Source organism: Erpetoichthys calabaricus, chromosome 1 (genome assembly GCF_900747795.2).
Source record: "Erpetoichthys calabaricus chromosome 1, fErpCal1.3, whole genome shotgun sequence".
Classification (NCBI taxonomy): Eukaryota; Metazoa; Chordata; class Cladistia; order Polypteriformes; family Polypteridae; genus Erpetoichthys; species Erpetoichthys calabaricus.
This window is the reverse complement of record NC_041394.2, coordinates 290,823,561-290,967,739: the sequence shown is the minus strand read 5'-3', so window position 1 is coordinate 290,967,739 and position 144,179 is coordinate 290,823,561. Positions and strand designations below refer to the sequence as shown.

At 38.7% G+C, this 144,179-nt stretch overlaps 3 protein-coding genes across 5 annotated transcripts in view; 2 read left to right on the top strand and 1 right to left on the bottom strand.

The window, feature by feature from the left end:
* The window catches only part of nup37 (nucleoporin 37), a 143,091-nt gene extending 118,397 nt beyond the window's left edge, over window positions 1–24,694 (top strand). The window contains 6 exon segments of the mRNA XM_028816513.2: window positions 16,014–16,104; window positions 17,063–17,077; window positions 17,079–17,245; window positions 18,361–18,411; window positions 18,983–19,076; window positions 24,510–24,694. Of these exon segments, the coding sequence (XP_028672346.1) occupies window positions 16,014–16,104; window positions 17,063–17,077; window positions 17,079–17,245; window positions 18,361–18,411; window positions 18,983–19,076; window positions 24,510–24,623 (532 nt within the window). The 3' untranslated portion in view covers window positions 24,624–24,694.
* A 10,229-nt stretch (window positions 24,695–34,923) lies between these two features.
* Window positions 34,924–74,070, top strand: washc3 (WASH complex subunit 3). Its single transcript, XM_028816489.2, has 7 exons — window positions 34,924–35,130; window positions 54,153–54,251; window positions 60,384–60,449; window positions 63,499–63,621; window positions 66,767–66,883; window positions 68,774–68,838; window positions 73,302–74,070. The coding sequence occupies exons 1-7, from the start codon at window positions 35,080–35,082 to the stop codon at window positions 73,390–73,392; spliced, it is 612 nt and encodes a 203-aa protein (XP_028672322.1). The 5' UTR covers window positions 34,924–35,079; the 3' UTR covers window positions 73,393–74,070.
* Window positions 74,071–75,338: 1,268 nt separating this feature from the next.
* dram1 (DNA-damage regulated autophagy modulator 1) lies at window positions 75,339–123,265 on the bottom strand. 3 transcript variants are annotated; one of them, XR_007935180.1, is made up of 8 exons: window positions 123,061–123,265; window positions 95,862–95,929; window positions 92,878–93,020; window positions 85,794–85,971; window positions 82,936–82,994; window positions 80,830–80,922; window positions 76,382–80,007; window positions 75,339–76,350 (listed from the first exon to the last, which is right to left on the bottom strand). XR_007935180.1 is itself a non-coding variant. In XM_028816477.2 (8 exons), the coding sequence occupies exons 1-7, from the start codon at window positions 123,189–123,191 to the stop codon at window positions 79,963–79,965; spliced, it is 717 nt and encodes a 238-aa protein (XP_028672310.1). In that variant the 5' UTR covers window positions 123,192–123,265; the 3' UTR covers window positions 75,339–79,677; window positions 79,946–79,962. The 3 variants fall into 3 exon arrangements, 2 of the variants coding, with proteins under 2 accessions (XP_028672310.1, XP_051784587.1); XM_028816477.2 differs by having other exon boundaries at window positions 75,339–79,677; window positions 79,946–80,007; XM_051928627.1 differs by having other exon boundaries at window positions 75,339–80,007.
* Between the last annotated feature and the right edge of the window lie 20,914 nt (window positions 123,266–144,179).

Sequence of the window (144,179 nt, the reverse complement as noted above, 5' to 3'; positions counted from 1 at the left end):
GTTAATATTTGGATGATTAAAGGCCCCTATTATTATCCCCACTTGTAAACTTAATTATTTGATACTGTTTTAAAGTTGCATACTAAAAACAACTTTCATTTTCACACGAGCATTTTTACAGTTTGAAGACAAATGATTCTTGCTTTCATGTTACTTGTACTTTAAATATATAAAAAGTACAATCACTGCAGCCTTTCTTTTAGATGAACAAGAATTTGAGCAACAGGTCAGTAATAGCGCAATGTGTTTAAAAAAAAAAAAAAATTCTGAACACTTCTATATGTTTACTTCGGTGAAGGCGAAATGTAGTACATTTAAACCTTCGACACATTATTTAACTTTTTCAATGTTTCATACTTGAAGGCTGTAAAAGTGACTATATTCAGAACATTTGTCCATAGTAATTTAATAACCAATGTTTTATGAATGTTGTCAGATTACTAGTTCTTACCCCTTTTAAGTCTGTTATTGCTCTTCATCTTGTCCCACTTCAGTTTGCATACTGGGCAAATAGTTATTATATGGACATTGGCCTACACTTTGTTTTAGACCATCTGGACTGTAAAGAAACACACCAGAAAACTGTTTGTAAACTTCAGTTTAGCATTTAACACCATTGTCGTTTAACTGTTGTTAACTAAATGTCTAAATACTGAGCTTAATGCTTCCATCTCTAAATGAATTTACATTTTTTGAGAAACATGAAACCGTATAATTCGGTGGGTTCACCTCCTCTCAGTCTGCCTCTATATTAGCACAGGTTTCCCTTAAGGCTTTGAAATTTATCCCAAATTCCCTGTACACCAATAACTGTATGTCCACTGACACTTTAGTATAAATCATTGTTTTTGATTTCACCACCATTATTGGACTAATTACTTTTTGAAATGACAGCATATAGAAACGAGGTGACTTGTCCTTTGTCTTGGTGTGGTAGAAAATAACCTGGTACTCAATACCAATGAAACAGTGGAAATGCTGATCAACTTTCGCAAAAAGCAGTTAGTGTCTCCTTCTAGAAATTAATTATTCTATAGTCAGTATGATGGAATCCTTCAGATGTTTGGGCATAACTGTCATAAACACTATCAGCTGGGACATTAACACTACTTTCATGACAAAGATGGCTAAGCAGCCAAGACATTAAATACTTCACAGCCCATCCTAGTACAAATCTACAAAGCCATTTTTTAAAGTGTGATCACATTCTCCATTGTTTTCTTGTTTGGTTCAGCAATGGTGTGCTCCAAAAATAAATTACAGGGTGTTATGAGGTCTGCTAAGAAAATAATTAGTTGTGCTGTTACATCTGCTACAGACCTGTATCAATCTAGAGTCACAAATCATGTCAAAAGGATCACCACTGACTCATCTACATCCAAAAATCTACACTTGTAAATGCTTTATCCTAACTACAGAGTCATGGGGGTCTGCTGGAGCCAATCCCAGCCAACACCGGGCGCAAGGCAGGAAACAAACCTCAGGCAGGGCACCAGCCCACTGCAGGGCGTGCACACACACAAACACCAAGCACACACTAGGGACAATTTAGAATCGCCAGTGCACCTAACCTGCATGTCTTTGGACTGTGGGAGGAAACCAGAGGAAACCCACGCAGACACGGGGAGAACATGCAAACTCCACGCAGTAAGGACCCGGGAAGCGAATCCAGGTCTCCTAACTGCAAGGCAGCAGCGCTACCCACTGTGCCGCCCTTGTAAATTCTTTAAATCAATTAAAACTTAAACTAATAAACATCTAAACAGTTTCTTTCCCAGAGCCATAGCCCTCACAAACAAGTAGTTTAGCCTGTCTTACTCACATATTTGTGCATTCTTTCATATATGAAGGTATTAGTGTGTATGTGTGTGCATGCAGTCTATACACGCACACACTTTCATTTGAACATCTCTTTTATAGTTGCATTTTTCTGCAACTGTTTATAATGTACGTTATTTAACTTATGTTATTGGTATGTGATGTTTTCTGCTATAGGCAGCTACAAAACTAGCAAACTAAATTCCTGTACATTAAGTTCTGACGAAAAAATGCGATTCTGATTCTAATTAGGGTTCAAGTATGTCTCTTTAGTGAGGGCTTCAGGATATAGTACATTAGCCAAAGCAATCATTTACTCTACCTACAATTTCCAGTTCATTTGTTCAATTAAATCTGATACCATGTTACTGTGGCCAGACAATAAATCTGTAAACATAGTTGTGCCCAGTATTGGATAAGTAGTGAAAAATAATAGAGGGGCATTTTTTGTACTCATTCTGCCAGACTTTTTTTTTAGGGAGCACTAAGTAATTTTCAGTATTATAAAGAACAGATTGTGGCTTTTTATATATACAGTTTAGTAAAAAAAAAGTCCTTGCTTCCTTTCTGATTTCCCACATTATTGTAAATTTTTGACACCTAAAATGTTAACTAAAATCTAAAAAATATTTAAGATACCTAAGTAAACATATACCAGATTTTTCTTTACTTATCTCAAGTGTATCAAATGAAAGTGTTACCCACTTCACCACTGTCACTTTGTGAAAAAGTAACTGCCCCTTTAAACTTTATAATGGGTTATGCCATCATTACTGTAGCTGTAATGACTGTAACCACTTCCTATAATCATCTTACACTGTGGAAGAATGTTAGCCCACCTTCCTTGCAGAGCTGATTTAGTTCAGAAGCATTTTCAGAATGAGCTGTTGTTTTCAGGCCTTGTCACTGAATCTCAATTGAGTTTAGGTGTGGACTTTGGGGCAGTCCAATTTTTAATTTTCTTTTTGGGCATTTGATTTGGGCTTGTTTTAACATTTTGAATCATTGTCTGACAGCATTACAAAACTATACTTCAGTTTTAGCTCAGGTATGGAAGACTGTTCATTAAACTTGAAGAATTCTGTAATAAAGAGAGCAACACCTGTTTTATTATAGCAAGTCTTCCAGTGCCAGATGTGGCAAAGAATGCCTACAATGTTATATTAATAATAATACATTTTATTTATATAGTGACTTTCCCATGCTCAAGGCACTTCACAGAGTTTAAGAAAGAACAGCAGGGGGGTATACAGTATATAGCATTGTACAAGCCAGATAAATAAATAAAGAAGATTAAGACAGTAAATTCAGAGAAAAAGCCTAACAGACAACATAATTGATGGTCTCACACACACACACACAGGTTACATGAGCATCTTGACATAAAGTTAAACTGAAAGAGGGGTAATAAAGTCATGTAGAGATAAAAGCCTTCCTGAACAGATGAGTTTTGAGTTGTTTTTTAAAAGAATTCATGGAGTCAGCTGACCTGATTAATTTTGGTAGGTCATTCTAGAGTCTGGGCGTTATACAGCTGAAGGCCCTGTCACCCATGGAGTGTAGATTAGTGTGGGGCACAACAAGATTGCCAGAATCAGAGGACCTTAGTGGGCGGACAGGCACATAGTGATGGAGAAGGTCACTAATGTAGTTTGGTGCAAGGTCGTTTAAGGCTTTGTAGGTTATTAGTAGGATTTTATATTTGATTCTGTAAGACACAGGGAGCCAGTGAAGGCGGAGCAGGATGGGTGTGATGTGCTCGCTGCTGCTGGTCCGTGTAAGGACTCTTGCAGCTGTTTTGAATAAGCTGGAGCTGTGATATAAGATTAGAATGGGCACCTGCCAGTAGGGAATTACAATAATCGATGCAGGATGTGATAAAAGCATGGACAAGTTTCTCAGCATTAGAAAAGGAGAGGAAGGAGCGAACACAGGATATGTTACGGAGGTGAAAGTAAGAAAGTTTCTTAATGTGGTTTATGTGGGCGGAATAAGAAAGAGAGGAATCAAAAATGACACCAAGATTCTTTGCAGTAGAGGCAGGTCTGATGAGATTACTGCCAAGATGGACTGGGAAGGAGCTCATTTTAGTAAGTTGAACTTCAGTCCCAATTTGCAGGAGGTCAGTTTTGTTGCAATTTAATTTTAAAGAAGTCTGCTCTGTCCAGGTATTAATTTCACTGAGGCGGGTTGTGAACTGAGAGAGCTCTGATGAAGTTCCACTTTTAACATTGAATTAAAGTTGAGTATCATCTGCATAAAAATGATAACCCAGTCCAAAGCTACGAATAATATGGCCAAGGGAAAGCATATAAATACAGAAGAGAAGAGGGCCGAGGACAGCCCTGAGGAACTCCTTGTGTGACTGGCGCTGAGCTGGATCTGCTGTTTCCAAGACTAACAAACTCCTGCCTATCAGTCAGATAGGACTTGAACCACTGGAGGGCAGTGCCAGAGATAGCCAGCATGTTCTCCATCCATATTACCACATCTTTGTTTCATTGTTGGCATGATGGTCACTCCATGACATGCTGTGTTTGCTGTACATCAATATAATGAAACCTATGTGTCCATGAAGTTCTGCTTTTTTTCTCCTCTCTGTACAGAGTATACTCCCAAAATACCTGGGGTTCATCATCCAGATGCTTTGTGGCAAATAAGAAATGTGCATTTTTTTGGTGAGCAGTGGTTTTTGCTGCTCTCCAGTGAAATCCATTTTTGCCCAGTGTTTTCTTTTTGAATGAGGAGCCATCTACACTGTTCCTTTTGAAACAAGATAAGCCTACGTTCTTTGAATGACTTTAAGATCTTTATTGTTGTACACATAGTGCAAAGCATAATGAAATTCTTTTGTGCATGACAAGATAACCACTAATCGAGAAAGAGTGAGTGTGACAGCTGGGAGGTGCTGCAGCACCCACAACTTCCAGCATAATTGCACAGACATAAGTCTCAATGGAATCAAGAAGTTTATTTTTGTGAATTCCTTGCACACAGGTTCCAAAAAGCCACAAGTAAGCACAAAACTCTCTTTAAACTCAACTTTTTTTTCCTCTCTTCTGCTCCTCCATGTAAGCTTCATCTGTTTTCTCCTGACTCTGGTTAGCTGGATTGGAGTGGGGCAGCTTCTTTTATACCAAATTCAGAGTACTGTACTTCCAGTGTTGTGAAAGTGTCGCTAGGAAGAACTTCTATGTAACGTTGAAGCCCCACAAAGTAGGGATCCCCACAGCTTCCCAGTTGCACTATATCCCCAGCATATCCTGTGAGTTTCTCTGTGGGCTACCACCCAGTGTGTTGAGGGAAAAAACAGCAAAAATATTTTTTTTCCCCTCTCCTTCCATTCTAATGGCCTCCCAGCCAGGTAAGAATCTATGTTTGGTCCTGGCCAGGATGCCAGTCCCTGCAGTCCGTCACAATAGATAGAACTCTGTTTATCCTCAGGAGGAAATTTGACTTTTTACAGGAGCTCTTTAAATAAATAAATACATAAATAGGTAAATAAACACACACTATGATCTTAACACATACAAGAAGGACAAAAAAGCAAGAAAATTAAAAAGAGGAAGAACTTCTGACTTGGCTGTCATAGTTGTAGTGAAGCATTATGCATGTGTACTGTTGTTGGTATAAAGGAGCCCCAGTAGCATTTCTTGACACACCTCTGCCGAATAATCTGTTGACTGAAAGTACTCAGTATTAGGGTGTCAGAGAGAGGGTGTGCAGCATTGTTCATAATGGCACTCTGTTTTATTTTAATTTTCTCCTTCACTATTACCTCCAGGGGTCCAGAGTGTGTCTTATGAGTGAGCGTGCCCTAATAATTAGCTCGTTGATTCTGTCCACCTCTCTTGAAATAATGTTAGCAGCCCAGCTCACCACAGTATAGAAAACTGCACTGGCCATCACAGAGTTATAGAAGATGTGAAGGATGTCGCTACCCACATTAAAGGAAAGCGTTCTCCTTTTCTTTCTTACTAAGTTCCTCTGTGTCCCAAGACCAGTCCAACCTATCATTAATGTAGACCCCCCAAGTACTTGTAGGAGTGGACCACTTCTATATCAACTCCCTTAATAATTACCAGACATAGAGGCTCTTTGGTGGAGCAAAAGTCATTAACCAGTTCCTTGGATTTGCTGATGTTAAAATTCGAACAGTTCTGTTTCTTACAAGAAGGAAAGTACTCCATTTGACTCTGTCACATCCATCCATTTTCCACCCGCTGAATCTGAACACAGGGTCACGGGGGTCTGCTGGAGCCAATCCCAGCCAACACAGGGCACAAGCGCAGGAACCAATCCCGGGCAGGGTGCCAACCCACCGCAGGACACACACAAACACACCCAGCACACACTATGGCCAATTTAGAATCGCCAATCCACCTAACCTGGCATGTCTTTGGACTGTGGGAGGAAACCGGAGCGCCCGGAGGGAAACCCACGCAGACACGGGGGAGAACATGCAAACTCCACGCAGGGAGGACCTGGGAAGCGAACCCAGGTCTCCTAACTGCGAGGCAGCAGCGCTACCCACTGCGCCACCATGCTGCCCTCTGTTACATCCCCTTTTTTCAATACACCACATAAGTGCAGAATCATCAGAGAATTCTGCAAGTGACAAGACCTGGTGTTATATTTATAGTCTGAGGTAGGCCTGGGTAAAAATATAGATTTTTCTGATTAATCATTATTTTTCGTTTAAATGATTCAATATCGATTCTTAAAGTCTCAAGATCAATCTTGTGAATCTCTATCTTGCTCAGTTACTATATGTAGATTTTTTGCTTATCTTCGTTTTTGGGTGTCCAATCCAGTAGATGTCGCTAATGTGCCCGTTAAGGCTTTCAACAGAAAAGGCACTTTACTATCTTGCATTAAATGGTGTGTCCTCTTTACTTGAAATCAGTGTCTTTGACACTTAAATCAGATGTGTGGACAGCTGAACATCCAGGGCAGCAGATTTCTATTTGACAATTGCACGTTGAAAAACGACTGGGCAAACTGCAAGGTAGTCACCCCAGAGAGCAACCTCACTTCCTACATACAGAGCTGCTGAGATGACTCATTGTAATTCCAAAAACCTTTCTAGCATTTACAATACATTGTTCGATTTCGTGACTGCATCAGTCGCAAGTTTGTGTTTTGCCAAGTCCAATAAACGTTGCTTCAAATTTTGCAACACACCTCACCCAGCAAAGCAAGTGGGCAGTTGTTGAAACTTTTAGAGCAGTCTATGATACAAAAGTGAGCGTGTGTGCAAAGTAGCTGACTTGAAGTACCTCCATAATAGTGGCATTATCAGTGTTTTTCTTTTATGCCCCATTCATTCAGTGCCACTGTCAATAAGCATCAGCTCTAGATCGTCGTTTTAAAATGCTTGCTTTTTGTCTGAGGACCGTGAGGACACATTTTCAAGACCAATTAACATGACTGCTACAAGTGAGCAACTGAAGATATGTGTAACCCGCTGTATCTATATTTTGAGTAATTCAAGATTATTTTAACTGTCTAATAAGGGAATAAATTTTGGTAACAGTTTAGTTGAAGGGTGTCTACTTGGAGATTCATAACACATTAATAGCTTATTGAATAACATTTAAGAAGCAATATTTGATTGTTTTATAATAATATTCTCAAGATGAAATAGATATTTTATAAAGTACCCTAGATACTCGCTTATAAGTCGAAAAATTTATGCCTTAAAATTCATTCAAAAAAACAGAATCGACTTATCCGCGGGGCAACACAATTGTCCATAGAATTTGGGTAATGACATTGTACACTCAACGCTTCACGGTGTTAAGTCACCGGTCATCTGCCGTGTCCCATGGTCTTTGAAATAATTATAAGCCAGCAATACTATTGCTAATTAGCTAGTTTTTTTCTAATTTCATTAAATAATTCTTTAAAACTGTGAAATACTTGAATTTGAGCATTAGCTTTTGCAGGTTTTGGATAACAAACATACCATTAGCTGCCACGTGCAACCAGATTTGGAATCAAAAGAACCAAGTCGACGCACGCTATCAATGCGATGCAAGCGCAGCCCGTGATTCAAAAAATTTCTCTGCCTACCTGTTTGTCTCGTCTGACAGTAGCTGAAAAGCAGCATCAGGAGAGAGCAGCCTGAAGTAGTCCAGCAGTGGGTGATCTGTCGTGTCCAACAGCAAGCCATGCTGTCTTGTGAAGTCTGGTAGCCAGTTCGGCTCCCACGGATCTATGTCTGGGTATTCCTCCCCACGCGAACCTTGCCATAGCTGCATCGACTGCGCGAATGCGTTCAGCTGGCGCGGCATCGGCTGGTTTCCGATCAGCTGATGCCGGCTTCTCACTCTCTTGCTCGATTCCTGATCACGGTCAATAAAATCCGATTCTGAAAAATCACAGTCCCACTCAGCGATAATGTGCAAAACATCGTCTGCCAAGTGTTTTCTTTTCTGCACTCGCTTCGCTCCCTTGTGACATATCGACACCATCTTGCCTTTGTTTACATTTCGCAACTCATGCACACGCAAGGATTAGTTGCTGAGTCAACGAGTCAGGCATTCCCTCTGTGCTTGGAGAAATGCTAGTGACGTGACAGTGAGTTTTGTCGCCATTAACAGCTGATTGTCGCCTTCTATCTCTGATAGCTGTCAAGTTTTACCCTCGACTTATACGCGGGTCATAACAAATTTCGTAATTTTCGGCTTAAACAATACACTCGACTTATCTGCAAGATCGACTAATACGCGAGTATCTACGGTAGATGCCATTGCATTGTATTAAACCAAGAAGCCCTGATAATGTGTTGTGATACTTATTGTCAAGCTTGGGTCACAAAGTTGCATAGATAGATAGATACTTTATTAATCCCAAGGGGAAATTCACATTTCATACTTAGAGTACAGTAGGATTTCTAAGGAGTAGAAACTTTATATTGCTGTTCTAGAAGATACAAACACAAGGAACAGCTGTCAAACATGACGCCTTGGCCCCTTCTCCTGGTCAAAAGAACACAAAGTCTTCCTTGTGTGACTTGTGTTTGTATCTGCCAGAACAGCAATAAAGTTTCTACTCCTTGGAAATCCCACTGTACTCTCTTTGTGACCAAAACTTGACAAGTGCTACCAGAAGTGGGGTACAGCAGCTTGGAAGCAGCAACCAGGGCACAGGGAGTCTCGGGGAATAGAGGACAGGAAAGTGAGACCACAGGACAGCCATAGCACAGTCTTTTAAATGTTTGAAGCCCTACGTGAAGAGGACGTCACGCAGCAAGCCAGCAGCTGATCCCGCAAATAGGAGGTGTGTTTGTTTCCCATTGAAATACTGTTTGAGAGGAAGTTTCCGAAGAGCGGCCACGTCCGCTTGTAACAGCACTCACAATATGTTAGTTAAATTATGGTGAATTTTGAATGAGTGCAATACTGTAATTTTTTTTTTAAATATATTTTATTCCACATATTCTAAATACTTATGTTAACTGTTCATTACTAATCAAGTATTTCTTCTTAAATATCATTCCATGCTTACACATATGAATTCACTATGTAGACACCATTCAAATAAAGTGCTGCTGAAATTTGTCACGTTATATTAGTGCTCTGTATACATGGTTAGAGACAGAGAGGGATGTTAGGAGCACTTATGCAGCATGTTGCCAAACCCACCACATAATGAAACACCTCAGGATCCCAAAGTAGGACCAAGTGCAGCTGTATAACAGTAGACACCTCAACACCACACTAGTTCTAATGGAATGGAACAGTGTGAGGTTTTTCACAGTGGCTGGAGTGCCAATCCTGCCACCAACCCCCAAATTTTCCCTTGTAAGTTGGAGGACCTGCTTGCAGGTTAACATCAATCATACCCAGGACGGAGCAATTGCAGTTTAAGGGCCTTGCTCAAGGGCCCAACAGAGTGGAGTCACTTCTGGTATTTATGGGATTCAGACCTGCACCTTGCATGGTTAAGTAATTTCTAAAAAAAGCCACCACTTCAGATATATCAGTGCATGCTAATTCAGTTAAGATAAAATCAATCTTAAATTGGGGCACTGTGAATTGGAATCGAATCAGGTCATTAGTGCTGATACCCAGCCCTAGTCTGAGGTAGATAGAGTGAAGAGAAAAGGAGACAAGACAATTCCTTGTTGTGCTCCAGTGTTGTTCACATCCATATCGGAAACAGTAAAGTAGTACTGGTGTGTAACAGTGAACATTGCAATAATAAATAAATAAAAACATACTTTTGTTGTTGCTAGTGTTACAGCAACACACAAATAATTTAATGGATTGTATTAATTTTAATGTTTTCCACTTGGAGATTCTGGTTGTCAGTTTGGTTCATTGGGGTCCCAGTGCCTTAAAGTGGCATTATTGGTTTCTTCAAGGCTCTTTTTCCCTGATATCTTTAGGATATTCATTCATCCCCTGCCTACAGAAAAGATGTAAAACGTGTGCTTACATTTATAATACAGACCGTATAGTTATACCACACTGCCGACTTGAACATCACATAAAGGGATCGTTTTCCTGCAGATCGTCTAATGTGGTCTACCTAATTCTCTGCATGAAATGTCCTGACACTGCACTCTATGTGGGAGAAACTGGACAAACACTCCGCCAGAGAATGAATTTACACAGGTTCCACATTAAACGTGGCAACACGGATGTTCCTGTAGCGGCCCGCTTCAACAGCCATGGACACTGTGAGAGGGACTTTAAAGTCACAGTGCTTATGGGCAACTTCAAAACACAGCAAGAGAGAAAAGAATGGGAAGTTAAACTCAAGTTAAAATGTAATTCATTACAACAAGGCTTGAATAAAGACAAGAGTTTTATAGCCAGATATGAGGATTGTTTACATCTCTCTGTTTTGAAAAACTCATTACAAACTTCAAAAGACTTTGTTAGACAGTTATCTTATCCAAAGATCTTGACCATACATTGTTCTTCTCTCTCTGGTTAAATTAACCCTAGCCTGAATGAATCTATTAATTTTTTACATTTAAGATTTCTCATTTAAAGATTTACCAATGTTGTTTCTTGTCCTAGAGTGTATATAAACAGAGGGAACTCCAGTTTCTGTATTACATCTTGCCTGAAGAAGGGGCCTGAGTTGCCTCGAAAGCTTGCATATTGTAATCTTTTTAGTTAGCCAATAAAAGGTGTCATTTTGCTTGGATTTTCTCTACATTCATAATGGCTAACATGGCACAACACCCTAGTACTACAGATTCCCCAGATAAATTAAATACAGCAAGTTAAAAGAATGTGTGTTGTTTGTTCACTCTGGTGCTTTTCATCTAACATTCAGTTTTGGTTGAAGACCTAAAACATTCACTGTTCAAAACTGGCAATAGAGGAAATGAGGAGAGGGCTGGACTTTTTAATAATAATAATACATTTTATTTATATAGCGCCTTTCCCATGCTCAAGGCACTTACAGAATATAATAAAGAACGGCAGAATATACAGTATATAGCATTGTACAAACCAGATAAATAAATAAAGAAGATTAAGACAGTAAATTCTGAAAAAAACAGACAACATAATTGATGGTCTAGCACACACATACAGGTTACATTGGCATCTTGACAGAGATGTAAACTGAGAGAAAGGTAATAAAGTCAAATAGAGCTAAAAGCCTTCCTGAACAGATGAGTTTTGAGTTGTTTTTTAAAGGAATTCATGGAGTCAGCTGACCTGATTAATTTTGGTAGGTCATTCCAGAGTCTGGGCGCTATACAGCTGAAGGCCCTGTCACCCCATGGAGTGTAGATTAGTGAGGGGCACAACAAGATTACCAGAATCAGAGGACCTTAGTGGGCGGGCAGGCACATAGTGATGGAGGAGGTCATTGATGTAGTTTGGTGCAAGGTTATTTAAAGCTTTGTAGGTTATTAGTAGGATTTTATATTCGATTCTGTAGGACACAGGGAGCCAGTGAAGACGGAGCAGGATGGGTGTGATGTGCTCGCTGCTGCTGGTTCGAGTAAGGACTCTTGCAGCTGAGTTTGAATAAGCTGGAGCTGTGATATAAGATTAGAAGGGGTACCTGCCAGTAGGGAATTACAATAATCGATGCGGGATGTGATAAAAGCATGGACAAGTTTCTCAGCATTAGAGAAGGAGAGGAAGGAGCGAACACGGGATATGTTACGGAGGTGAAAGTAAGAAAGTTTCTTAATGTGATTTATGTGGGTGGAATAAGTGAGGGAGGAATCAAAAATGACACCAAGATTTTTTACAGTAGAGGCAGGTCTGATGAGATCACTGCCAAGATGGACTGGGAAGGAGCTCATTTTATTAAGTTGCATTTTAGTCCCAATTTGCAGGAGTTCAGTTTTATTGCAATTTAATTTTAAAGAGTTCTGCTCCATCCAGGTTTAATTTCACTAAGGCAGGTTGTGAGCTGAGAAAGCTCTGATGAAGTTCCACTTTTAACATTGAAGTAGAGCTGGGTATCATCTGCATAAAAATGATAACCCAATCCATAACTACGGATAATATGGCCAAGGGGAAGCATATAAATACAGAAAAGCAGAGGACCAAGGACAGAGCCCTGAGGGACTCCTTGTGTGACTGGCACGGAGTTGGATCTGCTGTTTGCCAAGACTAACAAACTCTTGCCTATCACTCAGATAGGACTTGAACCACTGGAGGGCAGTGCCAGAGATACCCAGCATGTTCTCCATTCTGGACAGTAGGATGTCATGTCTGACTGTGTCAAATGCTGCACTGAGGTCTAACAGAATTAATATGCTAGTTTGTCCAGAGTCTGCTGCCATAAGCAAATCATTGGTTACCCGTAGCAGAGCAGTTTCACAGCTGTGCCGCGCCCTGAATCCAGACTGAAAGGGTTCCATCAAAATATTAGAGGTTAGGTAATTGGTGAGTTGGGAAGCTACAACACGCTCAAGAACTTTTGACAGGAAAGGTAAGTGGGAAATAGGCCGGAAATTGTTAAGATTGTCAGCATCAAGGCCAGACTTTTTTAACATTGGGGTTACAGAAGCAATTTTAAAAGTGAGTGGCACGGAGCCAGTGTCAAGGGATGAGTTTATTATTGTTGTAACAGTCGGGATTATGGCATGAAGGCAGGATTTAAGTAGTGTGGTGGGGATGGGGTCCAGTACACAAGTAGTCGGCCTCATCTTACAAAGCAGGTTATTAACAAACGCAGAGGTGACTGGTGAGAACTTAGAGAAGGAGCTGGATGGAGTGGGGAAAACAGGGAGAGATATAAACAGATGATATATTTATGTTAGTTGAATTATTTAGATCTTTAATTTTGTTACGGAAAAAGTGGAGGAATTCCTCACAGACTTCAGTAGAAGAGGTAGTTGGACCAGATGCGGGTTCGAGTAGTTTATTAACTACAGAGAACAAAACCCTTGGGTTATCATGGCCACTTTCTATTATTCTGCCATAATGGGTGTTCTTGGCAGAAGTTAGTGCTTCTCTGTAAGCTCTTTGGTGGTCAGAGAAAGCCTGGATGTGCACGGTGAGGCCAGTCTTACGTGACATTCTCTCAAGGCGTCGGCCAGCTGCTTTCATAGATCGCAATTCTGAGTTATACCAAGGAGCTGAGCGCTTAAAGGAAACCTCCTTATGTTTTTAAAGGAGCTGTTTTATCTAATGCTGAGTGAAGGGCTGAGTTATAGTGGTCAACAAAACTATCTAGTGTTGATGGAATAGGTGCAGACAGTAAAAGATCAGAAATGGATCCAGAAAGGATAGAGGGACAGATATTTTAAGGTTTCTGTAAGAAATTTGTCGTTTACAGGTAAGAGGTGGGATAGGTAATGAGACAGTGAAAAAATACTGCTTTATGGTCAGAGAGTCCCAAATCAGTGCTGTAAATGTTGGCAACAGATAGTCCAGAAGTGCAGATCAGGTCCAATATATGACCGCCAGAATGGGTTGGAAAATCAACATGTTGTGTCAAGTCAAAACAGTCCAGTACGGACAGGAATTCATTTCTCAGTTTAGATGTAGTAATGTCAATATGGATGTTGAAATCACCAAGAAGCATAATTCTCTGAGAGTAAGAGCTTAGGTGGGTCAAAAGTTCTGCCTATTAAAGGAAATAATTGCACATGAAGTACCTAATAAAGGTAAATGCATGGATGGTACAATATTTGAGTTCTAACATGTATGTATGTTACTGCTGAAATTTACATGCCAGGCTGTCTAAACATTGATTTCTTTTCATTTGTATAATAACAAAATCAGCAATGGACAGTCCATGTTTTATAGGACTAACAGGAATATATCACTCACAATATTTAGTTAGGGCACCTTTTTAAAAATACTGAAAATCAGTATGTACATGTTGGAAGAGTGGGTTTTAGTCTGAGATACTCAAACTTTAAATGCACAATTAAATTGTCAGTATGGTCTCACGTTTTACACATGCAACTTATGTATCTATGTTAAACATTGTATTATGTCTTTGGTTACATTCTTAAGCAACATTATGAATTTTTCTGCATTGTAAGTTGTAAACTCAAAAGTATTAAAATCACTACTGGTTTGTCTGCAGTAATCATTAGTTAACAGATAATGAAAGTTAGTCCACATTACACAAATGAAACCTTTTATCCTTTTTGAAAAAGATGCTTTTTCATATGAATAATGTAGGATAATGGGAAACTAGAGTTCCAGCCCTTGTGTTTAAATAATATTATTAGCACTGGAATAGAGGGTTCATTTAAGGTTTCAAAACTACAGTATTTTGAATGTTTAGTGCTTAATTAATTACATTATTTCAACTTAAGAATATAGCTCCTGTTCATTTAAATTTTACACTATTATTATATAATAATTATGATTTAAGTACAAGTTTAACTAAACAAGATGTTTCAGCAAAGAATATAAAGCCAACTCAGAATATTTTTCCATGCATAAATACTTAAAAAAAATGCTTTTAAAAGTATTCATCCATTAGGAGGTCATTGTTGATTTTGAATTGTTTTGGTGTGTTTTATTATTTGAATTTTGTGCAAAACCATAACCTCCGGCATTTAAAATTTTCCTCCAATATTTTGTTTGTTTCAAGATAATTAAGTAAAAACAATTGATCTGCCTAATAAGGCAGTGCAATTTCACTAAATAGAGTAATGTTTACTTATTATTGTACATTACTGCTAATACCAATTTGCAATGTTGTTTTTCAGTAACAACAATTTTTTGGATGTTATCTTACATTTATTGATCCAGTGGCGCACTCTAGTGTTCATCTGTGTGCATAAAATTTTTGAACTGTGCTCTTTAACTTGTATCATTTATATTTATGCTATTACATTATTGCTTGGCAGAGGCTTTTATCCAAAGAGAATTATAAAAGAGGTAAACATAATCAGTTAACATTAGGCTAGGGCCTGTTTGTTCAGCAAGTGTAGTAGGACAGGTAACAAAAAGTTGATTGCCACAAATGAAAAGATGTAATAACTAATAAATTTACAATCATAGATTACATTTGATAAAGCAATTAAACTTAACAACAAATTAACCAACAATATAAAATATTGCAAAGTTTTTTTTCCAGTCAATTAGACAGATATTCACAGAACAGATGGGTTTCTAATTGCTTCTTGAATACAAGTGCCTTGAGCATGGGAAAGGCGCTATATAAATAAAATGTATTATTATTATTATTATTATTACAATGAGGGAATCAGCATGACATCTACTGTTCAAAGATAAGAACATGATTTTTGTTTTTTAAAACTTCAGGTTCTTAAAAATCCTTTTAGGAAACACTGTCCAGAGCATGACTGTAATATCTGTTGATCACTGCCTACTTTTTCTTTTCACAACTATAGAAAAAAGGGTTTCCAGGTTATTGCATATAATATTACACCATTCTGTAACAAAAGAGGAACAAAAAGTCAAAATGTAGGGAAAAAAGTGTAAGAGACTATGATGTTTCTAAAGACACTGGATTTTTGACATAAGCATTATGTGAAAGGCAAAATGTAAGATGTGGACAATATTTCAGAAAACAACACAGCATGATACATAACCATTTTAGGACCGCAATGTAACTTGTTATATCTAGTTTCATAGAAAGTATTGATAGTTTAAATCTCATTATTTAAGAACCACCTCTGTGTTACTAGAGTATGTTGAGGGTTATTCTGCCTCTTCTGTGTTGTGAAAAAAGCCAGACTGTTTTTATAAAATGTAATGTTTTCATATTCTTTTTAGAATCTGGGATTTAGATGGAAAGCAGGAAACCTCATTTTTACTGCACTCTCCTGGGATGAGTGTCTGTTGGCATCTAGAAGATGCATTCAAGGTCAGATTAAGTTTTTTCCCCTCTGTCAAAAGTATATGATTAGATTTTTTTTTAACCAGAAACATTTACATTTTAGTCTATATTCTGAAGAGCTATAAGATTAACCATTCAGCTAAGTACTTCTACTTTGCAAGATTTTATTTCTTTATTTTATTTACTTTTGCATTTCATCATGAGTAGCACTCAAATCAAACATACTTGTATGATGGAGGAAGAGCTTAGAGAAGCAAATTAAAGAATTTAGTGCAAACCTTTTCATTTTATACTAAAATTTTATGCTAAAATAAAAAGTAAAATAAAAATTAACAAACTGGCCATAATGTGTGGCCATAACCTTTATTTTATTATGCTACAAGAGGACTCCATTTTAAGAAAAAGGCAGTGTCTGTATGATGTACAGTACATTACTTGCACAATGGCCAAAGTAATTCAAGACTGCTTTCACTACCTATTAGTCTATTACTCAAACAAACAAATGAGTCTGATTATTCTTTTTAAGGCTGTCATGTTATACCATATATTGTCCATACATTTATTAGATGATGTTGGATATTATAGTTACTGAAAGGACCTGTATTCTTCCTTCAGAGACTTTCATTGTCCTAGTGACCTACATCATATAAATCAAGTATGTCAATAGATGTCAAATCAATGGATGTCATAACAAATTGTACATCTAATGGAATTTCAGGGTTTATAATATGGTAAAGGAATTTGCTTTTAAGAGAAACACATCAGCGGAGGTGATTGACTTCATATGTTTGTTTGTTTGTTTGTTTGTTTGTTTGCTTTCTAACAGCCTGTAGGATAATTCTAAGTATATTTCAATTACTGTTTAAATTAATCTGTCATCTGTTTAATGTTTATGAGAGTATCATTGGAATGGATAGTTAAAACTAATTAACATACAGTACATCAGATTTTGTCTTAAGGTTTTTTTTTTCTCTATTGTCCATAGCTGATGGTGGCAGAGAAAAAATGGATTGGTGCGATTTTATGACCTACTTACTCAACAAGCAATTCTTTCTTTGGACTGTGGGCAGACTCCACTAATGTCAGCTGACTGGTGTTTTGGCAACACAATTAAAGTTGGAGCAGTTGCTGGGAATGATTGGGTAATCTGGGACATCACAAGATCAAGGTTTCTTAAATTGTATTATATATATATATATATATATATAATAAGTAGAAAAATATAAACATAGTTATCTAAAAACAAATATATTAAACTGTCAGGCAAAGTGGCATAATACAAAAAAAAACATACAGGTTACTTATTAAGGAGCTTTTGAAATAGTCATGTAGTGAGACTTACATAAATGTTTTATGAATTTGTTACAAGTAATAGAGCTGTTTCTTATTTTCGTTTGTACTTATTTATTTATTCCGTAGCAGCTGTGCTACCCATCTAAGATAGGTTGAAATCTCAGCAATCAATATATATCACAGTGTAAAATTTGCAGTACACTATGCAGTGATTTATGTTTCTGTTATGTGCAATTTGGTTTTGGATTCATAAAGCAGTGTTTTGTGATACCTCATCTATTGGAATGACAAATGCTTTTGTATTTTATTACAAAAAATGTCTGTGATGCACTGTCATTCAGAATGACAGAGACCTAGCATCTGGACAGACGCACACAGACATTTATCTTTTTATTAAGGTGGATGTGTTTTTAAATTTGATGTCCAGTCTAGATAGGTGGCTTCTTGTGACTGAATTTTGATGCTTTACCCACAAAAATAAATGACCAGTAGCTGAAACGCTTTTACATTGTATTAATTTCATAGCTATTTCAGTTATTCCATAGCTGTTTAAAAAATGGATTGGTTTAATGCAGCTGAAAAGCAAAAGTTTTAAAAATGTTTGCACCCTGTCTATAAGACACGATTAAAGATGGCAGTTATGAAATGTCCTTGAACACGGAATGCCAGAACAAACTAAAGTAAACATTCATTTTATTAATTTTCCAAAATCACATATGTCAAAAGAATTAGAGGTAAACTAGCATAATATTTCAAGGTTACTGGAAAGATTTTTCCTATTCATGGCATTCTTGGTTTCTTCTGTCAAGTTTGGTTATTTAAATGCAATTCTTTAAAGTGAATCTGAAGGAACTGTAACACTTCTTTGCAGTTTTAGATGTTTGTAGTTCTGGAGTGCTTCCTATTTTCATACTGTTTGTGTGTTTTAACAGTCACACAGGATGCAGGCTAACAAATGAGTATGAATATTTTTTTAAATTTTTATTACAGTTACCCACAAGAAAAAAGACCGGCTCATGTGGATTGTGCTAGATCTTTCAGGTAATCTAATCTATTAAAAAAGTTAATTTATATAGGAACATATTAGTTGTAGTAGATATTTTATGGGTGCTGTCATGCTTAGAAGGCATCCCACCTCATTTTATTGCATGTTAAGTGAGACTACACACTAGGATACTATATGTCATTCACTTTGTGGGAAGATTGGTATATGGTGATAGCCACACATGTTGGGTTAATCATACATTTTTGCAAAGGTGAAGCACATCATCAACATGGGACTTTGTATTTCTAGCTTTCTTTGTGATTTTTTTTTTGTATGTATGTATGTAAATAATTTTTTTCCTGGTATCATATTTAAGATGATTTTAACCCTAGTTGTATAATTTAAAGAAGGAAGAATATAAACGTCTAGCTCCCAAAAAGGGAGCGTTGAACTTAAAATTAAGATGTAATAGATTTAATGTTACTAATGGGTGAAAGATTGACCTATAAGAAGAAATCTGAAATTTTAGTTGAGAAAGAAGAATGAGTCAGTGAGAGCCTATAGCAGCTATGGAGAAGGTTTATTTGATACAAACATTTGCAGCATGTATATTCTTTTACTTTTAAGGTGGTCTAAAGCCAATGAAAATTTGTTTGCTACCACTGGATATCCAGGAAAACTAAAGAGCCAGCTTTTGGTGCATCATTTGGGCCATCCTCAGGTAAGCCTAACCTAACTGTTATAGTAATTCAATATTGTATTGTAATGCAATGGAAACAGTGAGTGCACTATTATTGTAAACCATATAACCATACCAAAATCTGACTTATTCCACACTAAGCAAACAATTACAGTAATCCCTCGCTATATCGCGCTTCGCCCTTCGCGGCTTCACTCCATCGCGGATTTTATATGTAAGCATATTTAATTATATATCGCGGATTTTTCGCTGCTTCGCGGGTTCTGAGGACAATGGGTCTTTTAATTTCTGGTACATGCTTCCTCAGTTGGTTGCCCAGTTGATTTCATACAAGGGACGCTATTGGCAGATGGCTGAGTAGCTACCCAGCTTACTTTTCTTTCTCTCTCTCTTGCGCTGACTATCTGTGATCCTGACGTAGGGGGTGTGAGCAGGGGGGCTGTTCGCACACCTAGACGATACGGACGCTCGTCTAAAAATGCTGAAAGATTATCTTCACGTTGCTACCTTCTGTGTGCAGCTTTTAAGTATGCTGCACGGTGCTTCGCATACTTAAAAGCTCAAAGGGCACGTATTGATTTTTTTTATCTGTCTCTCTCTGCTCCTGACGGAGGGGGTGTGAGCTGCCGCCTTCAACAGCTTTGTGCCGCGGTGCTTCGCATACTTAAAAGCAAACAGCCCTATTGATTTATTTGCTCCTTTGAAGAGGAAGATATGTTTGCATTCTTTTAATTGTGAGACTGAACTGTCATCTCTGTCTTGTCATGGAGCACAGTTTAAACTTTTGAAAAAGAGACAAATGTTTGTTTGCAATGTTTGAATAACGTTCCTATCTCTCTACAACCTCCTGTGTTTCTGCGCAAATCTGTGACCCAAGCATGACAATATAAAAATAACCATATAAATATATGGTTTCTACTTCGCGGATTTTCTTATTTCGCGGGTGGCTCTGGAACGCAACCCCCGCGATGGAGGAGGGATTACTGTAATGTCAGGCAAAATGATTGTTCACCAGTCTCAATACCATCACAGGGCAAAACAGTGTTGAAGATAATGTTTCTGTGCCTTAGAATGTACAGTATGTTACACTGACACTGCTGGTCCCCTCAGTGTTGCTACCCTGCTGTTGAGCCACCTATATTTATGGAAATGACCTGAAATAAAGTGTAAGATAAATATTTTAATGATATTAGTGTAACACAAAGTGGCTTATTTCATCTTTGCTTTTGTAGCATGAGGGAGTGAACATATTTGGAGAGCTCATATTTAGTCTGAAACACCACTTTACCAACTTTATTATGCTGTACTACCAAAGAAGTCGCAACAATGAACCACACTAACCTGATTTTTTTTTTCTTTGGTTATAGTCTTGAATAAAAGCGCACTTGTTCTGTTATATTTGTACCTTTTGTGAAAGTGCTTATTTGAAATTTGGACTTAAGTCTTCACACATTATACACTTCATGTCAAAATTAGTTAGTACTAAAACATGAAAAAAGTTTGTGTTTTAGGTATGTGTTCAACATTTCTTGCATTTCCAGTCATCCTACACTTACAAAGATCTTTGTAGACATGGAATACATGTGAAGTGCATGTCTTCCAAATAATTATATATTTTTTTAGCCTATACAGCTCTAGGTACTACCTCACTCCCTAATAAACAAGGCTTGAGCTGGGAGAGCGATTTTTGCCATTTCTGTGGCGTTGGGAGGTGGGATAGCAGTCTGCTTGCTGCTTTTGCTTATCGACATATTTACAAGACAAAAGACGCTGACGGAGAGGTGTGAACAGATTTAAGGTGGGTCGGGTTTATGAGTTTTATCATAGGCTTTGGTAATTCTAGTGTTAACACTAGAATCCCTGAAGCCTACAAGTTTTTTAGTTGTCCTGGACCACCTTAATCTTCCTCCCATCTCCTTATCACCGTGCCAATTGCTCGTTGATAAACACTTTTGTTTTGCAAATGTGTCAGAAGCACACAGAATGCACTCACCCATCCTCCATTCAACCAACTGAAGTCACCACACAGCAAAATTCTCACCGCTCAAGTCTGTGTGGATGTTTATTTATCTGGCAATGAGTTGTAGGGAATTGTATAGGTTGAAGTTTGACTGCATGTGTGTTTGCGCATTTCATAGTGAAAATGCGCCCATCTCACAGATCCGCTCAGATGCTGCAGAGGAAGAGCTGCTGCTTTGCAGTGAAGAGGTTTCTTGGTTGAAATCACTGGTCCACCGCTCATTTAGCACTTTCAGTAGTGAGCTGCTATTGTTGTTGTTGTTATTATTAATATAGTAAAAACATACATTTGATTGGAGTCTGTATCAGCCTATGTAAATTTATGGTACTTGTAAAAGTTAGCGCTTAACACTAGAATTACCAGAGTCTACGAAAAAACTCGTAGATCCGGCCCACCTTAAATCGCTTCTTAAATCCGTTCACACCTCTCCGCCAGCGTCTTTTGTCCTCTAAATGTGCTGATAAAAGACAAGCTGCCGGCTATTCCACCCCCCCTCCGACTTAGAATGTGAACACACTTTTCCCAGCTCATGCCTTGATTGATTGTCTGGGAGTGAACTGGAGTTTTAGAGTTGAAATAATAGATCGTTATTTGGAACACACGCATTCCATGTGTGTACCGTTTCTATAGTAATCTGTGTAAACACATTGTTAAAACAGAAACTTTTTCATATTTTAGTAATAAATGTTACAAAATGTAAGCATAAACTATAGAATGTGTAAAGCCCGAGTTCCTAAGATCAAATAAACATTTCCACAAAAGGTTTGCGTTACTACTGGTAATTCTAGTGTTAAGGGATAAAAAGCAAACACACAAACGCAGGTGAATTATTTCTGCTTGGTATCTTGTTGTCACTTGAGCAATGTTGTTTTTGTTTTTTATGATATAGCAGGTTGTTGTTTACAACACAAAAGATGCTGACGGAGAGGTGCGAAGAGATTTAAGTTGGGCCGGGATTATGAGTTTTTTCGTAGGCTTCAATAATTCTAGTGTTAATACTGAGGTTGTGGTAGTGCCTCAACTATTTTCACCCAAATTCCACAATCAGCTCCTTTGTTCTGCTGACATTCAGGAATAGGCTGTTTTCATGACAAGAGTGCGACAGACTCTCTACTTCATCCAGGTAAACCTGCTCATTGTTGTTAGAAGTCAGACCTACCACAGCTGCATTATCAGCAAACCTGACAATGATGTTAGAGTCATGTGCAGATGTGAAGTCATATGTGTAGAGTGAGTACAGCAGTGGACTCAGAATGCAGTCCTGTGGAGACCCTGTGTTGAGAATGAGGGATGATGAGGTGTGGGCACCCACTCAAACCACCTGTGGATCTGCTTGTCAAGAAATTAAAAAATCCAGCTGCACAATGAAGTGCTCAGATGCAGCTCTTTGATGTTAATGGTGAGTCTGGAGGAGATTGTTATGTTAAATGCTGAGCTATAGTCTATAAATAATATTCACACATAAATCCCTTTCTTGTTGTCCAGTTGGGGCAGTACTGTATAAAGGATCATGTTGTTGGCATCTTCTATGGATCTACTGGAAGTGATATGCAAACTGTAATGGATCCAGTTCTTTTACCACATGTGCACATGTGATTTTTAACTACCCTCTTGAAGCCTTTATTGCTATTCATGTTAGTGCTATAAGACAATAGTCATTTAGACAGGTGGGACTTGATTTCTTAGTTACAGGGACTACCTTTAACCACTAATGCACAGGGTGTCTTGCCAGCAGTTTGTTGCAATAAACCCACATCTCAATCAAAAGCAATAATGGTATTTTTATATAACCAGGGGTGTCTTCTTCCAAATAAATCATACTGTAAGTTTCCATGTTACGTGCTCTGTTTCATTCAGTAAAATATGTGGTTTTTAGACATATATGCCAAGGTCAGCAGTGCATCACAGCTGGGTGGATCTGTTTTTATCAAAGATCTCACTTATGTCATGCCACATACAATGAAAAAATCATTACGTTTGGATAGCTGTGTTTTAGACCATTTCAATTATGTATAGTTATCTATGATTGGTCACTCGTACTACATCTCACAGCTGTGCATAAAAGACAGTAAATATATTGCATATATGACAGCTAATGTTTATGAATCTTATGCATTGTTTCACAGAAGCCTCTGTGACAGTGTGTGCAGATAGTTTGGCTGACATGCAATAAGACTTGAAGTACTAGGGAAAAGTCCTAGAAAAGTTACAGAATGCTAGAGATACAGAATATGAAGACCTTGAGTCACAGTTTTGACTCTGTTGAAAAGCATGCATTTGCATAAGAAATCGATACTATGCTTGAGTTGTAAATCCTGCTTAGTATAACTTTGAAGTGTTGCGGTGTGCACCTTTACAGTTCAAGTATCATAAGTTCAAATACCATATCATGACGCTGTCTGCTACAGCTACACGTTCTCTCTTTGGTTTCTGAGTGGTGCTGTTCCAGTTGTAATTTTTTTTTTGTTTTAACTATTTGTTTTATGTTATGAACCCTTTGATTGCATGTCACTGGCCATGCAATTTTTTATAATTGAATCTATTTGTATCATGGTGCACCATGTTGGGACACCTGCCCCAACCCAACTGGATGTCACTGAAAATAGAGCCCTTTCAGCTGCTATCTTGTTAATAGTATAATGTGTTTTTGTGTATATATATATATATTTTTTTTTTTTCCCTAAAAAAATTCTGACACAGTAGGCTTCTCCAGGTACTGAAACTGAACAAACAGCAAAAATATCAAAACATTTCAAAAATTTTCAAGTTGCATAATCAATCCGTAGATCAGATGTCCAGTCATATGCTTACAATGATATAATTTGAAGTATTATTGATAGCCAATGAATGAGCTCTTGCTTGGTAAGACTCCTGACCAGTAAGCGAGGGAGAGGTGGGTTTACATTTCAAAAGATCATCCTCATCTGAGTTTGCTTCTCAGCCATTTGAGAGGAAGTTATTTTATTTAACAACATTTTACCTTAAATACATGTATTCAGGACATTGTGAACGTATATACCACTGGATAGCTGACGTTGATTTTTTTGACATGAGTAAATTGAGATTTTGGTGTCTATTGTGTCAAGAACTTTATCTCTGTTCTTGATAAAAACAAGACTAGATTTTTCCTTGGCCATTACTACAAATAACATCGGATAAGTAACAAAAAAATATCAGTTTTGGGTGGAATATTCCTTTGGGAAATACAACGATGTAAATTTGCACTTTTTTATGCTATCAATGGTCATTGTAAATGGAGACTGGAGAATTCTTTCAAGCAAGAAATGAGGTTGTGATATTTGTTATCTTAGTTTCTGTATCGCCTGTTTACCATTTTACAGTAATGATAATTTTATATAATATATGAAGATATGAATGCTTTTAAACATAAAAAACTAATGTTCACAGCTATTCATCCTTTTGTTTTTTTATAGCCAGTTATGATTGGGTATGCTTCGGTAGGAGCAGGACTGAGCTGGCATAGGACTCTTCCTCTTTGTGTAATTGGTGGAGATCGCAAGCTTTTTTTTTGGATAACAGAAATGTAAAAAAGGCCTATATTTTGCTACCACTTTTGTAACGATATGTATTTGATTCAAATAAAATGTTTTCTACTATTCCTGGTGTTTTCACTTTTATCATCCTTATTGAAAAAAGAGGCAGAGTAAAAATTCAGATGCAATTTTATTATTTATGACTGTCATTATATTAACAAAAAGACCTGTGTGCGTGTGTGTGTGTGTGTGTGTGTGTGTGTGTGTGTGTGTATACCTTGGACGTCAGCGCCAGAGGCGAAGCCCCTAACGTTGCGCCACGGCGTGTGGTTCGTTTATTTGACAGTATACGCCCGAGGTTCGATTCCCGAGAGGGAGTGCAGTAGAGTGTGTACGCCTGATGAGCCCAGAATTAGGGCGAAACACGTATCGCGTACTCTTTGCATTATTTGACAGTAAACTATTTCAACCATTCTATGATTTGCTTCTCACAACTGAGGGCACCGTGGTGGATGTTAGCAGACTTGCTGGCCAACCACAAGCGTTACCTGGTAGGTAACCACACACACAATCAGATTGTGATTCAGACTACGAATGCCGTGAATATATATACAGTATATATATATATATATATATATATATATGTGTGTGTGTGTGTGTATATATATGTGTGTGTGTGTGTGTGAATATGTATATAAAAGGAATACTTTGAAAACACATCAGATCTCAATGGGGGAAAGAAAATCATGCTGGATATCTATATTGATATGGACTGGGTAATGTGTTAGCAATGAAAGAATGCCACATCGTTTGATGGAAATTAAAATTATCAATCTACAGAGGGCTGAATTCAAAGACACCCTGAAAATCAAAGTGAAAAAATGATGCAGCAGGCTAGTCCATTTTGCTGAAATTTCATTGCAGCAACTCAGAATTGTGCTCAGTAGTTTGTATGGCCCCCACGTGTTTGTATGCATATCTGACGATGTCGGGGCATGCTCCTAATGAGACGACAGATGGTGTCCTGGGGGATCTCTTCCCAGATCTGGACCGGGGCATCACTGAGCTCCTGGACAGTCTGAGGTGCAACCTGGTGGCATCGGATGGACCGAAAAATAATGTCCCAGAGGTGTTCTATTGGATTTAGATCAGGTGAGCATGGGGGCGGGGCCAGTCAATGGTATCAATTCCTTCATCCTCCAGGAACTGCCTGCATACTCTCTCCACATGAGGCCGGGCATTGTCGTACACCAGGTGGAACCCAGGACCCACAGCACTACCATAGGATCTGACAATGAGTCCAAGGATTTCATCTAGATACCTAATGGCAGTCAAGGTGCCGTTGTCTTAGCCTGTTAGAGGTCTGTGTGTCCCTCCATGGATATGCCTCCCCAGACCATCACTTACCCACCACCAAACCAGTCATGCTGAACAATGTTACAGGTGGCATAACATTCTCCACGGCTTTTGTAGACCCTTTCACATCTGTCACATGTACTCAGGGTGAACCTGCTCTCATCTGTGAAAAGAACAGGGCGCTAGTGGTGAACCTGCCAATTCTGGTATTCAATGGCAAATGCCAATCAAGCTCCACATTGCCGGGCAGTGAGCACAGGGCCCACTAGAGGATGTCAGGCCACCCTCATGAAGTCTGTTTCTGATTGTTTGGTAAAAGACATTTACACCAGTGGCGTGCTTGAGGTTATTTTGTAGGGCTCTGGCAGTGCTCATCCTGTTCCTCCTTGCCCAAAGCAGCAGATAGTGGGCCTGCTGATGGGTTAAGGACCTTCTACTGCCCTGTCCAGCTCTCCTAGAGTAACTGCCTATCTCCTGGAATCTTCTTCATGCCCTTGAGACTGTGCTGGGAGACGCAGCATCCTTTCTCCAGGTTAGCACATCAATATGTGCCATTGACAGAAGTTGGACTACCTGTGCAACCTCTGTAGGGTCCAGGTATCGCCTCATGCTAACAGTAGCGACACTGGCTGTAGCCAAATGCAAAACTAGTGAAAAAACAGTCAGAAAAGATGAGGAGGAAAAAATGTCAGTGGCCTCCACCTGTTAAACCATTCCTGTTTTGGGGGTCGTCTCATTGTTGCCCCTCTAGTGCACCTGTTGTTAATTTCATTAACACCAAAGCAGCTGAAACTGATTAACAACCCCCTCTGCTACTTAACTGACCAGATCAATATCCCAGAAGTTTCACTGACTTTATACTATACTCTGATTAAAAAGTGTTTCTTTAAGTTTTCTGAGCAGGGCAATGTAAAATTTAATCGTGATTAATCATAATCACATTGTTATGCACAAAATTGAATAATGAACTCAAAAGTAGTGTATTGCATGTATTTGGTTTGCAAACACTTTAAACAAACAAGGTGCTTTTTAACAGCAGGTTTCCCTTTCCTGCGGTGGGTTGGCACCCTGCCCAGGATTGGTTCCCTGCCTTGTGCCCTGTGTTGGCTGGGATTGGCTCCAGCAGACCCCCGTGACCCTGTGTTCGGATTCAGCGGGTTGGGAAATGGATGGATGGATGGATGGTTTCCCTTTACATAGTAGCAGTTAAAATATTTCTTGTAAACCTCAAACATTAATGTAATCAAATATAAAACTAAAGCTATTTGCCACTGCCAGGGCATTAACATTTTATTTAGTTTGTTATAGAAAAACCAAGTTACCCTCAGACTCTAGAGCCACGATCATAACATTATAACAGACACCTTCCAAGCAACAGCAAGTTAACATTTCTAAATCTGTTTTCATTTTTATCTGAACAGATACCAGCAATAACATTTTCTTTTATCAGGGAGCAGCATAAGCAGTCTGTGTTCAGTAGCAACTCTGAGGGCTAATATTTTTTTCCAAAAAACTCAAGTTTTCTGAAAAGCACACAAAGCAATGGTTTCACAAATAAATCGACATCACATGTCTGTTGCTGCTTGTTGTGCCTGCTGTCACACGTGTTTGCAGTTTGCGGCTATGCAGTGGGTGGCTCGACGGCCAGCAGGAATGCATGATGGGCTGGCTGTCCTTGTGAGACAGGTCCGCAGGGATGGCAGATGCAGTGAGACGCAATATGGTTTGTACCTCCTGTCATCGTGTCTGTCCTCCCAGGCGAACGTTGCCATAGGTGCGTCAGCTACACGAACATGTTCAATACCACGATCAGCTGGGGACTGATCAGCTGATACCGGTACCTCACTTTCATTTTCGATCTTCATCTCCAGATTACTTGAATCAAAATTGGAGTCCGACAAATCAGAGTCTGATTCAGCGATAATATGAAAAAAGTCATCCACAGATTATTTTGCTTTGAGTATTCACTTTGGTATCTCTCCACATGCCATTTTAGAAGCTGTTTGCTCTTCCTCACTCACGCGTCAGCCTCAGGATGTGTACCTTACCTCCGGTTGATTTTGCAACTTCTCTCATCGTGCTAAGAATGATAGTTCACTTGCAGGAGCAATGTATTCGAGCTAATCAGAGACAGAGTCTGCGGTCCAAGGGGAAAAGGAAATGTGACATCAGGAGTAGGGACCCATTTATATAAATGAGCACACAAATCTGCAATAAAATAGCAATTTCAGTTTGATTACCATAAACCAATCATGACAATGTAAATTATAGTTCCGATATGGCCAACTGACAACATCAGGACAAAGCACTGTGGGGCAGCTCATGTTAATAGTAATAATAATTCATTACATTTATATAGCACTTTTCTCAGTACTCAAAGCGCTATCCACACGGAGGAACCGGGAAGCGAACCCACAATCTTCCACAGTCTCCTTACTGCAAAGCAGCAGCACTACCAGTGTGCCACCTGTGAGGACAAAAAAAAACAAAGACACAGTTCTGGTGAGCTGAGACACCTTGCTGCTCACCACCTCCTAGGCATTTTACAATATTTGTTTATTATATTATAGATAAAACTTTATTTGGCCCCCGGGAGGGGTTTTGACTTTTTACAGAACTTCAATAAACATGACGAACAACAAACCTACTACCCCCAGGAAACCCAGAGTGTGTCCCATAGCACCAGAGAAATCCAAAAACATAATCCTCACAGTGCTGCTAGCTTTGTCCAGGCGAGAGTAAGCCTTGTGGAGCAGATAAATATATGCATCCTCCACACCATTCTTTTTCTGGCAGGCAGAATGCAGTAGGTCCGGGTGGTCTACCACATGGTGACTCGCATAGTCCAGGACCATCCTCTCAAAGATAATCAAGATGTGAGAGACAAGTGTCACAGATCTGTAGTCATTAGATTAAGAGGTGCCAGTAGCACTTCTTGGAGCCTTAGGGACAGACTGAAGAGGTGACAGAGGACATCACGAAGTTGGTTAGCACAGGCCTTAAGAACTCAAGGACTGCCTTTATCGGTTCCAGTGACTTTTCCTGTGTGTAGCTTCCTGTGTCCTGTCTCCTTTCTTGGTTTTCAGTTATGGACAGCATATACCAATAGCCAGATTTAGAATCATCACTGGCCATTACAGTTGAAGAAGTAGTAGTAGTTGATGCAGTTGGGATAGTGTTGGGAGGACCGGTCATTGGAAGAAATTATGCCCCATCCATTCCAGACATCTTTCATGTTACTGTGAGAAAGTTTTTTTATTTTATCCTTGTAAGCTTCTGTTTTATCATGTCAGGTCCTATGGTGACCCTATTTTCCCCTTGTATGCTCTTTATTGTGTAGACCTTGTATAAATGTATAAAATCCCACACCCTTACCACTCTATGATCAGTTACTTTAGCACTTCTGCCCCCTTCCCTTCTACATCTAAAACCTCAGGCAAGTATACAGAGTAAAGAACCAGCCAGGAGTTAAGTTACACATTTAATTATGTATTACTGATAAAAATGGCCAGAAATATTAAGGAAGCAGAATACTATGTGAATAGTGGCAAACCATACCCTCGCAGCCTAAGTAGCAGTGCATCTTGCGTCTGTAGGCAGCTCTCGGCTTATCTTCAGTTTAGCTTGCTTTGCCAGCACATGGGCTTTGAATGGAGTATGAAAGAGCCCACATGCCTGACTAAATATGGCCGTCGAGACAGAGTTGTCATCATCATGACCTTGTCTACATGGTCAGATGGTGAGAGAGAGGTGAAGGCGGGGTGACCAACTTTATAACATTCTCACAACAAAACACAAACCAGTGCGGCGTCATAGCACAGAATGGCCTTTAATTCAAAACCAATCACAAACATTTGTTCATTAGACCAATAGAATTCAGGTACAACTCATCCCCCATTTGCTTTGTTTAGTCAGTTTATGGCCTTCCTGCAGGCAATGGCTTCTAGGCTCAAAGTTCAAACACAGTGCCCCTTGCCAAATTGGTTGGATACATTCTTCATCCATCCCACCATAAATTCATTATCCTGAGTCAGTCCTAAAGACTGGGAGTGTTGATTCGGTAAACATCAAAGCACACCACTGCTCTCATCAATGAAGTAAAACATGCCTCCTGAAACACTATCTAATGTTACATATGCTTTGTCTAGTTTACAAATAAAGACATAGCATATACATTGATAAATATATGCTTAGAAATCATTCCACCACATCATACTTTCTTTCACTCAGGTTTTTCTTCAGCACTCAGTGAATGTTCTTCAGAGCCTCTTTGTCACCATATTTGAATGTTCCCTTTTTTTGTTCAGGGGACTTTCTATCTCCTTCGTAATCTAGGGTTTTTTGCTTGAAAGGCAACATACTATCTTTGATGGTACCACAATGTCAACCCAGAATAGTTTGTGGACTATTTATGTGCTGGGAAATCTAATAAGATTAAGTAAATTTGTCCTTGGATTCCAAGGATCTATATCTCTGGTGTCTCTCCCCATTGGCAAGAGTAGCACCCTGGCAGTGTAACTCAGTGGCACACCCAACAGATACACAATGGGCACAGTGGTGTCAGCTGTTGTAAGGTGTGTGTGTTAAGTGTTTCATTTTACAGTTTACCTGTCCAGAGTAAATGGTGGCTTCAGTGAAATAGCAAAATTCAAGAAGAAATGGTGACATATGTGCCACAACTGTAAATCAGTCAAACTTTCTGACATAGCTTCTCTTTTTAAGGCTATAGTACTAGGGTGTTATACCGTGTTAGCCATTATGAATGTAGAGAAGAGTCAAGCAAAATGACACCTTTTATTGGCTAACTAAAAAGATTACAATATGCAAGCTTTCGAGGCAACTCAGGCCCCTTCTTCAGGCAAGATGTAATGCTTTTTAAGGCTGAAATACAGATTATGCATTTTAAACACACAACAGTAAAATAAATGAACTAAATCATTATGTCGGTAGCTGATAAATGAAGGACTATGGAGTTTAATTGATTAAAAACATGCAGAGCAACGTCATCATTAAAATGATTTTTTTCTTAACTTATTCTTAATCTTCAGTTTTTGCTTACGCCCCAGCAGTGATGAATTAAAATGAACTGCAAAGTTAACACCAGCATATCTCTTTCATAGTCGTGGTCTTCTAAAGAACTGTTCTCATTAACATTTCATCTTAAAACAGATTAATTCTATAATATTACGATAGAGCAATAGCGATGATTTAAATGGGAGCTACAGTCAGCTTGGATTTACTGTACAATGCTCTTTCACCAGCAGGAACTTCCCATTGACTCTATAGCTAGCTGCGGAACTCTAGAGTTCCACTGCATTGAGGAGGCTGTCGCTTATACATCAATGAAAACATTTGGTTGCATACACACTATGGTTACGGTTGTCACTACCATAGACATACAGTACTGTGCAAAAGTTTTAGGCAGGTGTGAAAAAAATGCTGTAAACAAAGAATGCTTTCAGAAATGGAAGTGCTAATCATTTATTTTCATCAATCAACAAAATGCAGTGAATGAACAAAAGAGAAATCTAAATCAAATCAATATTTGGTGTGACCAACCTTTGCCTTCAAAACAGCATCAATTCTTCTAGGTACGCTTGCACACTGTTTTTGAAGGTTGTTCCAAACATCTTGGAGAACTAACCACAGATCTTCTGTGGATGTAGGCTTCCTCACATCCTTCTGTGTCTCCATGTAATCACAGACACACTCGATGATGTTGAGATCAGGGCTCTGTGGGGGCCATACCATCACTTCCAGGACTTCTTGTTCTTCTTTACGCTGAAGATAGTTCTTAATGACTTTGGCTGTATGTTTGGGGTCGTTGTCCTGCTGCAGAATAAATTTGGAGCCAATCATACGCCTCCCTGATGGTATTTCATGATGGATAAGTATCTGCCTGTATTTCTCAGCATTGAGAACACCATTAATCCTGACCAAATCTCCAAATCCATTTGCAGAAATGCAGCCCCAAACGTTCAAGGAACCTCCACCATGCTTCACTGTTGCCTGCAGACACTCATTATTGTACCGCTTTCCAGCCCTTTGACGAACAAACTGCCTTCTGCTACAGCCAAATATTTCAAATTTTGACTTATCAGTCCAGAGCACCTGCTGCCATTTTTCTGCACCCCAGTTCCTATGTTTTCGTGCATACTTGAATCACTTGGCCTTGTTTCCACGTCGGAGGAATGGCTTTTTGGCTGCAACTCTTCCATGAAGACCACTTCTGGCCAGACTTCTTCGGACAGTAGATGGGTGTACCTGGGTCCCACTGATTTCTGCCAGTTCTGAGCTGATGGCACTGCTGGACATCTTCCGATTTCGAAGGGTAATAAGCTTGATGCATCTTTCATCTGCTGCACTAAGTTTCCTTGGCCGACCACTGCGTCTACGATCCTCAACGTTGCCCGTTTCTTTGTGCTTCTTCAAAAGAGCTTGAACAGCACAACTTGAAACCCCAGTCTGCATTGAAATCTTTGTCTGGGAGAGACCTTGCTGATGCAGTATAACTACCTTGTGTCTTGTTGCTGTGCTCAATCTTGCCATGACATGAAACTGTCTTCCACAACCTCACCTTGGTAGCAGAGTTTGGCTGTTCCTTACCCAGTTTTAAGCCTCCTACACAGCTGTTTCTGTTTTAGTTAATGACTGTGTTTCAACCTACGTGTGACATTGATGATCATTAGCACCTGTTTGGTAGAATTGGTTGATCATACACCTGACTATAATCCTACAAAATCCCTGAGTTTGTGCAAGTGTACCTATAAGAATTGATGCTGGTTTGAAGGCAAAAGGTAGTAACACCAAATATTGATTTGATTTAGATTTTTCTTTTGTTCACTCACTTTGCATTTTGTAAATTGATAACAATAAATAATCATTATTTATATTTCTGAACGCATTCTTTGTTTACAGCATTTTTTCACACCTGCCTAAAACTTTTGCACAGTACTGTATATAGACACCGCATTCACTGTGTTGCCCAGTCGACACGATATGTCAGCGCGTTGCCATATTGCAAGTGGCAAAAGTGCCATTTAAACTAATACAGGTAGACGTGGAAACTGGGTTTTCTGATGAAAAAATAACGTTTAAAACAGTATCGTTTACATACAACAGATTTTGGTGAATCGTTTAAATGCAATTATTTATATCCATTTATACACTAATAATGGCAATTATTAAACTGTTATTGTTATTATTATTAAATAATTCCTCCCATATAAGTAACATTTCTCGGACTGCCTTATTCCATCTCCGAAACATTTCTAGACTTTGTCTTGTTCTTATGCAACACAGTACTGAAGTATTGGTTAATGCCCTCACGTATAGATTACCGTAACGCCATTCTATCTGGCATCCCACAAAAACTTATCCATCGCTTACAACTTCTTCAAAATTCTGCTGCCAGGATAATATCCTGCTGTTCTAAATCCACTGAACATATTACACCTATTCTCTCTCAACTTCACTGGCTCCCTGTTAACTACAGAATACAATACAAAATAGTGCTCTTAACGTTTAAAGCTCTCCACAACCTCACTGATCTCCAACAGACTTGCACTCCCTCTCGCTCACTCAGATCCTCCTCAGCAGCTCTATTTTCTGTACCACACATCAAACTCTGTTCTATGGGAGCTCAAGCGTCTCTCATAGTGCTCATCAACTCTGGAATTCTCTTCCCTCTCATATACCTCAGCTCGATTCAATAACACGTTTTAAAACTACACTCAAAACTTATCTTTTTAAACTGGCATACCAGTTGTGAATTTTGCAATGTTACTGTCAGTTATCTTTGTCTTTCTTTTAACAGTGAAATGATACACTCAATGACAAAAATAAACAATTTTATTGTATACAATAAAATAAAAAAATAATAATTTCTGAAAACATTTCACTCATTCCTCTCTCAAACTCTTTCTTTCTCTCTCTCTCTCACACACACACACACACAATGTGGTTACTTAAATACTGTAAATACATGATAGGATCTAAAATCCATGAAATAGAACTGTCTTACATAGCTTTTTCCTTGTGTTGCCACTCTGTAATTTGAGAGTATTCAGTCTGGCAATATGGTGCAGCCTTAGTTTGTGGAAGTCAGACACAACTAAAGACATGAGCATAAAATGATGGTTGTCAATTTCAAACTTGTGTTTCCTCGATGTGCTCCTTGAGAAAAAACACATCATCTGAACCAATCGCAGCCTGAACAAACTGATTGATCAAAGATACACTGACAGCTTGCCATAATGTCGACTGTTGGATAACACGCTCAGCTACTTTGACCACCTTGACTGTACCCTCAGAAGGAATCATCAAACCTCCTTTGTTTTTTAAAGTGAGCAAGTGATAGCTTTGATCATGTGATGCCGGTACGGCATCTGTTACCAAACTAGCACGGCACACATCACAGGACAACTTTCTCAAAATCCCGTCTAAGGGCTACCTCCCATTGCTTCCTGAGGTGGATTTCTTTGGGAAACTTTCAAAGTTTGAGAAATGTTAACAGCTAACAACAATCTACATAGTAACTAAATATATTTAGCCAAAACGTTGTTTGAAGGCTCACTTGCGCACATAAATGCGCGGCTTTGCTAGCTTAGCCTGGCGTAGCTAAAGTTAAGATTATAAAAAGGGATTTCTAATATCCAAATATAACCAAAACAATTGTTCATCTTTACCTATGAAATGTAATCTCTGTGATCTGGTTTGGAGCGTACAGCGTTTTTGTACAATTCCAAGCAGCACATGCGTGAGGAATCTTTATCCATTACTTCACTACAGAGCAGTGCCACTCGCAATATGGCGGCGACGTTGACGTAAGATGCTGCTGGTCATGAAGCGTCTAGTAATTCTATGTCTATGGCGACAGGGTCATCTGACTCAACTCAAGTAAACCAAGTGACAAAAAGCTGCAATCCAATTGGCTATCCAACGAACTACTAAATCACGGAGCTGCGGAGGCATCGTGTTAGGACTTCCGGGTCAAAGTGCCTTCAGTTTTTGATAGATCACGTGAATGTTCTGCTGACAATATTAAGTACGGCAGTTACCGCGACAGATAAAACACTATTTTAATTGTTTATACGCGTTGAAACCCTGTCCTGTACATGTTTTTTTAGTATTCGTCACGAATGCATGTAGAGTCATGGACGAGGACGGGCTGCCAATCGTGGGTTCAGGAATTGACTTGACAAAGGTTGGTGTTTTAAGTTTCGCATGTAAAAAAGCCGTCTGAAAGTAGCGACGTGATAGTCTCTTCTATCATGAAGCACATTTAATATACAGTTCAAGTGTTTATATCTTTGGGGCGCCTCAAGAAAAAATAAATAAGGATAAGTCTCTGGACAGATGAATATCTCCGTCTCATCGTGCCTGAAAGCGTGTGTTGAAGTGTCGAGGACAGAGGAAGTGCTTTTGATACATATAACGTATTTATTGATACTTATTTTTTTGATCAGTCAAAATTCCAACACTTCATTAGTAATATGGAAGGGAACCTCACTTATACACGGACAGATTGTGCAAACTCCACAAGGACCGCGTCGGGGAGCGGAATTATTCGTGCAGAATATGCTCGAGAAATAAATGTTGAAGTGTAACTTGAAGTACTTGACAAGTAACAACAACATTTATTTCTATAGCACATTTTCATACAAATAATGCAGCTCAAAGTGCTTTACATGACGAAGAAAGAGAAAAAAGACAAAATCAATAAAAGTTAGAATAAGGGAACACTAACATAGAAAAAAAGCCAAGGTCCTATGGACTGGAAGGACAGGAAAAAAAAAAAAAAACTGCAGATGGCTGGGGAAAAAAATAAAATCTGCAGGGGTTCCAGGACACGAGACCACCCAGCCCCCTCTAGGCATTCTACCAAACATAAATGACCTCACAATCAGTCCTCATTGTATTCAGGATTCTCATGGAAGAACTTGATGATGACGGTCATGTGGACTTCTGGCCTTTAATCCATCAGTTTAGGACTTCACAGTATACAGTAACAATATACAGTTTACAGTAAAAGCAACAAAAGTGCCAAATCCGGTAAGGTTTGCAAGTCCAAAGCACAACTAGCATAACCCCCCTTCATTTTACAGTACTTTAATGTGAAAAACATTATTCGTTTATCTACTTAACTGTGACACCCTTCATGCTTTTCAACACTAAAGGATGCTGCAGAGTTACGTTGGACAGATTGCATTGGCAGAGGGCACCACCACAGGAAACCAGAAAGAAAAAAAGACAGAAGTAGTGATTAGGAACTGGAAAAAATGAAATATGCATAATTAGACTGGTCTGTTAGTTGTACATAGCTTGTTCCTCGTTAGTCTAGTGATACAGTATCCCCACCTTTCACGCTGGAAACCCGGTTTGATTCCCTAACGGGGGAGGTCTAGCACCTTTAGCCAGCAGAATTCTTCCATTAAGAGGTATATAGAAGAGATGTTGGGACAGCTTAGCAATGTGCTAAACCAAAAAGCTTGATGGCCTGTGTTAAATATGAAAATAGCCTGTACATACCACTGTTAAAAGTGTACATCTTTAAATGTGCAATTAATTCTAATTTTGTAGGATCAATGTGCTATAAATAATAAAAAGGATGAGTTAAAGTGTGTTTTCAGTTAGGCTTAGGCCAGTCTCTGCAGTAAGGATCCAAGATTACAATTAGGGATGGCTGAGGACACACATCCTGAAAAATAGGAACATATAAGATTGTTTAGTGCCTTATGCCAATTAATATGGGTAATTTGGGTTTAGATTTTCTATTCTTATTTAAGTTTGTTGCTGCTGCATTTTGAAAAAGCAATTATAAGTCTATTTGTATATCTTATTGACATTCCTGAAAGCAGTGCTTTATAATAATCTACTCTGCTAAAAGCAAAGGTGTGTACAGTATTAGTTTTTCACATATATAATGTTTAACTTGCTCTGTTTCTTAAATGAATAAAGTCAATCTTCATAATATAGTTAATATGTTATTTTAAAACTGTCTCTGAATCCATAACAACATCTAAATTCTTTACTTCTGGCTTAATTTACTATTTTAGATAATGAAGTTTTTCCTTTAAGGTCCCCCTTTTTATTTAACAGCGAATAATAGATTTTTTTTTTCTTTGCGTAGTTTAAGGAGATTATGGCTGTTCCATACTGTACAGCTAGTAAAACACTTGATGAGGACATTCAGAGCACTGCATTTCATCTGGCTGTATAGACGTGGGTAGTAGCCATGTGTAACCTGCCTAGCTGTAGTGCGTACCTAATGATTAGAAATATTCAGACCCAATGAGAGTAAGTAAAATGAGACTAATAAAAGGACTATCACTGATCCTTGAATGTGGAAGATTATTCGTGCCAAAATGAAATGCAATCCAACATGTTAAGTACACTGCAATGCATATGCATGTGGGTGCATTTCATTTTGTCAGTTTTATCCTGTCATAACTAAACACATATCACCTCATTGATTGATTGCTTTTTACTGTGAAACACTTTTTTCATGTCAGTTTGAAATGCAATGCAAAGGCATATTCATTTTTATTTCATGTTCATTGGTCATGTGTCATAACTAAAAGCAAGGCAAATGTATTGTTTTTCACTTAGCAGCCCAAGTTTATTGCATTTCCATTTAAGACCATGCATTAATTCTTCCAAAACTGAATGTAATCAAATGACAAATTGGCAAAAAAGGTGAGGCAAGTGGCATTAACAGTTAAGGTAAAAGACGTTTCATTTCTAAACATTTCTGTGTTCTGGCAGCTAGCATACATTTCATCAGTGATTAGTGATTAACCAAAATGATGAGAAGTGTTGCTTAAATAACGTGTTAAGCTGGCCTGATTTCATATTATTTATTCTTTTTCTGATAGTCCTGACTTTATAAATACATCAAGACGTTTAGCGGTAGCCTGTACAGTCCTCGCCATATGCAGGTATTTACAAACAGTATTTAGGGGAATATTGGTGTACACGCGCCCCAGTTGATGATATGTAATTGTATGCTGAAGCTCTTTGGGACATTAGGTCTTGAGTGTGATCTAAGGATGATACTGTAGAGGTTGTAAACTCTTCTCCTGTTGCTGCTTCTATTACACTGGCCCTTTCCAGCAACCAGTCTTCATTTACATCACCAGCTTCCACCTGTTCAATAAGATGGTAAATCTCCTGCCTTATCAATTTTCTATTCCCTATCTTTAACACTCAGTGGACAAACTCATGATGGGAACGCCTCTTACCTCAACTGGTTGACGCCCCTTGCCCCACTTTTTAATGCTTATTGGTTATTTGATTATAGTCAGTTTTGACATAATTGATTCAATAGTCATGAATCAAAATGCAGAACACTTGGAGAAGTCGCTAAGCAAAATACCATATGTTTCTTTTCCTTTTACTCAATATATGGACAAGAATTAAAATGCAGTATGCTTTTGCATTGCTTTTAATCTGACATTAAATTTATGTGTCATAGAGAAAAGAAATTGATCATTTGGTTGATGTGCTTTTAATTATGAATTGATAAAAACATGGCAAAATATAAATGCACCACATGTATATGCATTGCTTTGCAATGTAGTTAATATGTTGGATTGCATTTTATTTTGGCACGAATAATGTTCCATACTTGAGGCACATCCCACGTTTTATTATACAGTTCTGGTGTACTAACACCAAGAATTATTGAGAGTTTTCTCCATGTTTCTTTATGATTGAATCATGTTTAATGCATTACCTGAAAGCCCAACCGTCTGTCTAAAGTGGTTAATGAGACTGCTGTGATCTCGGATAACAAAAGTATTTCTGGAGTTTGGGATTTAAATGCAGAATGCAGGTTCAAGGACCTTGGCTAAAAACTGCGCAACCCTGATGCATACTGGAATTTGGTAGCCACTGCTTCAAGGTCCTTTTCTTGTGTGCTGGTTTAGGCTCTGTTTTTGTCATTTTATGCTGAATTTCAAAGTTTTCTGTAGTGAATATAGCCCCCTTTTTTTCTTTTTCTTTTTTTTTAATTGGTTAAATTGCAATAAATGTTACTGATGTCAGTTTTCACTGCTAACCAGTGGGTTACTTTGAGGATAGTACTTGAAAATGAACACAAAGAAAAACTTCACAAGTTATATTACTTTTATTATATTCTTTCACGATCCTCCCTGCGTGGAGTTTGCATGTTCTCCCCGTGTCTGCGTCGGTTTCCTCCCACAGTCCAAAGACATGCAGGTTAGGTGGATTGGCGATTCTAAATTGGCCCTAGTGTGTGCTTGGTGTGTGGGTGTGTGTGTGTGTGTCCTGCGTTGGGTTGGCACCCTGCCCAGGATTGGTTCCTGCTTTGTGCCCTATGTTGGCTGGGATTGGCTCCAGCAGACCCCCGTGACCCTGTGTTCGAATTCAGTGGGTTGGACAATGGATGGATGGATATTCTTTCAACATAAATTTATCACTCTTTATTTTGTTTAGCACTATTAGTAATATGCACCATCATAGGGTGGCTTATAGGGCTAGCAAGATTACAAACAGTATCAAATAAAGAAAACTAATGAGTTCATTTAAAAAAAGGTAACCCAATTACAACAAAAATCGCAGTCGGTGGTATGAGGACCGTGAAATAATACTTTATAGGTTTTAAAGAGCAAATGTCAAAAGAGCTAAGCAAATACAGGCTAGGAACAAAATTACAAGATAGAATTCAAAGTGGAATTTGAGTCTTGCTTTTAATTGTAGCAATCACACACCTGAAGGCGACTGCTGCAAAATCTACACTGGTTGTCAGTAAGGAAGACTCTCAGACCTACCCATTATAACAGATCTTAAATGTGTAGGAAAATTGGTTCTGCATTGAATATAATACTGTGTTGCATGCTCAGCAGTAAATCGAAAGGCAATGACCAAATAGGAAACAAATTTAACACAGCTTTTATTGTTTATATGGCAGATCTTTTCATTCAAGATGACTTGCAACATAAGGATACAGTATAGTAGATAGTACTTGAACTGTCCCAAGGTGAAATTTACAGAGGCTCAAGAAATATGAAAACAAATAACAACAGCAAACCTACAAGGGCAGATAAGCACAAACAATAATAAAAAAATAATAATAATAATGGCTTGGCTAATGATAAGAGAGCACTCCTAGTGAGGCATTATGCAGGCATACTACTGTAGTAATGAAGGAGGCCCGGTAGCGTTAATTAACACACTTCTGCTGAATATTTTGTTGGCTAAAAGTACATAATGCTAGTGTTTCAAAGAGAGGATGTGCAGCATTTTTGATAATGGCCATCAGTTTTGTCTTCATTCTCTCCTTTGCTACTACCTCCAGTGGGTCCATTATATGACCCATAACTGAGCCTGTCTTTTTTACTCAATTTGTTGATTTGGTAGGCCTTTATAGGAATGTTGTCACCTGCCCAGCAAACCACAGAGTAGGAAATCACAGTGGCCATCACAGAATTGTAGAACATGTAGAGTTAGGTCCATAAATATTTGTACAGAGACAACTTTTTTCTAATTTTGGTTCTGTACATAACCACAATGAATTTTAAATGAAACAACTCAGATGCAGTTGAAGTGCAGACTTTCAGCTTTAATTCAGTGGGGTGAACAAAACAATTGCATAAAAATGTGAGGCAACTAAAGCATTTTTTTTAACACAATCCCTTCATTTCAGGGGCTCAAAAGTAATTGGACAATTGACTCAAAGGCTATTTTATGAGCAGGTGTGGGTAAGTCCGTCGTTATGTCATTATTAATTAAGCAGATAAAAGGCCTGGAGTTGATCTGAGGTGTGGTGCTTGCATGTGGAAGATTTTGCTGTGAACAGACAACATGCGATCAAAGGAGCTCTTCATGCAGGTGAAAGAAGCCATCCTTAAGCTGCGAAAACAGAAAATCCCATCTGAGTAATTGCTACAATATTACGAGTGGCAAAATCTACAGTTTGGTACATCCTGAGATAGAAAGCAAGCACTGGTGAACTCAGCAACACAAAAAGACCTGGATGTCCACGGAAGACAACAGTGGTGGATGATCGCAGAATCATTTCCATGGTGAAGAGAAACCCCTTCACAACAGCCAACCAAGTGAACAACACTCTCCAGGGGGTAGGTGTATTGATATCCAAGTCTACCATAAAGAGAAGACTGCATGAAAGTAAATACAGAGAGTGCACTGCAAGGTGCAAGCCACTCATAAGCCTCAAGAATAGAAAGACTTTGCTAAAGAACATCTAAAAAAGCCAGCACAGTTCTGGAAAAACATTCTTTGGACAGATGAAACCAAGATCAACCTCTACCAGAATGATGGCAAGAAAAAAGTATGGAGAAGGCGTGGAACAGCTCATTATCCAAAGCATACCACATCATCTGTAAAACACGGTGGAGGCAGTGTGATGGCTTGGGCGTGCATGGCTTCTAGTGGCACTGGGACACTAGTGTTTATTGATGATGTGACACAGGACAGAAGCATCCAAATGAATTCTGAGGTGTTCAGAGACATACTGTCTGCTCAAATCCAGCTAAACGCAGTCAAACTGATTGGTCGGCGTTTCATGATACAGATGGACAATGACCCAAAACATACAGCCAAAGCAACCCAGGAGTTTATTAAAGCAAAGAAGTGGAAAATTCTTGAATGGCCAAGTCAGTCACCTGATCTTAACCCAATTGAGCATGCAAAGGCCCACAAACAAACAGCAACTGAAAGCCGCTGCAGTAAAGGCCTGGCAGAGCATTAAAACGGAGGAAACCCAGCATCTGGTGATGTCCATGAGTTCAAGACTTCAGGCTGTCATTGCCAGCAAAGGGTTTTCAACCAAGTATTAGAAATTAACATTTTATTTCCAGTTATTTAATTTGTCCAATTACTTTTGAGCCCCTGAAATGAAGGGATTGTGTTAAAAAAAAAAATGCTTTAGTTGCGTCACATTTTTATGCAATCGTTTTGTTCACCCCACTGAATTAAAGGTGAAAGGCTGCATTTCAACTGCATCTGAGTTGTTTCATTTAAAACTCATTGTGGTAATGTACAGAACCAAAATTAGTAAAAAGTTGTCTCTGTGCAAATATTTATGGACCTAACTGTATAGGATATCACTACCCACATTAAAGAAATACAGTCTTGTAAGAAAGAGTCCACTCTGAGCTTATCAAACCAGTCCAGCTTGACTTTAATGTGTACCACCTCCACATCCATTCCAAGTAATGGCCGGAAATATGAAAATACTGAATGGTAGACAATTTTCATTGCACCTGATCACCATACACTGTTTCACCTCCCTTGTCAATACACCCAGTTAGTGCAGAATTATCTGGGAATTTCTGCAAGTGACATGATCTGATGTTATATTAATAGTCTTAGGAGTACAATGTAAACAGATAAATGACTCCAGTGTTGTTCACGTCCATATCAAAGAGACAATACTTGAGCCTAACAAACTGTGGTTTGCCGACTTTGTCCAGATGAGAATAAGACTTGTGGAACAGATTGATAATAATTGAATCTTGCACAACAATCTTTGTCCAATAGGCAAATTGCAGTAGGTCCAAGTGTTCTTTGACATGTGGGCTCGAGGACTCATGTAGTCCAGGACTGGCCTCTTGAAAGTATTCATGCTGTGGGATATAAGGGGCATCAGTCTATAGTCATTGAGTTAAAGTGTGCTTGTCTTCTTTGTAACTGGAACAATTCAGAATATTTTCCATGACAGCAGAACTTTCTGGAGCCTTGGTGACAGATTTAGCAAGTGATAGAAGATGCCACAAAGTTGGTCATCATAGTCCTTAAAAACTCAAGGATAGACTCCATCTGGTTCCATGGTTTTTCCTGTGTGTATCCTTCTCTGATATCAACCTATACTTTCATCACTGGCCATACCAGCTGAATTAGAAGGAGTAAAATATGTATGTATTGTACTATGTACAGTAATATACAAAAATGTTAAAAATAATTTTTAAACTACCTGTAGTTATTTTGGCAAGAAGTGTTTATTTTACTTGTGCATTTACTCACAACACTGAATTATATTAGAACAAATAATAAAAAGAATAAAGAAACGTGTGTGGTTTCCTTTAAAATACAAAACTGAAGTAGTTTGTTTTTGGTGTAATGCTGTATAACCTTTTTCAAGTTGTCTTGCAGTTTTCTTTAGGCTTCTTGTAGCATTTGCCATAATACTTCTTTTGACCTTGACTGCTTTATTTCTTTGATCCACCACTGCTCCTGTCATGCTGAGGCCTAACACTATTAGTGTTTCATCTACATACATGCACTCCAAATATACTGTAGTAGGTGTTAATTCTGTTTAGTTGTTATTGTGCTGAAAGATGACATTTTATTTTTTGCCCCTTTTTTTTCCCACAGGTCCAATATGATGAAATGCAACTTGCTTATGTTTCTCATTATTCATCATTCCATTGATTTTTGAGTATTTTCAATACACTTTTGGTTTGAAATGCACCCCCATACCAATGACAAAGCTTCACAAAAGGCTGGTGTCAACTCTTTTGACATGCTGGTGTTTTTGTAAAATTTTGCATCATTGTTTCTTAAGACTTTCTACCAATAGTTGTCACTGTGCATTATAATATTTTCTGTACTGTAATCTCTTTTACTTGTTGCCTTTTTGCAATAATGGTTTCATAACTGCAACATTGCCTTTAACACTTCTTTGCCTGGTCAAAACATTTACATTTGTATCCAATGACTCTGTCAGATGCTGAACAAGCATTTCATTGGATTTCTTTCTTAAGAAAGTACTGCTCTTCTGAAGCAGGTAGCTTTTTGGGTCTTTAGCTGTGTTTGCTGTGTTCAGCTTGCCCAGTTTTTTCAATTTTTTAACAGCTTGATTACCACATGTTGAAGAGCCAGTGTGTGGTGTGCTGTTGTTTTCTATCTACAGTCTTGTTGATACCATCTGTTATTTTTGGGCTGTCAAAATGTGTTAGCCATATCATTTCCAGGTCTCTCTTTGAGGCACTCTAGTGTTTTAGTTCAAGTTCAAGCAATTTATTGTCATTGTGTAACACAACAAAATTATTTTTTGTGACAACCCCAAGTTGCATTTAAAGAAAATTCAAAAAATTCCAGATATGTCATATACAGTGTTAAGTGATCAAGTAACCAGAGCAAATAATTATTTCTTAAAGTTCAGCAGCATAAATTGTTATTGCAGCTGTTAATGAATAGTACATTACATATTATATATTGTATTACATTAGTTATTGCACATTACCAATATAGCATATTGCACATGTTCAATTAAAAATGATCTCAGATTGAGGAGATTCAGAGTTCAGAAAGTTTATGGCAGATGGGAAAAAACTATTTTTCAGTCTGTTTGTGCGTACACGGATTGACCTAAAGCGTCTGCCTGACTGGAGGAGCTCAAACAAAGAATTTCCAGGTTGAGTTTTGTCCTTGAGAATGTTTTTGGCCCTTCTCACACAGCGAGTCTTATACAAGAGTTTGAGTGATGGCAGTTCAGTCCCAATAATGGCCTCTGCTGTTTTTACAGCCCGCTGCAGGGCTTCTTTAGCAGCCTTGGTGCAGCTGTTGTACCAGGCCATCATGCAGTTAGTTAAGATGCTCTCTACAGTGCATCTATAGAAATTAACCAGCAGCTCCTGGGGGAGGTTAGCTCTCCTTAGCTTCTTGAGAAGATAGAGGCATTGTTGTGCTTTGCCTATTATAGCCAAGTTTTTGTCAGCCCAGGACAGGTCCTCTGAGATGGTGACTCCTAGAAACTTAAAGCCACAGCATCTGCATTGATTGTTATCGGACTGTGATTGGTCTTTTTAGTGGTCCTAAAGTCCAGAATAACTTCTTTGGTCTTTTTGGTATTTAAGACCAGGTTGTTGGTGCTGCACCATGCTGTCAGATTATGAACCTCTTCCCTATATGCAGCTTCATTGTTGTTTGTTACAAGCCAAATGACAGTCGTATCATCCACAAATTTAACAATAATGTTTGATTGGGGCGGCATGGTGGCGCAGTGGGTAGCGCTGCTGCCTCGCAGTTGGGAGACCTGGGGACCTGGGTTCGCTTCCCGGGTCCTCCCTGCGTGGAGTTTGCATGTTCTCCCCGTGTCTGCGTGGGTTTCCTCCGGGTGCTCCGGTTTCCTCCCACAGTCCAAAGACATGCTGGTTAGGTGGATTGGCGATTGTAAATTGGCCCTAGTGTGTGCTTGGTGTGTGGGTGTGTTTGTGTGTGTCCTGCGGTGGGTTGGCACCCTGCCTGGGATTGGTTCCTGCCTTGTGCCCTGTGTTGGCTGGGATTGGCTCCAGCAGACCCCCGTGACCCTGTGTTCGGATTCAGCGGGATGGACAATGGATGGATGGATGGATGTTTGATTGGTGGATGGGTTGACAGTCATGGGTGAAGAGTGCATAGAGAAGGGGGCTTTAGTACACATCCTTGCGGCACACCAATGCTCAGGGTAAGGGTGGAGTATGTGTGTTTGCCCATCCTGACAGACTGAGGGTGGTTGTTTGCTATTTATTGCACCCATTTCTGTTAAATTGTACCATTAGAACACACACAGTGGTTTAGCTAGTCCCTACCTCATTGATTTAAATCGGGTGTGCTGGTGATGGAATTTAACAAACACGTGGAATGGCTGGAGTGCCTCAAAGAGAAGTTTGGGGACCAAACCTTTGCTCTTATTCTCATTATGGTAGATTTAATTAATATGTTGCAAAAAAAAAAAAAAAATTCTTGTTTCAGTGTCTGTGTATTTATTCTAATGTTACAGATGATGTTGTTTTCAAGACCAAATAATGTAATTTCTTCAGACTTAAGACTTTGCTACTTTTTTCCAGTAACAGAGCAGACAATTTATATAGCTTACTCGGTGTTGCACAATGAAGAAGTGGTGGGCTTTGAACCAGTATTGTTTTTAGTCTAGGCCTTAGCCTTCCTAAAGTGATTTCAGTTATCAGATAAACATTTAGGGGGAAGTGGTTAAGTTGTGAAGAAGGATGGGCTTTTGGTAGTAAGAACAAGTGTTTTGCAAAAAAATTGTGGATACAGGCTTTGAAAAGAAAAGCAACCAGTTCAACTACAAAGGATTGTGAGAATGTATTTTCATGGCCTTCATGAAACACAATATAATCAACTCACAGTCTGCTTTTATATTGTTGTACTGGGCAGGTGTCATAAGATTAAGAGATTTTTGCCAAAACGTGCAAAGAAGTGATTTATCATAAAGAATAGGTCTACACAATTTAGTCAGTGATGGGCAAATGTTCTCTGGTTGGTGGCCTAATTGCTGTGTATTGTTGTGTACAGTTAGATATGCCTTTCCAAGCCAACTTTATACTCTTGCTTCTGTAGATAGGCAATTGGTAGCAAAAGGTTTGGAGTGGACTATACTTCTTGACTCAGGCGCCGCCGAGAGTGGCAGCCTTTTCAGCAGCTCCGTGTATGACTTTATTTTTCTACTTTTCTATTTTTGTTTTTCTCTTTTTTTATTGATCACTCGTATTACTTTATTTTATGTGGATTTTATGTGGATTCGTTCCCTGGACACACTTACTTTTACAACGTGGGCATGGATTTTTACACGCCGAGACTCGTATATTCAAGTACTCAGCTTCGAGCGCTGAGAACAAATGCCAGTGCCGGTGTGGTTCCCTATTTACCCGACGAGGTAAAAAGGCAGTATCGTGGCAGCAGAGCCGGCACTAAGCTAAAAATGAAGCGGCTTGCGAGAAAGTGGCGTTTTAAGCCTTCAGTGCCTTCTGTAATTCTGGGAAATGTGAACTCAATCTCAAATAAGATCGTCGAACTGGCTGCGCTGGTGAAAAATGTCAGAACCTACAGAGAATGCAGTTTGTTGTGTTTTTGCGAAACGTGGCTAACTACCACCATCCCAGATGCTAACGTGGAGCTACCCGGGTTTAGCACAGTTAGAGCGGACAGAGATGCAAGTACCTGCGGGAAGCACAAAGGAGGAGGTCTAGCTCTCTATGTCAATACAAGGTGGTGTAACTCTGGACATGTTAACATCAAAGTCTCCACTTGCTGCAGGGACATCGAACTGTTGGCCGTAAGTTTGCGTCCCTATTACTTGCCCAGAGAGTTTGGACACATTGTTGTTATCGTGTACATTCCTCCTCGGGCAGACATGGAGACAGCGAGTGACATCATCCATTCTGCTGCTGTTAAGTTACAAACGCAGCACCCTGAGGTGCTTGTGCTAATCGCTGGAGACTTTAACCATGTGACGCTGGACAAAACATTACCTGCCTTCTCCCAGTATGTGGACTGTAACACCCGGGGAAATAAGACTATTGATTTACTGTATGAAAACGTTAAAGACGCATACAGCGCCACCCCACTGCCTGCGCTTGGGAAAGCAGATCATAACCTGGTCCTGCTTCAGCCTCACTACAAACCAAGAGTGAGGGTCCTACCTACAACCACACGCTCATTCAGGAAGTGGTCCCCTGAGGCAGAGCAGGCACTGAGAGACTGCTTTGGAACTACAGACTGGGATATCCTGCAGGGGTCACATAGTGAGAACATTGAGGAAGTTGTTGACTGCACTACCGACTACATCAACTTCTGTATGGACATTGTAGTTCCAGTAAGAACTGTACGCTGCTATGCTAACAACAAGCCATGGATTACAAGTGACATCAAGGGCCTTTTGAACCAGAAGAAAAGGGCTTTTAAAGGCGGTGATCAGCATGAGCTCAAGCGTGCAGAAGGAACTCCGAGTCCAGCTCAGGGTGGCGAAGGAGCAGTACAGGAGAAAGCTGGAGCAGAAGTTGCAGAATAACAGCATGAAGGAAGTGTGGGATGGGATGAAGATCATCACTGGCTGCAGCTCGAAGCGGGGTGCCACCATCGAGAGAGACGTGAAGAGAGCAAATCAAATGAACAACTTCTTTAACAAGTTTGACCACCCTAACCCACTCTCACTCTCACCTCGGAGTACTGCACCCTCCACACATACTTCTGCTGATACCAGCATAGGAGAGACATCCCCACCCACAATTACAACAGCGCAGGTGAGCAGAAAGCTGAGGAGACTTCGTGCCAGCAAAGCAGCGGCTCCAGATGGAGTATCGCCACGACTGCTGAAGGTCTGTGCATTGGAGCTGGGAGGGGGTCCTCTACAGCGTATCTTTAACCTGAGCCTGGAACAGGAGAGAGTCCCGAGGCTTTGGAAAACATCTTGCATCACCCCAGTCCCAAAGGTATCACGTGCTAGTGAGCTGAATGACTTCCAGCCTGTCGCTCTGACATCACATGTGATGAAGACCATGGAGAGGCTGCTGCTTCACCACCTGAGGCCACAGGTTCAACTCGCCCTCGACCCTCTGCAGTTTGCATATCAGGAGAAGGTGGGAGCGGAGGATGCCATCATCTATATGCTACACCGATCCCTCTCCCACTTGGACAGAGGCAGTGATGCTGTAAGAATTATGTTTCTGGACTTCTCTAGCGCCTTCAACACAATCCAATCTCTGCTCCTTAGGGACAAGCTGACAGAGATGGGAGTAGATTCATACCTGGTGGCATGGATCGTGGACTATCTTAAAAACAGACCTCAGTATGTGCATCTTGGGAACTGCACGTCTGACATTGTGGTCAGCAACATAGGAGCGCCACAGGGGACTGTACTTTCTGTGGTCCTGTTCAGCCTATATACATCGGACTTCCAATACAATACAAGTCCTGCCACGTGCAAAAGTTCGCTGATGACACTGCTATCGTGGGCTGCATCAGGAGTGGGCAGGAGGAGGAGGAGTATAGGGACCTAATCAAGGACTTTGTTAAATAGTGCGACTCAAACCACCTACACCTGAACACCAGCAAAACCAAGGAGCTGGTGGTGGATTTTAGGAGGCCCAGACCCCTCATGGACCCTGTGATCATCAGAGGTGACCGTGTGCAGATGGTGCTGATCTGTAAATACCTGGGAGTGCAGCTGGATGATAAATTGGACTGGACTGCCAATACTGATGCTCTGTGTAAGAAAGGACAGAGCCGGTTATACTTCCTTAGAAGGCTGGCGTCCTTCAACATCTGCAATAAGATGCTGCAGATGTTCTATCAGACGGTTGTGGCGAGCACCCTCTTCTACGCGGTGGTGTGCTGGGGAGTCAGCATTAAGAAGAAAGACGCCTCACGCCTAGACAAACTGGTAAAGAAGGCAGGCTGTATTGTTGGCATGGAGCTGGACAGTTTGACATCTGTGGCAGAGTGACAGGAGCTAAGCAGGCTCCTATCAGTTATGGGGAATCCACTGCATCCACTAAACAGTGTCATCTCCAGACAGAAGAGCAGCTTCAGCGACAGACTGCTGTCACTGTCCTGCTCCACTGACAGACTGAGAAGATCGTTCCTCCCCCAAACTATGCAACTCTTCAATTCCACCCGGGGGGGGGGGGGTAAACGTTAACATTATACAAAGTTATTGTCTGTTTTTACCTGCATTATTATCAATCTTTAATTTAGTACTGTTGTTTGTATCAGTATGCTGCTGCTGGAGTATGTTTCCCTTTGGGATTATTAAAGTATCTATCTAGCTGTCTAGCTATCTATCTAGCTGTTGTTCTACAGTATCCCATATTAAGCAATTAACTGACATGTCTGTTCAGAGACCGTGAAGGTTGCAGACATCCTGTAGGCATTCACAGTGAAAGCTAGCCATGTGTGATCATGACTTTGTCATGCTGGAAAATAGCATAAGACTAGCTTACCACAAAATGTGGGTCAATGGGTGAAAGAATTTAAGCCTTACCAAAACAAAAGCAGCAGGTTATAAGTAACAGCGTGCCACACCATGACAGTTTATTTGGGTCGTATGGTTTTCAAGAATGTTGTCAGGATTAGAATGTTTTCCATTTCAATATTATCTCTGCAAGACATGTGGCCGCAAGTCCGATGACACGACCACAAAGTCGATCATCGAACTGAGGCCTAGGGTGTCCTGGTGCCAAGTGCACATATGAACACCCCTATGCTTGAACATGGTGTTCGTTATGGACAATCCGTGACAAGCACAGAAGTCCAATAACAAAACACCACTCGGGTTCAGATCGGGGGGGCCATTCCTCCCAATCACGCCCTTCTAGGTCTCACTGTCATTGCCCACGTGAGCATTGAAGTCTCCCAGCAGAATGAGGGAGTCCCCAGAAGGTATGCCCTCTAGCACCCCCTCCAGGGACTCCAAAAAGGGTGGGTACTCCGAACTGCTGTTCGGTGCATACGCACAAACAACAGTTAGGACCCGTCCCCCCACACGAAGGCGAAGGGAGGCTACCCTCTCGTCTACTGGGGTAAACCCCAATGTACAGGCTCCAAGTTGGGGGGCAATAAGTATACCCACACCTGCTCGGCGCCTCTCACCGGGGGCAACTCCAGAGTGGTACAGAGTCCAGCCCCTCTCAAGGAGATTGGTTCCAGAGTCCAAGCTGTGCGTCGAGGTGAGTCCAACTATATCTAGCCGGAACCTCTCAACTTCGCGCACTAGCTCAGGCTCCTTCCCCTTCAGAGAGGTGACATTCCACGTCCCAAGAGCCAGCTTCTGTAGCCGAGGATCGGACCGCCAAGGTCCCCGCCTTCGGCCACCACCCAACTCACACTGCACCCGACCTCCTTGGCCCCTCCCATAGGTGGTGAGCCCATGGGAAGGGGGACCCACGTTGCCTCTTCGGGCTGTGCCTGGCCGAGCCCCATGGGTGCAGGCCCGGCCACCAAGTGCTCGCCATCGAGCCCTACCTCCAGGCCTGGCTCCAGAGTGGGGCCCCGGTGACCCGTGTCCGGGCAAGGGAAAACGTCGTCCAAAATTGTTTTTCTTCATAGGAGGTTTGTTTAACCACTCTTTGTCTCATCCCTCACCTAGGACCAGTTTGCCTTGGGTGGCCCTACCAGGGGCATAAAGCCCCGGACAACAGAGCTCCTAGGATCACTGGGACACGCAAACCCCTCCACCACGATAAGGTGGCGGTTAAAGGAGGGGAAGAGAGGGGCGGAGCCGTCAACTGATCACCACCTGGTGGTGAGTTGGCTTCGATGGTGGGGGAGGATGCCGGTCAGGCCTGGTAGGCCCAAACGTGTTGGAAGGGTCTGTTGGGAACGTCTGGCTGAGCCCCCTGTCAGAAGTAGCTTCAACTCCCACCTCCGGCAGAACTTCAACCACATCCCAAGGAAGGTGGGGGACATTGAGTCTGAATGGGCCATGTTCCATGCCTCTATTGTTGAGGCAGCTGACCGGAGCTGTGGCCGTAAGGTGGTCTGTGCCTGTCGTGGCGGCAATCCCCAATCCCGTTGGTGGACACTGGCGGTGAGGGATGCCGTCAAGCTGAAGAAGGAGTCCTACAGGATCCTTTTGTCCTGTGGGACTCTGGAGGCAGCTGATAGGTACCGGCAGGCCAAGCGGAATGCGGCTTTGGTGGTTGCTGAGGCAAAAACTCGGGCGTGGGAGGAGTTTGGGGAGGCCATGGAGAACGACTTTCGGACGGCTTCGAGGAGATTCTGGTCCACCATCCGGCATCTCAGGAAGGGGAAGCAGTGCAGTGTCAACACTGTATATGGTGGGGATGGTGCGCTGCTGACCTCGACTCGGGACGTTGTGGGTCGGTGGGGGGAGTACTTCAAAGACCTCCTCAATCCCATTAACATGCCTTCCAATGAGGAAGCAGAGCCTGGGGACTCAGAGGTGGGCTCCCCCATCTCTGGGACTGAGGTCACCGAGGTGGTCAAAAAACTCCTTGGTGGCAGGGCCCCGGGGGTGGATGAGATACGCCCGGAGTTCCTCAAGGCTCTGGATGTTGTAGGATTGTCTTGGCTGACACGCCTCTGCAACATCGCATGGACATCAGGGACAGTGCCTCTGGATTGGCAGACCGGGGTGGTGGTCTCCCTCTTTAAGAAGGGGGATCGGAGGGTGTGTTCCAACTACAGAGGGATCACACTCCTCAGCCTCCCTGGAAAAGTCTATTCAGGGGTCCTGGAGAGGAGGGTCCGTCGGATAGTCGAGCCTCGGATCCAGGAGGAACGGTGTGGTTTTCGTCCTGGTCGCGGAACAGTGGACCAGCTCTATACCCTTAGCAGGGTCCTGGAGGGTGCATGGGAGTTTGCCCAACCAGTCTACATGTGTTTTGTGGACTTGGAAAAGGCATTCGACCGTGTCCCTCGGGGAATCCTGTGGGGGGTACTCCGAGTGTATGGGGTACCGGCCCCCCTGATAAGGGCTGTTCAGTCTCTGTACGATCGGTGCCAGAGCTTGGTCCGCATTGCCGGCAGTAAGTCGAACCCGTTTCCAGTGAGAGTTGGACTCCGCCAGGGCTGCCCTTTGTCACCGATTCTGTTCATAACTTTTATGGACAGAATTTCTAGGCGCAGCCAGGGCGTTGAGGGGGTCCGGTTTGGTGGGCTCAGGATTGAGTCACTGCTTTTTGCAGATGATGTTGTCCTGTTTGCTTCATCAGGCCGTGATCTTCAGCTCTCTCTGGATCGGTTCGCAGCCGAGTGTGAAGCGGCTGGGATGAGAATCAGCACCTCCAAATCCGAGACCATGGTGCTCAGCCGGAAAAGGGTGGAGTGCCCTCTCAGGGTTGGTAGCGAGATCCTGCCCCAAGTGGAGGAGTTCAAGTATCTCGGGTCTTGTTCACGAGTGAGGGAAGAATGGAGCGTGAGATCGACAGGCGGATCGGTGCGGCATCCGCAGTAATGCGGGTGCTGCATCGGTCTGTCGTGGTGAAAAAGGAGCTGAGCCACAAGGCGAAGCTCTCAATTTACCAGTCGATCTATGTTCCTACCCTCACCTATGGTCATGAGCTATGGGTAGTGACCGAAAGAACGAGATCGCGAATACAAGCGGCTGAAATGAGTTTCCTCCGCAGGGTGTCTGGGCTCTCCCTTAAAGATAGGGTGAGAAGCTCAGTCATCCGGGAGGGGCTCAGACTAGAGCCGCTGCTCCTCCGCATCGAGAGGAGTCAGATGAGGTGGCTCGGGCATCTTATCAGGATGCCTCCTGGACGCCTCCCTGGTGAGGTGTTCCGGGCACGTCTAACCGGGAGGAGGCCCCGGGGAAGACCCAGAACACGCTGGAGGGACTATGTCTCTCGGCTGGCCTGGGAACACCTTGGGATTCTCCCGGAAGAGGTTGAAGAAGTGGCTGGGGAGAGGGAAGTCTGGGCATCTCTGCTCAAGCTGCTGCCCCCGCGACCTGACCTCGGATAAGCAGGAGACAATGGATGGATGGATGGATATTATCTCTGCATCTGGTGGTGTTAATCTGGACATGTAGACAAAGTAGATAGAACAGTTATACATGGTAGTTCAGGCTTATTGAGCTTGCCACCAAACTAAAGGCAGCCAGAAAAAGCAAAGGACGATAGTTTCCATCTTAATGATCACAGGTCAACAGTCCTATCTCTGAAGGTCATTGTGTCTTTGTCAATTGTGTTTCTCAATATTTATTGGTGGGTGCTTTATCTCTTTAGCCAATGGAAGCCTTTGATATAAGATTTTTGATTGCCTTTCGCACAACCCTGTCAGTCTCCCAGATCCTTCCTAATGAATGTGAGCAGTTTTCTCTTATCACTGCCAGTATTGTCCCATTGTGACATCTATATGGTTCATTTATGCCAGGATACTTTTGCTTGACCATCCTGCCTCTTGATGACCAATGCTTTTGTGTATTATTATTATTAATTATAATTTATATTGTGATTTTTCTCTCTACTCAAAGCACTTTACATTGAGAGTGGGGAGCTACTTCAACCACCACCAATCTGTAGCACCCACTTTGATGATGCAACAGCATCATTTTGCGCCTGTATGCTCCCCACTTATTAGTGATTAGGTGGTGAAGTGGTGAAAGAGAGAGCCAGTAAGGGACAGTGGATGATTAGGGGGCCAATGTGGGCAAGGCCGTGATGGGCAGTTTAGTCAGGACATTGGGGTACACTGTACTTTTTTCAAAGTCTAACCAAGCAAATTTGGTTCTTCATTTTATTGACAAAAATGCATCATGGAGACAAACTTTCCTTTGCTTCTGTGGCGGCATACTTCTAAAGGTCATGGTGATCCAACACTTTTTCTAGTTATGTGGCCTTCTTGATACTTGTCAGTGTAAAAACACATGCCTGTATAATCATTTGTGTGAATTTTTTTAACAAAGGAATCATTTTTTCCATTTGAATTCCAATAGAAGTATTTAAAAATGTTCTTAAAGACTGGTTTGCTGATGATGATTTTTTTTTATTGTAGGTTCCTGCCATACAACAAAAAAGAATAGTTGCATTCCTCAACCAGTTTATTGTGCATACAGTCCAGTTTCTTAACCGCTTTTCATCTGTTTGTGAAGAGGTAAGTATGTTATTATGGAGAGCTTGCATTTTTTTTCACAGAATCAATTTGTCCTGGTTTATAGTATTAATGAAATTTCCATCTTAGAAAGGTTTGCACAGAAGTTGTCACTGTCACCTTACAGATCCAAGTTCCTCCATTCAAATTTCACGTCCTGTCATTGTCTTGTGTGAGGTCTGCACATTTCTCAGCATTTGTTTAAGTTTTTTCTTAGATGCTCTGGGTAACAGTTCTAAATTAACTGAAATAGGAAAGTGTAAGTGGATCCTGCAGTGAACTAGGATCCCTTCCAAGGTTGTTTTCTAGCTCACGCCTGATGTTACCAGGATAGGCAATGGCTCCCCAAAGCACATCAGTTGGAGTAAACATGTTATTTTATGTCTTACGATTGTTTTAAACCTCTTAAAGGCTTGATCTTGCCAGTTGAATACTTTTTAAAATATTTAAGCTGTGTAGTGCTATAGCTTACTTAATTTGCCATTGATTATTTTCAAGAATGTTTTTGTGTCTGTGTAAGTTTACAGCCATGTGTATGAAGTACAATGAGATTCTTTCTTGCAAGTCTCCCAGAAACAGGCAACAGTAGGTTGGTACCAACAGCAAACAATAAGCATACTGCCATACATTAACCACAATTTTCAGCAGTAAACATGTAGAGTAATTTGTAAATGTGATCTAGCATGTGAAAAAAAAACTTGCATTAAAAATAATGTTGAGTTTCAATGCTCTGAAATACAAAATATCATTGAAAACAAAATTTCAGGGTAGGATTTATTCAGTAAAATTAGAGTGCTGGTTATATTTTCTTTCCAGATTGTTCATCCCGGAGCTAAATATTCAAGTGCCAGGGATATGCAGATGTAGAACTTAAATCAAGTTGAATACTGTGAAAAACACAAGAGGCTTCTGCAGTGTTGTTGCATTTTATTATGGTTATCTTTATTTAATTAATTTCTTTCCATTTAATGCTCTATGTATAATAAACATATTTTTTAGAAGTTTAGTGAAATATGTTTACACTATAATAAAAATATTCAAGTCCATTTTTTTTTTTCTTTTAGTGTTCATTTACAAATATTCTGCATAAAACTGTTAGTATCTGGCCTTGAGATTTTTAAGTCATAAGTTGTATCACACTAGCAATATTTATCAAAATACTTGTAATTGAAATTTTATATATACATTATATTTTCGGTTTATTTAGAGAGGCACAAAGTATTGTTAAAGACTTCAGATGTCCGGCACAATCATTTTTACTGACATTTGCTTTCTGGCAAATGGCAGAGGAAAATTGGCATTCATGCAACAGAGAGCAAGTTTCTTTCCACAGGTTGCAAGATTACTGAATAGCTAGTCATAAAAAATACTGCATGTGTTCTCATGCACATACATACAGTATATAGAAAAAAAATATCCAGTATATTTTGTTTTCTGTGCATTCTTTATGTGTTTTCTGTTTTTATTGCCATCAGTATTCTGAGATTGTGTTCAAGTAAGAATTTTGTTGTATTGTGTACACTTGACAATGCACGTAATCTTATGGGAGCTCTCTCATGCTAATTCAAATTCTTCAAATGCTTCGGCATTAAATTGATGAACTATTCGCTAACAGAATTTTATGCTTATCTCCTTGGCCAACAGGACTTACATTGGCCTTGCCTTGCACGTATTAGTGATGTGATTTCAGCTAACTTTAAACATTTATAATGTTATGCAAGAATTAAAGTCCAGGAAATCCTGTGGTGAAGCACAGACAGGGTCATCTTGCCAAGTTAGATTCTGACAGACATTTTTCTCTATATTTAAAGTTTATTTTTGACTCTTGCTTTCAAGAATTGAAAGGAAAATCACTTTGGTTTGGGCCCTCTGGCCCAGTTCTTTTCATTGTTTATTTCCATGTTTTTCAGAGTGTTTTCTCTTACAGTAATAGTGATAACATTTTTAATTATCCATTAAATTTGATAAAAGACAAAAACTAATGTTCTTTTTTTTTACTCAGTTATTTAAGGTACTAAGTACTGGTTGTAAGAGCCTTACTTCACAATAAACATGCATTTCTCTTAAAAACCTATCATAGTTTTCCTTGTATTGTAACTCTAAGCATGGAGTTTATTTAAGTCCCCTTTATACTCTTTGATAGGTGTGCATTGCTTTTAGATGTGTGTTTCAGAAGTGAACATTCATTTTTGCACATTGACCCCATCCTCCAAAGTTTTTGGGGTTGACCTTTTAAGCCACAAATGTCAAACACACATATGATTCACCGACACTTTATGTATTTCTTTATAATGTACCCTCGTGACCCTGAATTAGGTTAACGGCATTTCCTCCCTTGTCCATGTCCCAGATATATTTTTCACAAGGCAAGAAAGCACATCATATTCTATTCCCTGTTTCAATTATTGTTTTAAACATTGGCCCATTTTGTTTAACCAGCTTTCATTGTCAATGGACACATTTCTTTATAAGAGTGTTTTGAGACACCAGTAGTAGTTATTTTTCAGTTTAGTAAAGATTACGTTGAGACCGAAAGTAAGCAGACATGATTCATTATGTTGCCTTAGAGCTTTGGGTGCCCAAATTTGTTTGTCAGCCCAGTCTATATATTAAGTGTAAATATCCAACCTTTCTCCATGTTCTTGATTTTGTAAGGGTACTACGGTGTCCTCTCATGTCCCAAGATGTGGTGACTACACATTAGCCCTGTAAAAGTAAATGTGTGAATGTGCCTTGCAATGGACCATTGACCCATCTTTTGATGATTCCTGTCTTGCTTTTAGTACTGCAAAGACAGGCACTTACTCCCTGCAACACTGTAATGAGATAAATACGTTTAGTTATTTTTTTTTTTATTGTCTACCAATTGTTGCATTTTAAATAAATTAGCCCTATTCAATGCATAGTTAACATATCTATATATATAAAAATGGAATGGGTGGGTCGTCGGGTGGGCCTTTTTTTCATTCCGTCGTTTTTTCGACGTTTTGAAAATGTAGAATGATTATTTGATTTTTTTGTTATTATTTGATCGTGTCTATGTAGCCGCCGTCGTAATAAAGTATCGCTAAAATCGTCATTTATCGTAATTTATTTTTGACGTATAACGTCGCCGTCGTCGAGGTCAGTGATACCAGTGCAAAAAATCTGCTTACGGTTGAAAGACACGCCCTACTCACTGGACAGTTAAAAACACCAATCAAACTAACGATGACATCAAGTATTACCCAATCAAAAGTAGGAAAGGAGGCATCTTCATAAAATGCGTGTGGGATGATTTGCATGAGACGCTGCTTTAAAAAAAAAATGATAAAAAAAATACGGGATAAATCCCGTCCAGTATTGATTCAAAACGGGACGCGCAATTTCATTCTCAAACGCGGCACGATTCCGTATTTTAAAGGACGGGTGGCAACCCTACAGTGCCAGGTAACCACCCATACAATCACATTGTGATTCAGACTAGGAATGCAATGAATGTAATTACCCCGATCTACATACAAGGCGAAAGTCTTGCAACATTCAAAGATGATGGTTTGGGATAAGTACACCATACAACATAAAAGAGCTTATGAAGCCTTGAACCGAAAAAAGCAACATCTCAGAGATCGTAAAAAAAAAAAAAGGAGCTAATGTCGTTTTACTCGCTGTAGATTTTAGTCAAACATTACCAGTTATTTCACGAGGGAGACCAGCACATCAACTCAACGCGTGTTTAAAATCCATGCTTCTCCCACGCTCGGTTATATGTCGCGTGTTCTCGGGTAGGTGCACCAAAAAATGTATACATTTAAGCATGTAATGGGCAAACAAAAAATGAGGTATACCCGAAGGCACAGCAGTAGTACTTAATGTAACTTTACTTCTTAAATGTTAATGTTTTACTGTTTAATAATTTATACGCTTCTTATATGTTGTTCAAATTCTTTTATCAAAATACCACTGACAGCGCAATGCACGATAACATCGAGTGAATACACCATATGCATCCGCCCACGGCTGCCCTGCTGTGCGCAGATAGGACTTGATTGTACAATAAAATAAAATTAAGATAAAAAGACTAAAACAATCATCACCCATAAAGCGGATAGTAGACGTGACGTACTATATGTGTACCACATTTCAAGTGTATAGGTGCAACGGTTTGCGAGCTACAGGTCATTTAAAATCCTGGACAGACACACAAATTGCCACGGTAGCAAATTACAGAAGAAGATTTTACTGTTTAATAATTTATATTTATATGAAATGTGCTTCTTATATATTACTTCATATTCTCATATGATAATGATGTTAATGTTTATATTGATTTCTGTGTTATTAAAACTGCATGTATGTGTGTATATATATATATACTAGCAAAATACCCGCGCTTCGCAGCGGAGAAGTAGTGTGTTAAAGAGGTTATGAAAAAAAAAAGGAAACATTTTAAAAATAACGTAACATGATTGTCAATGAAAGCCCGTTTCACTCAGTAAGTCTTGTGTGTGTTTATGTATGTGTGTGTATATATATGTACATGTGTATATGTAGATATGTATATATATGTATATGTATATAAATGTTTATGTGTGTGTGTATATTATATATATAATATATATATATATATATATATATATATATATATATATATATATATATATATAAAAAGACAGCAACAGTTATAACAATGACAACACAATTACATTGACAATCATGTTACGTTATTTTTAAAATGTTTCCTTTTTTTTTCATAACCTCTAACACACTACTTCTCCGCTGCGAAGCGCGGGTATTTTGCTATATATATATACGAGCTGTATATACCCGGCGTTGCCCGGGGCAGAAGTAACCTAATCGGTCAAACACTTACATATATACCAAAGTAAACCTAATCGGTCAAACAGTTACATATATAAAAAAAGCGAACCTAATCGGATAAACAGCTTCATATATACAGAAGCGAACCTAATCGGACAAACAGCTAATCTATATACATAAGCAAACCTAATTGGTCAAACAGTTACATAAATACAAAAGCAAACCTAATCGATGAAACAGCTTCATATATACAGAAGCGAACCTAATTGGTCAAACAGTTATGCATGTGCAGAATAATTTTACAAAGATTATGCGTGTTAACAATCATTAAAAAGAAAAGATTGAGGAACTCTTCTTCTATATGTGATGAAGCTGGATGAAGCTGACTTGACGAAGACGTAGGTGGCATAGATTGGTTTTTCTAAAACAGAAGAAAAAAATGAGTATCTATTATTATTTTAAATTAGAATGAAAATGAGAACCTGGATTAGAGATAGATTATCCGTATTAAAATATGTGCATGAATAAACTTTTGCTAACTCTCTAGCAAAAGTTTATTCATACAAATTGGCATGGGATGGCTTTGTGAAAAAGTAAAAATTAGATAAAAATAAATTGAGAATGCGTACTTCGATTTCACTGAGATTATCTGTAATGATGAAAAAAAAGTTTAGTATGTTTTTTTTTTTCCATACGGGAAGGATGTAAAACCTTACATAGGCACCCTTCAGCCCGTACTGAAGGGTACTGTCAGATTCTTACTGACTAAAAAACACCCTTTTTATTCCACAGCTACCCCAAAAAACCACTATTAGGCATTACTTTGGGGGTGGCAGTAGTTTAGTTATGAAACAGCTGGGTCCTGAAAAAAATCTGTCTTATTAGTGGCTTCATCACATATAGAAGAACAGTTCCTCAATCTTTTCTTTTTAATGATTGTTAACACGCATAATGTTTGTAAAATCATTCTGCACATGCATAACTGTTTGACCAATTAGGTTCGCTTCTGTATATATGAAGCTGTTTGACCGATTAGGTTTACTTTGGTATATATGTAAGTGTTTGACCGATTAGGTTACTTCTGCCCCGGGCAACGCCGGGTATATACAGCTCGTATCAGTATAAAGTAAACTAAAATGCTCCATCCAGTCAGGACTGTTTTTTTTTTCATGGAGGAAGAGGAGAAAGATTTACACATGTCTTTGCTTTTTTGAAATATAATAAAGTGGAGGTAAGCACATTACATAGCACAGTGCTAATTGCCTTTCCATTCAATGTTGATCTTGTATTGGTGATACATTATGGGTTTTTTTTTCTTCTTCTTCTTTCTTCCAGAAACTGTCATCAATCTCCCTGCGTATTCAGCAAATTGAAACTACTTTAAACATTTTGGAAGCTAAGGTTGGTTTTGTTAATTACAACTCTCAGCAGAGCAGACTGTTAGTGTCATGGAATAAATACAAAAAAGGAAAGAAGGGATCTTGGAATGGATGTAGCAATTCCACCTTATACCCAGAATTGTAATGAAAGTCATTTTATCATAATGGATGTCTGCTGAACACGCCATAAATTGTTGATATTATATGATATGCTTACAGAAATGTTGCCAGGTTTTATATGTTCATATATACCAACGCATGGCAGCTTAAATGTTTGATTTTTGGAATGCTGCCATTGACAGCTGAGCCTGTCAGTTACTAAAAGCCTAATGATTTCCATCTACTTGTCCAATAAGCTTTATTCCTCAATTTCCTTAAGGTAGTTTCTTTGTGGTGTCCATCTGTTTTCTTACAAACATAAAAGCTGTACTTGTTTTTATTCAAGTGTTTCAGGGTGAACTTTGGTTAGAAAGGTCACGTTTCTTTTGCAGATTTACACTATCCACTTATAGATTTTCAGTGTGAAGTGTGTATTAAAACTTATCATTGGTCACTCAATTTAAACATTTTTGAGAAAATGGAATACATCATAGTCATGAGCATTGCTGACACAGCATACAGATGAACTAGCATTGAAAATAATTTAAGACACAAAAGATAACAAAATCTAATATATCCCCCAACATGATACTTTTTTATATGTTACTTACTGTTTTATCTGTTTGCTATTGTTCAATGTTGGTGACCAGTGACACCCACTATATTGAGATTTTATTATCTCCATTCTCCATGAAAACATGACATTACATTTTTTTCTCAGCTATCACTACAAACAATTCAGGATAGGTAACCAATAAAAATATGATAATTTTTGTGTGAAGTATTCCTTTAAAAACTGTACCTCTACATAAACATTCTACATATTGTGTACGTGATACACAAATTTGGCATCACATTTAGTATAGTAAGCAGAAGCATCCAAACTAAAAGCAACCGTGAAAGTTTTATTTTATGTGCCAAATGTAACCAGCATTAAACGGATAGCTATTTCAGACAGTATAAATCATTATTTTTCCAGCAAATAATGCTATCTTGAATTGACAAAATTCACTAAGTTTGTATGGGAACTTTTTTTTTTTTCCTCATTATTATTAGGTGTCACACATTTAGTCTATCAAAAATGTATACTGCGGTACACTAAAAAAAATAAATAGAAATGCTGGTGGAAGGGTTACAAATGAGTTCTGTTCTTGCAGACAATCCAGTTTTGTATGTTAGGTTAGAATTTGTACTGAAAAATGTTTGTTAATGGGAAATTTGTAAAAATGCATAATGTTTTAATTTTACAGAAAAAAAATTAGAAAGTAATGTTAATCTTTAATCACAACAAACAGTTTAAACTAGAACAGGAACGTACAGTGTATCATCCTTATGTTTAAACATCCTACTTTTTGCTAATTATAATTATATAGTATGCATTGATTTGGGAAAGGCATTTCATGTGAATCCACCACTAACTGATGACTGTGAGACAAATGCTGTCTCTGCTTTGGAATCACTAGTTGTGTTGCTTTCCCATCTCAACGGCTGAACTTCCTAAGATGGCACAGCTGGATAACATGCTAAGGACGCCTGGACGCCTTGTGACTGATATTTGTCTGCATCAACATTAATTTGCTTTGTTATTAAGTATAAAAACTATCAAACCGTTTTTTTTGAGTTTTATGTGCTGCTTCTTATATGCAGAGAGACTATCATAGCCCAAGACCCACCTGTATAGTCATGTGGTGTAGCGGGTCCACAGCTCAAGTCAAGAGGGCCACTTTTTAAATAAATAATCGCCGCACTTGTGGCTTAGAGAGAGAGCGTGGTAGTGTGGCCGGAGGTGGTTCCCAGGGAAATTCATGACGTGCACAGGAGAGGAGTCGTCCGCATCCGTAATTGATGCCGGGAGCTGCTAATTGCCACACCTGATCCATGTCCCTGTGATAAATAGAAGCGCGAGGCGGCTAGGAAGAAAAAAGATGAAAGAGAGAAGAAAAAGACAAACGGAGGTTGCAGGAGAAGAAGGCAGGAAGCAGGGAGAGGAAAGCCGGTGCAAGAGAGCAAGAACAAGTGAGCGCAGGCTCGCGGGCAGCTGAGCAGTGAGCCTGGGTGTTTGGCCGGCACTCCGGGGGCAGTCGATTGTGGTCGCTCCCGCTGAGCATTTTGTGAGGAGCAGGAGTGACCGGAAGGAGGATGGCTTGCCGCATAAGGCCAAGAAGGCACTGGGACGTGAAAGCCCCAGTGTGAGCGCCCTGGTTGCTGGAGTGCCTAAGTCACGGTCTGGTCAAGTCTACCGGAGCCTGGGATCGGCGAGGCGAACAGACCAGCAGAAGAATGTAGAATGAAGGTCAGCTGCAGGTAGGGTGGCTCCCCTGGTGCATAGCCTGGACGGGAGAAGCAGGGGAGTCACCAGTAGAAAGGCACCAGGCTGATTTTAAAAAGACTGCTTCTAGCCATTATTTTAACCTCAGGTTTTAAAAGGATTTTTCAATTGGATTTTAACTTCCACGATTTCACCTTGTTTTTATTGGATTATTTATTTGAAGATTTGAGAGACACTGCACTATTTATTTGAACACTGTTTTGTTGTTGTTTTAATAAAAGCATTTTTTGCACCATCCCCTTGCTTTGTTGTGCCTCACTGTCTAGCTCATCGGCGACATCGGGTTCAAGAGCTCCTAGTGGCTGGATGAGAGCATGGAGAGGAACCCGCATCATCACAAGTCAATGTAGTATGGAAGTAACATTAAAGAGTTTGTCAGCATTTTTATTAGTGAGAGTAACGTGAGCCTGCAACATGTGTGGCCTCTGAAAAATTTACACTAAAAGGTTGTATTTTATATTTGGAATATTCTGTAAACATTTAGGATATTTTTGCCTCATAATCCTGACAGGTACTGTAGGTTTTCATATAAAATAGTAATTGTGTATATTTTTTGTTGTTTTTTTAATGTTTTTTTACTTTGTGTGCTGTTAATTATACTTTACACTGTGTGTATGTTAACAACAGTTTATCCACATTTCAGCTGTCATCCATCCCTGGCTTAGAAGATGTGAAGATAGAGAGTATAAATCAAAGATCAAGTTTAGAAACCAATGGGCATGTATCTGTGGCAGATCAGACAAACATGTCAACAGATACAACTGAGGTATGTAACGACTATGACTTTATTCCTAATCTAAAACACTAAGTGCCTCTAAAGACTTGCTGAAGTGTTAATTTGGTTTGCGTTCAATATAACAAATTAACATCAGGGTTGATAATCCAGCTGCCAGTACCCCCACCATGTTATACATTTTACTCTTCTGTTACTCTGAATCACTTAAAATTTCTAATTTAGTTTTTATTTGAAGGATAAGATTTTTTTTTGTTATACTGGATATTTTGGGCTGGTTAACAGTCTCTGTTTCAGTATCTGTATATCAGCTCTGACCAGGCAGCTACATAGTAGTACACAACAGGCTTAGCTTATATGATCTGTGAAGTATTAAGAGTATAGCCACACTCTGACTGTAATAATAATAATAATAATTCATTACATTTATATAGCGCTTTTCTCAGTACTCAAAGCGCTATCCACACAGGGAGGAACCGGGAAGCGAACCCACAATCTTCCACAGTCTCCTTACTACAAAGCAGCAGCACTACCATTGCGCCACCTGTGAGGTGCCAGTGTGATGTGATTATAACTTCACAAAAGTGTGGAGCATTGATTGCAACCTCTTTGCATTATTTCATTAAAAAAGTCAATATTTAGAAACCATTTTTGAAAAAGTGCACTTTATGATTCAGAAGTTTGTAGAGACATTTTTAGGAAGAAGAATTATTCTTTTTGAGTTTCAGTTTCTTGCATCATCATGGAAAAATATTAAACCTCCTTGCAGAACACTTAGGTATACATTTGCTGGTAATCTTAGTATCTCTATCCTGTTGCATCATGCAATTTCACCCTGGTTTTATGTATTTGCTTAGCCTTTATAATATTCTTGCTGTTTTACCCTACACAAACAACCATTTGGGGCTGTCTATTTGTATATCTTGATTTGTTGGGTTGTGGTTGAATGCTTAGTTTTATGGATTGTTTATTCAGGTCATGCCACTACCCTTTCTTTTTTCATTTATTTGATTGAGTTGTGTTTTTTTTAGAGGACCACACCAGCTGCTTTGTTGCTCATGAGTGATCTTTCTAATGTTGCAGAAATAATAGCTATTCAGCATGGCCCGTTGTTCTGTGTTAACCATAAATACAATGGGCAGGTATTGAGAAAATACCCTGCTGTTAAAATAATTGTGTGCTGCAAGAAGACGGATTTTCAATTGCTCAAATGATTTTACTTTTTCTGGTTATGTAATTAACGTCCATAACAGAGTAATCCTTATATACAGTTAGGTCCATAACTATTTGGACAGAGACAACTTTTTTCTAATTTTGGTTCTGTACATTACCACAATGAATTTTAAATGAAACAACTCCAATGCAGTTGAAGTGCACACTTTCAGCTTTAATTCAGTGGGGTGAACAAAACGATTGCATAAAAATGTGAGGCAACTAAAGCATTTTTTTAACACAATCCCTTCATTTCAGAGGCTCAAAAGTAATTGGACAAATTGCTGGCAATGACAGCCTGAAGTCTTGAACTCATGGACATCACCAGATGCTGGGTTTCCTCCTTTTTAATGCTCTGCCAGGCCTTTACTGCAGTGGCTTTCAGTTGCTGTTTGTTTGTGGGCCTTTCTGTCTGAAGTTTAGTCTTCAACAAGTGAAATGCATGCTCAATTGGGTTAAGATCAGGTGCCTGACTTGGCCGTTCAAGAATTTTCCACTTCTTTGCTTTAATAAACTGCTGGGTTGCTTTGGCTGTATGTTTTGGGTCATTGTCCATCTGTATCATGAAACACCACCCAATCAATTTGACTGCATTTAGCCGGATTTGAGCAGACAGTATGTCTCTGAACACCTCAGAATTCATTCGGCTGCTTCTGTCCTGTGTCACATCATCAATAAACACTAGTGTCCCAACGCCACTGGCAGCCATGCACGCCCAAGCCATCACACTGCCTCCACCATGTTTTACAGATGTTGTGGTATGCTTTGGATAATGAGCTGTTCCACACCTTCTCCATACTTTTTTCTTGCCATCATTCTGGTAGAGGTTGATCTTGGTTTCATCTGTCCAAAGAATGTTTTTCCAGAACTATGCTGGCTTTTTTAGATGTTTTTTAACAAAGTCCAATCTAGCCTTTCTGTTCTTGAGGCTTATGAGTGGCTTGCACCTTGCAGTGCACCCTCTGTATTTACTTTCATGCAGTCTTCTCTTTATGGTAGACTTGGACATCAATACGCCTACCCCCTGGAGAGTGTTGTTCACTTGGTTGGCTGTTGTGAAGAGGTTTCTCTTCACCATGGAAATGATTCTGCGATCATCAACCACTGTTGTCTTCCGTGGACGTCCAGGTCTTTTTGCGTTGCTGAGTCCACCAGTGCTTGCTTTCTTCCTCAGGATGTACCAAACTGTAGATTTTGCCTCTCGTAATATTGTAGCAATTTCTCGGATTGGTTTTTACTGTTTTCGCAGCTTAAGGATGACTTCTTTCACTTGCATGGAGAGCTCCTTTGACCGCATGTTGTCTGTTCACAGCAAAATCTTCCACATGCAAGCACCACACCTCAAATCAACTCCAGGCCTTTTATCTGCTTAACTGATAATGACATAACGACGGACTTGCCCACACCTGCCCATGAAATAGCCTTTGAGTCAATTGTCCATTTACTTTTGAACCCCTGAAATGAAGGGATTGTGTTAAAAAAATGCTTTAGTTGCCTCACATTTTTATGCAATCATTTTGTTCACCCCACTGAATTAAAGCTGAAAGTCTGCACTTCAACTGCATCTGAGTTGTTCCATTTAAAATTCATTGTGGTAATGTACAGAACCAAAATTAGAAAAAAGTTGTCTCTGTCCAAATATTTATGGATCTAACTGTAGTCTATATCCTTTGTGATATTCTAGAGTTATCTGAATTTTTAACAGACCTATAGAAATACTGAGTCTAATTGCTTAACCCCAGTGACTATTTTATGTCTAGTAATCTTTTCTTATTAATATTTTTGCATGTATAGGAAGAAATGTTTTATTGAAATATTAGTAACATTTAAAATTACAGTCAACATTGGTACTTTTTATCTTATAGTAACCGAGAAAAGTGTATATAAATAAAGAATGATATTTCAAACAATTCAAAATATTGCTTATCAGGTTTTATTTAATTATCCAAAACATTTGTTTTAAAAGCCACATCAAAATACTGGAAGAGTCAATGATCAATCGAAAGCTAATCCAACTACAGAGAATGCTCTCACAGTTGCAAAGGACCCTAGATATGCCAGATACTTAAAAATGGTTCAAGTGGTAAGTAGTATGAATTAAATTTCTTGCATGCTTGTATAAAAGAGTATTAGGAGCCTGTATAGTCATTCTTTGACAAACATTAAAACATTTTCTGTACGATGGAGTTAATGGGTGCAAAGTTAAAGGTATGGTAACAGATCTTCTTTGGATTGGTTAAGTCAGTGGTTCCAATATGGTCTCTGAAGTGTTTTCCTGATTTTCATTTTAAATTATATTTAAGTTTTTTCTTTATATTTCTGTACTTGTTTCTTTATATCACAGCAAATTGGCTGTGTTTGATTTTTTTACACTCCCTTCACTCTTGCACTCCTGTCTAGTTTATAACTCGTTATAGTTTGAATAGGTTTGAAATTGGATTAGTCGAGGTTGAAGTGAACTCCCTTTCCTGTGGGATTTAACCTAACTATATGACCCCGGTTGAGTGAATGTTTACCTTTCACCTATAAGAAGAGATTGATTTACTTTAGTATTAATAATAATAATTCTTTGCATTTATATAGCGCTTTTCTCACTACTCAAAGCGCTCAGCAATTAGCAGGTTAAGGGTCTTGCTCAAAGGCCCAACAGAGCAGAGTACCTATTGGCATTTACGGGATTTGAACCGGCAACCTTCCGATTATTATGTATTATGGTACTGCATTTCCATGTATGTTTGTTTGTTTGTATGTATGCCCTAAAACAGTGCCACACCAACCATATGACAAACCACCTCAGGATCCCAAATTAGGCCCTGAGTGCAGCAGTGCGAAACAATTATTGCTAGTCATACTGAAATACGTTGATGACAACAATGACCCCATAACACTTTACCTGTTTGTGAGGGTTGATTTTAAAAAATAGCTGAGCAAATCCACCACCTGAGTAAAAGGAAGAACTGCAAAATATAATTTCCTAATTAAACATACAGTGTCTTTTATGTCAAGAATGAAAGAATTGCAAAATTACAAAAATTCTAGATGTGCAGGTGCAGGGCAAGGATTTCCCAACTTCAGCAGGAGAATGTGGCAGGCGATTGCTGTAAAAAATGAATTTGACTCTCCAGCCTGCTGAGATGGGAGAGGAATCAGTAACATTGGTACCAAAGGTTTTATGGTTTCAGAGGAAACGGCACATTCAGGGACAACATGAAGCGGGCCAGCAGAGCTGCTTTTCATAATACATTAAAAGGTGCTGGTGAACTAAATACATCTTTCTTTTTTAAGATCCGGACAATACTATAATTATGTTAATTCTTGTAACAGCTAATATATGATCATGTTTCTTCTGACGAACAGTATACATTGAATGATGTGGTAAAGGGGCATTTATTGACATTAAATTGGCACTCCTCATAAAGTTGCATGCTTTTTTGAAGATTTTTTTTCTCTCAAAACCTACACCATTGCTGTTACATTTATTAAATACTAGATGCTGCATTCCCTGCTTTAATAATTAATTCTAATACAGAATATTGCCTTTGGGCATTACTTCACCTTGGATATATTGAAATTGAAGGAAAAAATATCCAGTTTTAAAGTTTACTGAGCTTCAATTTCATAGTTCTCTTGATTAATAACAGTGTTAACACATTCTGAACACAAATATAGCATTAGTTATTGGTTGTCACTGGATTTTACATCGGCTTTGCATTTTAGAGTGTAATGGGAAAGTACCACAGGTATCTTCAAACTAAAATAAATGCAAAACAGAGATCCAGCATATTAAAAAAGATGGTTTCCTTTCTAAACCACAGGGTTTCAAGTTTACATCAGAATAAATACAGGTTTGTGCAGCACAGATATTTTCCATCGCTACACAATGTAGAACCAACTGCTGTCTGGCACAAAAGAGTTCCAGCTGCCAACATCTTGAGGAACTTTGTGAAAATTTGTTAATTTGTTTTCTTTTAAGGGTGTTCCAGTTATGGCAATAAGAAATAAAATGATTGCTGAGGGCCTAGATCCAGCTCTGCTTGAGTAAGTTTTGTCAAATGTATTTTTTAACATGTCCTAGTATTGTTGTATGTTGTTGTTTTTATCATAATTAAACTAATTGTAAGTATTTCTCTGTTTAGTTTAAATGAATGGAAGCATAATTTCATCTGTGCAAAAACAAAATTTATGAAACATGCGGTTGCCTTTGAATTTGAACCTGTGTCTAGTTGTGTGATGTAAGGAATATGTGCATAAACATTTCTCTACAATTAAACTATTCTTGGGTAACCAAATTCATTTACATATGTGTTCTTATCAGAAGCTTTTGTCTAAAGTGACTTATAAAGGAGGTCAACATAATCGAATAAACATCAGTCTGGTTCATTGTTTTGAAATGTGTGTCTTGATGCAAACCACAACATCCCTTCAGAATCTCATCTTAGTGCAAGTTTAAGTAAAGCAATGGAGCAAAAAAAGTATATTTAAATAAGTTATAAGTGAATGATCTGGAATGGCTTAGGCAGAATCCAGGCTAACCTGCCATGAAAAAAATACCATGCCTATAAAAAGTGTTCACCCTTTGGAAATGTGTGTGTTTTATTGTTATAAAATGTTGAATCACAGTGGATTTAATTTATCTTTTTTGACACTGATCAACAGAAGAAAACTATTTGATTTCAAAGTGGCCTAAATTAATTACACGTATTAAAAATAAATAAAAATAACTGATTGCTTAAGTATTCACCCTCTTTAAGTCAGTATATACTGTAGTAGATGTTGCTGACAGCTTTGACTCTGCATGGCCAGGTCTCTGTCAGCTTTGCACATCTAAACACTGCAGTTTTCCTCGGCAAATCCTCTCAAGCTCTGTCAGTTTACATGGGGTTCATGAACACGTCCAGCTACAAATTCTCCATGGGATTGAGATCTGGACTCTAACTCTGCCACTCCAGGCCATCAACACTCCTGTTTCTATTAATTAATTACATTTATTTAGCACTTTCTCACTACTGAAAATGCTTTACATAGGCAGGCGGGAACTACTTTAACCAGCCATCATTATTAGCAGCACAAAGTCTTTATGGAGCTGGTAGCAAATGTGCAATGTCTCCACAAGTACTGTGAACGTTATCTAATGTGTCTTCTTGAATATTGGTTTCAAATACCCACTTAGATATGAATTTTGAAATAGATGGACTTTTCTGTGAATGGAAAGTTGGCAAGTCGGGTTCTCATAAACTGATGGAAGCTGGAATGTCTGGAAGCTAATAAAAGATGCTGTAATATCATTGTTGAGGAATGCATCTACTCACTCAATATTGAACTCCTCACAGTTGAACTTTACCTGTGGTCTCTGCTACATGAATTTAACCAAACATTTGTTATGCTAGTTTACATTCTGCTGCTTGCAGATTTAGTAGCTGTAGCTGAAATAAGTTTTGAAACAACATAAAAAATGGAAACTTAATCACCTAGCTTGTTCAAACTGGAGGTTGTGTTGCTACACTGCTATCAGTATTTTAGTCTTGACTGCACATATCAACGAATGACTAAAGCCATACCACAAGCACTTCAGGACAGGTCATTCATCTGAAGCTCAGCGTGTTCAGGCCTGGCCAGTACTTGGATAGGACAAAATCTAGGAAAGCTTGGGTTGTTGCTGTAAGAGGGATTGGTGAGGCCAGCAGAAGGGGTGCTTACCCTGTGGTCTAAATGTGAATTATAATCCCCCAGTGCAGTGACGGGGACATTGTGCTTTAAAAATGGTGCATCCTACAGATGAGACATAAAACCAAGGTCCTGACTCACTTTGGTCATAAAAGATCTCTGGGTATCCTTTCTAAAGAGTAAGGTTTATTCTGATGTCCAGACTAAATTGCCCACCATGGCCTACTCATTCCTCCCCACCCCCAGTCTTCCCCGGACTTTAATTGGCTATCTGTCTTACCACTTCACCAACTAACAGCTAATGTGTGGTCAGCGTGCTGGTGCAAAACTGGCTGCCTTTGTATCTACCAGGTGGATGCTACACATTAGTGGTTGTTGTAGTGTCTCCCCACTAACTGAAGTGCTTTGAGTAGTGAGAAAAGTGCTATATAAATGTAAAGAATTACTATTATTAAAGTAGGTTAACATTACCGTTGTGGTGGATTGCCAGTTTCCCATTCCGGCCCTCACCCCCAGGCCGCCAGGAGGAGCTCTCCCGACAGCGTGATCGTGCCCCGAGTTCCAGCAGTGCGTCATGGACTATGTAGTGTTTATACACAGCCCGGCTGGATACCTTGGGAGCCGCCGGGAGTCGCTGTAGGGGGGCTCGTGGGCTCTTATGTGCCCTATAACCCGGGAGTACGTCACGGTCACGTGACAGGAAGGAATGACGTGCTCCCGGGGTGAAGAAAAGGACTGATTACTCTGACCCGGAAGGAATAAAGACTTGTGGGGTTTGAACAGGAACCACTTCCGGGTCAGGGGGTATAAAGGACTCCGGAGAAAGCCCAGACATTGAGCTGAGCTGGGAGGTAGGGTGGCAAGTGTCTGGGCGAGGAGGATTGGTTTGAGAGAGTTATTGTGATTTATATGAGTAGTGTGGTGTGTAGAGTGCTTTGTGCACTGTTTAATAGTAAAATAAATAGTTGTTACACTTTTACTTTGTGTTTGGAGTGGTACCTGAGGGTGTTAGAGGTGGCTCCACGCCTCTACTGTTACACTGTCTAGTTTGAAATGCAAACATGCCCTGCAAGAATATACTGGCAGTGTTTTAACACATAGTATATTTATGCATATTTAAACTCTGCTTGATGTTGCTATGCCATACAGTGATGCAGCATATATTAGCAGATAGAAGCACTTCTCAACCTGTGGAGCCAAGTAGTCCACACTCATTACAATGTACAGATTAATCATGAAGCTTCACTTACCTTGGGCTACTCAGGTCCTGAGTGGATAACAGCAGTTTTAGCTTTTTATTTTCTCTCAGGGTGAAGTCTTCTGTTCAGTTTCACTTCTTCTGAAACCCAACGGTTTAAAATGCACAGACAGGAGGAATTTGGAGCGGGTGTTTTGGGAATAAGACCCATGGACATTGCCTTTGCCCTGGTGGATTCCACTGCTGTTTTTTTTTAATGAGTCGTCCCTAACAGTGCATTCTGTTTTTGCTCAGTGAGACTAGGGACAGGCCGACCTCCACACAGACATGGGTTCAGGCTGTTTACTGTCATTAAGTGTATGTATTTCTGTGAAGTAATAGTCATTGAAGAGAAAAAAAACAGTAGAGTACAGTAATCCCTCGCTATATCGCGCTTCGCCTTTCGCGGCTTCACTCCATCGCGGATTTTATATGTAAGCATATTTAAATATATATCGCGGATTTTCGCTGCTTCGCGGGTTTCTGCGGACAATGGGTCTTTTAATTTCTGGTACATGCTTCCTCAGTTGGTTTGCCCAGTTGATTTCATACAAGGGACGCTATTGGCAGATGGCTGAGAAGCTACCCAACTTACTTTTCTCTGTCTCTTGCGCTGTGATCCTGACGTAGGGGGATTGAGCAGGGGGGCTGTTCGCACACCTAGACTATACGGACGCTCGTCTAAAAATGCTGAAAGATTATCTTCACGTTGTGATCTTTTGTGCAGCTGCTTCCTGAAACGACATACTGCACGGTGCTTCGCATACTTAAAAGCTCGAAGGGCACGTATTGATTTTTGATTGAAAAACAAACTCTGTCTCACTTTGTCTGCACCTGACGGAGGGGGTGTGAGCTGCCGCCTTCAACAGCTTTGTGCCGCGGTGCTTCACATACTTAAAAGAAAAACAGCCCTATTGATCTGTTTGCTTTTCTCTATCTCTGTGACAGTCACTGCTCCTGACAAGCACTCCTTTGAAGAGGAAGATATGTTTGCATTCTTTTAATTGTGAGACGGAACTGTCATCTCTGTCTTGTCATGGAGCACAGTTTAAACTTTTGAAAAAGAGACAAATGTTTGTTTGCAGTGTTTGAATAACGTTCCTGTCTCTCTACAACCTCCTGTGTTTCTGTGCAAATCTGTGACCCAAGCATGACAATATAAAAATAACCATATAAACATATGGTTTCTACTTCACGGATTTTCTTATTTCGCGGGTGGCTCTGGAACGCAACCCCCGCGATGGAGGAGGGATTACTGTATACACAAATAGTAAGCTATGGATCACCAAAGGTTTTAAAAGCAGACAAAATTGTGTTTTGGAAATGTAAAGGAGTTTTAATGGTAACAATCCAAAGTAGGAAAGATTTGAAAACTATTGCAGGTCCTTAAAAGGGGCAACCTTTCTAAAAGACAAGAGCCACAAGCGCTTACTCAAGATTTGAAATAAGTAATTTTCAGTATCCTCTTGTGATATACATGCTAGTTACATCAGTTATTAGACAAATATTCATATAGTCCTCATATTTTTAATTTTCTTGTTGTAGTTGACATTAGCCTTCCACATTATGTTCTTTTATAAAGTTTTTTTTCTCTTTCTAGGAATCCTGAAGCACCTGTTCCTGATGGAGGAATCCAACAAACACAGGAAGAAAGTGACAATTCAGGCAGTGAATCTTCATTCAGTGACTGATGTTGTTCAGAGTTGTGGAGCAGATGTTGGCTGTAGGTCTGGTAGCTTTCAGGTTCTGTTGAAGACTCAAGCATACAAGCTTCTGTAAGCTACCATGAACATTAATTAGCTATGAGAATAAATGGTCAACTAAATGATCTAAGTAGGATTCTGTCCACTCTGGCACTTAATATTTCTCATAGAAAACGTTAATTTCTTGAAGTTTATAATATAATTATCATTCCTGGAGTAGATGACTACTACCATTCCTCAGTAATTCTCTGGAGCAGCCTGGCATATGCTGTGCTTTCTTAGTGATGCTTTATCCCCTTAGCTCCATGCCCTCCGGTCCTCAAGTGGTCTGGCTGCAGCTGATGGACAGACACCTGATGGGGCTGACCACTGCTAATGGCCACAGTCTGCATCCCAGCTGCATCTTGCCCTTTTTTTTCTACACCATAATAATGTACAGTATATGGAATTCTTACATACTGCAAAGGATTATTGTGAATTGAAAAGCAAGTTTGCTTTTACAATCAAGTTTTAATGCAAAATTAATTTGTTGAGAGAACTGGCATTTTAAAACATAATATCAAAAAGCAAACAGCTAATTTTGTTTTTGTACAATTTTAGGAAATATGTGTATTATTTACTAACACAGTTGCAAGAAATAAAAATCATATGAGCTGTTCAAGGTAATTAATGCTGTGTGGTTGTTGTAATAAGTGTGAGTTTTGAGGAGTTCATGTTTTATTATAATTAATGGAACTTTGTTTTGAGGAAAAAAACAGGTGAATGAATCCGTGAAATTACATTTGAAATGTGTTTTTGTGCCCGAGTGCTGGATATGATATTTTATTTAAGCCTGCTTTGAAGTTGAATTTTAATAATCACATCTTTAAAAATGGTATTATGTTTATGGCTGGAAAAAAGAAAAAAAAAAAACAAAACGTTCAGCTGCACCTGTTCATGTTCATCCATTTGACCCTCCGATTTGTCCAGAATTGTTTTTTTAACTTATGGTAAGCAAGCAGTATAGTTTAACAAGAAATTGGGGCTTTTTCAGGAAAGTGCAGCATAGTCTGTCAGTTGAAAATGTACTGTTTCAGAACATTAGGGAGAAACATTTGTGCCAAAATGTTTTAATTCAAAAATATTTATAGTTAATTTGTTAGTGGTGCCACCTCCAAGCCCAGTGAAATATGAATGTCTGGACCCCGAGTGAACTTTGCACACCCTCTCCGTGTCTGTAGTGTGTTTTGTTTTGGTTTTTCTTTCCTCCTTCAGATACCTCACTTTGCCTTCCTTGTTTCAAAGATGTGTGGGTTACGTTGACTGGCACTAATACATGGATCACAGTGAGGAAGTGTACTTTGAGTGGCTCTGACAAATACAATCAAAGCCACTAGAAGCAGCCAAAAGACAGGACCAGTCTGGACTGTGTGTCGCTTTCACACCACTGGCAGGTGTTAATTTATTTCCCATCATGGCTCATTTCTTAGATATAATGACTTAAATGTTTTGTTATATATCAATAGCCCATTTTTAATTTCACAGTTCACTCAATCAGGAAACGTTTAACTGTCAGCCAGCCCACTTCTGCTTCATGCTGATGCCCTAACTCATGCTGATCTGACACTTTGGGTTTAAAGAGATGCCACACCCTTCCTGGTCTCAAGACCCCTTGTTACTGAGACATGTGACAAAGATGGCAAAGAGAGTCTTTTCAAACATTTTAAGTGTTTCATGGTGTGGTTTAGCATTCATGTGAATTATGTGGAAAAAGAAAATTTAAACACCAGGAAACTTTTTTTGGTCACCCCTCTTATAATTAGTTTCAGAACTTTAAAGAAGTTGGTTATGTTGAGATCCCTGCTCATATTAGCACACTTTTACAATGCAACATTATGATTATGGATAAAAATGACAAGATGAGCCAATTTCCTCTTTTGCCTTTTGATTTATTATGCTGACAGACATAAATCTGTGGAGAGCTTTCAACTTCCATTGAACTTTTTAATTAAACTACATCAAAAAAAGGCAAGATTATTAGGTAGTTTTTAACAGGTAAAAGCCATGCAGGTTTGTACAATATAATCTGAGGGATTTGACAGGCCATAAAAAGAATTCTTAATAATAGTTCTGTGGCATACAAAGAAGCCCCAGATAATGAAGCAAGTCTGACATGACCTTCATGACACACCCATCTGTTGCAATAATCACTGTGTTCAATCCATAATGTCTGCAACAAACTCTGGGCTATGGACAGAAGGATTTCTTATCGTGTACTGCTCAGAGTCGTAGTACACCACTTTTCCACCAGTTGTGCCTCTCCCATGAGCACTCACTACCCGATTGTTTCACAAATCCTTTGTCACTTGAACGAGCTTCTATGGTCATGGAGCTCCAACAGTTGTAATTTGCTGTTCCAAAGAATACAGTATGGCTGCTCTCCAGCTTGTGATGACAGATAGCAAAAGTTGAACGGGGGCTTCTCACTAGCTTCACCTGACAGTCTTTGGTCTTCCTAAAACCAGGATGGGGCTTCTTGCTGTGCACTTATTTCACGCACCACTCTCTAGCTTGCATTCTGCACCACAGTTTTCTTGAACTTACTAATAATTAACTTTAATTTTCTTTATCTTCACTCACATTTTCTGCTACTGTTGTCTATTCTGCTAATTCATCATGTGACAGCACTCACTATGAAAAATGTTACTTAAACTGATGTCATGCTACACAATTTCTAGTCGGGTGGGATGTCAAACTGGACATCTGAAGTTGTTGATCTCATTGCTTCAGGATTTGTTATTACATAACTAGAAAGCACTTGACAAGATTATGTGAATTTCTAGCAAATATTCACATTTCCTAAGTATTGCGTGCTTACCCCTTTTTCATGTTGTGTGAAGGAGCCAGTGTTGTACAAGGGTTTTACACGTCCCATACAGTGAGTTCAGCTGCAGTTTTTTTTTTATTCTTCTCCATTCTCTTCTAGTACATAAAACACGAGGCATCAAATAGATGAGCCTTTCTTCTGTTTTTGAGGTCCAAAACACCCACGTTTCTTATTTTTTGTCACTACATTATATGCATTGTACTTCCAGTTGAACATTCATTGATCATCACCTCTGTGACAACCAGTTTGACTCTGTCAGGGCAACTCACAGACTAGTTGGACCGGGTATGTCAGTCTGGGGAGTGCATCACAACTCCCCCAACTATCTACGATTATGTTAAATGAAGCCTACGACTGACAGTCTCTGGGCCTTTAGCCTGAAGTTGATAAGATCAGTAATTTCAAAGAAAGCGTTTGGCTCTACGCTGGAGTGGTTTAGCGTGAACAGCAGATGGTTCTGTTTGGTTTTTTTCTTTCTGTGCACCTGAAAGTATTGCCCTTCAGTGGTGAAAGCCTTGAATGTCATCCGTGATCATTTTTCAGACAACATCATTTGCAATGGTCATTTTTAAAACAGTCAACAGCAACAGTTTGCCTGAATGGCAGAGATGCATTTATCTCTGCTACCTTTTGATACCCTGATGAAAAATGTTTTGCTTTTTGTGGATAATGATTCCCGGGCTTCATCTGACTTGGGCCACTTCCATCGCTTGTGTCAAATGCTTGGCTCTGCAGTGGGTTGATATTAGGTTTTCCAGCCCTTGTGCACCAACCCTGCATTCAGTTCTGATTTAAAGCTCTTTTGTGGGTAGGTAGGTTATGCCACATTCAGGCAGTACCTCGAAGCACAAAGCTGGTACTGAATCTTTTGACCTCCAACACGTTTCATCGTACAGCACTGAGAACTAAAGAGCCACTCACCAGGGGAATACCCCAATAAAATAAATTAACAGTAAAGACTGAAATTTGTGTTTAATGACTTTTAGTTATGCACTACGATGTGTTAAAGTTTTAAGTGCTCCTTACCATGTTTCTGTGGTCACATGACATTATCTATCCATTTCAGCTTTGAGTTGTTACTTGTGAGACGGCTGACAATGACATACAATGGTCACATTTTTTTTTGTTTTTCCAATTGGAGCACAGGAAGGTGGAGTGACTTGTTATTGGTCACACAGTGCCAGAAGCAGGATTTGAACCCTCAACCTCAGGGTTTCAAGTCTTAACCACCACACCACACAGCCAGAGTTTTTCAGAGCAGTCCTAGGCACAGGGAGCAGATCTACTCTGATGGACATCAGTATTTCCCAGGGGACACTCACACCTACATTAACCTAACATTCACGTCTTTGGGAAGTGACAGGAAAATGCACCTTGGAGTGACCAAAAAAAAATACAGAACTTCCTGTAGTGTTGTGTAGAGCATTAGATGTTCAAGCTCCAGTGCACTTGAGTGTCTCTGGTCATTGGGAAGCATATGGTGACTAATTACATTTCCTAAGGACCACACGTGTGAAGTAAGTTTCAATATTTGTCGGTTTTGCTCCTTCTGCTATATAAGGAAGTGAAAGTATGGCAGGGTAACCTTAGCACCTGCTAAGTATTCTGCTCCTGGCTCGACTGGTGTGCAGGTGCACTCAAACAACAAAACGAAAGGTAATGGGCGGGGCATCTGCACCGTAAGTGTAAAATGTAGAAATCAGTCAAATATGTCATAAGCGTGTTTTTGTCAAGTTGGTGGTTTATGGGTGGTGTGTAATGGTAATTCTTGTTCTCCTTATGCTGTATATTCATTTTGATTTTTACCTGTGTGTCATCAGACTCCACACAACTGGCATTGCAATGGCAATAAAGTGCAGAACTTTATGGACTTGGACTGCATAGAGCACTGGGGGGCACTTGCACTCTTACTCGTCTTGTGGTACTACTCACTCGTCTTCAAGTGACCTGCCTCTGGTCAGTCTCCCTTTGACAACACAGCTCAAAATAAAGACGTTTGTTCACTTGTGTCACAATATTATGGGATTTAAGAGACTTTCTACTGGCAGTGACTGACTGGTGAATTGGGGGGATATGGGGCAGATTCCAGTTTACATATAGGAAGGAAAATCCTAGGTGTGCATACACAACATGGGGTTTGGCCCTAGATGATACGCTGTATAGTAAAACATGCAGGATGCTGGCCATGAACGCAAGTGCCTCCCAATAACAGTTTCTCTCTCCATCAATTCCTTATGGAATTCACTTTACATGATTCAGTGGAATACAGAATCCTATAAGAACAGGATACAATGTGGACAGGGTAACCAGAGAAAGAACAACCAAGACTGTTAGATGATAAAATGGCACCAAGTGTTCATTGAGAGTTTTGAGTTTGGGTGTTACACCTTTGAGACAAAACAGAAAAGCATGTTTGCATTGTACGTAATACTTAATATTAGATCAGGACACATTGTATCTATTATCTATCTCTTAATCACACTGGGAGGATGATGCTGTGACATATTTTGTGAATTAAACAAGCTTTTCAGATTGTCTAAAGTAATAGGAGCTGAGAGTGGCTAAAGCTGCACTAAAGGTGAGAGTGTGCCTTGAGCGACTGGGAGATGATTGGCAGAGGCTACAACGTTGTGGGCTTCAATTATAGATCCCTTCTTTAAGGTGGGTGTCAAAGAGAAGAGTTTATAGAATTGGCTTTCAGAGGTATCTCAAGCACAGACCCCCATCGACTTTATCCATCCATCCATTGATTTTCAGTGGTGTGGAGGTTAGCTTTGTTACATTACCATTTCAGTCCCAGCCTGTCCCCTGTCTGTGTGCCATTGGCACCTGCTCCCCATGTCCCCATCTGTTTTTTGGTTTTGTTTTTGTCCCTCTCCGTGCTCCAGTCTTCTCTCTCATCTCACAGACGTGGAAGTTTGGCCGACATGTGTCTCTAAACTGGTTGTAGGCATTAATTTGCCTTGTGATGAACTTTCTACCTGTCCCTGGTGGGCTCCAGCCTTGCAGTGAATGCATATGGTAAGGACCCCTCCTATGAAAACTATTCACACCAGGCCAGTTCTGAGACACCCCCAGCCAGACCTGCTTGCCTTTAGGATGGGGATGGAGAGTTGGGAAAACAAATGTGTGCACAAGAACATTGAAATCCCACACGGATTTGGGAATTGTTTCCCAGTAAATTCATCTCAATCTCAAGCGCACTTAATCCAATTCTGGGAAATGGGGAGCACTGGATACAAAGCAGGAAACAGCCCTGGAAAATGTAACAGTCCACTGCAGGGCCAGTTTGGAACTTCCTGTTAACTGCTGGGCGGAGTGGTGGCTGTGAGGCAGGGTGGGATCTGCGCCGGTAATTGGAAGGTGCAGCCGGATCGAATCCTGTAAGTGCCAGAAGTGATTCCACTCTATGAAAGAAGATGAAAGGGAGATTTGAGTCCAGGATGCTGGATTTGTGAGGTAGAAGCACTAACTACTGTGCTGCCATATTTATAACTTATATGCTGCTATTTATTTTAATCTATTACAAAATTCTGTAAAATTACAATATAAATGTAAACCACGTCTCAAAATAATGCAATTAACAAAATTAAATGTATTTAATAAAATATAAATCACAAGACAATCACAGGTGCATTATACGGCATAAAAACATACAAAACAAAATAAACAGACCCAGCGCCACAGTTGTGTCAGTGTAAGCCAAGCACATTAGTCTTCATCTTCAAAGTAAATCTCTGGAAACACAAAGTGAGGTTTTGTTATTCTGTGGAGCTCATTCTGAAGCGGCTTTTAGTATCCACTATACATAAATAAGCACAAACTTTTCACGACAGCAGTGTGTTTATGGTAGGAAAACCAACCAAATTATCCATTCACATTAACCTTATAGAGCGGAGCTCACTTGCCAAGATTTGACCTTCTTTTAAATGCTATTATCTAAAGTAGTAATGGTGTCTTTTGAAAACACTATGCTCAGTATGGGTCAAGAGTGACCTTTATTAATGTAATTAAATACTGCGTGTTGAATTTAAATGTGAAAATATTTATTTTAGCAAATGAGGTGTGCATTAATAAAAATGATCACAGATATAATGAAGGGGGCTAAAATGCTTTGCCAAAGCCACCCTCTTAAAATAATGGTCTCTCATTTCTTTTAATTCTCTGTGAAATGGGTGGCTATTTCTGTAATCACAATGTGACCCTTTTTGGTTTCTCTTTCCTCTGGTTATTTCTTCCTACTTCTCTTCAAAGCAGGCTTCTCATGTGGTGTGGTGCTTGTGTAGCAATGATGCAACTTCAAAATTTCTTGTTTTCAGGAAGGGAAGTGACTGCTGGGTTAGGGTGCAAAATTAAGAGATCAGCAACACAGAGGCAGCCCACTTGTACGAGTGCCAGCAATGCCTCAAGCTCAGCCATAAATCAAACTTCTACATACAAGGGATGTGCACATTCACACCCAGTTCACTCAAAAGTGTAATTCCATTCAAGATGGTGGTAAATGATCATCAAGGCAGTAAAAATGTAGAGAATCGGTGGATGAAGCACAAAATACAAACCTGAAATTCTCTGATGTAGGTCAAGAAAAAACAGACAAACCCAAAAGCTACGATCCACTCACAAACTGCACTTATGATATGCTTTGTGTAGCCCTAAAGGAAGAATACACATAGAAGAATTATACGTGTTGTGTGCAATATGCACTGGTTGAATATAAAGGAAAAACTATATGCACACATAAAAATGATGTACAGATGATTAAATGCGATGCAGCTTAACTTGAAAGCTTTTCACAGATTTATCGTCCAGATTTCTAAAATAAATGAGCTGATTCTTGCTAATGACATTTTCTGTTTAATATCTTTACCACAAATTGACTTTGTTTTTGAACGTCTTACTATTATAGATAGATAGATAGAAAAAAGGCACCATACAGTATATGACAGGTAGAGAGAGATGTGGAAGAAACTAAATATGAGATAGATAAAAATGCACTACATAGGATATATAGATAGATGTGAAAGGCACTATAGATAGATAAAGAAAGAAAATGTTATTTGTCTCCAGGGTAGCAATAAATAAAATAGTATTATTATAGGCAGGGCACTAATAGACAAGCATGGTCATAATTTACAATTGAATAAACATCTTTTCTATCTTTATCAATGAATTATCCAGAGGAAACCCCACACAGACACAGAGAACATACAAGCTCCACACAGACAAGAACCAGGCATGGGATTCAATCCTGTGGCGCTCAGTCTGGGATGCAGCGAGGTTACACACTGTGCCACCAGGGCAATTCAAGTGAACCAGTCAGTTTCTTTGCCAACTGTGCACGTTGTTCCATCCTAATGAAAGCAATGTGGTACATTTCACTGAAACTGAAGTGTTTCTTTGTAACTCCCTCTTCAAGAGTCCATTTTTCTACATTTTTTTTTAAATTTGCAGTATTTTGCAGCCTATCACTTTTATTATCTTTGTGTTTCTTTCTGCATACTGTAGATGCTGATGAAGGGATTCACATAGCCAAAGTTATAGAGATAACACGAAGAGTCCAGACACACTTCAGCTGTCATGTAGCAATGCAACAGAGGATTAAGGATGGCCATAAAGAATAGAAGAGCTCACTAAGAAGACCACATTGTTTCTTAAAAGGTGGCATCATTGATTCATTTCATATCCAACCACAGCTGCCTCCTAACACCATACCCCATCATAACCCACCACTGCTGTCCTTGCATGTGGGCTTGCTGTCATTCTGTGGGGTGTCCTCTGCAAGACCACAAATGAACTCTTAAGGTTCTGTTGTCTCCAATTAACACAGTGTGACCAAGTTTGTATTATCCTGTCATAGAAGGCAAGGTCAGGCTGGCATCCTGGATGAGATGGATGGTGGTTCCTTACCAAGTCAGGAGGCCTTTATAATGGAAGGCCAGTGGGAGAAATCTTTCCAGAGACACATATGTTTCTGTACACTGAGTGGCAGCATCCCTCTGGTTTTGGTCAGCATGGGAATAGCATAGTTCTGCTAGGAGGCCCTGTAGGGGTACTTGGGTGCTTCCAGTAAGGAGCTGTCAAAAGGACACTCATCTGTCTTAGAGAAGTTTCATCTGACCCAGAAGTGCTTCTTGGTGGTAGTGTGTTGCATTGGAAGCACTGCCAGGTCCAGGTTGCTCCCCCAGATGACTCAGAGTCAGGAGTAGAGTTGGGCAAAGCTCCCCTGGGAGGTGTGGAGGAGAAAGAAAAAGAATTCTGTTGGGCTTGTGTGAGTGAAGCTGTGTCAGGGGTTTGGGGCTCTGCTACACTCCATACAAGTGAAAATCCCTAAATAGTTGTATTGTAATGCTAGTACTGGGCAATACAGAGTAAAGTTTATATTCACAGAATTTATTAACTTCAGAAGGTCTGAATTTTTAAAGGAGTCTCTCTGACATTGAACTAGTAGGCGCTGTGGGAGTGATAAAGGCAGAGCATGAAGCAAAGCTGGAAAGACCAGAGATGAGAAGGATTAAATAGATGTGTGGAGTGTTGAGAGGAAGATGTCTACTGAGTTAAGAAATCTAGAAATGAGTTCAAGAGAACAGGGCTATTTTGAAACAGTATCAATAATGGCTGCAATGCATGTACTTTTTTTCATTTTTACATTATATGGTATACCATACCTTATCATCTCTATGCCAGTGCAAAGTTGAATCTGTCAGCACACCTCCACACACAAACACTGGTAACATTCATGGTCAAGGAATCTGATGTTTAAGAATTTTCATGTGTTTCAGAAATATGGGATTAAACAAATTATGAATTGGCTTATCACCAAAAGGCATATGGATGACACATTTCTTTTGAGCATTTTATGCAAGGCTAGTGTATTGTTTTAGTTTTGTATAATTGTGCAGTGAAAAAAGTAAAAGTGATCAGTTCATCTTCAGCTCACTTAACTGTTCACAGTAACAGACATTTTAAGCAAGGGGCCCAAACTTTGTCATGCCACTGTGATGATCTGACACATACAAATGGCAGCTTAAACCACCACATCCAGTTATTCAGAAATCAATGCAACAATTCAGAGTGGACACGTGACCCTGGTTTTGATCTGGCTAATATCCATGCTGCTCCACTCTGAACCTCATGTAGCCTTCTCATTGTTAAAATAAAGCATTGCAATGATGTACTAGTGAAAACAGAAAGAAGGGATCTGGCTTCTCTGCTGCAAAGACAATGGGTCTCAGTTGAGCTGTATTACATAAAGAGAAAAATGTGCTTTGCATCATGTCTTTAATATTAGTCTCAAATGCTGCAGAGAACTTCAAAGTGCTGATGTCAACTTATGCATTCTTAACATCAGCAGAAGAGAGTGAAATCTTTTCCAACCATTGCGAAGGACCAAACAAAAGAAAGTTTCCATTTAACTGAAGAAAACTTAAAAATTCATTAATTTTCTTATTTAAGCAATGCAGTCTGATTCACAGGAAACCACAGATGCTACATTTGATTTTAAAATCATATCAGTGTGTCACCAGCATTAACATTTTAAAAAAACAAAAGGGTCACTGAATCATTACATCCTAATAAAAACTTAGATACTTGAATTTCACATGCACTAAAAGCCCACAAATATCCCTAATTCACTTTTTTTCTTTTTTTTGCAATTGAGTTACTTAGTAAGGCCAATACATTACCTGCTTTTGAAGTATAAATTATATTTATTTATGATGCATAAGATAATAAAAGTTTGGTGTCCAGTACAGTGGACAGCACTGCAGGCCTTGGTTCTAAACCAGAGTGCGGTCACCTCTTATGTTGAATCTGCACTTTCCCCTTCCATCTCATTGGGTTTTTCTTTGGGTTCTCCCATTTTTGTCCCACCCCGGGTTATACTTCTTGGTGATGCTAAACTGGCCCTGAATTACTGTGTATACAGTATGAATCGGCCATGGCGCCCGGGGCTAGTTCTCATCTTGACCCCTGACACCCTGAGATCTTAAACTGGATAAGTGGAGAAGAAAATGAATGGATGATAAGCATAGTACAGTAAAGCATTGCAATGTTGGCTGTAAACTCTTCTGAATAATTTACTGGATATAGTCATAAGAATTGTGTACATTTTTCAGATTGCACAAGCTTTATGATAGTGAAAACAGAAATAAAAAAAAAAACATCTATAACATCTGCTCATTGCTGAATCCACATATTCCTTTACAGGGTTGCAGAGAGCTGGAGCCTGTCCTGGCAGCATGAGAAGCCAAGCAGAAACTAACTCTGCAGTAGAAGGGATGCCAGTACATTCACCTGCATGTCATTGGATACAACAAGACCATGGAGCTGCAAGCCAGTAGTGCCAGCCCTTCCACCATAACATCTTATTTCTTTTATTTAGTAACATCTTTCTTTAATGCCTTATTTTGATTTCACTTTTTTTTTTTTGCACCAAAAACATTAGGTGGTCTTAATAGATTTGATGGTGCCAAAAATCTGGCAAAAGAACGGCCCCATCACATCCAGTGTTGTGTAATGACTGTTTAAAACAAAACAAAAAACTGTTTTAGAGAATAAAATATTTTAAGAATTATTTAGATTTGGAAAAATTATACATTAGTGATATAATTGTTTTACATAAAATTATTACTTATAAAAAGTAGTCACTTGTTATTTTTTTCAGGGTGGAATGATCAGTTTCCACTATAACGTCTCACCTTTTGATTGATGTCCTGGTGGAACCTCTTCCCGAAAATCCAAATAAGACTGTAGGAGATGGATTTTTAAAGACATGTTGCACCCAGGTGCTAGGTAGGAAGAGAGAAGCCCCTCAGCTAGGTTCTTTGCAGTTTCTGCCTTTGTGTTTCCAAGAAGGTTATTGTGCACGTTTTTATTGTTTCTCAGTATGGAAGGGTGTGTGTTCTTTTAGTGTTTGTGCGCCTGTTACCTGGTCAAGATAATGGACGGATCAACCTTTTCTGGCATTTTTCAACAAAAACCATTTCTCTCTTCTGGATAATAAAAATGCATTTTTCTAATATTCTAAATATAAATTCCTGGCTATTTTAAAGAAATAAAAAAGAGAGGAAAAACTACTGATTGAAAGCAAAAAATAGATTTCAGGTTGTTTCCACCTCAACTGATGTTAATAGGCTGCCATTTCTCAACACAAAAAATAATTCAAATAATACTCTGAGCATAAAAAATACATATTTTTTTCCAAAAGTGTTTTCATCGAATCCAGTATGTTGCAGAAATGATTTGTGGTAGAGAAATTCCAATTTCAGAAATGGATTTGGTGCACCTAAATCTGTAAAGAACACCAGTTTTTTTTGTGCAGGAGGATTTTGGTGCAGACCATTGTTACCTGATGTATATTTTTCTTCTTAAATATGGCCAAAATCTTGTTTCAGAAAAATAAAGTACCAAATATAAAAGTGCTGATGACACACTCATGCTGTAATTATATTTCAGGTAGAGCACAGCTATGTTAAACAGAGCTCCAAACTGCAAGATCATTGACATTAATGTGAAAAAAGGATACTTGGCCACATTGCAATGAAGGAAATGATGAAGATGGCCAATCGCAGAAGGTGCATTGTCCTCGTACTTCCATTTTGACACATCTTAAATGATATGAGGGACTGAAGGCCAATATAAGTAACTCCAAAGAAGAAGGCTATAAAGGCTCCTATGTCATGAACTATTCTGACTGTGTTTTCCTGAAATGAAAACATTACCATTAAAACAAAGTCACAAATAGAATACAAAACACAAAAAAGTATTACATATTGACTTTTCATTCTGACATCATTAATGACATTTCACTCTATTTATGGATGCGTATTTATGAGACATTTAAAATGTATGGCAAAAAAAAAATGTAATTAGTTACAGTACGATGAAAAAGTATTTGGCCCTTCTTGATTTCCTGTATTGTTGCAATTTTTTGACCTAAACAATTTTTAGGATTTCAAACAAAATGTTAACATCTGATAAAGAACACCTGAATGAACAAATAACACATTTTCCATACTCTATTTATGCAGTGAAGAAATGTATTTGCTACCAGCTAACACTGTGTGAAAAAGTATTTGCCTACTAATTCAATCAACCCAAGTAAAGGGATAATTTGAGTAAACCCCACTTCTTTTGGCCCCGCACAATTAATTAACTAGCACTTGATTGTATGATCAGGGCGGCAGAGTGGAGTCTGCATGTTTTCCCCATGTCTGCATGAGTTTCCTCCCACAGTCCATTGTTACCTGATGTTACCATTTGCTGACGCTAAACTGGCATGGGTGTGTGTTTTTGGTGCGTTTGTGTTTGTCCTGTGATGGACTGCCACCCTGTCCAGGGTTTGTCGCTGCTTTGTACACAATGCTAGCTGGGATAGGCTCCAGCACCCCAACTCAACCTTTGTCAGGATTAATCTGGTTAGAAAACAACATAATATGAAAGTTGTATAATCTAAAAGAAAATTCTAAGGGGATAAAAAAAAAAATTTGTTCACTTTGATTAATCTAAAAGGAGCTACAACATCACTTTCAAGAGCAGAGACTCCACTGAACCTCAGTGAGAGCCATATTCACAAAGTGGCAAGCTAGTTGGAACAATAGTGAATCTTTCCAGAATTTGTGAGACACTGTGTAAAACCATCTAGGAAGTATTTTAAACGCATCCACACAAATGTTCGCATCTTGCTTCAGTAAGGTCAGTGTTTATGACTCAGAAAGACACTGTTCAAAATGAGCTTCCTTATACAGAAGTATGGCAGATACTCTGGCCTTTTGGGGGACTCTTTTATGGAGAGATGTGAAAAAAGATGAACATTTTAGATAACATGGGTCCAGTTAGGTCTGGCATAAAGAAGACACAGCATTCCACTGTAAGATCATCATGCTAACAGTCGGCCACACTGGTGGTATTGTGAGGGTGTGGAGATGCTTAGTCACCTCATGACAAGACAACTTACCATAACTGCAGGCAGGAATTCAGCTCTGTATCAGAAAAGTCTTAAGGAGAATACAATACAATACAATGTATTTTTGCATAGCCCAAAATCACACAAGAAGTGCCGCAATGGGCTTTAACAGGCCCTGCCTCTTGACAGCCCCCCAGCCTTGACTCTCTAAGAAGACAAGGAAAAACTCCCAAAAAAACCTTGTAGGGAAAAAATGGAAGAAACCTTGGGAAACGCAGTTCAAAGAGAGACCCCTTTCCAGGTAGGTTGGGCGTCCAGTGGGTGTCAAAAAGAAGGGGGTCAATACAATACACAGAACAAATCCTCAATACAGTATAAAAATAAAAATATTACAAGTACGGACCAGAATTAACAGTAGATGATATCACATAATATGTCTTGGATTTGTTTACAATGTCTGATTATCTTCACAACAGCTGAAGCTGAAATGTTGGTAGGTACCATAATGCAGCAAGATTATGGTCTAAAAAAAAAGGCAACTTTATATCAGAATGTCTGCAAAATAAAAGTTTTGGAGATACCTAGTCATAGTCCAGACATATTGTAAACCCAACCAAGATGCTGTAACAAGACTTGAGACCTGAGATTGGGATTTGAAAACCTCCCCATGTTTCTGAGTTCAGGCAGTTCTGCAAGTCAGTGTTGGGCTAAAAGTCCTCCATAGTGCAGTGAAAGCTAATATTGGATGGATGGAAGTGTTTAGTAGCAGTCATCGTGGCTGAAGGTTCAGCAATCACATATTAAGTGCAAGGAGACTGTTACTTGTTCTTTAAGTGCCAGTTCATGTTGAATAACGTTGTTCAGTACAGCAAATGAAATAGTTTAAGGAATGTGTTATTTGTCCACTCAGGACTCCTTTATTTAATACAGTATTAGATTTTAGATGGTGATGTTAAAATATTCTGTGTCAAAAATTTGCAGTTATAAAGGGACAACTTTGTTTTTCACTTAACTGTAAGTGTTGCAAAGTAAAAAGAATGACTAGTTCTACAATGCACACTGTAAAAGTTTGTGAATACAAATGTTTGATAGATAGAGATATAACAAAAGGAAAAAGACAGTAAGGTGAAGGACAGAAAGCCATAATTAAGTAAAGAGGCAAAAAAGGAAAAGTCAGCAGTTGAACAGTGTTGGAAAATTCCAAAGCAGAATAAGCTGATCCCTTTTTTTTGATATGATATACTAGTTCTTTGTACAGTAAGGCCCAGAGAGGAAGTTGTCTTTTCGCAAGACCTTTGGGGCTCAGAGTGCAGAGTCAGCCATTGCACAGTGCCCCAGGGCAGTTTTCAAGTTAAGGACTTGCTCAGAGACCCAATGGAGTTGTATCCCTTCTGGCAGTAATTGGATTTGAAACAGCAGCCTTCCAGATACCAGCACAGATCCTTAGCTTCAGAGCCTCCACTCTCTTTAATTGTTCTTATTTTAAGGCTTTTAACATTTCAGTGGTTTTACCCTACAGACTACTGCTACACCCAAAATGTGGCACACATTGTATTTTGCAGCACAGCTTCTTTATAACAATATTAGGGGGGCTTCAAACACACAAGTCTGTCATATTTTAATTCCATTCCATTCCTTGCAATATGTTATACAATATTTGTATTACATTTATGCCATGTTGGCGATTCTAAATTGGCCCTAGTGTGTGCTTGGTGTGTGGGTGTGTTTGTGTGTGTCCTGCGGTGGGTTGGCACCCTGCCCAGGATTGGTTCCTGCCTTCTGCCCTGTGTTGGCTGGGATTGGCTCCAGCAGACCCCCGTGACCCTGTGTTCGGATTCAGCGGGTTGGAAAATGGATGGATGGATTTATGCCATGGCGCTGTGTGATGTTACAGTTATATCTCTAAATCTAATCCGATTGAGAGAAAACGGACCCAAAACTTGAGATGGCTATGGATGTGACTACAGCTATCACATAGATCATATCGTCAACATTAAAAAAAAAAAACACAATGCAGTAACACACACCTTTCTGAAACGTAAATGACAGTACTTGTTTTTTAAAGGCTGGTTTTCATTTATGTTCTTGGAGATTATTTCTGTTACCATCTTTAAAATAGGCTCCATTCCTGGCTGGTTCCTGTCTGGCTGAGAAGGTAGGTGCTAACATACTCAACTAGTACAGTATTTGCCAAGATGAACTTGTTTAAAATAAACTCAGTCAAAACATATGAAGCATTCATTTTTAAATGCAGCAAATGATCTGTAGTTGCCTTAAACTCGAGTATCTACTGCTCCTACTTGCTTCACTTAGCCTTCTTGAATGTTCCATGTTCACATAGTGATTTGACATCCAAGTGTGTGGGAGACAGTTTAGATAGAGTCCACTTTTGTTGTGTGCCCTATTCATTGTTCAGTGATTCATAAAATGAATTAAATGGTTACAACACTCCAAATCCAAACTGGTGTTATTTGACCTCAGGCATTTTCCAATTCTACTTTGTCAGTAGATGTTACTCTATAAATTGCTTGTCTCATTGATAAGGAGAGAAGAGGATGGAAAGTTACTTACACCAAGCATGTTCGTTGATCTGATAGCTGGCAAAATTAACATCTAACAGCTAAACTGTCTTTGTGTAAATTGCTGCCAGCAATTGCAAGATAAAAAAACATGGAATAAGTACTTACTAAAGCTATACCTTACGTCCTTTAACTTCAGTGCTAATAAGGTTGCTATACAATCTATAGGGAGCATCCGTGTCAGGCACATCCCATCCTGACATAAATGACAGCTCCTGCGGCACAGCCTCTGAGTGCCAGCCCTCCTCAAAGAAAAGCTGAGTTGTCCAATTGTACCATCAGTTGTGTGGAATCCAGACAACAAGTTAATGGTACAAGTGATCTAACAAATCTTTAATCCAAAATACAGAGAGCAATTTAATACACAGAAAAAGTAAAAGAGACACAAATCGAAAACAGAAATGCAAATTTATATCAATTCATTCTGAAAAAGTTGAAAATCCTAAGAATAGAACAGTCAAAAACATTCTAAATCAAGGGGAACACAAAGAAGTGGCTGTCACAAAGACAAGAATGCAAATGCTTTTGTGAAGTCACTATCCTAGAACTCTGTCCCCTCCATCATGTGGCTTGTCCAGTAAATATGCCAAGAAACAGACCCGGACAGGAGGGCCTTGTGTAAAAACTGAAAGGCCCAGGAGCAGGTCCTTGGTCCACTTTTGACAGGGACAGCCAACAGAAAATGAATTGAGGAATTAGGGACAGAACTCAAACCTGGTTCTGACAAAGGCTTGTCGCATAACCCACATACTTCTGCCATATTTACTCTTTTAGAGATAATGAATCTTATTTTAATTGTGCACATGTAGTTCCAGCACAGTTTCTTTCTATCGTCAGATATGTTGCTTAGCTTTGTTCTATTCACCACATTTTTAAGCCGAACAGGAGCAGGTAAAAGCCAGAGGCCATCCTGGATAGTAAAAAGAGTTCATCACACAAATCTCCATATTTACACTGATCCACGTATCCTTTCAGCAACAAGATATAAAGTTATGTATGCAGTGTAGGTTATCATAACTGTACATAATGTGGATTGCTGACTATGTGTTGCTATTTTTATAAAATTACACACATCTCTCATTTTAAGCTTACATGAATCATGCCAACACATTTGCTCATTCTTCTCTCACGCTTGAAATGTCTTCTTCAATGACTAAAGACTGTTGTATAGTATTGAAAAAGTCTGCTTTCCCAAAGGGGTACCAAAGATAGGAGAGGATTTGCAGTAATTCTGCCAAAAGCTGGATTTGGACTGATGTTCTCATTGTTAATAAATCTTCAGAATATCATCCATTATTGAATCTGCTTAGTGTAGTGTTTGGTTTCCGGGACTGATCCCATCAGTATCAAACACAAGGCAAGTATCAACCCTGGACAGTCCATTATTGGGCACACATATTTTATATCAATAACCAATCCAAAACGCACAGCTTTGGAAGGAGAGGGAAAACTGCTGCACCGAATAAGAACTCTGGACTCTGGGGCTACAAGGAAGTAAGACTAACTAGTGTGGCACCCAGTTCACACAAGAGAATATTTGTATAGTAAAGTACAACAAAGCTAAAAAAGTAAAATAAATACAAGAGAATATGTGCTACAAAATGATCAGATTTTCTATCCATCCATTCATTTGCTGAACTTGTTTCACCAGTAAAGGGTCTTGGGTATCTGGAGCTATCTCAGCAGCAAGAAAGAACTTGAGCCGGTTGTGACACTCGTCCTTTGCAGTGCACACACACACAGAAACATATGTTAAATCTCAAGCTGTCTTGACCGAGTATATAAACTGGTTTTGCATATATCAGCTTAAGCCTTATAAGACACTAATCACCTAACTGTGTTCTTTTCATTTCTCACTTTGGCATTGTGCTGTTTATATGTTTTAGGGTCATTATTGTCACGTGTAATCTTACTTGCGTGTGCTAATCAACAGGTAACACATTGCCTCTGTCACGTTTAGTCAGTATAAAAGCCTTACCTTGAAACATCTGCCTCCCTGAAATAAAAAAATCCCCAAACACAGTTTACAACACTATCTACCATTAAAGGATATATTATTTTAGCAGTTTTTGAAAAGTGATCATAAACTAGGATGTTCATTGAGATTAACACAGAGCTGTTGTATGCTGAAAATGTATTACATTTTTCTTTCTAAATGTAATTTCCTCTAATGTTAAGTAATATAGACCATTGTTCACTACTGAACAATCTGAAAAGCATGTTTTAATCAATAAGCATCTAATCACCTAAGTATTGCTTTTAATTGTATTTTAACACTTCATTCATCATGCACACACTAACAACCTCCAATTGGGAATGCTTCTTTCTCTTCTTTCACCAAGTTTTCTTCTGTCTTCCCATTCCATTTTGCATGTTTTTCAGTGTTTGTGAATCATTTTCCATAGTTCTCTGCTTTTCTCCTGTTTGGCCATATTCAGGAATTTCTTTGATGAGGAAAGGCACCAATCTGAAATTCAGCAGTTTTATTTTGGGTTCTGGTGTCTAAAGGTTAAGGGGACTTTTTTGCCTGAGTAAACTGTTTAAGAGGAATGATAAAGACAAAGCAAGGCTCATTAGAGTATATGATGAAGAAGAAAGAAAGGTGACAAGAGCTATGTGAGAATATAGGAGAGAAGGAAAGAGGCAAAGCAGTTACAGATTTTCACAACAGGCGCCAGGTGACCTACACCTCTGTTGTTTTGGTAGCATTCCCATGGCCAGACAGGGTATTTTTTTAAAAGAGCAAATTACAGTTTAGGACTGTATGAACAGAAAATCAAAATACTCTTTTCATTATGTGTTAAATACATTTTATATAATAGATTCCTGGCATTGTAATGGCTGCTGTCAAAGTTTCTGCTCATCCTGATCTGTTCTATAAATTTGGCTCTGCTTAACACAAAACTTTAAAATTAATTTTGGAACAGCAAAAAAAAAAAAAAAAAAAAGCTTTGTGAACAGCATCACCCTTATTCAATCATTTCCTAGGCAGGCCTTTTTGAGCAAATGAAAAAATGTTTTTGAACAAATACACACAATCTTATATTGAATTTCCACATTTGCCTTTATTTTGCCACATTATATTAAATACAAGTACTATCTGCAAATGAATTTGGGAAATTTACCTGAAAATTGCCAACAGTGAGCATTCCTAGACAACCAAAAATGCCAGCCATCAGTGTTATTTTATTCAGTCCGGTGTTAAAGTTAGACATTGGGTCATTTATCTTTTCAAGTATCTTGTATCTTGTATACATTGTAGCCACTCCTGAGGAAATAAATGAGGAAAGAAAAATTTGATTAATCATTCACAGAAAGCAGTATATAGACTATGATAAGAAAAGCCAAGCAAAATGACACCTTTTATTGGCTAACTAAAAAGATTACAATATGCAAGCTTTCGAGGCAACTCAGGCCCCTTCTTCAGGCAGATTCCAATAACAGATGATATTGGGAAGACTTATTAACAATGACAACATCAGTCCAAATCCAGCTTTTGGTAGAATTACTGCAAATTACATCTTGCCTGAAGATGGGGCCTGAGTTGCCTCGAAAGCTTGCATATTGTAATCTTTTTAGAGGATGTCATTTTGCTTGGCTTTTCTCTACATTTATAATGGCTAACACGGTGCAACACCCTAGTACTATAGACTATGATAAGAAAGGTATTAAAGCCTGAAACGTTATGCTTGTGATTATCTAAAAAAAGGGAACTACAAGATAATAGCTTGAATTTTTGGTTACTAATACATGACACTGTAATACAAATGTTATGTTGATCCTGGTATACAATTTCAAAAATAAGTATGTTTTAGGCAACAAATAAAAAATTAAACACAGTCAAACAATAAGTAAATGGCTTATTTGGATAAAATCAAAGTTATTGGGGGAAAAACTGCCAGGAGACTGTGCTACTTGATGGCCTCAAGAGTCTAAGGATGACCACTGACCCTACAGTAGATTTATGACATAAAGAGAACACTCAAGGGGTTTTTTCTTCCTCAAGGTTTGCTTAGCTTAGCAACAGTTTAGGACCAGTTTGCCCGATTTCTAATGCTTGTCAGTTGTGAGGGATGATAATTCTTTGCATTTATATAACGCTTTTTCTCACTACTCAAAGCACTTAGCAATTGCAGGTTAAGGGCCTTGCTTAAGGGCCCAACAGAGCAGAGTCCATTTTGGCATTTTACGGGATTCGAACCAGCAACCTTCCGATTGCCGGTGCAGATCCCTAGCCTCAGAGCCACCACTCCGCCTACAATGGCAGGCATCCTTGCCCAGCCAGGACACCCTCAACCTGGAAGGACAGGGGAAGACAGCTTACACTGGGCTTTGTCTCCTCCAGGACACTAGATGGCAGCCAACTCAGACTGGGATCCCTGCATGGGTGCCCACAAGGCATGCCAGGTATTATAGTTCCGAGGGACAGCCCTGTTGACTCCCGTGAGGTACACCGGGGGGGCTGTTGGATTTGGAAGTCCCTACTCCATTGGGCAGCAACCAGAAGTGCTTCAGAACCACAGTTTCATATCACCGGAAGCAGGATTGGATAAAAAGGGCTGCCTAGCACAAGTCAAGGAGCCAGAGTCCGGAAAAAGGAGGACGAAGCTTGCCGGGAGTAGTACAGGCAGACAGGAAGCGAGAAAGACAGAAGTAGACAAAGTATTTCTGTGTGCTGTGCTTTTGTGCTGTACTTTATTGTTGAGGGAAACACTTCAGGGTAGAGTTTCCCAAATAAAAGCCTTGTTGGTGCTGCACTTTTGGCTGTGCCTGACTGTGCCAGGTGTTTGGGGAGCTGGAGTGCCCCCAGGTGGCCACAGAGTGTATTATTTAAGGGATGTGTAACAACACACAGCGCTGCTGCCTCGCAGTTGGGAGACCTGGGGACCTGGGTTCACTTCCCGGGTCCTCCCTGCGTGGAGTTTGCATGTTCTCCCCGTGTCTGCGTGGGTTTCCTCCGGGCGCTCCGGTTTCCTCCCACAGTCCAAAGACATGCAGGTTAGGTGGATTGGCGATTCTAAATTGTCCCTAGTGTGTGCTTGGTGTGTGGGTGTGTTTGTGTGTGTCCTGCGGTGGGTTGGAACCCTGCCCGGGATTGGTTCCTGCCTTGTGCCCTGTGTTGGCTGGGATTGGCTCCAGCAGACCCCCGTGACCCTGTGTTCGGATTCAGCAGGTTGGATAATGGATGGATGGATGTGTAACAACACACCTCTACAGAAAGAGGTCTACAATCTCAGTCTCGGATGGCTTTGATAGTTGACTATTTGCGCCTGCCAATTTTGACATTATACATCCGTTCTTGAAGCTAAGTTTAATTGTAGGCCTCTTTAGTGCTCTTGCTTGATTTATGTGGCTGTTTTATAAGTGTGACTTGTTCTTTCTCTTCAGAAAATGCTAACCAACATATCTATATAGCCACAGTTGTATGGCATTTTGAGTCATCATTCTCTACCTATAAAAAGGTATGTCAAAGTTTCTGAATATTTCAAAACAATCCTAGTGCGATAGATATTTCAAATCTGATAAGGTAGTTAAAACGTTCTGCATATTTATTTTTTATCATGTGTTAATGTTTTAAGTATTTTTGTGTTTCTCTCTTTTTTTGCCATATTTTCTCTCATCACCTGGTCCACAGACATTTTGCCAAATTTGTGACCTGCCATTTTCACACTACAGTAGAAGTTTCTTTTTTCCACAAATTGCCTGTCTGCTTTACTGGGTCCTCCTGTGTCTGTAGCTCAATCAACAGCATCTGGCCCGCGTCTGAGAGTGAGCGATAAACTGCAGATTGTCAGTCTGCCAGCCTTACATATTCAGGCACAAACATGCTAGATCAACTGAAAATTATTATTTAAAATGACAAAATATTTTAGAAGCTGGGTAAAAACAAAGATCACTGAGAAAATATGCACAAAAACATTACTTTTCAAAAATTAGAAGAATTCACGTAAACTATTTAGTTTCTGATGTAATAAAATGAACACCATCAACAGCAGTTAAACCTGGTATTAAAGGACATTTACAAAGAATCAGAATATGACATTTCAGAGCTTTAGACCCACCTTCATTCATTCATTCGTTCATACTTAGTGTATGCTTTATTACTCACCTAAAATGGCTGCAAATGTAATCAAAAGGCTAAAGATTTGACTTTCTGGAACCTGTACTCCTGTGTCACTGAGAAATAAAAATAAAAGCAGAAATTCGTACACAGATGCATTATTATTGTATAAAATGGTCAACATAGGCATAAAGTACTCTGTAATATTAAATCATCAAAGATATAAAAATTTCATTTAATGTCTACTATATAATAAAACACTAAGTTCCCTGTGTCCAGTCCTCCTGAACAATCTGATTGGTCAGTTTGGCTTTCGTGTGATTGGTTGGTTTGGCTTTGATGACATAACAAAAGAGGAAGTACGTATGAGGCAAGCGGAGAGAATCACCTTCAAAGACGGCAAGTACAAAACTGGATGGGAAGCAAGAAACGCCTTGAAAATAATGACAGTGTCTTAGAAGCAGACTTTATGGGAGCATGATCGAGAGAGAGGCAGTCCTGGTTAAGAGACGTTCATGCACGTAGTACAAGATAGCAATTTTTTTTTTATTCTATTACCTGTCTTCAACAGGTACAATGGTTAGTAGTATAAAGTCAAAAGGTACAAAGGAAGCCACTCCATTAGAAAAGGGTAGAGACAAGGATTATTCAACAATACCTCCAGGCAAAAAAGTGAAAAACTGAAATAAATAAATATCTCTGTGGCTGTGGTCATAAAGAGCTGTTTCTTACTCAGAATCCTGCACTTGGGAACTGTGTGGAGTTTATATGTTCTCCCTCATTCCAAAAACCCGCCGATTAGGTTAATTGTAAACTGTAAACTGACTCACTATGACTTTGTATATATGTAAACATGAATGCACCCTATCCAGGGCTGGTTCCCAATTTCAGGTGAAAGATACTCTGTCTAGGGTTTGTTCCCAACGTGTACCCAAAGCTGCTGGGACACACTCAAGCTGTGTGTCACTTTGAAATGGATAACAGGTAAAAAACTGATGGATGATTTAACATAATATAGTTTGGGGTTTTTTTTGCAAACAAATTCAAAATTTACGACATTTTCTATAACATTAATATTAACTGTAAGACCTCTCACTGTCAAAGGGCCAAACACGCACCCAAGGTCCTCACAAAAACAGCAGAGGCACTACCACCCCATTAGTATTAACATGACTCTGGTGGAGAGGGTGGACGGTATCACTGTAGATCTGACCTGGCCTAAGCACATTGTCACCTTGGTGCCTTGATATAGAAGACAAGACAATGTCTTAACTACCTCAGATGCCTCAGACACTTTAGGCTGCCCTCTCAGAAACTAAAGAACTTTTACATGTCGGCCATTGAAAGCATCCTGACAAGGAGGTTTTACCACCTAGTTTGGGAACAGTACGCCGCAGGGTTGCAAAGCTCTGCAGAGTGGTGTGGTTAGCTGAACCCGTCACTGGATGTGCACTCTCTGACTTCCAGGTCACCTACACCAAGCAATACTGGAACAGGACAATGAAACTATCAGAGGTATGCCATCCTGACGACGGCCTCTTCTCTATGTGGCAGTCAGGTAAATGGTAACACTGCCTGAGGACCAGTTCAGGGAGGCTCAAGAGGAGCTCTTTCCCAGAATCTATCCACATCTTGAAATGGAAAGTGTCTAGAACTCCATGTTGCCCAATTGTTGATTCTCTTATTTAAGTTGTTGTTATTTATTTATTGTTTATTTGTCACATGTTGTTGTAATTATGGTGTAATGCATACTATTACATTTATTTAATATAGTGATTTCTTTGACACAGTATTTGTAAAGTCCTCTGTTATTGTTTTTAATCCTTTTGTAATCTTCCTTATTCTTGTTTAGTGCAAAGTCTCGGAGTTCAGTAACTAAGCGTTTCACTGCATTTTGTACTATGTGTATAATTGTATGTGACAATAACATTTGATTTGATTTGGCCTTAATTTACAATTAATTAACAATAAATACCAATTAATCTTAAATATTTATTAATTAAACAATTAATAGCCAAACAGACACAGTTTAGAAAACATGACAAAAATAAGTGGCAGCAAAAAATGAAAAAGAACCAACACTAGAAAATACTACACAGATAATTGTCAATAAAGGAACTAAAATGACTGGTAAAATTAAGAGAATAAAAAAAATCCTAAAAAGCTATAATCTCCTAAATAAAAAATAAGCCCAAACCACTAAATCAGAACATGTAAAACACCAAACTTAATGATGTTAAGATACTCTCCAAACTCCTAGCTAGAAGGATGGAGAAAGTGCTGCCTTCGGTAATATCACAGGATCAAACTGGATTTTTTAAAGGCCGACACTTAGCTTCCAATCTTCGATGCCTGTATAATATAATATAATATATTCACCAGCAAAGTCAAACACCCCAAAGATATTATTATCGTTGGATGCAGAAAAAGCATTTGATATGATTGAATGGAACTACCTTTTCACTACATTAGAGAAATTTGGGTTTGGCCCGAACATTTGTGCATGGATCAAACTACTGTAGCCTATACCAATCCAGAAGCTTCAGTTTGCATCAACAATGTTTGTTCAGACAACTTTAAACTAGAACGTGGTACCAGACAAGGATGCCCCTTGTCACCACTGCTATTTGCAATCGCCATTGAACCACTGGCAGTTCACTGTCGAAATGCTTATCAGATAAAGGGGATTATCACAGAAGGACTTGAACAGAAAATTTCAGACCCACAAAATACTGTGCTTGCAGTCCTAACAGCATTTATAGAATTTTCAAAGATTTTTGGTCTCAGAATTAATTTGAATAAAAGTGTGCTCTTCCCAGTGAATTCTGAAGCATACAATATCAGATTGGACATCGCAGATCAGTTTAAATACCTGGGGTAAACATCACAAGTAAACATAAAGCTCTTTATCAACAAAATTTTGCCGTCTGTATGGAAAAAATTAAGCAAGACTTGCATAGATGGTTAACCTTTCATCTCACTCTAGCTGGAAAAATTAACGTTGTTAAGATGAATATCCTACCTAAGCTTCTCTTTTTATTTCAAAACATTCCAATATACATCAATAAATCATTTTTTAAGCAATTAGATTCAACCATAACCTCATTTATTTGGAACTTAAAACATCTACGTATCCAAAGAGCCACCCTACAAAGACCTAAGGCAGAAGGTGGCATGGCTCTATCCAACTTTCAGTTTTATTACTGGGCAGCAAACATACAAGCTATAAAAACCTGGACACAAATAGATGAACATACACAGGCTTGGTGCACAATAGAAATAAAAATCTGCAGTACTTCTCTATATTCCCTGCTTTGTGCCCCTATTAATGCAAGTTATCGCCAATACACTAATAACCCAATTGTGCTTCACTCACTCAGAATATGGAACCAATGTAAAAAGCATTTTAAGATGGAGAATCTTTTATCTGTGGCACCTCTGCATGAGAACCACCTTTTTCAACTCTCGCAAACATATTCAGTTTTTAATATCTGGACAACATTTGGGATTAAATTACTTAGAGATCTTTATATAGACAACATCTTTGCATCCTATGAACAATTACATTCCAAATGTGACTTTCCAGCAACACATTTCATTCACTATCTTCAAATTAGAAACTTTGTTAAACAGAACCTGCCCGATTTTCTTCACCTCCCACCTTCCTCTAAGCTGTAAAAAATATTGCTCAGTTTCGAGGACTCAGCCAGCATTTCTGCAATATATACAATTATTTTATAGTCCCTCCCTTTCAAAGATCCAAGAGGACAATGGGAAAAGGATCTCTCACTCAACATATCAGAAAAGGAGTAGAAGGTAGCAATGCAGAGAGAGCTCCATATGTGCAAAGCATACAATTATTCAACTCAAAATTATATATTGACCACATCTGTCTCGCTTAAAACTGTCCAAAATGTTTCCAGGGCAAGATCCAACCTGTGAACGCTGCAATCAAGTTCCAACCTCACTGGGTCACATGTTTTGGGCCTGCACAAAATTAACATCATTCCTGACCAAAATTTTTAAGTGCCTTTCGGACAGCCTTGGTGTCACAATCCCACCTAAACCATTAACAGCTGTGTTTGGTGTTCTTCCAGATGGGCTTAAAGTGGAGAAGGACAAACAAACTGTGATCGCCTTCACTACACTATTGGTATGCAGACTTATTTTGTTAAACTGGAAGAATCCTAACTCTCCTCTTTTAAGTCAGTAGGTAACTGATGTTTTATATTATTTGAAATTGGAAAAAATCAAATTCTCACTTAAAGGATCTGTGCAGAACTTTTTCAAAACCTGGCAGGATCTAATCAATAATATTTTAGAATAAGCTCTTAAAGCACCGAGGAAGTAGATTCTCTTCCCATTTCTTTTTCTTCTCCATTTATTTTTATCCGCCTATTTAAACTCATCAATTTATTTATTTTTACTAGCTTTAAGTTTTACTCCGTTCTCAGGGGTGGGGGTTGATTTGTTTTCAATCCTATTTTTTGAAAAAATGTATCTATTTGTATGGAATGATTACAATAGAATTAAAAAAAAAACACCAAGCTCCAAAATCATTAGCCTGCATCCATAAAGAGTCTGAAGCTAAAATTTTAAACAGAGAGTCAAGGTAATCAGAATCCAAAATGGGCCCTTAACCAAAAGATTAATATAAGAGGCCAAAAACTATGAAAGACATTAAAAAAACTTAGAAAACCACTTGATTCAGAAGTGACTTGAAGCAGTGTCTCAGTCCTGTTTATATGCAGTGCTCCTCTTACGTTTGCTCAGCAGTCCTTAAAATTACTGAGCTGTAATAGTTTAAGACACCTGACCAGAGTAAAAATCCTCAAAGGCTCTGGCCTAATTTGCCAACACAAAAAACAATTAAACAAATCAAAAGCTAATGAGAAACTTATTCAAAAAAAGAAGACCTCCTAAAAACAGACAAAATAAAAGAGCCATGGGTGGAGCCCAGGCTGAAATATGACAGCTGTGAAATTAACCTAGTGAGTTATACAGCACAACAGCTGAAACAACGAAAACTAGGTCAGGATATGAATGTCAGAAAATTTAAAGGAATAATTGTTGAATGAAATAGTCATTTTTCATGAGGCAATAAGTGAGTGATGGAGATATGTAATTAATATTAGCGATATGTGAAGTTGTAAGTTGTAAGTAATGCAAAAAAGTATAGCTGTGACATGTGCTAAATTAAAGAGACATAACCTAATTGTTTTGTCTTATCTGTTATAGTTTTGTTCAATGTTAATGAGAATGTCAGCTCTATCCGTACATCCATATATCCTTTTTCAATTCTGCTTAAATCAAATATTGAGCATAATGAAGGGCAAGAGCGTACTCTGGAAGCATTGTGTACAACACAGAAACCAACCCTGAGATGGCACAATCATACATTAGCCTGTACTCAATTCACAAACCAGGCAAATTAAGATTGTCCAATTAATGTGGCTGCCTTTGGCATTGGCATTTTTGCCCAGAAAATTCAGGAGGGAGGGCTGTCTGTCTGTAGACTGTAACAAGGGATGGGGCCATTTGGAGAAGCCAGATATAAAAGAAGTCACATGGAGAGTTTGTGTGCTTGCTAGGTTTTATTTGTGTGTGTGAGGGAGACAGCAACAGTGAAAGAGGGGGAGTGTAAGCAAGAGACATGATCAAGTACGTAAAGAGCATAATTTTTGACTCTTTCAATATCTGTGCCTTTGCTTAACACCACTGAGCTGTGTATCCTGGCTTGGATCCAGTCAGAGAAAGTGGGTGCAGATGATGTTACCTCTCAGGCACAATGAGAAAGATGGAGAAGTGTGGAGTAAGATTCCCCAGGACCAATATACTGTTCTTTATTTTAATAAAAATTTTTTTTTTTTTTTAAAGAACACAACAGACATTTACATTTCAATACTGTACAAACTCAAAGAGCTGGCCCATGCATGTGACGTTTGCATCTCTTTTTTTCAAGTACACGCGAAAGCAAAAACCATTTAAGGGAACAAAGACGAGATGCCTTCACATGCAGTATCGGGGTCCAGCCAAGAGTGTACACCATGAGCTCCTCGTGGTTTACGTAAGTTATTTTGGCTACAACCAATGCAAATGCTGTACAGTGTATTATTAATTATTATTCTTCATTATTCAAGCAGTATAACCACAACAGAATATGCATCAGAATATTTTGCACACTAATAGTAACCATGACAGACAAACCTACAGTTGGAATTTGATGACATTATTCAAATGTTCAATAGTAAAAAGCCAGGAGAGCTCAATTGTAAAGGCAATTAATTATGATATAGTGAAGTTATCAATATTATCTGTAAAAAATAAATATTAATGTCTAATTAAAATGAAAGAAACATTGTTACTATTATATTATTATGTCAGTATTTTTGTGTGCAATTGTTAGTTTGATCCCTCTAGTTACTAGTATTTTTCTGAAAAACATTATTTTGATATTAATTAAACACAAAAGTAGAAACATAATTGCATTGTTTATTTATTTATTTTGGGGGCCTGGTAAATATCTGTTCCCTGGGCCCAGCATTGGCTCTCAACACCCTTGTTGCCTCTCAGCCTAAGTAAGTAATGTGAGAAGGAGCCAGTGGTGTGAATGGACAAGTTAGAGAACATATCATTGCCACTCTATTGAATCAGGCATGGAAGACTGAAGAGGCTACCAGCATCAGTGATGATAAAATGTCATCCAAATAATGTCATAAAAACACACAAAATAAAAACTATACTAATGTATTATTTGTCATATAGTACAACCACCAAAGGATAGTATTAAAAATATAGTCCAAGAAATCCTATTGTACTTAAATAATGAACATGATTCATGGTAATGTTGATGATAACATTTCCAATGCAGTAAGATATAGAATACAATATTCATGTAGCCTTTAAATTGCATTACAGAAAACTGCAGCAATGCATGCTTGAAAGGGCCTATCCTTCAAGCCCTAGGGCTCAAATGAAAAGGCTGATGCACATGTATACATGTATAAAGTTAAACACTGTGGAGTAGGACAGCCTGCCCAAAGAAATTGGTTGGGTACTATCAAGCATAAAAAAAACTTTTCAGACTCCAAAACGCTGAGGTCAAAACATTAAAAGAATACCAGTAGCATATATGAATGATGTAACCTTAACTTGCAGAAAAGCAATTGCATTAGTTCAACTTCTGTGAAGTATTTGGATCCAATTTAAATATAAGTTAAGAAAGAAGGCCCACTTAGAGGGAGACTGGGGATATATATCGGATTAAAACCTTTAAAGAAAATTTTAGGAATTTCAGGAATACAGACAGATAGAAGATGAGGGACAGGTCTGTAGTGTATATTAAAAATCTCTTACTATTACCATTAAACTGCAGTATATATTTTAAGGTGTTTTAATTACATTCCACTCTAAATCTACTGCAAGCCAATGTCAAAACACTAACAATGAATTGAAAAAATGTAATCAGAATGCTGAAGAAACAGAGCCTGTAAACCAGGACACTTTTAAGAAAACATTTAGGTTAAAAACAAGGAGCATTTCGGATTAAGGATATCTCTCTATTATAAAAAAAATCCTGGTGAGAAACAGTACAACAAAAGTAAAAGACAAAGTAGAACTTCATAAACACGTTCACAAACGTTGGCGCTATACACATGCAGAGCAGATTATGAAAGCTGTGGAATTGGAAAGGCTCAAAAAAAAAAAAAAAAAACGTATGCGCAATACAAATGTGGAGAAAGTTAAAGAATTTGAAAGTAGGAAAATTAGAAAGTATAAAAAAAAAGAAAGTAAAGATCACAGTAGCACAAACAAACGGAAATTATTACTCGAAAAAGGGAAAATAATCACAACGGATAAGGTGTCATTGAAAAAAAAAGCAGGACAAAGCGAGGTCAGAAATAAAAGACAGAGTTGAAAACAAAGTAAAATGTCATAAAGAGGTTACAAAACAAGGGGGCCAAACACATGCAGAGCAGGTTAGAGATAATGAAAACTGGAATTCAAAAGACACATGCAGAGCAAGATACAGAATATGAAAGCAGAAAAAAACGAGTGTCAAAAAAGAAAGTAAACACCGCATTAGTGCAAAAAAAGAGAAATTATTATGCGGAGAAATAACTAAAAGGCGAATAGAGATCGAATATATGGACACAGGTGATATGTCAGAAGTATGTAAATATTGTAAGGCTTTGAAGTTTTTGTCAGAGAATTTCAAAAACGTATTTTACCTCACATGCATTTATTGGTTACTTTGCAAAAAAAATCATTAACTGCTGATGATGTAGATCGCTTTGTCTGTGCTGAAATTCCAAACAGAGAAACCTATCCTGAATTATGGTACAAAGTCATTAAACACATGTCTCACTGACCTCATTTAAAAGATTCAGCATATTGGGACTCTAAAGATTCCAAATATTGTTTTTACATAAGTTCTGAAATAAAAGTGAAACTAATGAAATAGCAACAATTCAAAGAAAAAAAAAATCTTAAAAGTGTGTGTCCAGAAAACCAAACACGTGGGTTGGCGAGCAAAGAGAGCAGGGGGCGAAGCCCCCTAGTAGTAAGATAAGAATACAAGAAAGTGTATGAATCTATTGAAGAAAGTATTACCTAATAGTTGGGTTGTGAAATGGCACATAACAAACAAAACTCTAATAAAAACGAACACATTCAGACAAGTCATATCAAGTTTATTGTCACGTGTACATAGTGCAATGGAATCCTTAGTTGCATGTCTCCTCAGAACTGCTCACAAGAATACAATGGGATGTTTCTAACATCTTGAGGAATCTATGCAATGAAGGAATGAATTGAGGCTGTTTAAAGAGCAAAAGGAGGCAGATCCCAATATTAGTATAGCGTTGCTAATAATTTGCTCAGAGAAATACTTTATATTACACTGTTATATTACAATATTTGTTCTTATAAATGAAAGTTCAGAAGCCTAACAACTTGTGGGTAAAAACTATCCCTGAATCTATTGGTGTGGGTGCCAATGATACTGTACAATTAGCCAAAAGGGAAGAGTGAGGAAAGCGATTGCAAAATGTTCACAATCACAAGTGTATAGGGATAGAAAATGTGGAATACATTATTACAGAGTTATACATATATAGAAAACAAGGAAAGCTTACTACCCAAAAGGTACTGGATGGTAAATTCCAAACACCAGTAACAGAGTAAGAGGAAAAACAAATATTGTGTATTAATACAAAGATGTGTTATAGGAAATGGGAAAAGTTTTGACAATCAAAGAAAAATACTGGTTTAGGTGTTTTGTAGATGGACAAAAGATGAGGATATTATACATGGAAAAAAGCATTGATAACTATGACCTCACTTTGTTTTATTTCAAACCAAAGATTTGCTAATCACAAATTTTCTGTTAAAATACACAAAAGAAAACAGCAAAACTGTGAGAATAAAGCTAATAAGACACAAAATATTAATTTTGTTATGCAAATGTCTGAAATAAAAAGAACATTTTAGGAAAATATAAATAAATTCACTTCAGAATTTCAATGCTAAATAAAGAGTCAAAAACCACTTTTCCATTTTCTAGCATGCTGATGACACCAAGCTGATAGGATGCATATCTGAAGAAGATGAAAGCCATTATTTAAATCAAGTGGACTGTTTGGTAAATTTGAGCAATAAGGACCATCTTACTCTGAATGTCAAAAAGAAATGATATTTAACTTTAGCAGGCAGAAAATGGCATGTTCACCCATCATTATTCTGGGGAGGAAACAGAAATAGTGTTATATTTCTAACAGGGCTCCTCCCATGGCTAGGATTCAAACCTTTGTTTTATTTCTTCTTTGTTCTGTTTTAACTCTTTTTTTGTTTAACTCTTTTGTTTTAATTAATTTCTGTTTATTTGCATTATTAAATATATTTGATTTTGTGTTTGTATGCCTCAGTTACATTCCTTGTGTTTTGTGGGGCCACCTGCCCATTAATGCAAGGGACTGCCCTCAGCCCATTAAAGGTGGAGTCAAACCACAGTTCCTTGCAGTTCATTCGAATGCACTCTGGAATTGGTGAGTGTTTAATTGTGATTATTTCTGTGGTTTTTGTGATTTCTGGAATTTTAACCTTTTTGCTCTCTTTTTTTGAATTTGCCATTAGATTAGAACATTAGAACAATCTAGATGAGAACGGGCCATTCAGTACAACAAAGCATCGCTAGTCCTATCCATTTAATTCTTAAAAAAAAACAAACATCAAGTCTACTTTTGAAAGTCCCTAAAGTCTTACAGTCTACCACACTACTTGGTGGCTTGTTCCAAGTGTCTATGGTTCTTTGTGTAAAGAAAAATTTCCAACTGTTTGTGCGAAATTTACCCTTAAGTTTCCAACTCTGTCACCATGTTCTTGATGAGCTCAATTTAAAATAACAGTTTCAATCCACTGTACTAAATCCCTAAAATAATTTTAAACACTTCAATCATTTCTCCTCTTAATCTTCTTTTGCTTAAAATGAAATGGCTCAACTTTTTAAATCTTTCCTCATAACTCATCCCCTGTAGCCCTGGAATGAGCCTAGTCTCTCTTTTTGGATGTTTTCTAACGCTGTTATCTTCTTTTAGTAGTCTGGAGACCAAAACTGCACACAGTACTCCAGATGAGGCCTCACCAGTGTGTTATAAAGTGGTGAACACCACTCTTAACATCAGCTAGTTCTGATATGGTTCCTCGCACCATCAACCCCTGCTTCCTTTGTCTGAGCCAATTCTGCATCCATCTGCAAACATCACCCTGAACTCCTCCTGCTTCTTTTACCTTGATGGTCAACTTCTCATGCGACACGTTATCAAATACTTTCTGAAATTCAAGATCAATAATATCATATGCTCCACTTTCATCGTATCCTTTTGTTGCTTCCTCATAGAATTCCAGCATGTTAGTAAAACACGACCTCCCTCTTCTGAACCCATGCTGACTGCTCAGAAAACCTTGCCAAGTGCTGCTCAATGTTATCCTTAATAATTCCTACCATTATTTTTCATGTGGTATACGTTAAGCTTACTAGCTTATAGTTGCTTGAATCTCCCAGGTCACCCTTTTTATATAAGAGGATAATATTTGCCATTTTCCAGTCTTTCTGAATTTCCCTAGTGCACAGTGATGTCCTAAAAATATGTATCAAGGGTTTATACTTGTACTCGCTAGCCTCCTTAAGAACTCAAGGCCACTGTACCGCCCTCTAAAAATATATTTCATTACAAAAGCTTTTTAATGAATGCAAGAGAATCAAAAACACTAATTTTTCTAAAATACATTTTAACCAGGACAATTTCACACATAATTTGTTTTGATTAATCTGTACATTCTACTGGATCACAGATGTGTCCAGGCTACATTTGTTTGCCTGCAGCTTGGACAAAAACAAATGATAATGAACTGAGCAGCACAAAACTATATTTAAATTTTCAAGCCGGTAAATACATGAATATTACAATAGACAAGTTTACAAAAAATCTTAAACTGTGTCTCTTGAGCAAAGTTTAAAAATGTCACAGTTTATAAATTATATGATGGCTATGGTTAAAGGTTAAAAGCTTCATTTATTTTTTATATATAATTAATCATTAACTTATAACACGTATTACATAATAATTTTACACTAAACATGTTACCTGCAGAACAACAGCTTCTTGCCTAGGATTACATGTAGTGTTAATTCAAATCTAGACAAGCAGACCTTTCTTTTTGTGTAGTTAGTTACTGTCTGTAAATATTATGTATTTAAGTTGCATGAGATAGAAACAATGTGAACTTAAAAACCTTTTAGGTTATGCTTTTTTTTGCTGCATTCAGTCTTAACTGATTATATGAAATCTCCAAGTAGTATCTATTTTTTTCCACAGGATTCTTTGTGTCCTTCTGCTGGCATTGGAATAATCTCTCATCTTTTTCAGGGGCTACCCCATTATCTTTTGAATATTAAAACAGTTTCTGAATAGGGACTGCTAATTGATCAAACCATGCACAAAAGGCTTTCATTGCATCTGGCACATGTACATTGCTTTACACATTTAAATTATAATCTAAAAGCACCAATAATTATTTTAATGTTGAAACAAGTTTGAATATCCCTTAATTTAGTGATATGCTTTTATTGGTTCTAAAATAAAATAAATCATTGGTATCAAATGGGCAATAAAGTTTTTATGTTTAATGAAGTTCACTATCTACACTCAAAGTTCACAATCAAAAGTCATACCATGTTTCTTGTGTTTATAGACAGACATTTTTTTATATCACTGTTAAAAATTTGTATCCCTTCTTTGTCTGCTTCATTTTCTTTACCCACTAATAGTCTCCATTATATTAGTGACATCATCTCAGTCACTGCATCAAAACACTACCTGCATGCTCTATCAGTATTAGAATACCCTATCCACTTCAACAAACCAGCTTTTACCTTTCATCTTTGTAGCTGTTATCTGCAACAGCTGGTAACAGCTGATACTATCCTGCCTCACATATATTCACAAACCCTCCACTCCGGGATCTCTACACAGCGTAGGCATTATGAGTGCTTTTACTGTCTAAAGGCTTTGAGACTGCTGTTTGTGTTATACACAGTGTCTCTTGCCTACCATGCTGTTTTCTTCAGGATGTTCTATTATAATACTGTGGTGATTGTGGGTATTGTGTTTGTCACATGAAGACACCTGCATGGAAATAAAGTTTTCTTTTATCTATAAAAAAAGAGTTCCAAATTGGTAAATAGTTCATTGCAAGCACAGAGAAATTATGTAAACAGCAAAAGAAGACACAGTAGCCAAGAAAACAAGAGAAAGTGACATTGGTTATTTCCCAAGAACAAAAATCACAGAGAGTATAACTAAAAGAACTCTCACAAACAGAAACAATGAGCACCAAGGAAACATCAAACGAGGAAGTGAAGTACATTAAAGCAATTGATAGACAACTCTGCAAAATTCTTTGTAAACACTGAAAAAACGTACAGAACACAAGCACACATTTCTAATCTATACAGATTTAACACTGACACCCAGGGACATTAAGGCAACAACATTCAATCTGAAATCAAATAAAGCTTAAACCTGATGTAATATGTAATTTCCAGTTCCACCTGTCCCTTCTAAATAATAAATAAATACAAGTAGTAAAGGTAATGCTGTAACAGATTAATAGTAAATACCCTGCCTTTAGTATCAAATGTACCACTAGCTGCTGGGCAAATGATCAATAAACTATGTAGTGCATAGAAGTAAAGCATGTTCTAAGAGAGCGATACATTTGTAATTGTGATTTATTTTGGGAATATTTTAGCTATATTTAGACTTGACTGTTACAAACTCATTCTAATTTGTTTGTCATTGGAAATGAAATTTTGGATTGTTCTTTTCAAGTTTAAAAATAGACTGTTGAATTTTGATACATGCCACATTTTAGGGAAGGACTGATATCAGTTTTGTCAGCATGCGGTTACTAGCATGTATTTCTTTTTGCTTGCTATACACAATTTATTCACAGGTAAAATACTAAATATACTGTAGCGTGCTACAGTGCAAGAATGGGGCACAGTGTCCAGTTTTACCTTGTGGAGGCAGTGCTACTCACATGCAATGAGAGGGAAGACAGCAGTATGTATCTGAGCATTCAAAAAATGATTGAATTAGTGCTGGTTATTCGATGGTAGCTCCACACATTTCTGAATTCACTTACCACAACATTTGCATGGGTTTATACTGTATAGGTTATTAGGTTTATAGGGTCATTATTGTCACATGTACATTCTCTCAGCTAAAGTGAAATTAGTTCATTGAATTGCCAAAAATTTAAGAAACTATATTAAATCTGCTTGTTTAACTTAGAATTCCATGTGCATTCTTACCGGAATGTTTGCAAACAATCAGTAAATGAAAAAAGAGTGAATATGTATCAATCGTGTTCTCACTCCTATCCAATACTGACACCCATTTTTCACTTTGCATGCTTTGACCAAAGAAACTAACATCACACCAGACCACCATAGTTGTTATTTTCATAAATGACAATGAATGAATCATTGTTAGCTTCACATGCATTTCCAAAAAAAATGAGGCCCGTTTTGTTGAGTCCCACTGAAGGTAGTTGGATAAATAGGAAAGAACAGATAGATACACTGCAATGCTGAAAAAGTCAACATGTGAGCAATATACAAGAACATGCTCAGAATAAAAACTGAATAGCATAGGTGGTGGTCTGGGAAAGAGAAAAGGGAAACACAAATGATAAACTCAATAAAAGGAAGTAGGTTTTATTTTACAATGAACTGAGAAGTCACTTGACAGTCAGTGGAAAGAAAAATGCAGTAATTAAAAATTATTTGAGAAAAAGGTCAAAAAGGTGTTATGTATTGTATGTAGGAACTGACAAACACAAAAACAAAATGAATTAGTGATAAAAACCAGAGTCTGAGACAAGAGCAGATTATACGGGGATGGAAGAAATAAAATGAAAATTCAAAGAAAAGAGAACAGGAAAAGAATAAATAGGTAATTGTAAATGTTATTAAAAGAAAATGATGAGAAATGACCCAGAAGTTAAACATATTTTTTGCCACAGAACTCATAAAAGGGCGGCATGATGGCACAGTGGGTAGCGCTGCTGCCTCGCAGTTAGGAGACCCAGGTTTGCTTCCCGGGTCCACCCTGCGTGCAGTTTGCATGTTCTCCCCATGTCTGCGTGGGTTTCCTCCGGGTGCTCCGGTTTCCTCCCACAGTCCAAAGACATGCAGGTTAGGTGCATTGGCGATTCTAAATTGTCCCTAGTGTGTGCTTGGTGTGTGTGTGTGCACGCCCTGCAGTGGGCTAGTCGCCCTGTCCGGGGTTTGTTTCCTGACTTGCCCTGTGTTGGCTCCAGCAGACCCCTGTGACCCTGTAGTTTGGATATAGCGGGTTGGATAATGGATGGATGGAACTCATAAAAGGGTTTGCTCTGAAAAGCACAAAGGAGCCGCATCAGGCTACATAGCAGGCTACTATTTGCAAAAAAAAAAATAATATAATATATTTACGCTTGTATTCTCAAGAAATTGAAGGGGGTACATTAAAATATCAGGTCAAAATATATGTTATTGTTTGTCACTACTAAAATTTACAATACTAAGATTTGAGAAAAGCTGGGGAAAGAGCAAAACAATATCTGTAATATGAAAAATCCAACGTCGGGTATGTATGTCTGTCCACTTTTCACGTGAGAACTACTTAATAAACATGTTAAGAAAATAAGGGTGACCAGTAGAATGACAGAAGTTTCTTGTTATTTTCTTCATAAAATAGATTTTGTGAAAGTGGCTGTGAGATAAGGACCCAGGATTTAAGTAGCACTGTTTTGGACCATTCTCAGGTGATTGAGAATGTCAGAACTTAGCTGGATTAGGAAGTGGCCAAGACTTGTTTTCAGATTCCGAGGAAGGATTCGTCAGACTGTTGAATGCAATGATTACTAGAGCAGATAAATATTACATGAAAATGAATGTGAATATGTAAATCTTAAGAAATTCCTTAGTCAAGGAAAAAGAGGATGCAAGAAAATACCTATACAATATATGGTGAACTGACAGCAATTAAGGCTCCTTATAGCTGTTTACTCATTTTGCTTGGAGAAATACATTAAGAATGAGGTTTGAAACAGACAATGGTGCAATGAACAAGACAAGAGAACAAAGTAAATAAAAAACTCATAAAGAGTGTCTTTCAACTTTGTGGTTCAGGGAAATGGATTTTGAAGAAGGGAGCATATTTCAAAATGTGAATAATGAGGAACATGAGTTGTAGATCATATGACAAATACATCTTGGAAATGATGGGTAATATGTGTTGACATCACATATTGCACTTATGGATATCACATGGTAGCAATGGGGGCTGTTACTAAAACAGTATGGCTGTTGATATTACAAAATACACAAAATGGTAGCTCCTTAGAGTGAAAAATAATCAATAAAATGGCAGCACAATAACATCACAAAATTAGCAATAAAAATAACAGCAATACCAAAATGAAGAGATAAATGAAAAATAAGTACAATATTGGATTTTCCAACCTCCAGAACCTTAGAATCATGACATTAACCAAATGTAACTTATATAATCAGGATATAATTATTTGCATATATGTTTTTCACAGTTGGAGCTAGGTAGATTATGCAACCTACTCTGAGTCGCAAAATAACACGGAAGATGCAATTTTTAGCTCAGTGCCCTAGGCAGTAGGCCACACTGCCTATTATAAAAAAGTGCTTATATGAAATAAGGTCATACTGCTAAAGCATGAAAGTTGTATTAAAAAATTGCCACTTTAAAAAGCTGCAAATAGTTCTAAGAAGGGTAAAAGGTTTCTGTAATTACAGAATACTGTGAAGTTTGCCTACTCAGAAGTACTTTCACTTGTGTTCACTCAGGCATGTTTGCAGGTTAAAAAGTTGTAAACCTATGTCTGATGATTCTGAACACTGCATTCCCATGTCCATGTCCATGTCCGATCTTCACACTTGGCAGTTGGAGAGCATTTCAAATCTTTACCACTCTTCAGGAGGTCCTGCATTGGCTTTTCAGAGATTTTAATTTTTTCTGCTGCCTTTAAACCTTTAAATTTCAATAGTTATAAATATATAACATTATAGTTATATACAGTAGACCCATGAGAAGCATTTTAACTCATTTGCAATCATTTTAAATTATTTAATTCAGTAATTTAGGTCATCACTCATGGACGTCAGCATTTCTTATGTAAATCTACAGGCTATAATTTCACACCAATCCCATTAGTTTAACTTTGTGTTTATATTTAAGCTCCACAAACAAATAAAATATTCAATTGTGTTTTGTATCTGCATCTTCAAGGTTTATAATGTACAGATAAACCTGACAGTAGTTACAAATGATTCCAATTAGATGGTTAGAGGTTGACTTTAGACTGCCATCACTTTATTACTGAGCAAAGAGCATATTTCTTATTAGTCATTCATGACATCACCTTAGTGAAAGAAAAAGCTATGCATCAGGCTTACTGCAAGTAACTGAGAATTGCTGACTTATTTGAGAAATCAATAACAATAACTTTTGCGCACTGTTGAGTTTGGAAGTGTAATAACTTAGGAGTGAGATATGGAAAAAGATGATCCGCTGTGGCAACCCATAACGGGAGCAGCCGAAAGAAGAAGAAGAAGAGCAGCCTTCCAGCTGGAGTGGCTTGTCAGTTAATCTTTAACTGCATGCCTATTTCTCTGGGCAAAACATTCTGAAATATCAAGTGATGAGTAATCAGTAAATATTATAGCTACATACAGTTCATTATTTCTTTGATATCTCTTTAAGTTCATTCCTACATTTTTCTAAGTATTCAGCATATTTCAAAGTGCACATTAGGTGTACTCATAGATTTTTAACTCTATTCATCATGTACCCTTTTGTTTTAAACCAATGTATTTATATCAGACACATATCAGTAGATTAACTGTTCACCTGGTTCATTTAGAAGCTTGATTTTGCTCTCATTCTGTACATCACAGATTTTTGTATACAGGGTGTCCATAAAGTCCATGTGCAATTTAAAATAGTCATAACTTTGTAAGTTTTATTCTTGCCATATTTGGGGAACTGAAAATCCACATGAGTCTGTTGAATATAAAAGGGATTCTCCCAAAGTTATTGTGTGGTTTGCTTTGGGAAAATAATCAAGTCATAGGGCCATGCTTTTTTGAAGGGTGTGTTGTTAATGGTGATAGCTAATTAAAAATGCTGCAAAATTACTTTATTCCTCAACTTGAACAATTAGGACTGATAGAGAATACAGTGTTTTAACAAGATGGTGCTCCTTGTCACTTTGCTTTGCATGTTAGACAGTTTCTAAATGAGATATTCCTTAACAGATGGATTGGAAGAGGTGGACCATTTTCTTGGCCTCCCTGTTTGCCAGATTTGACTGCATTGGATTTTTTTTATGGGGACATGTGAAAACTAATGTTTATTCAACCAAACCTCAATCTTTAGAAGATTTGAAGCTATGATAACTGATGTGATTGCTGCTATTACTGAAAATCAGCTTGAAAATGTTTTCCAAGAACTACAGAATTATATTGCACTTTGTATTAGTAATGATGGTGTACATGTTGAAAATTAACAATAACAATAAAAAATGTAAATGTTTCTTCTTTCTTCCTATCACATATACTTACAAAGTTACAACTATTTTAAATTGGACACCCTGTATGTAGTGATTTTTTTATTTGTTATATCAACTTTGGAACAACAGTTCAGTACTTTTGGATTTGGTGGATACACCAACAGCACTGTGTGCAATAAGACACACTCATGCAAAAATACACCCTCACATAGAGCCAGTTCAATGTCTCAATTCACGTAACACGTACCTTTCAGAGATACACAACGAGTACCTGAAAAAAACCCACACAGACATGAGGAAAGCATGCGCACTCCAACAAATAGTGACTAGTCTGGGTTTCAAACACGTTGTAGTCCTCACATCTGTAAATTATGTGTACTTTTACAAAGCACATTATTGCTGGTTAAATTACCTGTAATTAATTATATCTACTGTACATCTGTAACTTTATCTGTTTCTATACATCTGCTTGAATATTTGTGTATGCAAAGTAAAACGATACCTTTTAGATTATGCAAAGATTTTTCAAGCAAATGTTGACAAATCAATTTTAGAAAACTTGTAGTCCTAGATAAAGCTGTGATACAAAGGATTCCTACCTAGGTTCAAAAACATCATCACAACATACAAATAAACACAGATACGCAAACATGCCTTCTCCACTGGGTAGTTAGTACTTTATTTAACTGTAATAATGTGCTTTATGAATTCTATTCAGCCTCCACTCATTTGCATTGTTATTGGTTATATCTAAGCACAAGGCATGATGCGCTGAGAATGATGGGAGCACAACTCTTTTGTCTTTTGAGGTAAGCTGTATTGAGAAAGCAGTGCAAAACCAGGCGATTGCAGTCATTCTGTGCATGGCACAAAGGTAAAAAAGGACCTCTGCTCCAACAATGACCCTTATAGACTGATTTTACTTTAGGAAGAGGAGTATCTTCTAATATTTTGCCCCGGTGTTACCTAAAAAAAATCTATATGTATGATACTAAAAGTAAAATATGGAATATACTTTTTCACTCAATTAAATGGTTTAACCACAAATACAAACAAAATTAAACACTTATACAACTCAATAGTTTAAAAGAAGACTGTTTTGCAGGAGCTATTAACAATGAAGTATCACTTTAGAATGAAGGTATAGACAGGATAGATGTTCCAAAATTATGAATTTAAAAAAAAGTTAAACCAGTTCCTTTTACAGCATTCCCATTGACTGTAGATTCCAAAGGCCACTATGTTACTGTAAATGAAAAATCAAAATAAGTCCTCTATGCTCCAAACTGGAAAAATGGTGAGATGCCTATTTGTACCCCTTTCTATGTAGTACACTCATACTAGCCAACAATACTTGACAGTTTCTTAAGTCAAACATCAACATATCCCATTCTCAAATGAGATCTTTTTCTGTTTGCTTTTGTATGATAAGACTATTTAATGGCTCATAAAATACCTGACACATGCAAAATGGTATATCCATGCTCAAGGTAGTATTTTTATTTGTCCAGTGTGTCACAGTTAGTTAATAATTAGTTACGATTAACTAATCATTTTCTCTTCTCTAGACAATTATGCTTTATAATATTGAAGCTATAATAATCTGTAGTAATCTGCCCTCAGTGTGTTATTCCTCTGCTCCTTGCAGCAGATGGTGCTAAATATGTATTCTCAAAAATACACTTCTTTGTTGAATACAGCTGAATTCTAGATAGTCCTTTTATTGTATGCTAGGTACATTTAATATTCTACTTGTGCATAAATGGAAGCCACAGACAGTAATAATTAAATAATTCACAGACTTAATCTAATGACTTTATGAGGAATTACATAATATCATATTTTCATAAATAACAACTTGCACTACAGTCCAAATATAATATTTTATCTACAATCAAAATTTTACAATACTTTTCCCAAAACCATGTGATTCATATTATAAATAATTACCAATATGGACTGAAGTTAAAATACTAGCCCAAATACATAAAACTGAAATTAAAAATGCTTTCACTGAGATTAATACAACACAGAGAGCAAGAGTTCCTAAACAAAATTAAATAATTAAGGCATTTAGAAACTGGCATGCAACATTGTTTAGTTAGAATTTAAAAATCAATTGCAAAAAATAAAAACTTTTCTTAGTAGCCCTGATATCCCAACACTCCAAGAATCAGAACCTAATCTTTTTTTTTGTTACATTGGAGAGTCACCACCATTCAGCAACAAGTACCTTTTTTATTTTGACTTGAGCAGTGTGAGGGCTTTTAGCACGAACATTAGAACACCCCATGCTATATTAATAGCTAGAAACATACATGAACTTGAAAACCTCAAATACCTCTTCAATCCAGCCACTGATGCAAGACAGCTCTTTTGCATCGCTTAAAGTGCATCAGCAACTCTTCTGTTTTCTTGATATTTAATTATTCTAGATTATTTAGGTTTAATTAACCACTTATGTTATCTTATTCAGGTACATTTAACAATTTGTGATGAGACAAACAACAGTGGTGTAATCAAGTAAATTTAACCATTCTTGCAGAATCCATATGTAAAAAGTCTGTTTTGTTTTCAGAACATCTAATGTAAGTAATCATACACTTGTTATTGCTTATCTTTGCAGGCCCATCCACAATCATCCCTGTAGCAGAACTGGCCCTAGCTACAGTAATTATGTTATTTATCAATGATTTTGTAATTGAAGATTGCATTTCAGCCTTTCACATACTTTTTAGATATGCACCATGTGTGTTTTCACTGTTTTCATCTTGTTTTATTTGCACTGATAGGTGCCCTTTTGTCTGTAAAATTTAGCAAGATCCAAAAACTTAATGTTTTCTAATTTATTTTCAAAGCAGCAGTAAGTACTTGGAAATGTTATTTTGGTATGAACATGACATATAAAACAGCAAATGTCATCTCTATTGTATCTCTAAACACAGGTAAAGAGGGACACTTAAAAAATGATACACTGTATACAGGACAATAATGACCCTATAAACCTATTAAAATGTAGGTTAATTTCATTTAGAGGAAGAATGCAAAGATTATGCTTCATGATTGGAACAATAATAGACAATGATCTTCAGCATCTCGTTATCATTTCTAATTCATTCATTCAACTTCATTTCTTAACTTTGCGTATTGGAAAGTGTTTTGCTAATTAAACACTAAGAAAGTTACCACTCACAGATTATTGTCTAGTCACATCATCCTACTCTTGAAACATAAATGAGTAGAAATGATTGTCTTTTATTATTTTTTTGCCATGAAACAGCAGAATAATCTTCTTACCTTATTAATTTATACAGTTCATGTTTTTAAATAAAATTTATTTTGAAAAAACAATTTTTGTTTAAAATTTTCTCCACTGCTACTTGTTCTGGGACAAGGCTTTTTCAGAAAACTGTATTTTAGGCTTTTGTTTTTCTCATAAACAAATTATTTAAACTAAGCATTTTACAAAACAGTTTATCTTTTGAACAATTATATAAAAGTCTTTTTTAAATCATTATCTGAATATCCCTAAAAGTACTATCTTTTATTATTTGACAAGAGCAGACATTTTACATTAAATACGATAACTGATTATATCTAACCATCAGCAATTAGCCAAGAGATACTATGATGTTTGTGCAAGCTAAACACTTCTATTAAATAGAAATGGTTCTATTTGCCACACTACACATATTTCACTTTGGCCGAAAAACACAACCTTATTAAAAAATATTGTATAAAAGCTATGAAGCCTCTCTATGCTAATGTTTCCACTAAAAGGCTTATTTTGACTTTGCTACAAATCACAAGTGGCTTCACAGTCTAAAAGCAGAGTTGCCTGCCTAATCACATTCTGGACTTGCAAAAGTGACTACCAGCCAGGGGAATTTTTTTAACAAGTAATATTCCATCAATCCATCCATCCATTTATGACTGATTGTGCCTAATCCACAAGGGAAATCCCTAACAGCATCAGGTGAAGGGCAAAAATCAGAGACAAAAATAATATAATAAATTGAAGAAAAAGTGAATATTCTGCTCCACCAATCAAAGAATTTAGTCACCTTCAAAAAACTGATGACAGAGAGCAAGGATAAGAAAAGGTGTGGGTTTACCGTAAATGGAGCCTGATGGGAGATCAGTGCAAGCGCCATAGTTCATGTTCATGTTTGCACATTTTACATAAATGGAGGTTTAAGCCATGGTGTATTCTAACCAGTTACTGTACATTTTACATAGCATTGTCTGTTTTTTCAAAATATTCTGTTAAAAATTTGGTCAATTTTATGGATCACCCAATTTATTTGACAGATTTAGCTTAGATCATACATTAGGGTTTTGTTCTTCAAAATTTGTTTAGCTAGAGATGAATTACTAGCAGAAATTAAAGGATAGGGACCAGAAGAAGATAAATATGAGAACAAAATAGAGTCAAAAACTGGAAAGTCAAAATAATCATTGTCAATGCCAAAATTTTAAATAAAACTGAAGGTCAAGAATTATAGTAAAAAAAGAACAAAAAACAATCAAACTTTCAGAAAGAATTTTGAAGCAATCTTGGATTAGAAAAGGTTGCCACTGGTGATCCTTTAACTCATTATGTCAACGATATCAGAAATTGTGACCTTAGATACACACCCTCGGACACCAGGCACTGCATCTTAAAAACATGTCTCAAAAAATGGTCTATATCAAAACAAAATGGCATTGGAATCAGTGCAACATACTCTCTGTAACTTTAAATAGGCACAAACCTCTAAACCTGATTCCTCATGCTTCAAAAGCCCTATATGCACCAAACCTCTATAAGAAACATGACCAAACGTTCTACAAAAAATAAAGAGTGCATTCATAATAAAATCAGGATTATTTGTTGAAATACAGTATTTAGTCACTGAGCTCTCCTTTGTTGTGTGTCACAAACCAATGTTACTTAAAAATTAATAACTGCCAAACCAATATGATGGACAACATGGATGCACTGGCAACCAGGCTGGGGTGGACAGTGTTTCCTTATCTGGATAGGAGGCCATCATAATGGTTGGCAGCTGGGATGGATGGGCACCCCAACCAAAACTGCTGGTGATCCCCTTTTCCAGAAAGGGGGCTATCATAGATGAACAATATAGGTTGAAGGACATACTGCCAGGGATGGTTCATATTCCCTTTCTTGGCCAAAATAAGTCAGAGATAGAGGGAGACTGTCTCCTGTGGTCATGTGGTTCCCCAGTACATTTAGTGTTCAACAACACTCTCCATTGGACTGAGAAGCGATTCCCGAAAATAATATATTGCCACTGATAGTACTTCCGGGTGTGGTTTTAAAAGAAGACCTCCACATCATCTCAGGGAGCTGAAGTCAAGAAAGAAGGAAGACAAAGCTCACTAGGGAGGAGTGGAGGAGAAAGAAGGGAAGGAGGAGAAAGAATTGTGTTTTGCTATAGTGGAATAAAATAAACCTCCATCCATCCATCCATTATCCAACCCGCTATATCCTAACTACAGTGTCTCAGGGCTCTGCTGGAGCCAATCCCAGCCAACACAGGGCACAAGGCAGGAAACAAACCCCGGGCAGGGCGCCAGCCCACTGCAGATAAAATAAACCTGTTTCTGCAAAAGTATTTTATTAAATAAAAGGTCTTTGGGGGGGCATGGTGGGGGGGGGGGGTAAACACTCTGCGATAAATTTTATCTTGTGCCTGTTGAGCTTCGTTTTTTGTTTTTTCTCATTGTAAAAAGTCTTTTTAATCTCACTTGAGTTGAGTGAAGTTTTACCTGAAATTTGGTGTACAAGACGCCCATACAAGTCACACCATGTACAAATAACTTTGGTCAATATAAAATCAACTTTTAAAAGATTTGCCCCTGGATTTCTGGACACCCCAAGTTTTAGTAATTGTTTTCTTATAGACGGATTACAGTGATGTACTTCCTTTGTAAATTTATGGCAAGTTTGGGGGTGTGCACAGCCATACGTAAGTGCAGCTTAAAAGGAATATTACCCCTGCATATACTGTAAATGTAGTAATATTAACATACTACAGCTATTTTTCTCTGGGTCATAGTTCCAAATGAGTGTGTCCCCTTTTAACTCTTCTTTTTGTCACTGGATTTGTGCCATTTTCTATTTGTGGAAGCTCAGATAATACAGAAGGAAGCTCCGAACAAAAGGATACTTTATATTCAGACATATTTTACAGTGTATTTCTAATCTGTACTTCTCACTGTGTGTAACAGACAACTGATAAATAATTATTTACTGTCAATGTCTTTACTTACCAGCCTACATTTGAAACCTCTCACATCACCTTGTAACATGAAGTTATATATTTAGACATTACAAAAATAATTGAATTTTAAATTTAAGTATGGATGGGAGGGCATCACACTGGTGTAGTGGTTGGCTCCTCTGTATCATAGCTACTTGACTGCGTCTAAATTCTGGCTCAGTCACAATAAATAAATAATGCACATTCATCCTTATCTGTGCAGGTATCATCCAGGCATTGCACTTTTCATCCCATGTCCCATAGACATACATACAGAACTAAGTAACTCTTGTCCAAATATGACTGAGTGTGGGTGTGTGTGTGTGTGTGTGTGTGTGTGCAAATGCACTTTGCAATGGACTTGTGCCTAGTCCATAGTTTGGTCCCTTATTGTACCCCATCATGATCTCCACTATCCTAAAACTTGATTGAGCAGGTTCAGAAAACGGATTGTCAGTTGGATAGAATGAATGGCTGTCCCTCAATTCTAAATGTTCTTACAGTCAAAAGATGCATCTAATATACTTAATATTTATCCAAAGTGTCACCTTTATAGCATATTATGCAACATATATCTTTACAGACTTGATGATAAAATAGCTAAATAATGATTAGACATTTAAACTTCTAACAATGCATTGGTCTAATCTGCCTTATTGTAGGTAATTTGGCCTAGCAGCTAAGATAAAGAACTGTATTCAAAAACAAAGATGGCTATTTAATAACCTAGGTACTGTACATTATTTCATTTTCCATTCAATGCATTTATATGCACACACAAAACTGGATTAAGATGAATAACCCAGTTAAGGCAGAAATCTGGTTTCTTAAGTATCCATTTTTAAACAGGCAAGTAGTCTTCTGGAGTTCTCCTTCGGCAAAACGCACCACTGTCATTAAATGGTCAAAAACAAAATGTCAGTGTCATCATCAGCCACTGTGAATTTGAAAATAAGCATGATGCCTGTGAAATTTTTCTTGTGTTTTAGAAATATGTTTAGTCAAATTAATGCTTTATTTATAAGTTTCTATTACCAGATTGCATACAGCACGCTCTTTTCTGCTTGGCTATATGACTGAGCCCTGCATAAGACTTGGTACATGGGCTTCTTACCTTACACCCAGTGCTTTGGGAATAATAACAACACAGGTATTTTTACTTCAACAAGATAAGCTACATAACTCATGTTACTTTTAATGTATCACCCTATTGTATTGTGTTGCTGAGTTTAGAACTCTATGTTCAGCTCATCAACATAAATGTAGCAATTTCTGAAATACTGAGATAGATCATTTCAGCCGGAAGGGATAATATAAATTATCCGAGGATTTGCATTGGGAAATTTATTTTGAGGATGCTTCTACCTGTGGCCGCTGAAAGTGTGTGTGAAACAAATACATGCGCAGCCTGACAGAGTGCAAAAGACATGCACAGACTACAAAATCCTTCACAGTAACCATGTTAAGGGTTTATTTACATTGCCATGTTATTAGGTTATTCGCAGAGATATCTACCTCTGTTAATTAGTTTTCTCTGGGACCAATTACCTGGTTGTTATAAGGGAATAAGGGTATAATACATGTCATTTTAGAAACTAGGTGCATGTCAATGTGCCTAGTGATTCAGGTGTGTATATGTAAATACATATTTTCTTAAACCTGCATATCCGGGCAACACTAGGTAGGCACAAAGCAAGAAACAGTCCATCACTGGGCTAAAACTCACAAAAATATGGGGGCCAATATGAAACCTACTCAGAACGTCTTGGAGTGTAGAAAGAAAAATCCACACAGACGCATGAAGAATGAGCAAACTCCACACAGACAAAGACAAGTGTGTAATCCAAACACAGGCTGATGAAACTGTGAAGCAGCACCGCCAATCATTATGCCCTGCTCTAGTAGTGTAACTATGTAAATAGTTTTTGTATACGGCTCATCCATCCACCCATTATTTAACTTTCTTAGCCCAGGTCACGTGGCTGTAGCTTATGCCAGCTGCACTACGTGTAAGACAGAAACTAACCCTGGTGGAGGCCCCAGTCCATCTCAGGGCACACTTATGTGGAAACTCACACTCATTCATACTAGAATAATGTAAAGTGGCAACTACATTGACATTCCCATCTTCAAAACTGCTGTTAAATGCGTTTATATGATTGTAATTATAAAAGTGTTACTAATAAAAAAAATATTTGCCTTATTAGTATAGTTCACATGTAAAACTACCAACAATCAACCTAAAACCAATAACAAAATACAGTGTTCCCATTGATAATTTGTTCAATTAATCGATTGTTAATTGATAATATAGACAAGTAAGCTGCTTTTTCATTTACTGGCCCATACTAATAGCACCAAACTTTGATTTAGCTGGCAATTTTGTTGGGGGTAGCGGTCTGAGACACCTGTGGATTTAACGTAGCAGCCTTGCAGTTACGCTCCTCAGCCACTTGTCCACACTGAAGTTAACATTTTAACTTTTGGTAATACGGTATAACACTGTTTCAGTGCACTTAAACTGTGTGTTTTAGAGTTAAAACATTTAAACAATTTCCAGTCAGGTTACAATGAAAAAGTGCCCTCACAAACTTGTACGTAATCCAGAAATTTCGCTAGCTTCCTGGTCTACCGCCACTCAAGTGTTAAAATAAATGTCAAATATCACTACATGCTTGTTAGTCGGTATCAAAATTATTTTCATACTGACCAGCAATATTGGTTAGAAAAAGGCATTAGGGGCATTTACACAAATCCGCTGAAAGGTAACCCGGACAGGTCCCAACGCCACCACAGCCTCCGCTGTCGGGATGAGAACAGCTTACCTGATGTACGGGAACACAGGGTCGACGTGACGCTCCAGAGTTGCAATGGCATAGCAGACAATAAAAGAAAACGACGACACAATGACAAGAGACACGGGGAGAAAGCACATTCCCTCCATGAACCACAACATCTTCCTGCTACAGCTTGAGCTCTCTGCTTTCAAGTCCGTTGTCAGACAGTTGTAACAGTGCGGTCTGGACTGGCGGGGCGGGTAACCGAGAGACGCGCACGGACTCGTGAACCCGCCATTGAATTCAAGTTCAGACGTGCACGCGCGAAACTTACTTGTGAACTCCAGCGACACTTCTTATTTAAAATACCTCTTCCTAACTCTGTAAGCACAGACTTTCTATTGCCATTAATTTTAATCCAATAAATTGAGCAATACGTATTTATGTAAAAAAAATTAACAATATAGAACGTTACAAAGTAACATTAAATCTTTATAGTGCACATATTTACTTAACGAGATTTGCGAATTATCATTTTGCGTAATTTTGTTAATTTGTACAATTTTTCAGAGATAATAAGCCAAGTCGCGTCGGGTTTATCGTCATGTGTGCTTAACACAATGAAATTCGCCTCATCAGAACAGTTGACAATAAAAACCACAACAGAAGACACACAGACACACACACAGATAGATAGATAGATAGATAGATAGATAGATAGATAGATAGATAGATAGATAGATAGATAGATAGATAGATAGATAGATAATTCCCTCAATAATGTTTGGGGCAAAGGCACATTTTTCCTTAATTTACTTACCCCTTCTGTTCCACAGTTTAAAATTACAAATCAAACAATTCAGATGAATGATTAAATGCACATTGTAGACTTTCATTTAATGGTATTTGCATACATTTTAGTCACATCATGTAGAAATGACAACAATTTTTATACATGGTCCCCTTATTTCAGGGCACAATGATGTTTGAGACATAGCAGTGGCAAACCTCTAATGCAGCCAACTTCGGGTCCTGCTTGCTACAGGAGCTTGTCTCCTTAAGTTTTGTCTTCAGCATAAGGAAGGCAGGCTCAATTGGATTTAAATCAGGTCACAGGCTTGGCCCTTCAAGAATTTTCCTTTTTTAGCTTTGAAAAACTTCTGTAATGCCTTAGCATATGTTTGGGATCATTATCTTGTTGTTGGAGGAAGCACCGTTCAATGTGTTTTTAGGTATATACTGGGACTTGAGCAAACAAAATGTTTTCGGTACACCTTTGAATTTATTGTGCAGTTGCCTTCAGCACTTACATTATCAATGAAGATAAGTGTGCCAGTACCTGTGGCAGCCATACATGCCCAGGCCTTAACACACCCATCACCATGTTTAACAGATGAGGTGGTATTCTTTGGATCCCGGGCACTTCCTTTATGTCTCCACACTTAGCTTTTGCCATCACTCAGATACAGGTTAATTTTTGTCTTGTCTGCCCACAAGACTCTTTCAGGAATTCTGCAGGCCCTTTTAAATACTTTTTCACAAATTGTAATCTGACTACTCTTTTTTAGCTAACTAGTGGCTTGCATCTTGCAGTGTGGCTTCTGAATTTCTGTTCAGGAAGTCATCTGCAGATAGTAGTCTTTGACACATACACATCTGCCTCCGTAAGACTGTTTCTGATCTGTCGGACAGGCGTTTAGGGCTTTTTCTTGACCATACTGAGGATTCTTCTATCATCAGCAGTGGACATCTTCCTTGGCCTCCCAGTACCTTTGAGGTTACTGAGCTCACCAGTGTGTTCTTTCTTCTTTATTCCAGACACTTCATTTAGGTAATCCTAAGGTTTTAGCAATATCTCAAATGGTTTTATTCTTGTTTATCTCCCTGATAATGGCTTCTTTGACTTTCATTGGCACGACTCTTGTCCTAATGTTGAACAATTGAAACTACAGTCTCCAAAGGGTAGAAGCAAGTCTAGGTATCTTATGCCTGCACTGATGAAGCAATGACTATGCCGATAAGGCCCAGCTCACTTTGATCCCCCGTTTCCTTCTGTGACTTCATGGTAAATTCTTTGCCTTAAAAGTGTCTTTTAATATGGTACATTTTGTCAGTAATTGATAAGGGAAAAGACACTAAAATAGCACAACTCTTACTGCACATAAAATTAAGAAAGACAAAATTATGTCAAGCAGGAAATAGCAAATGGCAAGTGCATAAGTCAGTGTTATATTGTGGAGATAAATCTCAACACAGTTAAAGATGCAGTTTGGCGGGAAATGAGAGTAAGATGTAGGGTAGTGTTAACTGAAACTGCTGAAGGGAGAATGCCAGCTGCAAAAGCAAGAGTAGAGGAAGAATTGTCAAGAGTGGGGCCTCAGGAGATAAACACAGATTACAAAATTAGTATAAAAATCTGTGGTAAATGATACATCACATTCTGCCATCATATAATATGCTGTACTTTCAGTTCTATTAAATGTATTATTGTGTAATGCACTTACCTGATTATACCATCTCAGAGGACTAATACATATTTGCAATTTCTGATAAAGGAAAAGAGACTGAGAAAAACAAATAACTTGGCAAATAATGTGGTATTTTATCTTCACAAAAAAGGTAAATGAGATATATTTTAGAAATTAAATAGATGATAATTTTTGGCCACAAAGCATGGGAAAATGATATGCAAGATTTGCTAGAAATTTAGAAGAGATTAATTTGTATAAAAAGGGCAAAGTCAACTTAATGTATTTTTCTAAAGTATACTTTTATTACAAATACATCAAGTTCAACTTCAAATTTATCTTTATGTGTACATACTGTATGTAGTACTTTATATTGAAATTCTTACTTGCAAGTCTTCTTCAAAAAGTTTCATTAGTACAATACCAACAATAATGAATACAATACAGTGAACATAATAGTATATTAGATGCAACATCTAGTCAAGAAACACAAGAACATATAAAAAAGCTAACATTATAATGTTGGAGTAATAAAAAAAGAATACATTCAAATATTCATTTATACACAATTCTTTTTTTATTTCATTATCCAAACCAGTATATTACAGTGACATACAACAGATCAAACATATTATAATAATATACCACATACAACCAGCCTTGCGCCCTGTGTTGGCTGGGATTGGCTCCAGCAGACCCCCGTGACCCTGTAATTAGGATATAGCGGGTTGGATGATGGATGGATGGAAAGCAAAGGAAAATAAAATACAAAGAAAAAACATCAGCAAAAGAGAAGACAAAAAAAAGATTCAATCACCACCCATAAGAAAGAAACAAAGAAGAAAGAATCAAGCAAAATGGAAAAAAGAAACAAAACCCATCTATCTTTTTTTAAGAGATGATAAAACACATTTCAAATATTTATAATTCACATGATTAAAGGTAGAACATAAGCATTTCAGTTAACTTGTTTTTTGTTCTTTTGCACCTAAAATCGTGTTAAATTCAGGTTTTTGGTAATGTACTACAAAAATGAGAAGAACACTGTACAAAAAACTGATTATAATTATCAGAAAATGAATACAGTTTTTAGGTCAATATTTAAAAATAACATAAATTAACACAGGCAGCATGGTGGTGCAGTGGTAGCACTGCTGCCTTGCAATAAGGAGATCTGGGTTCGCTTCTCGGGTCCTCCCTGCGTGGAGTTTGCATGTTCTCCCCGTGTCTGTGTGGGTTTCCTCCCACAGTCCAAAGACATGCAGGTTGGGTGCATTGACAATCCTAAATTGTCCCGTGTGGGTGTGTGCGCCCTGCCCAGGGTTTGTTTCCTGCCTTGCGCCCTGGGATTGGCTCCAGCAGACCCCCGTGACCCTGTAGTTAGGATATAGGGGGTTGAATAATGGATGGATAAATTAATTCATTTTACTTTTATGACTTTTCTTGGACAAATTTAAAAACAGTACAGTTGATTCAATCTGTTGAATGCAATGTTACAATCAAAGCAAAGGGAAAAAAGATAAATATAAATTTCCTGAAACTGACTGAAAAAAAGCTTGCTTTGTGTGGATGAATAGATTTATATAATATCATAAAGCTAAAGATGCAGTTATGAAAAGTTTGAATGCATTCACTTAGCCCTGTATGATTTCTTATTCACTTCACAGAATTGTGTTCATTTTTCACAAAACTAACACATGGAAAACACAATTTGCACAACATCTGATACAAACAAAGGCACAGAGTACAGATTTCACCTGAGAGCTATTTATTTGCAGTTTTCTCATGTACATCTCAATCTAGAGAAATCTGTTGTGGCTGTGATGGCTCATTTACTCTCTTCCAGAATACAGAGGTACAAAGCTGTTGTTTCACAATTCATAAAGGGGAACACCAGGTCTGTTGCTTTGATCAAACACAATGGAAGCTGAAGGAGTAGGAAATGGAGCTGTTAAACATACAGGCAGGGGTGTGCGAATGTGAGGTGGAAGAGCTGCACTAGGTCTTCAATCACAAACTAGATGCATATAAAATGAAATAATGGAAGCAATTGTTGATAATGTAATTACTGTAACTGTGGGCTGACATTGAGAGAAGCAGGCATGAGGGATCGACCTAATCCGAGCAGATCAACAGTTGGATCAATAATATGTGCCTTCAACAGGGAGGACCGGTAAATACTACTATTACCACAGAACAGTGAAACAATTACAGACTAATATACTATATAGTTCAAATGACATACATACATTTCATTACATTTTGTATAAAGTATGACTAACATGAAAAGTATCTCATTTCCATACACCACAGGGTACAGAGATGATCATATGCTGGTGGCAGAAAGGTAAAATTTGCAGTTGAACAGAAGACTGCTATAATAAATACGGTTCTTGACCACAATGCCATCATTCTGAAAGACATAAAACAGAAAATCATTCGAGACAATTATGTCTTTCAAAATATTAGCACTGTAAATCTGGCTACCATCTAGGTCTCTAAGGTACCATTTAAATGGAACAAAGCCAAAGTGGAAGAACTACAGTGTCAGTATTTTCATGCATGCCTGCACTTCTTGAATCTACGTATGTTAAATAGTAATAGACTGTATTTACTGTATTCATTTAATCTGTGTAATATATGACTGTATATATATATATATATATATATATATATATATATATATATATATAGTAATAAAGGCACTATATTGCGCCCGACCCGGCTCAGACTTGACACGGGAGGCACGTATAAAACAAAAAGACTTATTTTTCTTCAGCTGGAGGGCACATCTTCCCCGTAATCCCTCCAGCAACAACACAGTCCCAAGCACTAAACACTGACCAACAAACACTCTTCTCTGGCACCACCACTCCTCCCAGGCAACCTCGTCCTCTTCCTCCCGATTCTGGCTGCTGAGTGGTGCTGGCTGGCCCCTTTTATAGCCCACCCGGAAGTGTTCCAGGTGCTTGACCACCTGGTCTCAATTGCACTTCCAGGTGGGGCTGAAGATTTGTCCAGCCGGTCTGTGGAATCCAAGCAGCACCTCCTAGCGGCCACCCCAGCTCCCAACCAGGATGTGGAGGACTCCATCTCCCGTGGAGCCCTGCGGGAGTTTGGGGAATCACTGTCGGCCAGGGAGGCTGCCACCAAGCGTCCTGGGGGAGGTATTGAGCTGCCCATGGTTGCTCCCCCGGAACATATGCAGCATGGGCATCCCGGCCGGGCATGCGACCCGGCCACCTGTCACAATATATATATATAGTGTTAAATATATATACTGTATATATACTATATATTGTCACACACGCATGTTTAGGGGACAACCAAAGGGCCTGAATAAATGCAGTTCCACACTGGACCAGGGGGTGGTGAACGGCGCTAATTCTCTCCCTTAATTCTTAGCAGACCATTCTTGGGAAATCCCACCCTGTTTTGGGGTAACCAATGACATCACTTCTGGTTCCGGTCCTGATGACATCACTTCCCCCATGAGGGTTTAAAAGCCGTCACCTTAAAGAAGATACTCAGTTCTGTTTTGGACTCAGTTGTATGAACCTGTCTTTGTCTTTTGACAAGTTGTTAAGATAAAATAAAAGTTCAACACAGCATTCATGAATCTAGTGTGTGGTTTTAGGAGGACTGTCTCTTAAATACCAATATACATACTCAAAAATCTACAAAGGATTTGATTAATGAGAACCAATACTTCCATCCATCCATTTTCCAACCCGCTGAATCTGAACATAGGGTCACGGGGGTCCGCTGGAGCCAATCCCAGCCAACACAGGGCACAAGGCAGGAACCAATCCCGGGCAGGGTGCCAACCCACCACAGGACACACACAAACACCAAGCACACACTAGGGCCAATTTAGAATCGCCAATCCTGCATGTCTTTGGACTGTGGGAGGAAACCAGAGTGCCCGGAGGAAACCCACGCAGACACGGGGAGAACATGCAAACTCCACGCAGGGAGTATGTGGGAAGCGAACCTGGGTCTCCTAACTGTGAGTCAGCAGTGCTACCACTGCGCCACCGTGCCACCCGACCCAATACTTGCTAAAGTAAAAATTCATTTAACAGAAAATATTGTTTTGAACAAGATAGAAAAAGAAAAACCCATGCTTTTAGTTCACATAATACACAAGTGATTTCTTGTGACGTATCAAGAGACATGCCATAATTCCAGATTTCATAAAATTAAATTGCATGGAGCAAAAAGATGAATAAGAAAAGAAAAAGCTGAGATTATCTGAGTCTACCATTTGCTTCAGTGGAATGCTGATTTTTAAGCCTAAACTTCAATTGTTTTCAAGATGTTATGTTTTACAGGTAACAGAAGCATAAAGATAGATAGATAGATAGATAGATAGATAGATAGATAGATAGATAGATAGATAGATAGATAGATAGATAGATAGATAGATAGATATCCCTTAAATTTACTGTATTCCTATTAATGAATGTGGATTAACAGAAGACACACAGTAATTTCCAGAAGCACATGTATAGGTTGCTTGGTGTTTATTTTGCAATATGTTTATTCACATGCTAAAGTGGCTAATAAGCTGATGGAAAACCCTGCATGTGATTAGATTACATTAAAAATCCTGTGCCTTAATAGTAATAATGAATCTGAAAACAAAAGTGAAACAAAAAAAAAGAATACTTGATACACTGTATTAGGCAAGTAAAACTGAGCAAATTTTATCATTATTACCCTAGCTAAATAAAGTAAAAGAAGGAATACAATAATATCAAATGCATTGCTGAAGCCAAGTGGTCAGAGTGCATGGGCAGCTGTGTGCTGCATATTAGCAGTGTGCAAACTAACTACTAGGCTTTTAGAGGTTTTCTGAAGAAAAGGAAACAAGGTCAGAAAAGAGGTCACTATAATTTGGACTGGGAATTAGAAGAAACAATAAAAAGCATAAGGTAAATAAAGTAAACATGAAGGAGGGACTAGTACAACAATTCAGAGACATAGATGTTTAGCATGGAAGGCAAATATTTTTATATTTATCTCTTGCAGTTTAATGTAGACAAGTGATTGTAATGATGATTAGTGAGCAGCAGTATGGTTTCATGCCAAGAAAGAGCACCACAGATGCAATGTTTGCTCTGAGGATGTTGATGGAGAAGTATAGAGAAGGCCAGAAGGAGTTGCATTGCGTCTTTGTGGTCCTGGAGAAAGCATATGACAGGGTGCCTCAAGAGGAGTTGTGGGATTGTATGAGGAAGTCGGGAGTGGCAAAGAAGTGCGTTAGAGTTATACAACATATGTACGAGGGAAGTGTGACAGTGGTGAGGTCTGCGGTAGGAGTGACAGATGCATTCAAGGTGGAGGTGGGATTACATCAGGGATTGGCTCTGAGCCCTTTCTTATTTGCAATGGTGATGGACAGGTTGACAGACGAGATTAGACAGGAGTCCCCTTGGACTATGATGTTTGCTGATGACATTGTGATCCGTAGCAATAGTAGGGAGCAGGTTGAGGAGACCCTGGAGAGGTGGAGATATGCTCTAGAGAGGAGAGGAATGAAGGTCAGTAGGAACAAGACAGAATACATGTGTGTAAATGAGAAGGAGGTCAGAGGAATGGTGAGGGTGCAGGGAGTAGAGTTGTTGAAGGTGGATGAGTTTAAATACTTGGGATCAACAGTACAGAGTAATGGGGATTGTGGAAGAGAGGTGAAAAAGAGAGTGCAGGCTGGGTGGAATGGGTGGAGAAGAGTGTCAGGAGTGATTTGTGACAGACGGATATCAGCAAGAGTGAAAGGGAAGGTCTACAGGACGGAAATGAGACCAGCTATGTTATATGGGTTGGAGACGGTGGTACTGACCAGAAAGCAGGAGACAGAACTGGAGGTGGCAGAGTTAAAGATGCTAAGATTGCATTGGGTGTGATGAGGATGGATAGGATTAGAAATGAGTACATAAGAGGGTCAGGTCAAGTTGGACGGTTGGGAGACAAAGTCAGAGAGGTGAGATTGCGTTGGTTTGGACATGTGCAGAGGAGAGATGCTGGGTATATTGTGAGAAGGATACTAAGGATAGAGCTGCCAGGGAAGAGGAAAAGAGGAAGGCCTAAGCAAAGGTTTATGGATGTGGTGAGAGAGGACATGCAGGTGATGAGTGTAACAGAACAAGATGCAAAGGACAGAAAGATACAGAAGAAGATGATCCACTGTGGCAACCCCTAACGGGAGCAGCCGAAAGAAAAGGAAGAAGTTTAATGTAGACAAGTGTAAAGTGACACATGTACTGTAAATAGACAAAGATGGGTGACACTTAAGGCAGTAAACAGCAATATGTATTTAGGAGTTTATGTTGATTCAACATTAGCATTCTGCAGGTAATGCATATAAGCAAATAAAAAATGTGACTGAAAAGTGAACTAAAAAAAATTCTTCAGTATGGTATAGCACCATTTACACTTGCATCACTAGATTCATGTTGAGTTGTAAGACTATTCAGCAGCCTCTCAATAATATTATACAACTGCATTTAACTGCTTACTATTTTTTTACATATTAGCTGTTGTTTTATACATTGTTTACCATTATATTTGTTGTCTGCTGTTGAATTTATTTATTATCTGACTGATTGTACCATTATCACTGTTCTGTAGGTCTGTAGTACAAGAATCTCATTGCACTGTGAATAAATGAAAATAACTTGAACTTGATTTATTTTAGTGACTGTATGATGATCAAAAATTGACAGTGTTAATTTTTAAATTGATACAAGACCTTGAGCACTGTAACACTTTCCAATAAATTTCTATAAATTTTAGCGAATTATTCAGTTCAAGTGCATTATTATCAAATATCACATCTATATCTATATCTATAGAAATTAACAAACATCCAATCTGTGTAATATAAGAGCACCAAATCACAATTTTTGAAAAGGATGAGCAACTTTTCTGTAGTCACAATCTACACTGCTCAAAGAACTCTTTTAGGGCTAATTTGTTTTTGTTTTTCTCCCAGGGCTGAATATTTTTCTAAAAACTAACTTTTTTTAAAAAAAAGAACACAAAGCAATGGTTTAACATATCAAATCAACAAACAATATTTATTTTTGACAAATGTTACTGTCTTGCATGTTGTATGAGCCTGCATACTATATGATTTCATACATATCACATACATGTTACACAGCACAGTATGATATCGCTCAAAGCAGCCAATTGCATGCATTGTCACATTGCACAGCTTATAATATGTGTTGCACTGGTGTCTCCTTTTCAATTGTCTGTTGCTGCACTTTCGCACATATATTATTAGTGTGTACTGTAGAGAGACAAGTCACTCGTTTGACATCATGCCATGCCACTGCCACCAAATTTTCCGCCCACATGAAAACCAGATTGTCGCCTCCTCATCTTCAGCCTGTCTGGCTTCAACTGTGAAGGCATGTGTCTCCTGTTCACACTCACTGTGCCACAAGCTCCAATTCCCCTGCTCTGTAGCTCCATGAGCAATTCAGCTCATGTATAAAAATTGTCCATGTACACAACATGACCCAAATGTTCATAGCCCTGAAGCAGCTCCAGCACAACTTGACTTGTCAAGGGACAGTTCTCTCTTTGAAAGAAATACTTTCCTGAATATGTAATTACTTTCAGGCAGAAACCAGTCTCTGCTTATGCCAGTACCAAATCCTTTATGCTATACTTTGTGGGCTTGTCTGGCATATATTGGCGGAAAAAAAGGCATCCCTTGTATTTTATCATAGATTCATCCACAGACAAATCATGGCCAGACTGATAAAATTGTTTATATGTTGGCTCCACTATGTCAAGCAGGGGCTGAACTTTATACATGGGGTTATAGCCTGGCTCACCCCTTGAGATTTGCTTCTGGTTATCACAGAAGTGAATAAAACTTTGCAGCAGCATGTACCTATCACGTGGCATAACCAGTCCAAAGCCACCAGGGGAAAAAGCACATTTGGACCAATGCTCCCTGAAGTTATATCACCAGTCTAGTCCCATCTCTATTTATAATGCCACAAAGCTCTTCATCTCATCTTTTGTTGTGGGTTTCCACTTTGAAAAACAAGAATACGGTGCAAGCACAGCCTGCAATTCAAAAATTGCTCTGCAATTTCAGTAAAGAACAGCCTGTAGTAGTGCAGCGGCTGGTAATCTGTCGTATCCATCAGCAAGCCATGCTGTCTTGTGAAGTCCAGTAGCCAGTTTGGCTCCCATGGATCAATGTCTGGGTATTCCTCCCACACAAACCTTGCCGTAGGTGCATCAGCTGCGCAAATGTACTCAATTGGCAGCTGATCAGCTGGGGTGGCATTGGCTGGTGTCCAGTTTGCTGATGACAGTTCCTCACTCTCTTACTTGATCTCCTGGAAAAATCGAAGCCCGACTCCGGGATAATTCTCAAAACATCGTCTGCTGAGTATTTTCTTTTCTGCACTCGCTTCGCTTCCTTGTGAGATGTCTATGCCGTCTTGCCTTCGTTTACATTTCGTAACTCGCGCACACACAAGGATTAGATGCCGAGTCAATGAGTCTAACATTCCTCGAAGCAGAGTGGGAATGCGTGTGACGTAACAATGGTGACAAAACTCACTAACAGCTAATTGTTGCCCTCTACCCCTGGATGTCGACTTTTGTATTCATCATAGAAGGTCTGCTGAACTGCACTTTGTCTCATCCCTCACCTAGGACCAGTTTGCCTTGGGTGGCCTTACCAGGGGCATAAAGCCCCGGACAACAGAGCTCCTAGGATCATTGGGACACACAAACCCCTCCACCACGATAAGGTGGCGGTTCGAGGAGGGGACTGGATTCAACATCATACCAAAAATCAAATGAAAAATTTAAATCACAGGTTAATCCAATTTGTGTGAATTTCATTGCAGCAACTCATAATGTGACTCACTAGTGTATGTGGCTCCCACATGGGTGTATGCACTCCCGACAATGTTTAGGCAGGCTCCTGATTAGACGGCAGATGGTATCCTGGAAGATCTTCTCCCAGACCTGGACCAGGCATCAGTGATCTCCTGAACAGTCCGTGACACTACTTAGTAGCGTCAGATGCACCAATACATACAGTGCCAGAAGTTCTCATTTGGATTCAGGTCTGGGGAACATGTGGCCGAGTCAAAGGCATCAATACCTTCATCATCCAGGAACTACCTACACACTCTGGCAACATGAAGCCAGGTATTGTCCTGCACCAGGAGGAACCTAGGGTCCACTGCACCAGCGTAAGGTTTGACAATTGCTCTGTGTATTTCATCCCGGTTCCTAATAGCAGGCAGGATACTGTTGCTTAGCACATGGAGGTCTGTGTGACTCTCCAAGGATATGCCAACTCAGACCATTACTTACCCACCATAAAACTGGTCATGCTGGATGATGTTGTAGGCTACATAACATTCACCAGGGCATCTCCAGACTCTTAACATGAGAACAGGCCATTCAGCCCAATAAAGCTTGCCAGTCCTATCCACTTATTTCTTCCAAAAAAACATCAAGTCGAGTTTTGAAAGTCCCTAAGGTGTTACTGTCTACCACACTACTTGGTAGCTTATTCCAAGTGTCTATCGTTCTCTGTGTAAAGAAAAACTTCCTAATGTTTGTGCGAAATTTACCCTTAACAAGTTGCCAACTGCGTCCCTGTGTTCTTGATGAACTCATTTTAAAATAACAGTCTTGATCCACTGTACTAATTCCCTTCATCATGAATGAATCTAAAAACATCACCCTGAACTCCCACTTCTTTTAATTTGATGCCCAACCTCTCATGTGGCACCTTATCAAATGCTTTCTGAAAGTCAAGTTAAATAATATCAGACGCTCTACTTTGATCATATCCTTTTGTTGCCTCCTCATAAAATTCCAGCATGTTAGTAAAACATGACCTCTTTCTTCTGAACCCATGCTGACTGTTCAGAATAACTCCTGTCCTTGCTAGGTGTTGCTCAAACTTATCCTTAATAATTCCTTCCATTAATTTTCCTGTGATGCATGTTAAGCTTACTGGGCTATAATTGCTTGGATCTGCCCTGTCACCCTTTTTATAAAATGGGATGATATTTGCCATTTTCCAGTCCTTCTGACTCTCTCCAGCATGCAGTGACTTCCTAAAAATATGTGTCAAGGGTTTACTGTATATATGTACTCACTAGCCTCCTTAAGAACTCGATGGGTAAATATTATCTGGTCCTGGTGATTTGTTTGATTTCAGCCTATTTAATCTGAGCAGTACTTCTCCCTCTACAATTTCCAAATCCCTCAGTACCTCCTTAGTAGTCGTGTTTACCTCTGGGAAGTTCTCCATTTGCTTACTTGTGAACACCTCAGAAAAATATAAGTTTAGGATATCTGCTATTTCATTGTCTGTATTTCTTAATTCCCCTTTACTATTTCTGATGCACATCACCTCCTCCTTGACTGTTCTTTTACTACTAAAATACTGAAAGAATCTCTAAGGGTTTTCTTTCACCTTATCTGCTATATTCCTCTCCAACTGCCTTTTAGCTTCCCTGATATCCTTCTTAATGGTTGCTCTCATGTTCTCATATGCTCTACGAATCACTTTGCAGTCATTAGTCTTATATGCCTTATAATGCAGATTTTGTCTTTACTAATCCACTGTGGAGTTTTTTAAAATTTTCTATTAATTCCAAATTTAGGTATGTGTCTGTCCTGCATTAAATGTAAAACATTTTTAATCCTGTTCCACTGCTCCTCGACTATCTCCACACTTAAAAGCTTATCCCAGTGTATCCTACTTAGACATTGTCACATCTGGTCAAAATTAGCCCTACCAAAGTTCAACTTAACAATTTTAGTCTTTGCATCTGCACTCTTACAAAATACTGAGAACTGTGTTATATTATGGTCACTTGACCCTAGTGGTTCAATCACCTCTACACCCTCAATTCTATCTTGATTAATGCAAAATACTAAATCCAGACAGGCTTCACCCCTTGTTGGTTCTTTAACATGCTGTGTTAAGAAACAGTCACTGATTACTTCTAAAAACTCCTACTCTTGTGCTCCTCCTTCTGCAAGGTTATCCCAGTTAATATTTGGATAATTAAAGTTCCCCGTGACTATAATATCTCCCTGTCAGCTTGCCTTTTTGATATTACTAAAAAGATGTGTGTTGAAATTACTGTCTGAATTGGGTGGTCTATAACACACTCCTAAAATAAGACCTCTTTCCCTAATATTTTCCAGACAAAGCCACATGTCCTTACTAAAATGGGGCTCATCATCCAGCTGAAGAGGACTTACATTTAAATTCTGTTTGGCATAAGCAGCAGCCCCACCTCCTTTTCTGTTCTGTCTATCCTTCCTAAAAATGTGTATCCGTCTATATTACACTTATCCCCATCTTTGTTATTTAGCCAGATTTCCGTTATTGCTACAGCATCATAATTATGCTCTGCTACATACAACTCCAACTCCCTTACCTTACTTTTGATACTTCTAGCATTAAGGCAAGTTATACATTACTACACATTTTTATTTTTACACCGTTGTTTGTACCTCCATATTTAGATCTAAACCTGGCCTGTTCTAAACTATCTGCCCCCCCCCCCCCCCCATTCCTTAGTTTAAACAATCTTCGACTAGCCTACTCATATGCCTCCCCAATACATTGGTGCCCCTCCAGTTCAGATGTAACCCATCATGGCAGAACAGGTCCAATCTGTTCCAAAAGGATTCCCAATGCCCCATAAACCTAAACCATAAACGTGTGTCACATGAGCTCAATGTGAACCTGCTCTCATCTAGGTACTCTCTGGAAAATGCCAAACAAGCTGCACAGATGTGAGCACAACTCACACTAGAGGACGTCAAGGCCTCTTGCTACCCTCAGTGGAGTCTGTTTCTGACAGTTTGGATGTTGTAGGACTGTTTTGGTTGACACGCCTCTGCAACATCGCATGGACATCAGGGACAGTGCCTCTGGATTGGCAGACCGGGGTGGTGGTCCCCCTCTTTAAGAAAGGGGACCGGAGGGTGTGTTCCAACTACAGAGGGATCACACTCCTCAGCCTCCCTGGAAAAGTCTATTTGGGGGTCCTGGACAGGAGGGTCCATCGGATAGTCGAGCCTCGGATTCAGGAGGAACAGTGTGGTTTTCGTCCTGGTCGCGGAACAGTGGACCAGCTCTACACCCTTTGCATGGTCCTGGAGGGTGCATGGGAGTTTGCCCAACCAGTCTACATGTGTTTTGTGGACTTGGAAAAGGCATTTGACCGTGTCCCTTGGGGAATCCTGTGGGGGGTACTCCGAGAGTATGGGGTACAGGACCCCCTGATAAGGGCTGTTCGGTCCCTGTACGATCGGTGCCAGAGCTTGATCCGCATTGCCGGCAGTAAGTCAAACCCGTTTCCAGTGAGAGTTGGACTCCACCAGGGCTGACCTTTGTCACCGATTCTGTTCATAACTTTTATGGACAGAATTTCTAGGCGCAGCCAGGGCGTTGAGGGGGTCCGGTTTGGTGGACTCAGGATTGGGTCACTGCTTTTTGCAGATGATGTTGTCCTGTTTGCTTCATCAGGCCGTGATCTTCAGCTCTCTCTGGATCGGTTCGCAGCCGAGTGTGAAGCGGCTGGGATGGGAATCAGCACCTCCAAATGGTGGAGTGCCCTCTCAGGATTGGTAGTGAGATCCTGCCCCAAGTGGAGGAGTTCAAGTATCTCGGGGTCTTGTTCACGAGTGAGGGAAGAATGGAGCGTGAGATCGACATGCGGATTGGTGTGGAATCCGCAGTAATGCGGGCTCTGCATCGGTCTGTCGTGGTGAAAAAGGAGCTGAGCTGCAAGGCGAAGCTCTCAGTTTACCAGTTGATCTATATTCCTACCCTCACCTATGGTCATGAGCTATGGGTAGTGACCGAAAGAACGAGATCGCATATACAAGCGGCTGAAATGAGGTTCCTCTGCAGGGTGTCTGGGCTTTCCCTTAAAGATAGGTTGAGAAGCTCAGTCATCCGGGAGGGGCTCAGAGTAGAGCCGCTGCTCCTCCGCATCGAGAGGAGTCAGATGAGGTGACTCGGGCATCTGATCAGGATGCCTCCTGGACGCCTCCCTGGTGAGGTGTTCCGGGCACGTCTAACCAGGAGGAGGCCCCGGGGAAGACCCAGGACACGCTGGAGGGACTATGTCTCTCGGCTGACCTGGGAACGCCTTGGGATTCTCCCAGAAGAGCTAGAAGAAGTGGCCGGGGAGAGGGAAGTCTGGGCATCTCTGCTCAAGCTGCTGCCCCCGTGACCCAACCTTGGATAAGCGGAAGAGGATGGATGGATGGATGTCTGCCTCAGTGCTGGGGGACCCCAGTAGTTGCAGGTTTTTGCTCCAACAGGTTTCACAAAACCATTTCATCCCTGGCAGTTTCTCAGCAGTGTAGCTCCTTTTTTTTATAGCAGTTTTTTTAAGTCATCTCCGGAATATTAAAGATGGGAAGAGGTGGTTCCCTATCTCCTCAAGAATCGTCAAAGATGGTGCTGGCTGCTCTAGATTTGTGGTTTCCATTTTATGGCTTGTGCTGAATCATGCACTTCCTGGAAAAGAAGTAGAATTCCTTTTCAGTAGACTCCACTTTACTATCTGATTGTTCAGTATATGTATACAGAGCAAATTGTTACAGCTTTAGACATAAAATTTTTCATCTTCTAAAATCTTAAATTCATCTTCAGCCATTTTGATTGTGGTTGTAATATTCTGTTTTACCTTACAATAATGAAATTAAATTACTAAACATAATAAAATAAATAAAAAATGGTGACACAGTGCTTAGTGTCCTTGTTGCCAAAATATCTAGGGTGTTAGGTTCAACTTCCATGTCTAGTCATTGACTGTGTGAAGTTTGCTTGTTTTCCCCATGTCTTCTTTGGCTTTTCTCCAGGTACACCAGTTTTCTTTCTACATCCCAAAGAAGTGTGTTAAATTAATTAACAAATGTGAATTTGTTATTAATTCCCCTTGGGATTAATAAAGTATCTATCTATCTATCTATCTATCTATCTATCTATCTATCTATCTATCTATCTATCTATCTATCTATCTATCTATCTATCTATCTATCTATCTATCTATTTCCCGTTTGAGTGTATATGCATGAGTGGGCTCTGTGATGGACTGCCTATAATACTGGGTTGCTTCCTGCCTTACAATGATACAGGGACGGATCCCTGTCCTTCATGACCCTGCATTTGATTAAACAGGTTTAAAAATACCGTCTTAAAATCAGAGTATAAATACAAAGAGAAACTTGTATTGCAAGACTTGTTTCCTCTGTTTTACCATCATGATTACTAAATTTACCAAATCTGTTTCTGACCCCTAGTGGCCTTTTCTGGAAGTGCAATACAAAAATAATTTTTGAACACTTGTTGTTTTTTTTTTTTGTTCTTTATTTCGCCTTATACAATTTCTTGTATTAGGAATTTGTTAGTTTTTGCATACCCCTTGGGGGGTCAGAGTGCAGGGTCAGCCATTGTACAGTGCCCCTGGAGCAATTACAGGTTAAGGGTCTTGCTCAAGGGCCCAGCAGAGTAGGATCTCTTTTGGCAGTGATGGGGAATCGAACCGGCAACCTTCAGGATACCAGCGCAGATCCTTAGCCTCAGAGCCACCACTCCGCCCCTTTTGTCATGTGATGAACATTTCAGTAAGGATGGGTTAGATTTATCTTTTCCAAAAGGTTTTCACAAACAGACGAAAATGTGCTTTTCTCCCAACGCAGTGGTTTCCAGTCTTAATGCTGTGGGACCTGTGCAGCTGCAAGTTTTAGTTTCAACCAGTTTTACAACCAACAAGTCATTTTACCTCTGACTGATCTCATTGTTTCTTCTATTATTTCACATTTTGAAAACAGCTGTAGTGTGAGATTTAAATTAATAAGAAATTGCAAAGTATTGATATTATTTGCAATAGCTTTAAATTCTTAACTTTCTTTTGTCATTTTCATATTAATTCACCTTTGTTGTCTCAAGTTTGCTTCTTTAATTGTATCGTATTAATGGCAATTATCAATCAAGGAAGCAGACATGTGGGCAAACAATATTAAATGATGAAAGGCTTTACACCACAAATTTCAAAACTGGGCTTTCAAAATTTTATTGAAATGTAGCAAGTATTTATGTATTTATTACATGTGGATATTTTTATGTTTTTTTAGTTTGTGTGACCAGTGGCCAGGAAGCAGGGAAGGCAATGCGAAAATTTGGGGTATCTCCCCAGTAACCCAGTTTACTTTTTAACTTAAAAAGAAAAACAATGGTAACAGAAAACAGACCAGAAAATGATCCCAGGCTTTAAGGAACTGAAAAGATTGTAAGTAAATGGCTTATGTAGCAGGTAATTGCTGTTCCAGGCTCCTCTCAAAATGAATCCACCAGCCCAATTTTTGTATCCTCGGGACCAGAAGGGGCAGGGCTTTTCTCTTACCTTACTGTAGGGCTTGGATGACCTCACTGGGCATGTGTTATTGGCCCTGAGGAGATTGTTAGCAATAGCGCTCTCACTTGCTTGGAAGTGGAACTGCTTACCAAGACTGAGCTGCCCTCTGTCATGCATGCATGACATTTGGCTCTGAAAATGTTCACACTGTATTACTTGAAATCTTCAAAAGTTAACGAGTAGAAAATGAAGAGTGGCATCATGATAAGAAAAAGAAAATAACTAAGTGCTGCTCAAAGCAAGAAATTCGCACAACAAGCTAATACCAAATTATATACCTTAGATAAAATCTATACTTAAATCATCAGTAGAAGATGGAATTGGTGAAATTCTACCATTAAGTATCATAACCAAAGATTACTGTACACCAGTTCAATCAAGCATCACAGCAAGCTTAACAAAAGAGGTCTCTCGCTCCTTGTCATCCTTGCCCTACTCTCTCCTCATAGACAACTTGAACATGAGCCTATTAATAAAAATGTGCAGATCAACCTGAAAACCCCAGACCCAGACAGAAATAACAATATGTTGTATCTGAATAGAAATAAATAAATAATAACATAGGGTTCTCAAAACATTTCATACATTAATTCCATATCAGTTTTCCCCTGATTTGCAACAAGCTGTCCAAGAACAGCATGAGTTTAATTTAATTTGATATTCACGAAACATTTGTTTGAATAATTACTGACTTCAGCAGAAAGACAAATTAGTTTGAAATATGGAAGAACATCCCTGTAGCTTTTTACTAGAGACTGATGACAAAAAAAATGTCAAGGATTTCTCAGAATCCCACTAGTACAGGTATGTGGGCACTGTTTTAACATTTTGCAGATTTTATTATGATTAACAGCTATGATCAAGTTTTAAGTATCCTGACTTGGTCTGTTTAATTTGTGGAATAATTTTTGGGTTTTTTTTGTCATTTCAGATTGTTTTTCCTTTTCATGAACACTGCCATGTTGTTGATAACATGCATTTGTTAAACCACTTCGTACAGCCTTGCATTGGATTTTTAAATTACAAAAGGCTACATTCACAATGCAGCTCCATTCCCGTTTTTTTTACTCATATGTGACACAGGTCTAATGTTTTTGGAAGTGATTAGAGAAAAAAGATATGGAATCAAAACTATTTTGAAAGAATTTACGCTGCTCTCATAACAACTATTTTGCATCCAAATCTGCCTTATTACGCTCTCACCAGTTGTTTGGGCCACTTGTTTTTATGTACAGAGCAGTAAAAATTCTACCTTGCTTACAAATTCGCAGGCATTCTGCACTGAAAAATGTAAAGTAAGGTAGAAATTAGCATCTGTCTAAGAAAGTTGTTTTATTCATTTTAATTTTGTGGGGCATGTTCAGGATAGATATCTGTACTTAGATTTGGATCAGTAGCAAAATAAATCTGAACAGTCAAAAAAAAAAAAATCAGATATGAGGTAAAAATCAGAATGCAGTCACTTTTAGTTGCAGTGTGAACATAGCCTTAAAACACTAAAGCTTCTTCAAACAATGCCTGTTTTACTCTCAGCAACAGAGTGCAAATTGCATGTTAAATGTATGAAAATGCTAAATAAAGAAACGTTAAATCAGGGTTCCACAGTAAATTATTTTTCTCCGGGTGGTGCCCGAAATTTGCACTATGACAGTGTCTAAGAGCACATCTTTTTGTTTCATTGTGGACTGTATTTAGTCATGTAGACTTTCCAAAAGACAGTTTTTGCTTGTTGATTTCAATCTGGACCCTTTTCTGAGAAATACAGGACCAAAAACACAATTTTCCCTTGGGGATTAATAAAGTACAGTAAATAAAAAATGGGAGTGCACAGTTTTACCATGCCCTTAAGGAGCAATGTTACCTACTTTCAAACACCCAAAAAACTTTTAAAACTCCAAAGCACACTTTTTGGTGACTTTTGCAATTGCAAAGTCACATGTAAATAAAGTTAAGTATCGGATTTGTAAAACTGTATGTGCTGTTTTGCTCACCACCACCTATTTATTATGCTATCTGAGATAGCAAAAAAGAATAAGGCAGATCAGTAGACCAGTGTTTTCAAAATGAAAGCAAATCGAAGACAATGAGGTAATAATCACAAAATGTGAAACAAAAAATCAGAGTCAAAATTAGAAGGCAAAGGTCTAATACCAGAAGATCAATTTAAGTAGATCTGAAAATTGCATAGCACAAAAGGGTTTTTCAAAAATAGGATTTTTTTAACCTGTCGCTTTGCTAGTATCAGGGTCACAACGCCTGTGACTCCGTCTCTAATTCTCTGCAGTACTGTTTTAACAATGGGCTCATAATAAAATTTGTGGAAGAAACTGTTCAAAATATATTACAAGTCCAAAACCATTCATTATGCAAAGGAATTGATGACAGACCTCTAATAGGGATTATGAGAAACACATAATCCTAATAATAACTGAGCAAAAATTTACTCAACAAATGCTATTATTTTGTGATGTTATATTACAAGCAGGTTTAGGAAATAGATAGGTGGAATGATATTTGGGCTGCTGGAAAAGGTCAGTGGCAGCCTGATTTGACTTGGTCAAACATGCAGATAGGCATTTCATTGCACTGTGCATATATGATAAAAGCTCTATAATGAACACTTGACAACGCTACATTTTTATCAAAACAAAACCTTACGTTTTTTAAAAAAGCAAATTCTACTGTAAACCTGCACCAAGGCTGGGTTAAGACCTGGGCTTGGTTAACATGCTGACACAGACCCCTGGCTGCACAACCAGAATGCCCTGAAGGTAGATACAGCCTTAATCTGTATGCTGTACACTAAATATGATAGGGCTAAGCCACAATTAAACAAAATGAAACTTGATTTTATGGTGAGTCATTGTACAGAATATAGTAGAAAGAGAACAACTTTAGTAACTTTTACTGTTTCTTGATGGCTGTTATAATATGTTTTGTTATTAAGTTTAATGTCACTGTTCTCTGTGCCCACTGCTATGGACTCATTCATACAGGCAGACCAAGTATGGTATGCAGGGGCTCAGCATCAGCATTTAGAATTGCAGAGCCAAGCACAGGACTAGAGAGCCAAAGACAACTGGAGAATTGAATAGTCAGCCTAAAGTCAGACTAGTATATTTCTGTCTTTTGTCAGCACAAAAATCCTCTATCCTTGTTGGGAGAATGAGAACTGCATGTAGGCATTGTGCTATTCCTGTATTTTTGAAGGTGGGGTTTGAGTCCTTTCCTGTCCTTGTTTGGA

Bases quoted from the DNA above. Each gene is read 5' to 3' on its own strand.
- washc3 (XM_028816489.2), top strand. From the start codon at position 35,080: ATGGACGAGGACGGGCTGCCAATCGTGGGTTCAGGAATTGACTTGACA. The intron at 60,450-63,498 runs GTTGGTTTTGTT...TCCACATTTCAG, and splicing joins TAAACATTTTGGAAGCTAAG to CTGTCATCCATCCCTGGCTT. The intron at 63,622-66,766 runs GTATGTAACGAC...TTGTTTTAAAAG, and splicing joins TGTCAACAGATACAACTGAG to CCACATCAAAATACTGGAAG.
- dram1 (XM_051928627.1), bottom strand. From the start codon at position 123,191: ATGTTGTGGTTCATGGAGGGAATGTGCTTTCTCCCCGTGTCTCTTGTC. The intron at 93,021-95,861 runs GTGAGTAATAAA...TTATTTCCTCAG, and splicing joins TACATTTGCAGCCATTTTAG to GAGTGGCTACAATGTATACA. The intron at 80,008-80,829 runs GTTTGTATTTTG...TTGTGTTTCCAG, and splicing joins CCTACATCAGAGAATTTCAG to AGATTTACTTTGAAGATGAA.